This window comes from Arachis hypogaea, chromosome 10, assembly GCF_003086295.3.
Source record: "Arachis hypogaea cultivar Tifrunner chromosome 10, arahy.Tifrunner.gnm2.J5K5, whole genome shotgun sequence".
Classification (NCBI taxonomy): Eukaryota; Viridiplantae; Streptophyta; class Magnoliopsida; order Fabales; family Fabaceae; genus Arachis; species Arachis hypogaea.
In genome coordinates, this window is record NC_092045.1 from 104,534,504 (window position 1) to 104,678,682 (window position 144,179).

Below are 144,179 nucleotides of genomic sequence, written 5' to 3' on the forward strand. Positions count from 1 at the left end.
TTTGTATTACATATTGAAGTGCCATTTGATTAATAGCATCCAACATTTGTTGTGTTTTGATAGGTACGACCACAAGTGAAAAAGGTAAAGCTTACAACCTTAGAGCTGATCCTCCACGTCGGAGTGCGAATCGGTATACACCATCCGCTTTTAACATGATTGCCAAGAAGTGTAGAAAGTTATACAAAGATATGAAGTGGGCATCAAGGAAATAAAGTTGTATGGATTAACTAAGTTGTTAATTAGATTGTTATCACTATTTAATAATTGAGTATGTTAATTAGGTTGTTACTACTATTTAAAAATTAAATTGTAACTATTTCATTATTGAGTATGTTACTACTAGGTTGTTATTACTATTTAATTATTAAGTATGTTAATTACGTTGTTATTACTATTTTTTTATCGACTATGTTAATCAAGTTTGAAATGAATACAAGCACGAAAAGGTAAATTCAAATGTCAATGTCGTACATAAATGTAAATTCAAATGAAATGTAACAAAAGTAACTACTACTCTTCGGCTGGACCTGCACTTGGTCCACCACTTTGATGAAATTTACTACGATTATGGCCCTCGGCACCCCATTGCTTGCATCGCCTAGGGCGACGCAACATACGAGTGTCCATCTCATTATAGAAGTGGGTTTTCTTCGGACAACCTTTGGCTACACGTCTGAGGAACGGGTTTCCAACGAATCGAGGTCCATGATAAGCAGGCCACGTTGCAGGATTTCCTAGTGGTCTAAACCTAGCCCTGTATACTCTTCGAACTTGGTCTATCTTGTATAAATCGTGAACTTATACTTGCCAATCCAACTGCTGATTTGCACAACAAGCAAACACATGTCGATACGGAATTCGGTCAACCTGGAATTCACCACAATCGCAACGATGGTGGCGTAGGTCAACTGCATACTCAACCCCACTCGGCATCTCGCGTACCTCAAAGACTTCATTTTCTCTACCAAACAGCTAACCTGTATGTTACCCAATGCTCGTTAATTTGCATGCAGCTTGGAGGTCACCATCTCAGAGAACACAAGTCCAGCATTAATTTGGGCTCCAGCCTCGGCTCTTTTCTTAGTGAACAACTCATTCAGTCTGTAAAATATAGCCTTAACAAGCGCAGTGACCGGGAGATTACGTACACCCTTTAAGACGGAGTTGATGCACTCCACAAGATTGGTGGTCATATGACCCCATCGGTATCCACCATCAAATGCCAAAGCATACTGCTCACGTGGGATCCGATCAAGCCAGTTGGTGTAAGCCTCACCCCGTTCCTTTAATTGTTCATAGCGCATCTGGTACTCCCTAATCGTCCTCGAGTATCCTATGAAAAACATTCAGTCAACAATGAACACCATTCTATTTGATCGTACTTACAATAAATTCAAAGTTCATTGTATTCAAACTTACCAATGTTGACGATAAGCTTCTGCAAGTAAGGTGCCTTGAACTTCCTCAAGAAGTTGGACTCAATATGCCGGATACAAAACATATGGAATGCTCTAGGAGGAGACCAAGCCCCGTTCGATGAATAGCTGACCTAATAGAATCATGTCGATCAGAGATAAGTCCCACACCATCACGTGTCACCACATGTTGACGCAAGTTACTCAGGAAAAAGTACCATGCATCAGAAGTCTCTCCCTCCACTATGACAAATGCAATAGGCATGATGTTGTTATTACCATCTTGTGAGACTGCAACCAATAAACAACCCTTGTATTTTTCATACAAATGAGTCCCGTCCACCTGCACCACTGGCTTGCAGTGTCTGAAGGCCCTTATACAAGGGTAATAACTCCAGAAGACTCTATGCAGTACACGTATATCAGGAACCAAATCATCCCCATGGTAAGCAGGCATTGTTTCAAAGTGAACCACTGGTAATGGCTCCTTGTGACACATGGCCTCAAACTATATGGGCAAAGCTTCATACGATGCTTCCCAATCTCCGAAAATTGATTCCACCGCCTGCTGCTTTGCTAACCAAGCCTTGCGATAACTGATGGTGTAGTTAAACTTTGACTGGACTTCAGCAATGACTGATTTCTCCTTTATAGACAAGTCAACCTCTACCAACGGCTTAATTGCTTCTGCAACTGTCTTGGAATCCAGCTTAGAATGATCTTGAGAAATAGTAGACCTGGTACAAGTGTGACTTCCATTGTACCTCCTCATCTCCCAACAGTACTTCTTCTGCATTTTGGTAACCCTGATCAACCAGTCACAACCATTGCCATATTCTATACACTTGGCATAGAATGTCGTCGATTCTGACTCATATATCTGATAGTCTACACACCTCTCCGGATGGTATAATCTTTCATTGTCTTGATTATTGCCTCCCTTGAACTGAATTCCATCCCTACTGTGAACTCATCATCCGCCACAATAGGAAGCGCTGTATACATCCAAAGTAATAAATCATTTATTACAACTCAATTAATAAACACACTTTACCATGTAAGATCATAATAGCCTTTTTTTTCGCTATTCTATCTACGTAAAGAACAACTAAATATAATTCATAACAAAGAACTATTAATTAATAAAAAAATCAAATGCTATGGTCACAAATGATTATCCACATATCACATATATTACTCATCTGACTTATTGATCTGCTACTTCATAGTTTCACATAGCTCTCTAGCTTTACGCACCTGCATTCATATATTGCGGAAACTCCGGTACGTGCATAGCCTCCAAATCCAACGACCGCATGAAAGAAGGCTCCTGAAACGGATGCGGGTTTGCTAGTGCATTTGCAACTTCCACCACATCTGCGTTCATGGTGCCGCCAGCTTCATCTTCGTCTTCACCTGGACCAACGATCTCATAGTTACTTTCAAATTCATCCTCGCTTTCACTATTATAATCTTCCAATTCAATGTTATGGTCCGCTTCAGATTGCTCAAACTCAATATACAACTCGATGCACGATATTTGGTGGCGATTTTATACATTGAAAATATTTCATGCATACTCGCTTCATTCGTTACGTACTTGGTCTGAAATTGAACGAACCCACCAAACACAGATAAAGAATACCTGTACAAAATACATGATACTCTCCTAGATCTTCGAGAATCTATCTTCTTACAAATCACACATTTCAATTCCTCAAGTGACAATGTGAACGGAATAACAACATCTAATGAATTTTCACACACAAATTGAACTCCCTTATATGTTTACAATAAAATATGCCCGTAACAATAAATATTCAACACAACTCTATCATCCATAACAGTATACGTACATGACTATTTTCAATCTTACTGAAATTTATTCTACAAGAATGAAGGAGAAGAATGAGAGAAGAAGAAGAACAGCTGAGACCGGCGATGAAGAAATGGGGCTTCTGTGATTTTTTTCCATTTTATGTATGCACTTACAGGCAAATCGGACGGACCGACCGCGTGCTATCATTTCGAATTTTGTGCGCATCACAAATCGCCGGGTCCGATGGGTGCACTCCAGATTAAAAAAAAATTGGCCACTAGAAATCGGTGGGTCCAATTACTGCACTCTTCGTTTTAGAAAATTGGACAACCAGAAATCGGTGGGTCCGATTTCATGTAAACTTAATTTCTTCCTCACACAAATCGGTGGGTCCGATTTCTTCCCTCCTCCTCCCGGCGAGAGTCTTAAAAGCAACGTCGTCATAACAATGTAATTCACCCTTAATGATCATAACTCAACATAACTCACACCACTAAATCATATAAAAAAAATTGCCTTGAATTGTAGGTTGGTAGAAACTCTTTTTAAAATTTAAGATTTGTCCAAAATTAGAATTTATTAGAATTTTTTCACTGAACGTTGGATTTTCAATAATGAATGTTGTATGAAGGGAATCAGTGGTGTTGTATTGACCCATGATTAAGATGGAGTTATACTAGACAAAAAAAAACAAAAAGATGGAATTATAGAAATTCGTAAAAAAAATTGATGGAAATTATGAGGGAGTAAAAAACTATTATTTCAATAAAGCTATTAATTAAAAAGTAAGATTACATATGCTTAAGATTAACTAAAAAAGTAAAAACGATTGTCGTTTAAAAAAAATTGTTTAGATTAATAAACAATTTGATTTTAAATAAAAAATAAGTATTAAAAAAATAATTAGTTTTTACGTGAAAGAAAATAATTTTTTCCCATAAAAACTTATTTTTATTTAAAAAGTCATTTTTTAATCTAAAAACTAATTTTTCTTTTCAAAAAACTGATTTTTTTATTTAAATTATACAAAAATAATTACGACTTATAAATTATTTTATAACATTTTAAAAGATTAATGTTATTTTCGATAAAATTTATCTTTTAAAAATCTCAAAACTAATTATCTTTAGTATTATTTTCATTACAATCCAATAATATAATACAACAAAATAAAATCTTAAATCTCTAATAAAATAAAAATATCATAATTTATTAATGTAAATAGTGTTGATACTACAAAAATATTTAACTTGTAATGTTGATTTGAAATAAAATGTTAAATTTTTTTTAATGATTGAGATTACTACTAGATATACTATAATTTTTATTATTTTAAAAATAAAATAATACATAAAAATATATGAAAAACTAAATATAATTAGTTAGATACATATCATTTTAACTAATTGAACAAACTTTTTTTTGTGAAAAAAGTACTCTTTTTTGTTGTTAAATTTACATTATTAAAAAGAAAAAAAAATCTACCTCACTTTTTTAAGTAAAGTAATTTAATGTCAACAATTGTTTTATTTTGATATTTGAATTTAAGTTCATGTCCCTTGTATAGCCGCTTAAAATTGTTTGGAACCTTCTTTATTTTTTTTGGACCCTCCTTATTTTTCATGTATGTTGGATCAACATCACACACCTCAATCCATCAATTGGCCTATTACTTAACCATCTCTAACGTAACATCCTATTACACAGAGTTTTACATTTAAGTCGTAGAATAGAGGTAATGTGGTGTTACAGACCTCTAAACAGCAAAACAATTACATAATAGAGAAGAAGATAATATACTAAGAGCCTTGAAACAAAACGGGTAAACAAAACTTGCAAAACAAAAACGCAACGCTCAAAAGAAAGGATTACTTGCGTGCTAAGAAACCTAATAGAAAAAGATAAAGGTAAACCAGAGAGTATAGGAAAGCCAAGGAAAATAGGAGCACCATACACAAGTTACTTGGAGTGTAAGCTAAATGCATATATACATATATACAAACAGAAATCCAAAATACACCCAAGAACTACTTCGCTTCAAGGATCTAGACGCCTAGCGAGGAGCCTCTCAACCTGCATCTAAAAAATAGCTACACAGTATGGAATGAGAACCAGAGATTTTCAGCATGGTAAAGTGCCACGCGTATAATAAATAAGGTCCTGAGAATGCCTTTGGCAATCCTAGGACTCTGTTATTCAGTTATCCAACTCAATTACTAAACAGAAGCCATAAACAGGGGTATGTATTCTAATTCTGTCTAACTTACTCAATTTCAAACCTAACCTATCACCAAACCATTTTACCTTTTCCTTCATCCCTCCATCATCCATAATGCAACAGAAACAAGCAACCAAACAAGTTCACGCACAAGTAATGAGCAGATAGTGCAAGTAGCAAGTATAACAGGTAGCAGGTGGTATATATCAATTAGGCAAACCTAGGAAATGCATAGCAATAAAAACAAACAAATGCATATGATGCATGCATGTCCTATAGCTGATGAGGCTCATCTGTCAGTTATCCAGCTAACCCGACAAGTCCGAAAATCTTAAATTGTCCCCCGTCGCGCATCCCCAAGAGCCTATGCATAGATTTCACATTTAACATCAAGTAATCGCTCAATGGGGGCTATCCATACCTAGGAATTTATATGTGCCCGGTCACACTTACGATGTAGGGTCAACAGAGTGTCGAGGTTCAACCTGGAACACATGGTGGCGAGCCATGGTTTTTACCCAGGGAAACTCGTATCTCAGATATCATTATTCATAAGCCATTTCAATTTCATTATCAATACATCATCAATTATCAAGCCTTAGTGTTAAACTTCGTTAACATTCTTATTTTCTTCATAAAAACCACCACTTACAACTTTCTTCACCCTCAGATATCTTGTTTTCCTAGCTTCTTTTATCCACTGGACCTAGAACCATACTTTAAGTCTTAAAGGGAAGAAAATAGAGGTTTAGAAGTGGAAAATTGGTTTAAAACAGTCAAAATTGGTTTTTGCAACAGGCAGCAGCCACGCGTACGCGTAGGCTACGCGCACGCGTGGAGCGTACAGCAAGTTACGCGTACGTGTGAGTCAAGTGTACGCGTAAATATGCACACACGCGTACGCATGCTTCTCGCGCATGCATCGCCAAAATTCCACGCCATGTGTACGCATGAGCCACGCGTACGCGTGGATGGGCGTTTTTTCAAAAAAATGGGCAGAATGCCCAGAAAGCTTGCTGCAACCAGTTTTTGCCATCTTGTAACACAGATTTATACACCAAACTTTCAACGTCCATAACTTTCTCTACGAAATTCCTTTTTTCACAAAATTGATATCAATCAAAAGCTCATAGAACCATTTTTCATTTGCAATAAATCATAACTCAATCCGCAATTTGTGGAGTAAATTATGGACGTCCAAACTTCATCAAAATCACTTTTTACCAAAATACTTCCAGACCTCATTTTCACCACATTCATAAATCCTTGCCTCTAAAACCTGGATTTGCTAACATATCCAATTCCAACTCATCAACAACCACTTCAAGCTACCTTTAACCAATCCAATGAGCCATAACCACAACTTTGCATTAGCATATATCATATATACATATATGAGCAACCCTTTACATATACCATTCCATTAATGCAATTATCAACTCTTCACACACATTATTTCATTAACACATTTATCAACCCTTCATACATTAATCCATCAACTCATATAACAACTCTTTATTAACAAACACCAACCATAATCCATCAATATATACCAACGTCAACACAACCCATCATAAATAAATCCAAGAGCATACAATTAATAACTTCAACCCCTCATAATTCCAATACATATTCATCAACAATTCATTCCAACAACATTACAAGACTAATCATTAAATGCAATAACCAATTCAACTTATCCTATGGTTCCTCTAACCTAAGTTTTCACAACACCGTAAATATTAAACGTACGAAACTTAAACCGTACCTTGGCCGATCACTTTGTTTCACCCAAGGCAGCCTCACAAAGAAAAACACAATCCCTCCAAGCTCAAATAAAACAGCCACAACCCAAGTCTTGTTCACCAATAAGCCTCTAAGTACTCCCAATTCAATTCAAATGCATATATACCCACTTAATATACACCTAATTCATATACATGTTCCAAATTCAGTTTTTTCTCTATAAATACAAGATTGATCTAGGTTTAGGGTATTCTTACCGTACCCATATGCTCAATAGCTCAAGTCCATTAAATCCTGGAAGCTAACTTGAGCCTAAAACACAAAATTGAACATGATTTCACTATAGGATTTCAATTTCACCAAAGAAAAGGGAATAGAGATTCTGAATCAAACATGAGGCTTACCAGTAAATTGATCCGATAGAAAGGTAGAGCTCACCGCACTAAGCGCGTGGCCGCGAACAGTGCGGCGATCGAAGCCCGAACGGAGGAGTTATGGTGGATCAAAGGTGGTGAGGGTTTGAGAGCTCCTCCTCCTTTCCCCCAATCTGTTTGTATCGTTGCATGCTATGGGGAAGAAGGAGCTGCTGTTTTGTTTAAATGTTTGGGTCCGGTTGGATCTACGGGCCCAGTTTGGACCTCGGTTCAACCGGTTCGGTCCTTTCGGTCTGATTTTGGGCCAAATTTTTGAAATTGGTATCAAAATTCTCGTTTTGACGAGCTCCACTCTATTTTGATATTAGTTTTGCATTTTTAGCTTTCCTAATAAAAATTCAATTTATTAACTAATATTTACTAATTTTAGCGGAATTTACATCTAATTTACTGATTATCTCCTAATTATTTAATCTCCGCAAAGTAACAAAATAAAAGCAACGGAGTCACTTCACAAATTTCGTACTCAAATCTGTCTTCAACTCTACGCGTTTCCATCTTATCATGACGCCATATATAAGCATGTCATGCTTACAACCAGCATCAGCACCATAGAATCCCCCTAAAATTATACATATGTTTTAAATTAGAAGTGTAACATACTTTGTCTTAAATACCTCTGTATATATAAATCGAATTAAATTAATTCGATTTATACTATTTATATATAAATCGAATTAAGTTGATTCGATTTATCATATATGTGTTGTATTAGTAGTAAATCGAATTCGTCAGATTTAATTTACGACTAGTGCAGTACATACATGATTCGAGTTATGTAAAGTTACTAAGGATATGACATGTAATCAATTCTACTTTAGAACATCTGTATGATTTTAAACTGAAATTATTTTATTTGTATGATTTATTCTTAATGTTGGATCTAATTAGTTTAATTTATTTTTTACCATTTTTTATTGTAAAATCGATGACGAGAGATAAACTAATATAAAAATATTATATGTATATTAAAATTTAGTTACTAAATTAATTATTTTATAAAATACATATTAAAATATAAAATATAATTTTTTTTATCATGGATATGATATTTTTAAAATTTAATATTTATGGGTAGGGATTCGGATTTAACCCAAAATGGATCATTAACACTTTTTATTATCTACCGTTTAATTCTTTTAATTTAGATCAAAAGATAAGGATTTTTTATTTTAATAAATAAAATAAATGTAATAATTACTAAAATAAATAATTTTAAAATTATTTATCGATTTAAATTATAGATGTCAACATGATACATGTATATCTCGTTTACAGTGTAAACAAGATAAAAGAAGACAAATTCGCTGTGGCTATAAAAGGATGTGTAACCCTTGGCATTCTCTACAAACACTCCCTATCCTTTTTTGTCTCGTTTTTCTCACGAAAACAAGTGTACAATGGGCAGTAACAGTGTATACATAGTTGTGCTTGTTTCTCTCAATTGTAGTATGAGAAATGGCGACAATGGGTGACATTTGAGTGTGAGGATCCGATATTGTTTCGAACTCAGCGTGTGAATACATTATCGGATTTGAAGAGTTTGATAATGAGCAAGTTCAGTGGTACAACAGTGAGGGAGATAGGAAGGGTGGGGTACAGATTGCTGGCACCCATGGGTAACGGAGTCTTCCGGTTTCGACTATTCAGACTACAAGGGAAAAAGCATATACGACTGATGTTCGACATCCATGGGAGGATCATGGAAGAACACGTTGTGGAGCTTTCCGCCGAGGTAGGAGATAGTGGTCGTGGTGGTTCTGTACACTCGACCTATATACAGGACAACCGACCTCTCGCACCACCTCCCATTCATGTCACCATTCCAGTGGATGAGGCGGGAGGGCAAGGAGGAGTCAGACGAAGATTACGTGACGGATAGTGTGAACAGTGATTCTTTCGAAGGTGGCGATGAGGATGAGATTGTGTCGGAGACGCCTGCCCAGACTATGGCGCGCCATGTGCTGCCTCCACCTCACCCAATTCCGGCCCTATCGGTGGTGCCAAGTCACTATCATAGTCTGGTTCTAGATGCCATGTATGAAAGGACTCCGTTTTCTGACACGAGTGAGAAGGATTACAACCTAGACGGCAGGGTAGAGTTTCGGGTCAGCCACAGGTTCAAAAGCCGAGAGACAGTGCTTCAGGGTGTGAAGAACTACACTATTCGCAGGAGAGTTGAGTACCGAGTTATCGAATCGGACCGGTTAAAGTACCATGTACAGTTCCATCAAGCTGACAATGGGTGTCAGTGGAGCCTTCGTATGGCCCTTCGGCAGAACCTCGGATACTTGTAAGTTCGACTTTAATTGCGCTTTTGAGTACTTCTGTATGATGTATTAAGTGGCTTTGAGATATGCTTCAAGCAATACTATTTTGTTGTGTTCAGGGAGGTTTGGAGGGTTGGTAGAGTGCACAGTTGTCTAGCACCCACTATGTCTTAGACCATCGTCAATTAGACATCCATTTTATTTGCAGGGTCATATTGCCGTTGATACAGTCCAACCCCTCGATGGCCATTCTGATTTTGCAAGGTGCGACCCAGGCGAGCTATCACTTCAAACCCTCCTACAAAAAAGTGTGGATGGCAAAGCAAAAGGAAATTGCACAGATCTACATGTCAAATCATTCTACGATAGACACCTCTTGGTATGCGACCGCAGCATGTTCGACAAAGTATTTTGAGCTTTCACTTCATGTGTCGAGGCATTTAAGCATTGCAAGCCGTTTGTATCTGTCAACGGTACACATCTGTATGGCAGATATGGTGGAGTGTTACTTATTGCGGTGGCGCAAGACAGCAACAACAACATCCGGCCGATTACTTTTGCTGTTGTAGAGTCTGAGACCACTGAGTCATGGTCGTTCTTCCTTATTAATATAAGATGCCATGTCACCCCACAAGACGGCCTGCTGCTATCAAGGCCGTGCTAAGCTCCGCTAATAGTGGTTGGCATCCTCCAAGAGCATTCCATGCTTACTGTATCAGATACATGGCTGCAAATTTCATGAGTCGGTTCAAGTCTGTCGAGCGCAAGAGTTACCTCATAAACACTGCTTACAGTCTAAGCAAGACTGGGTATGAATGGTACATGGATGTCTTGAGAGGAGTCTCCCCGGCGATGGCGGACCGAGCGGGTCATTTCAACAAGGAGATTTGGCTACAACATTGAGACAGTGGCCGGCAGTTTGGACACATGACCACAAATTCATCAGAGTGCATCAATGTAGTTCTTAAGGGGACACGATACTTGCTGATTTCAGCCATTGTGCACATCACGTACGAAAGACTGCAGAAGTTATTTGTGACGAAAGGCAGGGAGGCGCAATCAAAGATGGCGGCTGGGAACCGCTTCTCCCAAAGACTATTGGCCGCCATTGAGAAGAATAGAGAAGGCATCCCGAAGATGTGTGTCACTCATTGTGATAGGCGGGCCTCTGTGTTTGTTGTGGAGGAGCTAGAGCCATTTGAGGGTTGGTCGCAAGGTTCCTTCCGTGTTTGGCTATCTGAAGGTACGTGTGACTGTGGATTATTTCAGTTTCTCTACTATCCCTGCCGGCACGCACTTGCCGGGTGTGTAGCAGCAAGCATTGAGTGGGCCCCGTATGTGCATCCAGTCTACAAACAGGAAGCTGTATTCAAGGTGTACGAGATGGAGTTTTCACTTATCTCTGACAAGTCGCTTTGGCCGGAGTGGTATGGGACGAGTATCTTCCCTTCCCTCCCTCGCAGGTTGTCGAGTATCCTCCCTACCCTCCCTCGTCCCTAGGTTGGCTGGCAGTAGGCTATACGTCGGGGGACAACTCCACAAGTCTCAGGTCCTCCAAAACCTCCTTCCCCGACAGATGCCTAACACGGCAAGCCCCACGCCACCAATCATAATACTCTCAGGTCGTCCTGGTGTCAAACGTATGATGTACGGTGATCCTGCGATCGGGATCGAACCTCTTGCGCCAACCCTTGTACCACTCATAACGTCGCTCAGGCCCCCAGACATCTTCGCCCCGGCCAGTGGACGTTAAGTACCTATCATTAAACACAGAAAATGTATAAACTACTGTCACTATCGGAATAACTGACATCTAAACTCAAACTAGTAATGATAATTAATACATCATTCCTACCTGTCAAGATCCACCGGAATGCCTGGCAACTGCTGCTTTCCATTAAACTGCCGCTTCACCCGATCAACGTGTTAAAAACAGACAATATTGAAGCATACCAACGGGACGGCTGACAACCATGTACCCCATTTCTCCTCCTCACGGAACCAAGGCGGGCACAGAGCCTGCAGAGCAAGATCATTGTAGACTCTCCATGCGAACTTAAAAAAATGTTACAAACAAAATAGATAGCCACCCAATGTAGGTTGGAAAAATATAGGTATACAATGACTGTATTTTGCAAACCATTTATTAACTGAGTTATTTTCTACATATAATATAATCCAAAGCTTATAATATCTTTTATTAAATGACTAACCTCATTGAATCGTAATCGGTTGATCGAAACCCTCCAATGCAAGACCCTGGCCTCATGCTGATCCCTACTCTGCTGCTGCAATCCAACCAACCTGACACATCGCAAGAGAATATATACAGTTTGTTAAGTAACATCCCATAAGAATGGACAAAAATATTTAAACCAAATACATAAATAAACATTTGTTACTATGCAGCCAGGGGATACTGGTAGATCCCTCTATCTGGTGGACACCACTGAGTAAATCTCTTATAGATCCAACACATCAACAGTGGAGTGCAGCCGGCGATGTCCATAACGCCCCGTTGTGCCGCGAAACAAAGTGACTGGTACGTCCAGGCCAAGACAGCCGAGCCCTAGAAAAACGCCCTACACTCCCCGAACTCCCAGAGAAGAGGGAGCCATCGCAAATGCACCAGGTTGTTGGACTTGTCAGTCATCAGATATACTCCGATCAATAACATAATATAGCATCTAGCGTACTGTCGGAGGGTCTCCAGGGCATCTAGCAGACATGATCCCGCAGTCACACAAGCTTGAGCGTGAAGGACTCCTTCCTCTGCGCAGCCTGCTGTGCTGCCACCGAAGGCCTAGCACTCAGCAGCTGCTCCACCAACGCCCACATCTCCGTATGGTACTACCTACCAAAGTCATAGAGGCACCCCCCAACGAGGTTACTGTGTGTGCATAGGCCTAGGTGGTACGCCACATCCTGCAGGGTGATAGTGACCTCACCCCATGAGAGATGAAACGTGTGTGTCTCTGGACGCCATCGCTCCACGAGTGCCGAAATAAGAAAATTGTCAAAAGTGAAGTCCATGAAGGAAACCGTGTCGCCGAATCCGGCCTCAACCAGATACGGGACGATGGAGTCGGGTGGAGGAAGGGTATGGCTCGCTCGTCAGGGCAGTAGAAGGCGAGGCCTCTGAAGAATAAAAAAAATCAGCCTTATAAACAAATAACTATAACAATTTTGTTTTTATTCATTTATGACAATTTCTTCTAGTTTCATAAATATGTCAATTTTCTATTATATACCAAAAAATTACAGTTAAATAAATCCTCATTTGTAACTTACATCTACTTCTACTTAAGAACATATTTCTAAGTTTCTAACTTACACAGGTTTCTAGATTACATATTGCATACTAACTAAATCCTAACTGGAACGTTATAAACAATAACAACCTAACACAGGAAAAACACAGTTCGAAACTAATAATTATTTCGTAACAACCTTCAACAAGGAAATAAAGCTCTAAGTTCCTCCTAGAGACCTACTACTAAAGCTGCAAACTACGTTCTAGTTCTTCGCGATTACTCTAACCATGACCACATATTTAGATTAAACAAACAAAACAAAACTAACCTAAAAGTCGGCTGCCCTGGAGTAATGCGATGTCTCGTTCAGCATGTTGATATCTCCGTCGTTTCCCGCCTGGTGCTCCATCATAGTATGAGTCTAAAATAAAGTGAGAAAGGGTTAAAAGAGAGGGGGAAGTGGCTGACAAAGTCAAATTGGGGTCCGAAAAGATGTCGTAAATGACTTCTTCTTATAGGCGCGGACAGGCCTTATCTCGTTTACAGTATAAACTATGTATTTTGTTTACAATGTAAACGAGATAATACATGAAAAATTTAAATCAGTAATTAATTTTAAAATTATTTATTTTCATAATAATTACATTTATTTTATTTATTAAAATAAAAAATCCAAAAGATAAAAGAGATTAATTTAACGCTAATACACGTATACCAAAAGTTACAACATTTCATGTGGGTAAAAAATGAAAGAGTATTTATCTAAATTGATTCTCAAAATAAAAAGTATACAACTCAATCATATTTCAAATGACATTAGACTTTTGTATCTTTAGATTTTATTCAAAATCTCTTTAAGGCCGAAAAAAGTATAAATAACATAATTTTTCAATTTGTTTTGTTATATATATATATATATATATATATATATATATATATATATATATATATATATATATATATATATATATATATATATATATATATATATATATATAAACAAATAAATGAGAAATAAGTAAAAGAACGGTAAATATAAAATATTACATTTGTGTTTCCTTATATTCACCGTGGTTTTTTCTTCTTACTTTTTCGCAAAGAACAAAACAAAACGAAAGAAAGAACCAGTGGCTGAGTCGTAATACATAAAAATTATACTAAATATACTTTCATTATTTTAGAAATTCTTGAAAGATTATTAGTCTCTTTGTAAAAGATTAATTTGTTTTGCAATAATAATTTTAAAAATTTAATTATCCAAAAATTTATTAGGATCTTATTTATTTAATATGTAGAATAAACTATTAAAATGATATCTGAAAATTCATATCATTGATAAAAAGAATCTCAAAAAATGCTAACGATCAATATGTCTCTAAAAAATTTAAAAACGCAACAAAAAGAATTAAATATTAAATATTAAATATATATTCTAAAAAATAATTTTATAAATCAAATTTTGATACAAATTTTTGTAATTATTATTAAAAAAAAGATATTTTTATTTTTAAAATTTAATAATTTTTTGTCCAATAAATTTTTCAAATGATACGCAATAAAAATTACTATACAACATTTGAAAAATGAAGTGAATCTCGCCTATAAATAGTGCGAGAGTTTCATTAATTTTTCATATCAATAAGTGAGAGTTAGAAACAGTTGATAAATAAACTGCTAAGAGATAAATAATCTATAAGAAAAAATAGTGCGAGTAATTTCCAATAGTTTTGGGTATGATTATACACTAAGAATATTTTTAGGCATCATCTCTATTATTCTTTAATAATATAAATTTGAATATGAAGGAGTTCTCACTAGAAAATGTTATAGGTACCTTTTGATTGTGTAAGAGTGTGAAAAGAATACGGTATAATTATCCTGAGTATAGTAAAAAATTTTGTCGAAATTTGGCTCGTGATTTTTATCTGATTTTAGAGTTTTCACGTTAAATATTAGTGCAAGTTACTACTCATGCAATAATATTCGTATAGTATTACTCACGTAGATTGTATAATACTATTTACCGAGACATATAAGCACTGATTGAGTATACGATTGTTGGTATTATACTGTTTATATACACAGTATTGTTGATCTATATGGTTACTATTCATTTGTACCGTTATTATTTATTTATTGGGAATAAATAGTATGATTCTATAACCACAATTCAATTTATTATGTGTCAATTGTTATTGCTATTATATTAAAGGATTAATATAATAAGGGCTTTGATTAAATTTAGAGATTTATTATTGTAATAGTGATCATAATATTAAGAAATAAATCTTTTATAATTTAATCTAAATTGTTTTTAGTCATAGGATTATTTAAAAGGACATTAATAATCCGGAAAGATCAATATATATATAATAGTCTTCATTGGATGAAGATTAATAGATCTCTTTTGTATATATATATTACATATAGAGATATAACCATTGAACTAACTCACTTTGAAAATTCCTAATGGTTATAATTACCGGATGTCCGAATAGTTGTCAATAGGATTTTTCAAAGTAAACATAGTAGGGGTGGCAACACTACCCGAACCCGCGGGTACCCACCCCTCCCCTACCCGTTCGGGGCGGGTAATCGGGGCGGGTTTTATCGGGGTGGGTTCTTGGGCGAGGTCGGGTTTAGGTTAAACCCGCCCCTGTATATATATAATATATATATATATATATATATATATATATATATATATATATATATATATATTTAATAGATAATATATGTAATATATATATAAAATAATTAGTAAAATGATTAATAATATTATATCATATTTAAATTTTTATTTTAATTTATGTTATGTATGTAAATAATTGTTATCTAATTTTTAAAATTATATTTTATTTATTAGATTTAATAATTATAGGGGCGGGTAGGGGCGGGGCGGGTACCCGCAGGGGTGGGTTAGGGTTTAACATTTTACTACCCGCAGGTAGAGGTGGGGAGGGTTCGATGCGGGTTTTTGTTTGGCGGGGCGGGGGCGGGTAGGGCAAAAACCTGCTCCTACCCGCCCCGTTGCCACCTCTAGTTCAACATAATAATAGAGTTTTCTTTGATTTGTGACTGTCATAGTAATTAACAATGTATTTATTAAAAGTTTCCTTTTATCTCCGTCAACTCTCGGTAAAGAGTTTGAGCTCTATAATTATAATGACTGAGATGAGTAAAATCTTATTAAGAGGGATTGAATGAATGAAGAAATAAGTTTCTTAGGTTATCCAGAGTTCATTATAATAATAGTAACAAGTTAGAGTTTGACAATTAAACCATACTCTAAGTGTTAACCAAGAGTTAGAAAGATGGAGGGAAATATACTTTTTTTCTTCTCGGGTTTTTAGTAAAAATATATTACTTCATATTATCAAGTCGTTAACGAGTATTGCTAGGTGCCAACCTTGATTAGTAAATCTAGTATGACTAATTTACTACTTGTTTAGTATTAAACCTATGGTGTCACACACATGTGAGTCTAATTCTTAAGGAAGAATTTTATTGTGTACAAAAAGTTACATTCTTGGGGAAGAATTTTATTCTGTGTAAAGAGTTACAAAAAAGCTTCTCAATTTAGATCAGATATCCATTAATCAAAAAGTTGACAGCAAAAGTTGGTCTCAGTGTGGATACGCATAACACCTTCGTACCATCGAAAGAGAAAAGTGATTTTTACTAGTATACTCAGGTATTTGAATTGACCTATGTCACTAGAATAAATTTTAAGTACAAAATATATCTTTAGGATTATTTTCTTTTTCATAATAGATTGAATTGTGGTCATGCTACTTATTCCCAACATTACTAATACAGTTTTATTTGTATTTTTCTATTGTGCTGTGGCATTTGACAAAATTCTATTCTGTTAAGTATATTTTGTGCCTATTACCTCATTTAGACATCTCCTAATTGATACTAAGAATCAACCCTTGAGCCCAATAAGTGATATTAGAGCTCGTTGAACTCAGGATTGTACTGTATAAATTATGAAGGATAATAATAGAATAATTAGTACCATGATCAAATTGACAATATTAAATTACTCTATTTGAAAGTCGAAAATGAAAAATTTATTTTACTACAAGAATTTGTATGATCCTGTAGAAAAAGAACATATAAAGCCTAAAGGCGTGAATGAGGAAACTTGAAAAACGTTGCACCGAAAGATTGTTGAATTGATATGGCAGTGGATGGATATTAGTGTATTCCACCACATGGTCACAGAGACTAATGCTTGTACTCTGTGAAAGAATTAAAAGAATCTCTGTGAAAGAAAGACTACATAAAATAAAGCTTTCTCAATCAGAAAGCTGGTGAATCTCAAATACAGAGATGGAAGATTTGTTGCAGAGCACTTAAGTCATTTCTAAGATCTGGTAAATCAGTTGAGTGCCATGAAAATAATGTTTGATGATGAATTACAAGCGTTATTACTTCTAAGTTCTTTTCCTGATAGCTGAGAAACCTTAGTAGTGTCACTAAGTAATTCTACTTCGATTGAAAAATTGCCTTTAGTCCAAGTCAAAGATAATATGTTCAATGAAGAAGTTAGAAGACGAGATGCTGGAGCTGAGAATTTCCATGCACTTGTTATAGAAAACAGGAGGAGAAGTCAAAATAGAGAGCAATCTAGAAAGTCAAAAGATAGATCACAATCTTAGGTGAGAAAAAGTTCAGATGTTACCATTATAACGAAGAATGGCATATATCATAAAAAACTGTAGAGCGTGAAAGTATATAGGCAAAAAAGACCGAAGTTAGAATGGGGATAACGATGGAAACACCACAGTCCTCATGGCAGAAGGGGCTATGGAGATGCTTACTTTCATTGAAGATGAATAGTGCAATGTGGTAGACTCATTAACAGAATGAGTTGTTGACATAGGAGCATCTCTTTATTCAACTCTTTACAAGGAACTCTTTACTTCATATAATGCTGGAAATTTTGGCAAAGTAAAAAATGGGCAATCATAGTATTGCTGATAATGTAGGAATTGGTGACATATTATTCGAGACCAATGTTGGATGTAGATTAACATTAAAGAATGTGCAACTTGTGTCATATTTACACCTAAATCTGGTCTCTGTCTATACTTTAGATCGAGCCGAATATCACAACCTTTTTGGAGAATGGCAGTGGAAGCTTACTAAAGGTTCGATGATTGTTGCTAGAGATGCGTTTCGTAATACACTATCCATAACTCAAGTCAAACAAATTGGAGGGTTGAATGCAGTCGAGGATGATGCTTCGCCAAATTTGTGGCACAAAAGATAGGCTCACATGAGTGAAAAAGGATCCCAGATTTTAGCAAAAAAATTCCTTATTCCTTATGCCAAAGACATGAAACTGGATCCTTGTGAGCATTGTCTGTTCAACAAGCATCATAGGTGACTTTTAGCAAAATATCCAAGCTGAAAAAATATTTTGAAAATGGTTTACTTTGATATGTGTGGTCTTATGGAGGTGGAAAGTTCTAGTCATAGCAGATGTTTTGTGTTGTTTATCAATGATGCTTCGCAAAAAAGGATGAGTGTATTTTTTGAAGACAAAGGAACAGGTGTTTCATTACTTCAAAAGGTTTCATGCCATGGTGGAGAGAGAAATTGGGAAACCTTTGAAGTGTCTTCGCACTAACAACAAGGGAGAGTATACCTCTCATGAATTCAAGAACTATTGTGCTGAGCATTGCATCAGACATGAGAAAACGATTCCTGACACCTTAAAACATAATGGTGTGGCCAAAAGACTCAATAGAACCATTATAGAGAAAGTAAGATGTATGTTAAGAATGGCTAAGCTGCCAAAGTCATTCTAGGCTGAAATTGTTCAATGTCGTGCTACCTAATTAATAGATCTTCATCTATTCCATTAGGCTTTAATATTCCTAAGAGAGTATGGTCCGGATATGATGTTAAATACTCTTATTTGAAGGTGTTTAGATGCAAAGCCTTTGCTCATTTAAGTAAGAAGCAGGGACAAAAGCCTGATGACAGAACCATTTATTGCATATTTGTTGGATATGGAGATATGGAATTTGGCTATAGGCTATGAAATTTGAAGGAGAAAAAAATCATTAGAAGTATAGACTTAGTGTTTTACGAGTAAGAAACTATGTTTGATTTAGCTTCTAAACCAGAGAAACTTGATGAATCTAGTAATCTAGTTGAAATGACACCAGTTCCTCCTCTTAGAGAAAATACCATTAATGGAGGAGAGTTAGATTACCATGGGGAGGAAGAAGAGCCAGTTGCTAATGATGCTGGAGATGGAGAATGTATTGAGCAGATGGAGCAACATGCTATACCACAACTCAGAAGATCGGATAGAGAGCAACGTCCGTCCAGTAGATATCCCAGTTCGGAGCATATCCTTCTTACTGATAAAGGGAGCCAAAAAATTTTGATGAAGTTCAAACTCATGGTAATAAAGTTCGGTGGATCAAAGTCATGCAAGAAGAGATGAATTCCTTGCAGAAGAACAAAACCTATGAGTTGATGGAACTTCCTAAGAAAAGAAGGCCTTGAAAAATAAATAGGTCTTTAAGCTCAAGAAAAATGACAACAAGCTAGTAAAGTAGAAAGCTTGCTTAATTGTTAAAGGCTTTAAAACAAAAACAAGGAATATATTTTAACGATATTTTCTCTCTTATCATCAAAATGAGTTATACTCGAGTGATTCTCGGATTGACGGCTAGTTTGATTTAGAGCTTGAGCAGTTAGATGTGATGACTGTATTTCTCCATAGAGAAATAAAGGAAGAAATCTACATAAAAAACAGAAGGATTTCAAGGACCTAAAAGAAAACATGATTTACAGATTGAAGAAGAGTTAATACAACTTAAAACATGCTCCTAGACAATAGTACAAGAAGTTTGAATCGTTTATGGTAAGTCATGAATATACCGGTATAAATGCATATCATTGCGTATATATTAGAGGATTTCTAGGTGATAAGTTCCATATCCTGCTTCTATATGTAGATGATATGTTAATAATGGGATAAGATGCGAAAATAATTGGTGATTTGAAAAAGAAATTGTCAAAATTCTTTGATACGAAGGATCTAGGCCCTACAAAGAAAATTTTGGTATGCAAATTTTGTGAGACTGGATGGCTAGAAAACTCTGGTTATCATAGAAACAATATGTGGAACGCGTTCTAGATAAATACCACATGAAGAATGCTAAGTCAGTTAGCATTCTGCTGGCCAGGCACTTTAAACTCAGTAAAAGGAATTGTCCTACTACTAATGAAGAAAAGAAAGAGATGACTATAATACTTTACTCCTCTGTAGCTGAAAGTTTGATATATGTATGCCATGGTTTGTACTCGACCGGATATCGTTCATGCGGTTGGAGTAGTTAGCAAGTATCTTTCCAATCTTGGTAAGGATCATTAGGGAGCTGTGAAGTGGATCTTGAGATATCTGAAAGAAGCACAAAAATATGCTTATGCTTTGGAGGATCATAACCAATTCTTGAAGGTTATGCTGATACGGATATGGCAGGAGATCTTGATGGCAGAAAATCCACCTCAATATATTTGTTTGCTTTTGCTGGAAAAATTGTATCTTGGCAATCGAGATTGCAAAAGTGCATTGCTCTATCTACAACTAAAGCAGAATATATTGCGATGGTTGAAGCAGGAAAGGAAATGCTCTAGATAAAAAAATTCCTTCAACATTTGGGAATAAAACAAGATAGATATGTTATCCATTACGACAGTCAAATTGCCTTGGATTTGAGCAAGAACGCAATGTACCATTTGCGTACAAAACACATTGATGTCAGACATCATTGGTTATGCCAAGCTATTGAAGAACAAGATTTCAAGCTTGAGAAGATTTACACAGATGATAATTCTGCTGATGTGTTGATAAAAGTTGTATTACAAGATAAGCTTTAACTTTGTGTCAGGTTGATTGGTATGGATCCTAAATGATTGCTCCAAGTTTTTTTCACTTGCTAGAGGGAGAGAATTGTGGGGTTCACCCAGCTAGATGCACAGTAATCGAAAGTTACTGTAGATGTTTGAATGTTTGAACGAAAAAAAAATTAAAATGTTATGCATAGTAACCAAGTTATTATGCAAATAGTAGATTTTCTAAAAGGTTAAGTGCAAGATGCGTTTGTGCACAGTAAATGTGCAAAAGTTGAAAATGTGCAAAAGTTGAAAACGTATAAAGAAGAAGAATCTTTCAAATGATACATAATAAAAATTATTGTACAACATTTGAAAAATAAAGTGAACCACGTTTATAAATAGCACAATGATTTCATTAATTTTTTCATATCAATCAAGCTAGAAGCAATTAATAAATAAACTGCTAAGAGATAAATTATCCCCGAAATAAAATAAAGAATGTGAGTAATTCTCAAAAATTTTTTTGTGTGGGTTTATACAGCAAATATATTTTTGGATATCATCTCTATTATTTTTTAATACTACAAATTTTGTAGTATTTGAATAGGAAGGTGATCTCACTGAAAAATATGTAAGAATGTAAAATACTGAGTAATTAACCTGAATATAGTGAATGTTTTTGTTGGAGTTTGGCCCATAGTTTTTATCCGATTTTGGAGTTTTTCACGTTAAATATTGGTGCAAGTTATTATTCATACAATATTCTCCGTAGAGTACTATTTACGTATATTGTAGAGTATTATTTATCGAGACGTATATGCACTGTTGACGTATATGGTTGTTGGTATTATACTATTTATATATACGATACTGTTGATCCATACGGTTATTATTTATTTGTATTGTTACTATTCACTAATATGACTTTGTTAGTATTTTTCTGTTGCGTTGTGGTATTTGACAGATTCTATATATATATATATATATAAGTGAGGACATTTTTGTAACTTTATCATTCTTAGATATTTAGCGAGATTCCATAAGACGAGTATCTCTATGATTTTATCCCCTTTTCTATTCCTATTTATTTGCAAGAACAGGTCCTCATCCGTGTAGAATTTTGTAGATATTGTTAAGACTCTTGTCGTAAAATATTTGTAGATATATATTTTTACAAAATATTTTGTTGCCATCTCTACAATTTTATTAATTAGGTTATGATTTGCACTCTTATATGATGTCTTGAATTATTTATTTTACAAATCACAATTTAGGTGTTTATTCAAAAGTTATTTTTTTTAGTTAGATTTCATGCATGAAATAAAATATAAATCAAATAGACTATTAGTTGTTGTATTTGAATTTAAATCATTTATGTTATTGTATTGGTAAAATCGTGATCTGGATCTAATTTTATTAAAGAAAATAAGATTGAAGTGGAAGAAGAAGACTCAGAGAAAGTGAATTTGTCATATGAACAAATATAAAACTTAAAATTGAAAGAAAAATCACAGAGTACCAGAAAGTACATATTGTTATCCACTATTTATAGCTATTAGAAAATTAACTTTACTAAAACATAACTCAATATGGTAAATAAATTAACTATGGTTATGAGGTAATTACTATTGCTAGCTTTAACCTCTAACCAAAACAAATTTTTCTATCATTCTAACTAAAGTTACAAAAATGAATACTATCAAAAAATTATTCAACCATAATCAATTACAGCTTGCTTTTGTGAGCCATTAGATACCAGCTTAATATCATCTCCAACATCCTCCTTCAAGTTGAAACTGATTGAATTAGTTGCAAGTTCAGCAACATTATTATCAACCTCCTTTGAATTAAAACTTGTTGAAATATTTAACCTCTTATCATCCACAGAATATCCTCCCTCAAGTGGGGCGTGTAAGTCAAGCATGCGCAACTTGAAAAGTAAAAGTTCAAAAGACACTCAGTGATAACACTTTAGTAAGTAAATCAGTCGTTTGATGAGCTGATTTAATAGGTAGCAATTTCAGCACCCCTGTTTGAGACTTTTCACAATAATGTGACAATCTACTTCAATGTGCTTGGTTCTTTCGTGAAAGACCAGATTAGCTGCAATATACAACGCAAATTGATTGTCACAATAGAGATTGATTGGCTGAGGATGAGATACATGGCAGTCATTAAGAATATAAAGAAGCCATTGAGGAAGAACATGCTACAGTTGTTTGCTTCTTACTCTTCCAAGACACTAATAAAGAACCTAGGAAAAAATAATACCAGATATTGATCGACGAGTATCGGAACAAGTTGTCCAATCTGAATCAACATAACCAGTCAATTTAAGATCATTATTTGAAGAGAAGAAAAGACCCTTAGCAGGAGATTTAATGATGTATCGAAGAACATGTAGTGCTACCTTGTAATGGTCATTAGTTGCACAATCCAAAAATTGGTTGAGCTTCCCAACTGCAAAAGCAATGTCTGGATGAGAATTGGTGAGATATAGGAGTCGTCCGAGCAGTCTTCTATATTGTAATGGATCTGATAATCTTGTGCCACTCTCTTTAGAAAGTTTTCCATTATACAGCATAGGAATTGAAGCAGGTTTAGCTTCCAACATACCATATTCTTCAATCAAATCAAGAGTGTACTTACATTGATACAAAGCAATTCCTTTGGAACTACAAGCAACTTCCATTCCAAGAAAATATTTCAATCGGTCTAAGTCCTTAATACTAAATTCAGCATCAAGAACCCCTTTTAATAGCTTCGATTTCAAATAGATTATCTCCAAATAAAACAAGATCATCAATATAAACAATAATAATAGCCAAGCCATGCTTAGTGTGCTTGATGAACAGAGAATGATCACGAGGAGACTTGATAAAACTATGTTGTTGAAGAAAACCACTTAATCTTAAATTTCATTGACGGTTGCCTGTTTCAAGCCATATAAAGAACGATTTAACTTACAAACAGCACTATTTGGAACATCAAGACCTTGGGGAGGTTTCATATAAACCTCTTCTTGCAACTCACTATGCAAGAATGTTGTATTAACGTCTAATTGGTGAAGTTTCCAACCATGGACAGCAGCAAGAGTAAGAATAAGTCGTAAAGTGGTGATTTTTACAACCGGACTGAATGTATCAAAGTAATCATAGCCAACTCGTTGACGAAAATCTTGGACCACTAGACGTGCTTTGTGACATTCAACACTACCATATGGATTAAACTTCACTTTAAAAACCCACTTGCATCCAATGATGCCCTTTCCAATAGGCAAAGAAGTAATAGACTAAGTATTATTCTTCTCAAGAGCGAGCAATTATACACTAATTACATTTCTCCAGCATTCATGCCGCACAACTTGTTCATAAGTTCTTTGGCTCAACTGTTGTGGTTATTGCTAGGTAAAAGGCTCTATGGATAAGTGACAGCTTTCTATAATCCACCATATGAGATAGATCATACCGCTTGGAATATGATTGGTTACTAGAGCTTCCTGTTCTAAATAACATACAATGATAATCTTAAAGATAAGAAGGTGGTTTATGTGTACGAGTTGATCGTCTAAGATCCTGATTATGCATGTTATCATTTGAATGAGAATTAGATGATGCACTATTTGGTGGACTAGTAAAAGCTACATGTGAATCAGTGAGTGATATATGGTCACTAGGCTCATGAAAAGAATCAATAGTTACATGAGATGGATAAAATGCATTTAAAAAATCATAAGTAAAAAGATCAAATCCATTAAAATTAGAATCAGCAACAGGTAGAGAAGAGGCATTTATGGATTTTGTGAGCATGTCATCATGAAAAGATTTATAAGGAAAATAATGTTCATAAAAATCTACATTTCGAGACAAAAATAGTTCTTTAGTGTGAATATCAAACAGAATATATCCTTTTGTGCCAGCTGGGTAGCCAAGAAAAATATTCTTTCTTGCTCGTTTATCAAATTTCTTTCTTCCATGAGTTAACGTTGAAGCAAAAGCCAAGCATCCAAACACTTTAAGGTGACTAATGTCCGCATCCTTACCAAATAAGGTAGCATAAGGGGTTTTATTTTTTAAAACTAGAGTTGAAAGTCTATTAATTAAATGAACATCTAAACCAATAGCAAAATTCCAAAAAGTTTTTGGCAAGGACGATTGAAACATTAATGCTCTTGCAATGTTAAGAATATGTTGGTGTTTCCACTCAACAATACTATTTTGTTGAGGTGTCTCAACACATGATATTTGATGCACTATACCCTATGAATTATAAAAAACATCAAATTTAAACTCAGGACCATTGTCAGTTCGAATAATCTTTATTTGAGGATTAAAATGTGTTTTCACATAGGCAACAAAGTTTTGGACCAAACTACTGGCTTCTGACTTTAATTTCGTGAAATAAATCTATACAAATCTGGTTTTATCATCTACTACAGTTAAAAAATATTTATAACCTTGTAGAGAAATAAGTGACATTGGCTCCCAGATATCGATATGTATTAAATCAAAACTGTTTAAACTTGTTGCTTCACTAAGGGTATATGGTAACCATTTTTGCTTGACATAATGGCAAAAATCACATGGTTTAGAGCAAGTAGATACAAAAAACTGTACACAAGGATATATTTGTTTGATAATATCAAATTTGCTTTGCGGTACATGACCCAATCTAAAATACCATAAATTCTCAATAGAAAAATTTGAAGTTTGTGTAACCAAATTTGCTGTCCTAAGATTAGAAGAAAGCAAAATCTTTGTCACCATGACTTTGCATATCTAGAATCCTAGTACTCCTATTATATATTGTATTTTCGTGTTGTCTTTATGTGATAACTCTAATGCAGAAAAATCTAGCATGTATAATCCATGCCTTGCTCTAGCTGTGCTAATCATCTTCAAAGAGATCCGATTCTGTATCTCATAATGTTTGTCAGTAAAAATACATTTGTAATGCATGCCTTTTGTAAGTTTGGAAATAGATAAAAGATTCAAGTTAAAATTTGGTATGTACAGTACATCCGTGAGATAGAATGTAGCTGAAAATACCACAGTTTCACTTATAGTTGCAGTTGTGTGTGTTCCATCTCATAATTTTATCAAAATTAGTCTAATATGTCTAAAATTTGTAAAAAAATACAATGAGTGTAATACATTATCAGTAGCTCCTGTCTCAAGCACCCAAGAATTTGAGAAAAAAATTTACTGACAAAAATCGTGCAATATGAGAGCTCATGCAAAATTTATAAGTCTCTAAAAGTATACCTCCACTCCCTGCATTTGATTGACTGATATCTCTCATATTTGTTCCTTGAAAAAACTTTCCACCGAAGAAAGGTAAGAAGTGCATCTCTCAAACTCTGATTCAATTGGGATTGACCATCAGTTTTCTTGTCCTGCTTGACATTGTGGGTGCTGCTCTCTTCAATTCCAGCAGTAATATGATTAGCCATAACTCTGTTGCTAGTCTCTAGTGGCCATTTCTGACTTTATAGATGAGGTGAAAATTCATGTTTATGGTAACAAGTATCCACAAGATGCCCGTCCTACCTTGTGACAATAAGAACAGGTCTTAGGTGCTAATTCCTTCCACCCCTACTTCCACGAGTTTCTCATCCTCTTTTTCTAGAAACACTGGTTGGATTATTGTTGAAATTATGAACTGAATTGCCCAAAGTTGGGTGTAAGAAGTAAACACTTGCTAGATCTGTAAGTAAATTGGTACTCGGTTGTGGCTGCAAACTCGATAGTTGGCTTATAATGCGAGCTAGATTTTGAAGCTGAAAGCTCTCATGTGAGCCGTCCCTCGACATTAGGTTAAAAGGAGTATTGATCATTGATGCTAATTCAATGTTCTATTTTTATCCAAAAACTTCACTTCTTTCACGATCCTCCACGTTCATTGCACCGTGATAAAATCATGATCTGAATATGATTTTATTGAAAAAAAATAAAATTGAAGCGGAAGAAGACTAAGAGAAAGTGAATTTGCCATATAAACAAATACAGCACCAAAAATTGAAAGAAAAACCATCAGAGAGTATATATTGTTATCCACTATTTATAGCTATTAGAAGATTAACTTTACTAAAACCTAAGTCAATATGATAAATAAATTAACTATAGTCATGAGATAATTACTATTGTTAGCTTTAACCTTTAACTAAAACAAACTTTTCTATCGTTCTAATTAAAGTTACAAAAATAAATACTATAAAAAATTTATTTAACCATAATCAATTACAGGTTGTTTTTGTGAGCTATTAAATACCAACTTAATATCATCTCTAACATATATCATATTTTTTGTTTCTTTCTCTCAAACATAAATCAAGGTTACTAGTCAAAGAAAATGGTCAATTACAATTACAACTCTTGAAATTTATCAATATTACATACATAGCTTTTTTATTGATCTATTATATATTTATTTTTTTTAAAATATACTTTTACCTCTAACTTTTACAATTTTTTTTAAAAGTACCCCAATCATTTAATTTTATTTTTAATATTTTTGATTCATTTAATTGTGTTCCTAATAATTTTTATGGAATTAACGTTAATGATAATTTTGATATAAATCAAATACGTTAAATACAAAATTGAATAAAACTAAATATTAAGAGTATTTTTTAAAAAAAATTATAAATATTAAAAATAAAAAATATACTTTATCCTAAACATAGAAAATAAAAATTATTTTTAAATTATATAATTATACTATGTATAAAAAGCTTGTAGACAGAAGAATAATTACAAAAACCTTCATTCTTTTGACATATATCTAATTGATCCTAAAGAGAAATAGTATTTGTCGCTTTAACTAGTTATATGTAATTTTTCTACTGATACTTAGATCTTACTGTAAGATAAAATAGACTATTTTGACTTAGTCAATGGTTATTTTTCTATGATATATATATATATATATATATATATATATATATATATATATATATATATATATATATATATATATATATATATATATAACGATTTAGCCATTTAGACACTTCCTACAAGAAAAAACTTTTATGCACTCCTAAAAGTCGGGAGAATGAAAAGATAACCAATAGTCCAATATATAGTCTTTGTTAACTTATCCTTCTCTATTTTTCTTGACACAAAAATATAATTCGATCAAATTCTTCTTTTTTTCAATTGGGAGAATAAAATATAATTTTTAATTTTTTAATATTTTTTTAATTTTACTTATAAAATTAATAGTGAGAGATCATATTTTATTCTTTCGAGTAAAAAAAATTGAAAAAATTCATTCGATTTCGAACCTTAAATAACCTGAACGGGATATATCATCTTTTCTTTCTTAAAGGAAGGTTTTGATTAGGGCATAGCTTAAGATTTATGATAATTAGTTTTTTTTAACAAAAGAATATATTAATGCTAAAAAGGCAAAAAAATCAAATTTTTTTTTGTATTTCATTAATTGTTGTTAAATAAAATAAATTTTAACTATTCTTAGTTAATTTATTTTAATTACCAAATATTTTTGTTTTAACATATCACTTGATGACTTTATTAGTCACGGTTGCCAATTTAATGGTCAAACGGTCATAACATTAATGTGACTCGTTAATCTAATGTCTATATAAAAAATTTTCTATCTCTCAACAAAAAAAAAACATCCATCAAATTTCACAAACTACATCCTATTATTGTATATTTTTATATTTTTGTTGAGCCTAGTTTGATTTTGGGTTATATTATGATGACAAACATTGTTTTTGGGTTAAAAGCCCAATATTGTTTAATGTGTGCTTTATTGTGGCTGGCCCAAGTATACTAGCATTTGATACATCAGCCCATCACAGCAAATAGAAAAGCAGTTCACATTGTTCCTTAGTGCAGTAAACAAGTCCAACAATTCCTCATAGTACCGTTTAGCAACATTAAATGATTATGTATATATTTGCTAAAAGCAATATGAGGACAGCTGTATCATACAAGGACAAGTGTAGCTCTGTAAAAGCAAGCAAGGACACAAAGGGCACACACACTAACCCAAGGACATCACCAAAGCACTGCTGTGGATCGTGGTTATGCAAAACACAAACTTGCATAGAGCAGCAGCAAGGAAATGGAGCAGAATGGAAAAGAGGAACATGCCAAGGAAGAAAAAAATACCAAGGACAGCAGAGGTAGTGGTGGAGCTCCTCGGACAGCAGGGGAAGTGGAGCAGGATGAAGAAAGGACTGCATGCCATCAAGGACCACTCCAACGGGCAGCAAGGAAAAACAGAGAGGATGAAGCTACAATGAAGCCAAGAAGAAGATATATAGCAAGCTTCAATCCAACATTTAGAGCTAAGGAAGAGAGCACACATATTCAGAGCATCATCTCTAACTTAGAGCTGAAATCTCTTTCTTCTACTCAAGCTTAATTCTGATTTTAAGTTATGGCTGTCTTGCGTTATTTTCTGTTTTGAAAAAGGCAATTGTGTGAGGATCAAAAGCCAAGAGAGAAAAGGCAAGAGTGATGCAAAATAGCCACATATTTCTGATGTAATTTGGGTTTATGAACTAGGATTAGTTCTCCTTGCCAAGTTGGGTTAGCACTTGGTGAGAGTTGAATCTGTGTAGATTCTCCTTCCAAGTTGGGATAGCACTTTGGGGTTGCTAAGCTTTGGTGTATAAAGCTTAGGGGTAGATACTAGTTGGATTAGGAATTAATTCAATAGTATTGGTGAATGTAATATGAGAATTATAGTGAAATTCCACCATGGTTTGTGGTGGAGACTGGATGTAGGATTCATGACACTAAGAATCCGAACCAGGATACATGCTGGCCCCTTTCTCCTCTTCTCTCTTCTTTTAATGTTCTGCGTATGAGACTATTTCAAATAATCTCCTGCAACTCGAGCAACAGCAAAAACAGAACAAGAAAATTTGAGTTTTTAACCAACTTGATTCAACCCCCCTTCTCAAGTTCAACTAGAACCATCAATTGGTATCAAGGGCAATGTCTCAAGAAGGCAAGCTTCACAGCTTGGAGTAAAGATCCATGGCCAACAACATGAATCCCAACATCGTGGCTTTCACTCTCACTGAAGGACAGTCCAATAATAGACCTCCCTACTTCAATGGCAGCAACTACTCTTACTGGAAAGAGAGAATGAGAATCTTCGTGCAGTCGATTGACTACAACATCTGGAAGATCATTCTCAACGGCCCAGACGTTCCTACCAAACAGAATGCTGATGGAGAAGTTTTGGCAAAGGAGGACAACGAATGGACAGATGAAGAAAAGAAGATGGTTGAACTCAATGCTAAGGCAATCAACCTGATGCACTGTGCAATCAGCTTTGAAGAGTTCAGAAAAGTGTCAAGGTGTAAAACAGCGAAAGAAATCTGGGATAAGCTCAGACTCACTCATGAAGGCACTAAGCAAGTGAGGGAGACCAGAATTGACATGCTGATGAAGGAGTATGAAATGTTCAGTATGAAGGAAGAGGAGAGCATCGATCAAATGTTCGAAAGGTTCTCGATAATCATCAACAATCTGGACGCTATGGGAAGAAGCTACTCTGAAGAAACCTTGGTAAGAAAGATTCTGAGAAGTCTTACTAAGAAATGGGAAGTGAAAAGCACAGCCATCTCTGAAAGGAATGATTTGATCAAAATCACCTATGATGAGCTGAGAGGCAAGCTGCTGGCTTATGAAACCACTCACATGTCTCAAGACAAAGATGACAAAAAGAAAAGTATAGCACTAAAATCAAGAATGACAGCCCAAGGAGAAGAATCTGATGACAGTTTCTCAGATGAAGAAATGGTGCTCTTTGCAAGAAAAATGAGAAGACTACTAAGATACAAAAATAAAGGCAAAGGAAGCTCTTCATCCAAAGATGTCAAGAAAGATCAAGTCAAGTTCACATGCCATCACTGCAAGGAGCCTGGTCACTTCAAGTCAGATTGCCCTCAACTTAAGAAAGGCGAAAAATTCAAGAAAGACAAAAAGAAGGTGATGATGGCAACATGGGAGGACTTAGAAAATGACACCAGCTCAGAAAGCTCAGATCAAGAAGCTCAATTATGTCTGATGGCAGATCATAATGATGAAGATAAGGTAGATCTCTCTGACTTATCTATTGATGAATTGCACTACATTATTAAAGACATTTCTGTGAACTCTAAGAAACTCTTGAATAAGTATGCTAAATGTAAAAAAGAAAATGAGGCTTTGAGGACAGAAAATGATCTTCTTTTGAAAAAGATTAAGGCAAATGAAACTAATAATGAAAAGCTTTTAAAAGAATAAAACATTGCCTTGCGAACTGAATTAGAAAAATTCAAACTCAAGCATGAAGTTACTGCCTCCACTGATTTGATTTCTGAAAACAAAAAGCTGAATGAACAAATAAAAAGTTTGAATGAAGATTTAGCACAGTTTGTTCAAGGTTCTCAAAATATGAACAAACTACTTGCTTGTCAAAGGTTTGGGTCTGAAAAATCTGGAATTGGTTTCATAGAGGAAAATAAATCTGTTTTCAAACCAAACTTTAAAAAATCTGAACCTTCCTCTTCCAAGTTTTTCAAACCAAAAGGATTCAGCAAACCCCAGAAATCAGTGGGCAAAAATTAGTGCTATAAATGCAATAGAAATGTTCATGATCCTCCTCAATGTTTCATTTTTTTTAGGTCTTTTGGTAATAATAGTAAGTTATATAAAGTTGTTCATGATTTTAATGCTCTTGGGCAACCAAGAAGATTTCACATCAAAGGATCCAAATGGATTTGGATACCTAAGGTTAGCTAAAGAACATGCAGGTTTGCCTTGCATCCAAGAAGAAAATGGAAATGTGGTATCTTGATAGTGGATGTTCAAGGCATATGACCGGAAGGGATACTTTCTTCATTAAACTCAACAAATATAATGGAGGATTTGTCACTTTTGGAGATAATGGTAAAGGTAAAATAATTGCCATTGGTAAGGTTGGCAAAGATTTTTCAACTTGCATTGATAGTGTCTTCTTAGTTGATGGGTTAAAGCATAATCTATTGAGTATAAGTCAATTGTGTGACCTTGGGTATGCTGTAACCTTTAGGAAATCTGATTGTAGAGTCATAAATGAGAAAACAGGGGCTGTTTTATTTGTTGCCAAAAGAAGTGAAAATGTTTATGGTATCACTCTAGATGATCTAAAAGTTCAAAATGTAACTTGTTTCTCTTCAATGGAATCTGAAAAATGGATGTGGCATAAGAGGTTAGGACATGCTAGCATGTTCCAAATCTCTAAGCTTGTAAAGAGAGACTTAGTTAGAGGTCTTCCTAATATAAAATTTGATAAGGACATCACTTGTGATGCGTGTCAAATGGGTAAACAAATTAAAACCTCTTTCAAACCCAAGGAAGATGTCTCCACTAAGAAACCATTGGAATTGTTACATCTTGATCTGTTTGGACCAACTAGGACTCAAAGTCTTGGAGGAAAGAGTTATGGCATGGTCATTATGGATGACTATACTAGATTTGGCTGGGTGTTCTTTCTTGCTCATAAACATGAGGCTTTTTCAGTTTTTGAGAAATTCAGCAAAAAGGTTCAAAATGAAAAAGGTTTAAAAATTGTTTCAATTAGAAGTGATCATGGTAAAGAATTTGAAAATCAATTTTTTGAATCCTTTTGTGATGAACAAGGCATATCACATAACTTCTCTTGTCCAAGAACACCTCAACAAAATGGTGTTGTGGAAAGAAGAAATAGAAGTTCACAAGAAATGGCTAGAGCTATGTTATGTGAATATGAAATCCACAAGTTCTTATGGGCTGAAGCTGTGAATACAGCTTGCTATGTTTTAAATAGAACCATCATTAGAAAATTTTTGAAGAAAACCCCATATGAACTTTGGAAAGGGCATCCTCCCAATCTTAGTTATTTTCATGTGTTTGGCTGCAAGTGTTTCATTTTGAATATCAAAGAAAATTTAGGTAAATTTGACCCTAAAACACATGAAGGCATTTTTCTGGGTTATTCCACAAATAGCAAGGCCTATAGAGTCTATAACAAGAACTCCAAAACTGTTGAGAAAACCATGCATGTCACATTTTGTGAGTCTAACATTATTCCTAGTATTTGCATAGATGATAGTCCAGGTTTTGAAGCTGAATTCCCCAAGAACGATGAGCCAGTTCAACATAATTCTGATTCTCATGAAGCTGCTCCTGCTAGCAACGAAAATCCCAATTCTGCAGGAGACCATTTGGAATTATCTCCTGTTACTGCAGAAAATACTGATGCAGAGGCCATTGTTGATCAAGAGGAACCTGAATCCTCAAACCAGTCAAGAAGACCAAGAGAATGGAGGTTTTTGAAAAACTATCCTGAAGAGTTCATAATAGGAAATCCATCCACTGGGAGAACTACTCGTTCATCTTTGAAAAGAGGCGAATCCAACAACATTGCTCTTTTATCAAAGATTGAACCTCAAAATATCCAAGAAGCTCTTGCTGATCCATCTTAGGTGTTGGCCATGAAGGAGGAATTGTTGCAATTTGAGAAGAATCAGGTCTGGTCATTGGTGCCTAATCCACATGGAAAGAAAGTCACCGGCACTAAATGGACTTTCAGAAACAAGCTGGGGGAAGATGGCTCCATAGTCCGAAACAAAGCTAGATTGGTCGCTCAAGGATATGATCAAGAGAAAGGGATTGATTTCGATGAATCCTTTGCACATGTAGCTCGAATGGAAGCCATCAGATTGCTCCTTGCATATGCTACTCATTGTGGCTTCAAGCTGTTCCAAATGGACATTTTGCTAAGCTTATGACCAATGAATTTGATATGAGCATGATGGGAGAACTCAATTTCTTCCTAGGCTTGCAAATCAAGCAAACTGCAGAAGGCATATTCATCCATCAAGAAAAATATGCAAAGGAACTTGTCAAGAAGTTTGGGCTGGACTATGCTAAGCCTATGGGAACCCCATGCATCCTAACATCAAGCTTGATAAAGATGAACATGGTAGAGATGTTGATGAGACACGCTATAGAGGGATGATTGGATCCTTGATGCATCTAACCTCCTCAAGGCCTGATATCATCCAAAGTGTTGGAGTTTGCTCACGGTTTCAATCAAAGCCTAAGGAATCTCATCTCTCAGCTATCAAAAGGATCATCCGATATGTGCTTGGTACCACTAACTATGGTTTATGGTTTCCTAAGACTGATTCTTTTCAATTAGTGGATTTCTGTGATGCAGATTTTGCTGGGGATAGGATTGATAGAAGAAGCACAAGTGGCATGTGCTGCTTTCTTGGAAAATCCCTCATTGTTTGGTCTAGCAAGAAGCAAGCTACTGTGGCACTTTCAACAGCCGAAGCTGAGTATATTGCAGCCTCCTCTTGTTGTTCTCAATTATTATGGCTGAAAACTTAACTAGCTGACTATAAATTGAATGTCTCAAATATTCCATTATTTTGTGACAACCTGAGTGCTATCAATATTTCCACAAACCCTGTCTTGCACTCAAGAACAAAGCACATTGAAGTTCGTTTTCATTCTATAAGAGAACATGTGCAAACTGGAAATTTAGATATTCAGTTTGTTAATTCTGAAGGTCAGCTAGCAGATATTTTCACCAAACCATTGATAGAAGAGAGGTTCTGTAAGCTGCGAACTGAACTGGGCATTCTAGCTTTTTCTCTGTTTTCCTAATTTTTCTGATAATAAGATCTTTTGTGTTTTGTCTCATAAATCGCGGTGAGATTTTTTTGGCAGATGATAAGTAAACTTCGTTAACTCACTATGAAGCTATTGGATTCAACTCTAATCATTATGAATGTTGGATGTGTAGTGCTGAAGCAGTCTCTGCACCAATGGGCTTTTTCATTATTGAAAACTTTGGGGTCTTTTCATTTTTTGAAACAAATTTTGTTTAAGATTTTATGAAAAGTGGGCTTTCGAAATGCTTGGGCTTATTGAACCTACTTTCAATTTTTTGTCTAATTTTTTTAAAAAAATTGCATTTCATATATTAGGGCTTCATTTTTGAATTGCATCCTTTTATTAAATTCCATCCCTTGTTTGCTTTTCAAACGTACGAAGGTTACAGCTGTAACTTTCAAAACGTTTTCCAAGATTGGATTTTTATCTTTTTCAAAGTGCAACCTTTACACTTCTCAAGCCTATAATAACTCCCCACTACATGCACCCATTCACACTACTATATCCACTCCATCATCTCCTTCAACCTGTTCTCTATAAAATGGCTCGCAAGAAAAGAGCTGCTTGCAGAGGCTCCCACAGTGGTACCCACCGTTCTGATCACACACACTCATCTCCCTCTCATTCCCCCACTCATTCCTCACCATCTCCACCACCAAACCCTTCTCCTGACATGGCCCGCACTAAGACCACCGCTCGCCGACCTGGCGTTGCTCCTCGTCCTTCACCACCTCCTCCTCCAACCGACTCTCAACCAAGTTCATCCAAACCCAACTCTTCCAGAGGAAAGAGGCCTCTTCAAGAAGACGAAGAGACAACCCACACTTAGAGTCGCCATACTCGCGGTACAGTCATTGACCTCCCTCTTCGTTCTGTGTCTGAACCTAAGCTGTCAAACCCCATTGCCTACAAATCTTTCTATGCTGATTTTCCCCATGAGTCTTTTGATCGTCGCCGTTTCCAATCTCTCATGAACTATTTGTTTTTCTGCAAAGATATTTACGAGCGTAAACTCTGTCCCCCGAAGCTTGTCAATCTTGACAAACTCCGTAGGAAAGGCCTGAACTTTACCCCATTGTTTGCATATCAAGGTTGGACATCCATACTGTCCATCAAAGAGAAAGTTTATCCTGATTTGGTAAAACAGTTCTATAGCAACATGTCCTACAAAGAAGGGAGAATCGCCTCTTTTGTTAAAGGCAAAGTGATCATTCTTGACAAATATCACCTAGGCAAAGCCCTAGATTACCAGGACCGAGGCCCTGATGTCTACACCTCTGGTAAGTGGGACGATACGCTCAATGTTTCATATTTTGATGCCCTAAGCACTGTCTGCATCAATATCCCTCTCTTAGAAGGTAACACTCCTACTCATAAGTCTCTTGGTCCAGTCCGTGCCCAGCTGCACAGGATTGTTAACCATGTCATCTTGTCTCAGAGCGGTTTTTTTCAACGCGTCTCATTCTGTGACACACTGGTTTTGTATGCATTGCTTTCAAAATCTCCTATTTCTTTTGCTTACTTGCTTATGAGACACATGCATGCGTGTATCAGTACCAAAAATGCTTTGCCATATGGCATGCTTCTTACAAAAATTTTTCAATATTACAATGTTAATTTTGGGGCTGAAATTGCTAAAGATTGTAACTCATATATCAAAGGGGGTGGTGTAGTAAAGAAAACAGCTCCTAGGCGTCGCCAAACTGATGACAGCACTGATGTTCCCTCTGTTGATGAGGATCCTCTGATTCTCCCTTCCACATCCACTACAGTCAAGACCATGACACGCATTCTGAAGAATGTCCTTGAAGAATTCCTCAATCTGACAGATCTTCTTCTCCATCATGGTGCTGAGCGCAAAAGGAATCAAGTTTTGGAGGAAAATGCTCTCAAAAAGACTAAGGGAAGGATTCGGATTCTGAGAGACTTTGTGGAGGACATCGAGGTTGGCCTCACAACTTCTGACAATGAGGGTGAGGATGACGAAACCTCTGATGAATCCAACTCTGATGCCTAACTTCTTGTTATCTCATCTGCGAATATGACTTGTTTTTTGTTTTGAACTTGTTTAGTTTATTTTGTGGGATGACTGTAACAGACCTAAACTACTCTGCTACTTGGACTAGATACACTGGCCACTAACAAATTTTGTGCAAGTTGTTTCCTTTTCTCCCTTGATGACAAAATGGGGAGAAAAGAAAAGGAATGTTAGTTTTGACTTAGGGATTAATAGTAATAGTTAAGAACAATATTTTGTGGTGCTTCGTGTTAATTGCTCTGTGCTTTCATTACTGTGATTTATAGTTTAAAAATATTGGTTTTGGCTGTTCTTAAGTTTTGGTTCAAGAAAAGATGTAAGCCATGATCAAGGGAGAGTAATGCTAGCATTCAGGGGGAGCAACTCAAAATCTGAATGTCATCAAAGGGAAGTGTTCTTAACTCAGTTAATTTTTTTTTAATTTAATTTCCCTATATTTTTATGTTTGTCATCAAGGGGGAGATTGTTGAGCCTAGTTTGATTTTGGGTTATATTATGATGACAAACATTGTTTTTGGGTTAAAAGCCCAATATTGTTTAATGTGTGCTTTATTGTGGCAGGCCCAAGTATACTAGCATTTGATACATCAGCCCATCACAGCAAATAGAAAAGCAGCTCACATTGTTCCTTAGTGCAGTAAACAAGTCCAACAATTCCTCATAGTACCGTTTAGCAACATTAAATGATTATGTATATATTTGCTAAAAGCAATATGAGGACAACTGTATCATGCAAGGACAAGTGTAGCTCTGTAAAAGCAAGCAAGGACACAAAGGACACACACACTAACCCAAGGACATCACCAAAGCACTGCTGTGGATCGTGGTTATGCAAAACACAAACTTGCATAGAGCAGCAGCAAGGAAATAGAGCAGAATGGAAAAGAGGAACATGCCAAGGAAGAAAGAAACACCAAGGACAGCAGAGGTAGTGGTGGAGCTCCTCGAACAGCAGGGGAAGTGGAGCAGGATGAAGAAAGGACTGCATGCCATCAAGGACCACTCCAACGGGCAGCAAGGAAAAACAGAGAGGATGAAGCTACAATGAAGTCAAGAAGAAGATATATAGCAAGCTTCAATCCAACATTTGGAGCTAAGGAAGAGAGCACACATATTCAGAGCATCATCTCTAACTTAGAGCTGAAATCTCTTTCTTCTACTCAAGCTTAATTCTGATTTTAAGTTATGGCTGTCTTGCGTTATTTTCTGTTTTGAAAAAGGCAATTGTGTGAGGATCAAAAGCCAAGAGAGAAAAGGTAAGAGTGATGCAAAATAGCCACAGATTTCTGATGTAATTTGGGTTTATGAACTAGGATTAGTTCCCCTTGCCAAGTTGGGTTAGCACTTGGTGAGAGTTGAATCTGTGTAGATTCCCCTTCCAAGTTGGGATAGCACTTTGGGGTTGCTAAGCTTTGGTGTATAAAGCTTAGGGGTAGATACTAATTGGATTAGGAATTAATTCAATAGTATTGGTGAATGTAATCTGAGAATTATAGTGAAATTCCACCATGGTTTGTGGTGGAGACTGGATGTAGGATTCATGACACTAAGAATCCGAACCAGGATACATGCTGGCCCCTTTCTCCTCTTCTCTCTTCTTTTAATGTTCTGCGTATGAGACTATTTCAAATAATCTCCTGCAACTCGAACAACAGCAAAAACAGAACAAGAAAATTTGAGTTTTTAACCAACTTGATTCAACCCCCTTCTCAAGTTCAACTAGAACCATCAATTTTTAATTCTAACATTCTATATTTATAAGATTATTATACCTCTTAAATATCTATTCACTTTGATTATTAGAGTATCTTTTATAGATACATTTTTATCTATTCTTGATTTAATTTCGACCACTTTATCGAAAATCTTTCGATCAAAAACTCTCCAACCTAGTTATAACTTAGAGTTACCACTTTACTTTAGCTATGTGATCTATGAAAAAAGTTTCGAAAGACAAACTAGATTTTTGATGAATTATATTTACGTCAGAAAAATATTACAAACAGAGAAAAAGTTTAATGATCTTTCTTAAGTCACTGTTTGAAGTTTATGAGTAGAAGGTTTTTATTAGATTTTTTTATAAATTTTAAAATTCTTACTTAAATCTTTAAATAAATATGTGTTTATAAAAGAGTGTCTTTAAAACACTCTTTAGCAAAGGTTTTTTTTTTATATGCATTTGCTATATAAATATATGTTGAACGAAACATGTGTTCTATATTGTGGTCACAATGGCACGTAATTAAGTTAGAATCATACAAGAAAATTCCCATCCAATACATTAAGTGAATAACCATAGTATAATAAAGAATAGGAACAGGACAGCCAACGAGCTCGCTATAACTCAAATGATAATATGATATAGTTTTTTTGTTTTTACTTATATTATAAATTTGAGTCTCACTTCTAATTTTTTTAAAAAAAATAAAGAATAGAAACATATATATTTAACTCAAATCTTAATATTACAATAGATTTATAGGTCATTCTATTTTCAACTGATATAAAATTAAAATTAAGTGATTGTTACAGTACTTAAAATTTTAGCGTCTAATTTGCTAAAAAATATTAAAAGTTAATATTTAATTTAAAAGATATAAAAATAAATCATTTTTAAATATTTAATATTTATTCCAAAGATAAGTTTAGTAAATCCGAAAAAGAAACATACCAAAAAACTTTTCATTAAATTAACTCTACTTCTTATACTTAACAATTATGGTAAATGTATATTAAAATCAAACAATCAATTATTAAAATTATTTACTAATATAAAATATATGTTTAAATATAAAATATATATTAAAAAAAATTAAATAATATATATATTTATATATAAATATACAATAATTAATTTTAATTATTAATTTTAATGTACAAATAATATTTTTTGTATACATAATATTTTAACACATCTGACGTAGTGTTCTATACTTCCATATATACTTCAAAAGCTCATAAATATGATATAATATATACATATAGACAACCCATGATGGAATTTACTAAGTTTCTTTAAAACTTTAAACATACAGACATATGACACATACATTATATATATAACATATATATTTCAAGTAAAAAGACATCAAATGAGTTTCGACATAACAAATTAGACATTATACAACATCATCATCATATATAATAATTAAGGAAGGTCGTTCTTTGCAACCATGCATATTCATATGTATTAGTAATAATACCATCCTATTCATTTATAGGGCGAATCATCCATGGGGGAAGAAGGGTATTATTAGCACGAGCATTAGCTGCCATGTCTTCATTATGTTCGCCATCACTTCTACCTTGTGGGAACCCGCTGCATAGTGCATATATATTTACCTCCATGATTAGTATTTATTAAGTTTTTTAGTTTAATCAAAGTAAAAGCTATAATGCATAATAATATATAATTTTTAATTTTATGCATATCAAATAATAAGATGAAACACAAACAAAATAAAATATCTGACAAAAACAATGACTAGTAATATTAAATTGAGATATTCAAAATTTTAAATAAAATTTAATTTTAATATATTAATAAATATAAAAATAATTACGTAATTGAATATATACGTAAAACTTTTTTACTGTATTAAAATTAATTTCATTCAAATAACATATCTCAATATTTCAGTGAATGATATATATTCCACGTAGATTGTTTGAACTTTGAACTATATTATGTAGATAGGCCCTTTATAAGTCCCAAGTCTCAACACTTAGTTACATATATGTTGCTATTGCTTTGAAAAAGAAAAACAAAATGATCTGTCTGGAAGTTGTTCTTAAACAGAAGTTATAAAAATAATATATAGAACAATACGTATGAATTGTCATTAACTTTCCGAAGTATGCTTTTAACTTAGTTATGTTTTTTTTTGGATATATACATAGTTGTAACTTGGATGCATTATTATAAATATATTCTCAAAAATCACTTTCTTCAAAATATAATGAAATTAAATGGGAGAAACAATTTTATGAAGCACCTCTATATGCATTTATAAAAAGTTCAAGCAGAAAAAAAAGTAATACAACCTGAATAGGTGATACAATATGTGACCGTAAAAATGTGATAAAGTAATTAATAAAGTTAAGTCTTGCTTGTAAATAATAATAATAATAATAATAATCAAAATCTGGATTTTCTTGTGTCAAAAAATAAATTTCCGGATATCCTTTTGCTTTTTTATTTTATTTTATTTTACTTTTTAAAAAACCCCATATTATATTATTCTCTTAAAACTCGTTCAAAATAAGTTTATCCCTACAGTGAATTTTTTTTTTTCGTAAAAAGGGTAGCCCTTGCAATAATAATGCTCATTGCAATTAGGGTAAATTATACTTACTAAAATTTATATGCCTGAACTTAACGCCATGTGAATTAAAAAAAAAAAAAAAAAAAAAAAAAAAAAAAAAAAAAAAACCTGGAACCTCAGATGAAATCTCTACGGCATTGCCATGTGAATTTTAATATCTAATTTGTAAAGGAAAGTGTAGTTTGACTCTAAGTTTTTAAAATATACAAATGATTTCTTGAACTTCTCTGAGTATTGTTATATTTAAGCAAAAATAAGCGCATTATACCTGCTTTAACTTTTATGTATTTGCAATTTACCCCCTAGACATTTTTAAGCATGCAAGTTTGGAGACTAAAGTACACATGCCGTGAAGTTTATGGGTAAGGTACAATTAATCCTTTAAATTATATATTAAGTGATTCTCACTTTATAAATTAACTCCCTTTGTAGCGAAGTTTCTTTAACTCTTCTCTGTACACTGGTTTCATGCAGCATGAGAATGCAAAATAATAAATAAAAAATTACCAGAGGAATATACACACATAAGCTCAATAATGGAGACATGCTTGGTTGAAAGTTTCAGAGCAACATGAAATTAATTAAGAAAATATATAATACTAACCCAATGTTCATCTCCGAGGATTGAGGTGCCACAACAAAGGGGGTTAGATCCATAAAGTTATTTTGCAGCTCCAGTTGAGCTTGTTGTGTGATTGCTTTCTCTTTCTCCTTGATCTAGATTTCACTCAATTCATGTGCTCACATTCAGTGAGATAGATTTAAAATTCAGAGCTCAAAATATGTATAAAATCTTTCATGCTATTATTGAAGAGAGCCCCCCCCCCCCCCGGGGGGGATTTTATTACATATTTTTGGGAATTCGATATTGTGATTTTTATTTTAATAATATTATTTTTTATAAATTTATATAAATATAAAATAAAAAATTATGTATATGATGACATTATTAAAAATAGGAGTGATAATATTATTATTTTATCTTTTTTCATATAAGGATATCCATATCTAACTTATTTGATCTGATTAAGGATTTTAAGATTAATTTTTAAGTTTTATAATTTCAAAATAATTAATTTTATTTAATAATACAGTAATAATTTTTCATCCAAAAAATATGAAAATATTAGTACTCTATAATTCTATAGGACACAATAATAATTAAAGAAATTGTTACCTTCTTAGCTAGCAAGGTGTTTTGTTCTTGTAGGGTCTTCTCCTGCAATATTATACAACAGAAAAAAATAAATAAAAAATTAAAAAAATCTACACAAATTAAATTATGATGATGTGTCTACTTACATTGGTTGATCACCGTCACCGGGATAATTAATAATTAATTAATGTCAAACTAGGTAAATTTATTTGACTTGCGATATGATAAAAGAATATAGCATATTACCACATATATAAATTTAAAAAAAATTTGAAGTGTACTGAGAATATTAGTATTCCAGTTATTTTAACCGTTGATTTTAATTACTATATATTATATATATTTTTTATAATTCAGATTAACGGTTAAAATAACTAGAATATCAATGTTTTCAATACATTTAAAATTCTTCCTATAAATTTAATGAGAACCTAACTAACTGTAATGACTAACTTGATAAATTCAACAGAACTAATTAATTAAGTACCCTTTTAGTTGTGTCAGCTAATTCTAACCGCTAACTTTCTACATTTAGTAAGTCTAACCATCACTAACTATATATAGAATATTAGGTGACAAAAATAAATTTGAGTATACATGTGAATAAATTGGTATAAAAGTTTAAATACAAGTGAGTTCAGTAGTTCGCAGACTCTCACATGACGGTGTAAAACTGTTTTAATGAAGCTTTTCACGTTATGAGAATTGATGAGATATTCTTGTGACAATTTCTGATGATTTAATGAGGAAAAGAAAATATTTTATCTCTATGTTTTGTCAATTTTTTCTTTCAAATTTTATATACTTCATTAACTTTTTTTTAAAAAATAAATTATCTCTCTTTTCAATATATATAATCAAGACTTAAGTACTATGATCTTCTTTAATTCACAGTATCTATCACTGTATAGAATTTTTTTTTATTCAATATATATGTCAGTATCATGTTTAAATGTATCATTTATTGATCAATTTTCACATTTATCCTTTACATGCAATTCACAGTGTGTTAAATACAATTAATAATATAATATTTATAAATAGTTATTAAATTATATGTAAGTTTTCTTTGTCAAAAATTAAAAAGTGTAAGTTTGTTTACTAAATCCCACATGACGTAATTATATAATGAATTCCTACAAAATTTGACCTTTGATCTCTATTTTTATCTCGAAATCCCATCTTGTAAGAAAAAAATAAAGAAAGAAAATCCCCAAAAGTTGAATAATAGGTAGCTAGTTCGTGTTCAAATTTTTTTTTTTCTCTCTTCAAGCTAGAAAGTGTATTTTCTCATTTATATAACTAAAAATCCTCAAATATTCATTAATAAACCCCCCTTTTTATTATTGTGAAAGTGATGCAAGGAGAGAGTACAAATTGAAACAACATTTTACATTGGAAATCATTTTCATTATTTTATTACACGCTTTATATTTGTTGTGTTTAAATATTGTATTTGAAACAGAAATACAGAAATTTAGTATAAAAATAAAAACATTTTCTTCTACTTTTAGAATATTCTGTATATGATATATAATAATTTAGTGTTTTTGATTTTATCTCTACCCCTAAACAATTAAATTTTTTTTTTTTGTTCTTTATCTTTATACGTTTTTATTCCTATGAGACGGTTACTTAAAAAAAACTAAAAAATGATTATAAACTCTTTCTTGACAAGTAAAAGTAACTAAGATTAGCCAATGAGTAATAACTCAAATGATATAATCTCTCCATACTCAATTAAGAAGTTGTGGGTTCGAGTTTCTTATCTTTGATAAAAAAAAAAAAGTAACCAAGACTAGTCAGGTTTGGTTTGTTAACATTTTTTTAAAAGATGAAAACACAAATATTTTGTTTTGTTTTAGAGTTTAGTAAATTAAAAAAAGAGTTTAAGAGTTTAATTTTTATGCATTTACATTGTAAAACGTAATGACAATCGTTTTTTTAAAAAATTATTCAGAGAGTTAATATAAAAAATATTTATTTTTATTAATATAGCATTATGTGATTGGATATACGTATAAAATGATTTTATATTGACACTGCATCAAAATTAAATTTATTTTTAAAAATATTTTAAAAATATTTTTAAAATTATCTTGACATCTTGTAACTATTAAAATTAAAAATATTTAATATAACATTATATATTAATAAATATTTAAATTTATCTTTATATTTATGTCTATTACATCTTTTATTTTAAAAATTATTTTACTAAATATAAATTTTTATTATTTTATACTTATTAAAATTAATATTTAATTTAATTTATCAAACATTGTACAAATTTTATAGAGCTATGCTTATAAGATATTTTCTAAATGTAAAGTTTACACAAACTGAGACTAACCTTTTTCTGAAGCACTGAGATATCCTCATATATGAGTTGGTTCTGCAAGTTATATATTAAATATAAGTAAAATCAGAATCATCATCACTATATATATTGCCAAAAACACCCAAGGTTTGCATGGTTTTACTACCCTTCGTGATCTAACTTGTTTGAGAGCAGAATCAAGCTGCTGTTCTAAATTCTGAAGCTCTTTTAGACTTAAGCATTGCAGATCTTGTCCCATAAAATTCCTGAAAAAGAAAAATTAAAAAGCATATAATATAGGAACACAAACCCTTGCTTTTACTTAATTATTTTATTTGATACCTTTGATTTCTCTCTAAGACTTCCACCCTTGCTTTGAGCCTTGCATATTCTAGAGTCCAATTTTCCTGACAGCGTGGATAAATATGAATAATTGAATAATCTTAGCGAATTAATAATAAGTAATTAGATAAAAAAAAAATTAACCATTCATCAGAAGAGTTAAATCCAAGCAATATTACTTCAGTTGTATTCAGTATTGTCCTATAATATATACTACTTCATGAGATGTATCTAGTGAGAGAGAGGAACAATTTTATATGAGAGTGAGAGATATGTCGTATTATTTATAAATGAATTAAAAGTTGTTAAAAATGTTAGTTTAAAAGTGAATTATTCTGATTGTTTTTGACTAATTTTATAGTCCGATGATTCGACGATGAGGACATACATTTGGTCCTTGATCATTTGCAACGAGCTGCCTCTCTGCATATGAATACCGCTCATACCTTTCAAGTATCTTCTCCATGCTGTGAATTCACAAATAAAGGAAAAGTAAAAAAAAAAAAAAAAGATTTTACACATTTATATATATGGCACTATCAAAGGTTGAAACTAAACATTCAAACAGAAACCTCACTTGAAATAATTAGAACTACTAAAATTATTCAGATATATTTAATCTGGCATGGATAAACTGTTGTGTATATATTTATTTTCTGTCTTTAATTTTTTTTCTCAATTTTGTTTTTCTTTTGCTTTTGACATATAGTTTATATACAAAACAAAAAATTATTTTTTTATGTCCTATCTTTATTTTATCTTTTTACCGTTTTATTGAATAAATTTTTTAAAAATAAATATCAAATAAATGACTTTTTTTTAAATACTATGAAATAAATGGCTTATTTTTTAAATATCAAATAAATAACTTATTTTAAAAATATTTATATTTTATATTTTAATATATATTTTATACAAATAATTAATTAATAACTAATTTTTTATATATACATAATATAATTATTTTTTAATATAAAACTTGTCGATTATTCAACCCGTCTTATTATAAAAAATTTAACTAAACTGTTATACCATAAAAAAAATTTGGCATATAGTTAGATTTTTTGTTGGATTTGATTGACAACAGGGCAAAACCTGTTGTGTTATATCAAAGGGATGAGGGTGATGCTTTTGAAACAGTAAAACAAACACGTACACAGTACACTTATTACATGCCCATGAGAGACCTACCAGTGACTCACTTCACTAACTAACCCTTCTTTCATTCCCCATAATAACATATCATATATTACTATAACTTTTCCAATTAACTACCTAATTAATTAATTAATTAATTAATTAATTAATTAATTAATATTCATATATATGTAATGTTAACACACAAAAAATAATTCAAATTTTATTTTATTTAATATTTATTAATTGTAAAATAAATTTTTTTTTTTTATTTTTTTTTTTTTTTGGTTATCAAACATTTTTTCATATATATATATACTACTCCCAAAGAGAATAAAACAACATGACTTTCTCTAAAGCTTTAATTTACATGCCATTACTAGATAATGCACGCATGTTAGTTCCCAATCTTTTCACAAGTACAAGCGGGGCCAAAAAAAAAAAAAGAAAGAGTTAATTAGAACAGCAAATGTTTACACTGTTTTATCAAACAAATTAGTCACTAATAACTACTATTAAGGGAAAATTCTATATATGAACAAGAAATAACCCTAGTAAAATACTTTTCCTTTTATATATTAGGAGACATATATAACAGTGATGAACTTAAACCTAAATTTAGGGATCAAGAAGAAAAAATAAGAAGAAGACAAACACAGAAAAAGAAGAAAAAAAAGTTAAAAAAATGGCAACATGAAGATCCAAAGGCTTATACAAGTTAAATGAAAAAAAAAAAAAAGGCCAAGTTGTAGCTAGTTTTATATAATTAATTAAAATAAAATTATGCTTTGTTCAAAATAAAACAGAAGTTCAGTACAGTAGTTAGCTAGATTTAATTAGTTTTAATCTGCAAAAAAATTAGGTCTTAATCTTAATCTTGACCACTTGAGCTTGATCTCTAAGCAATTTTTTCACCTAAAAAAAAGAAATTAAAAAAAAAACATAGATTTGCAGAAATTAGGGTAAGAAGTATTGAGATACCAGGGGTCACTGGAGAACTGAAAGAGCTTCCCTTTGCAAGAGAAGACGATGAGAGCCACCTCAGCATCGCAGAGAACTGAGATCTCGTTCGCCTTCTTAAGCAACCCCGCTCTTCTCTTCGAGAAAGTGACTTGGCGGTTGATCTTGTTCTCTATCCTCTTCAATTGCACTCTCCCTCGCCCCATTCCACACAATTCAGCACCAGAACTTTTATCAAACACCTTGTGTGCGTGAACCACCGACTTAAGATTCTAATCAAACACTATATATATGTGTGTGAAGATTGTTGATGAGATTATTATGAGGGTGTGAGGTGTAGAGTGTGGACCGTACAATGAGTTGAGATAAGTTTGGGGTCTATGTGTTTATCTTAATATAGATTGCTGAAGTTTCTTTGTTTGGAATGTGTGAATGAGAGAGGTTTTGATTTTGGGGGTTTTGGGTTTCTTATATGGTTTCTGTTCTGAATTTATTTTGGACGTTAGAATCAGGGGAGAAGAAGGAACAAGGCCATGAGGGTTTCCTTCTATGTCAATTTCTTCTTTATTATTATTGTTTACACTCAAAGGGGCAAAAGAGGAAATGTAAGGCTGGGGAGAAATCAGGCTATTGTTTTAGAAATATCTATGTACAACTATGAAATGCGTCTATAAAAAATTAATTATTAAATTATAGTTTTTTTATAAAATATATATTTAAAATATAAATATATACTTATATTTATATATAAATATAGACACCAAAAAAATAAATACAAAAAAAATATTGACTAATTTTTTATGTTCATATAATATTTTTATCTTCTATATATAATGACAATATAATATAAACAAAATAAAATAATAATTAGATCTTTAAAGATTTCGACCTCAAACTAATTATTTTTGTAAGGAAAAAATATTAATATGATATTTTATTATAGCAAATGGTAGACATGTAATATTTTTTTATTAATTTATCACGTAAAATTTAATAGTAGTACTTGTATCTGCTACTGTAACGTGCTTATTTAAAAAAGATTGTCATACAGATAACAACTTTTAAAATGAAACTCACGTGTTTTGGCAAGATTCGTGATAAATAAAGAGTAGTCAATAAATGTTATATGAAAATTCAAAAGATAATAAATATTCATTATCCAAAATTATATAATTTACATATTCATGTGGTAGCAACGGATACGCATTATTATAGATAACATCTATAACGAAATATACGACCAACTTCATTTCATGATCATTTTACACTATTTATGAACATACATGTCTACCATTTGTTATCGTGGAGGATCTATTGATATTTTCTTTTTCAAAGACTAATCAGTACGAGATCAAAATCCTCAAAGATCTAATGGTCATTTTACTCTAAAAAATTAGTACATAACCATTTTCTATATATCTTTTATTACATATAATCAATAAAAAATATTTGTTATAATTATCAAAATTTAAATACAGTAATTTTTTATTAAACTATAAGTAATTTATCATTTTATCTAATTTTATTTTATTATTTTTATATTCATTTAAAAATAAAAAATAAATTAATAGATACATTAATATAATGCTTATTAATACTATACGTTAGGATATATAAGATTAAGAGAAATAGACAAATAGGTTCTTGATCTTTTAATCCGTGTACATTTAAGTATTTAAGAATTTAAAAATATATTTAAATTTCTGATCTTTTTAAAACATGAACATATCGATCCTTTATATTCACTTGAGTCTCTCAGACCCAACGAAAAAATTAAACATGACACACGTTGTATTGACTTAATTCATACGGATACATACCTGAGAGTTTTTTTAAAATAGGACAAATTAAACCTAGAAATCGATGTATCCAGATTTTGAAGAGGTCAGCTATTTAAATATATTTTTAAATTCTCAAATATTTAAATATTCACAAATCAAAAAGTCAAAAATCGATTTATCCTTTTCTCTAAAATAATTTTACATGTATTATTTTTTATATATGTTTTTTATATATTTTTAATTTTAGTACTACAAATAATTGATAAAAAATAGTAAAACTAAAAAATGCGAAAAAAAAAAGTATAGAAAAAAATAACGTAAATTTTTTTTATATATATAATATTCGAGGAAAAGAGAAAAGGGATAAATCGATAATAACCCAAAACCAAAAGTGGTTTTGAAAACCCACTGTGGTTTTGCTGAATGCGTTGTCGAATTGAGATTGGTTCATGGAAACTGTAAGGACGGGGCCTTATCATCATGACAAATAATAAATATTTTTAATAGTTTTTTTATGAACGGTCCATAGCCCATACTCCCTTTTTAAAATATTTAAAAAGATAAAATAATTATTAATGACATTAGAAAAATGTGAAAATGAGTGACCTTTAATTAATTAAGTTATCCTAATTTTTTCCACCAGCTATGCTAGATAGCTAGAAAATTTTTGGCATGAAAATTTACTTTGACCAATCAAAAAGGGAAGCCTAATTAAGAAGAGTCTGTAAAAAAAATAAAAAACCCGGAAATTGGAAGAAATTTAAGGAGGAACAATGGCCAAAAAACGTTCAAGGAATATGCTTCCAAAAGAAAATTTCGTACATTAGAGAGTTCTTCAAATAAACTTGGGTAATTTTTTTTTTCGGTGTCTGGGTAATTCAATTATTTGATCATATATGTGCCAATTTGTCTGATTGTTTTGGAAAAGAAAAATAATAAATATCTTTAAAATAATTTTTAAAAAGTTGGATATAGAGAATACAAAACTTGTAATTTAATTCTTTTTACATAAAACATTGTATTTTTTATTCTTTAACTAACATGTATTCATTAGCAAAATCATCTACGCTTGGCTTTTTAAAAATTTTATAATTATATTTGATAAAATAAAAATTTCTTTTAATATATATGCATAAGTGAATAAAGTAATATTTGGTAAAATCATTTTTAAAAGCTAGGATAACTAGATGACAAAATATTAAATTAATTAGAAAATTTGAGTTTACAAGACATGTACTTTTGTTCCTTGTCTTTTAAAAAGGTATAAAAAGATGATAAGAAAGAAAAATCAATAATTTTGATGATTAAGCAATTTGGTTTGAATTTTAAAAAATATAAAATTTTTAAGAAAGAATAATTATTTTCGTTATGTTGAATTAGAAATTAATTTTGATTTGTTTATCAGTTGAAAATAATAATACAACAAGTTGATAAACATAGATATTAATTGAAAGTGTATTAGTGCAAAGTTTGATTAATTTAAAGATTAAAAATTAATTACTTAATTAAATATTTCATCCTAAGATTATTAACTTAAAACTCATAAATATAAAAGTGGATAATATCACAAATTGTTATATTTGTGGTGTAATTTCACTGACTATGAATTAGTATAAACAAGTGACTTAGTTAGCTTAGTTTAGTGCGACGGAAGTAACAATGAAATGTCTTAGAAAGAAAATGATAAAAAAAATTTGGGTATGTATTATGTCCCTACATTTTATTTTATGTGCCAAGTCATTATTCATTCTTTTGGTTAGTGAATATTAGTTTGTACCTTTGTAATCTTTTTTTCATATTTGAGTGTTTATACTATTAGTTCAGTATTTTAGGTGTAATTAAAATTTGATTTTGGGTAGAATATTACAATTTACCACTTTATATTTTTGAATAAGAATTTGGTTTTGGTAGAATGATTACCCATTTAGGATCTCTTTATAAAGAATTTAGTTAAGATAGAACAATATCATTAATTACCACTTTATATTATGTTATAAATTTGGTTAGGATACAGTAATTATTCAATTTTATAATTTTATTATATTAAATTTTTTTAGTAAAATATATATTTGATATTTTTTTAATGTCAATTATATAAATTTTATGCTTCAACTGGCACACCGTGTTTTCTAACAAAGATCCTTTAATATTTTAGGAATGTGCAAATTATTATTTATTATATTATTCTCCATATACAAATCATTTTTCTATACAAGTTTATATAAATTATTTATATTTATGCATACACGTTTTTTTTTTTTTTATTCTTCTCTTTCGTTATCGTCGTCACCGTCACCAATACCTTCTCCTCCTCCTCCTCTTCTTCCTTCTTTTTTCATTAGAATTTCTTTTTCTTTTTTCTTTTCCTCCTTCTCCTCCATCATTAGTTATTTCATCGAAGATAAGTTCAAATTGTCAATTGAACCAGAACAAAATTGATTATTATTTTAAATTATTGTTTTTATTTGTGAAAATTGTTATTCATTGTTGATAGTTTGAATTGAATGTAATGTAAATTTTTTGCATTAGAAAAAATATTTTTCTGTATTTGCAGCAAATTTAGGTATAACACGAAGATATTTAAGTGTATATTTAAGAATTTTCGGTGTATACATGCTGATAAGTTCTGTATAATTCAAAACTCTTCTTCTCCCCCTCCTTATCTTCTGGTGCTTCTTCTTCTTCTTTTTCATCATCGTCATCATCATCTTTTTCTTTTTTTTATTCATCTTTTTTTCTTATTTTATCTTCTCAAGTTTCTTCTTGTTTTACTCTCTTAACAAGAATAAAAATAAAAAATCAAACAAAGAAGAAAAAGAAACATATAATAATGGTACAAAATTTCTTCAAAGAAAATGAATTTACATTCATTCAACTAAAAGAAAGAAAGAAATAAGGAAAAAAGAAGAAAAAATACAGCATTAGAAGAAATATTTTTCTATATTTGCAGCAAATTTGGGTATAACACGAAGATATTTGGGTGTAACACAAAGATATTTGAGTGTATTGTTTAAAAATTTTTAGTGTATGTGTGCTGATAAGTTCTGCATAATTCAAAACCCTTCATCTTCCTCCTCTTCATTTTCTATTGTTTCTTTTTTTTTCATCATCATCTCTATCTTCTTTTTTTCTTATTCATCTTTTTCTTTTTATTTTACCTTCTCATGTTTCTTCTTATTTTACTATTTTAACAAGAATAAAAACAAAAAAAATCAAACAAAGAAGAAGAAGAAATACATAATACTGAAAAATTACTTGGAAGAGGATAAACTTACATTTATTCAACTAAAATAAAGAAAGAAATAAGAAAAAAAGAAGAAGAAAAAAATGTAGCATTAAAAGAAATATTTTTTTTTGTATTTGCAGCAAATTTGGGTGTAACACGAAAATATTTGATTGTATTGTTTAAGAATTTTCGGTGTATGTGTGCTAATAAGTTCTGCATAATTCAAAACTCTTCCTCTTCCTCTTCCTTATCTTTTGCTGCTTCTTCTTCTTCATATTCTTATTTCATATTCTCATAATTCTTTTTTGGAGAAAAAAAAATACATAATGTTGCAAAATCAAAAGAAAGAGAAGGAAAAAAATGCAACAACAATAACAGTAATAAAAAACGACGATGAAGATGAAACACGCGAAGAAAAAGGAAGTGAAATGCAAAGAAGAAGGAGAAGAAGAAGAAAGAGTAGGAAGAGGAGGAAGAACCCGAAATAGAAAAAGGAACGTAATTTTTACGCGCGCATTATGAGAAAATATATTTTATTATGTTTGGATTAACTTGTATGTCAAAAGGACTTATATTTGTAGTAGTACTCTTATTTATTTTTGTATAGACAGATGCAAAATCAACTTCTAATGAACAAATTAAAATTACCTACATTTTTCCCCAACTAAACTATCTCCGCTACTTCTTCAAAGTAAGGGTAATGTAGTTATTTAGACTCAACATGTATGATTTTTTAAAACGAATAAATATAATTGAATATAGAATAAAATTTGTTTGGTCCTTATTTTTTCTTTGGAACGATGATGAGGTAGTGATACATATATAGATGTGGATTTGTGGCAGTTATATTGCCACAAAAATAAATATGTAGCGGCAGCGAGAATATTCATACTAAGAAAAGTGAATATTATTCCATAATAAAGTTTATATTGCTATAAAAGTAATAGGTTTCAAATGAGCGTTAAAGGCAAAGAAGAACCCTTTTCTTTGTCAACTTTTAAAGTCCATTAGGCAAAGAATTGAACTGCTGCCATTGATGATGATCTCTTCTTAGAGCATTCACGAATTCACTTCTCAGTTCTGATGAGTTCTGACTGTGCCAGCATTTGCAGAGACGACATTAACCGACAAACAACAATCACATTTGGACATGGTGATAAGGTTGTCACACTTCTTCACCCATTTTACTTTACTTAGAATCATCAAAAACTTCAATTACTCTTAATTAAATAATTATTGAATTGATAAACAAATTTGTGGTAACTTCTAGAATTTAGATTGCTAAAAAATCACTTGCTTTTAGCGATGTTAGAATATACTTAATTATAAACTGTGTAATACTCATATAATTAAGAAAAAAATTATTTAAGAATCAAATTCTTCAACCAACATTAACTCAATTTTGTTCTTTTCTATCTCTTTCTATTATTTAGTTACTCATTAACTTAAAAAAAAAAATTGATTCCATAGTTTAAAAGTGTATGTAAATTTAATAATTATAATTTTAATTAAAAATTCTATATAGTTTTCAAATAATTTATTTATAGAAAAAAACATATTTTTAAATAGAGTAAATATATTTAGAAATAAATATAATTTTAGTCATACCATAAAAAGTCTAATGTATACTCTATGTCCAGAAATGATCATGAGTAGGGCTAACTCATGAGATAAGTAACGTTTTGTGCTTATAAATTTTTTAAGAATCTAAAGTAAAAAAGATGTGAGATTTGTAATAAATTAAGTTAAAATTAGAACAGATAAAATCAATTAGCTTAGAGCTCAAGTAATTTGGCTCTAGCTAGCATTAGAGTTGTTTAATCCGTAGAATAATTAGTTATTTTGTTAGCATATGTGTAATATAAAGGGTAAAATGCATATTTAAACTAAACTGAAACTAAAATTACACAATTCATCCAAAATAAAAAATATTATTCAGATCTCTCAAGTGGACGTTTTTATGTAAATCGAACGAGGCCTATTCGAATTATAAAATCCAACACTAATTCGAATCAATGCAATTCGAATTACTAGAGAAATTACAAATCGAAGGAGAGCAATTCGAATTATGTATGGACAAAATCTTACATTAAATCGAATCACATTGGTTCGAATTATGTATATACGTGAATACCTCACTAATTCGAATTATACCCAGTTTTGAGCACATGGTAATTTGAAACAAGTTGTTTCGATTTGCCCATAATAACTAATTCAAAGTGAGTTGATTCGAATTACCACCAAGGAGCAGCCCAAGGTAATTCAAATTGGACTCATTCGAATTACCAATACTTACCCTATAAATATAAATCGAGTTGAGTTAATTCGAACTACAATTTCAAACCATTGTCCCACTAAATCCCAGAGAAAACACTATTCTAAAACTCCAAAGTAGCGTTCAACATTCAGATATTCCATTGATGGGGGATAACCCGGACTGACTTTATCGTTTGGATGAAGTCGCTCATATAGCTGGTGTCATCAATGAAAAAGTTAGTGCGCACATTTTTTTCGAAAATATTTCATGTGTTATTTTTTTTTTGTTTCTTATAACTAGTCATTATTTAAAATTGTTAAGTTAGATAGAGTTGTTGTGTTAGTAATTTATTAGTTTCTAGAGATGCAATGGAGCAATTTTTAATTTGGATAGTGATTACAAATAAATAGAAGAGTATGAGTAGTAAAGACAGTGAGGGTGCAACTTATTTAGAGTAAGTTTTTTGTGTTACTATTAAACTTAGTCGTTAAAGTAAATGCTTTTGTTAATGTTATACTATTTTTTATTACACCCAGCTTGATGCATATATGATGTATTTGAATGCGTAACATTATTTGGTTGCGTACAAGTTGTATTCTTTGGATTAAGATATGTATTAGTTTGATAATGTTGTATAAATATGTTCTGAGATGAGAGACAATCTGATACGTTTTTTATGCAGCCTCATCGATGTATCATGAGCATGCGACGGCAGTAGCGTATGCGCCTGAACAAAAGGATTGTTCCGTACTTGCAGATGGTCAGTTTATACCATCTTACGAGGCTGAACGAGACTTGGTTTAAGTTGGATGAGCCGCTGGTTAGTGCGTTCGTGGAGCGATGGCATCCGAAGATGCACACATTTCATATGTCGTTCAGAGAATGCACGATTACACTGCAGGACGTGGCGTACCAGTTAAAGCTGCCAATCGATGGACATCATGTCAGTGGTTGCCTGACAGATTTTGTGACGTACATCGAGGGTGGTCACCCAACTTGGACATGGTTCGAGGAGCTATTGGGTTTATTGCCTCCTGCAAACTGTATTGACAAGTTCGCAGTGTAATGCAGTTGGTTCTCGTAGGCATTTAGAGAGCTTCTTGATGATAGATGAGGCCACTGTTAGGAGGTATGCCCAGGCCTATATCATGATGCTGTTGGGGACTTAACTATTTGGCGACAAGTCTGGTACTTGTATTCACATTAGGTGGCTGCCATACGTAGCCAGGCTTGAGGACATGGGTGGGTGCAGTTGGGGATCAGCTGCTCTCTCATGGTTATACCGGTGCATGTGCCACATGGCGAGCAGACATGGGGTGAAGTTAGCCAGACCATTACAGCTGCTTCAGTCATGAATCTTCTAGCGGTTCCCTAGATTCAGACCCACTGGACATGATATGTTTGGCTGGCTTTTGGCTTCGAGTTACTATTCTATTCAAAAGAGAAAATTTGTCCCAATTATTTGGTGTTAGCTTCATTTAGTGATAACCTGGGTTTGGGTTGCAATTGGTCAGGTCACAACCCTACAGCGAGTGAGAAGGGAGCTCGAGTTGTGAGTTGGAGGCTCAGAATAGATCTCTTATAGGCTGAGAATGTGAGTATTTCAACCACTCCATATAGTTAAAATCTCTCAAAGATTAGCAACACTATATATTTAACGATGACGCATTATAACTATTCAGTCTTGGCATACGCTGCATTCACCAGAAGCCTACGTGCATCCTTACCCTTAAAAGTCAGGGCAAAATTTGTGGCCACATATCGAATACAAAATGCACGGCATGCAGCAGGTGGTAGCCAACCTCCGTCGGGAGCCTCAAAAGCTGCCTTGATACTGTTGTGCCGATCGAATATCACCAGAATACCATGCTGCGGAGTCACGTGCTGGCGGAGGTGGGATAGAAAAAATGACCACAACTCAGTATTCTCACCCTCCACAAATGCAAATGTAATATGCAAGATGTTGGAGTTCCCGTCTCGGGAAATCACAACGAGCAACGTACTCCCGTATTTGCCGTACAGGTAGGTCCCGTCAATATTGACCAACGGCTTGCAATGCCGGATGGCCTCAATACACAGTGAGAATGTCCAAAAAATTTGGTGAAAATATGCTTGCGATTGGTCCACTTGCCCACCCACCCGCACAGGACTCGTCCTCAACACTGCAACACTACCAGGCATCATCATCTGCACACCTAAGACCCATCGCGGCAACTCATTGTATGACTCATCTTGATCTCCGTAAATCTGTACCACGGCCTTATGCTTAGCCAACAAACCCTTCTATAAGTCGGTCTAAACCCAAAATGTGCCTTTGTCGCATTCATCAGTACTTTGATATACACGGCTGCATCAACTCTAACCATTGGCAGTATGAAGGCCGAGATCACATGATAATTAAGACTCTTGTGATCGCTCGAGATCGACGTAGCTAGACAAGTATGAGGTCCATTGTACCGTTTTACCTCCCAAATACCTCTACGCTGGTGAAGACTGACCCTAATCAACCATGTGCACCCATTGCCAAATTCCTTACAGTTTCCAAAGTACTTGCGATAATCGGACTCCACCACTTTATACTGTATCCCGCGTCGGATGCTATAAGTATTCACGCTTAACACTACCTCCTCTTTGTTCTGAAACTGCTGACCAACCTGAAATTCCGCTAGACCCCTAGTACCCTGTGTATCTCTGGCACCAAATCCAACAGGTTTTCCAGAAACCTCCTACTATCTCATGGCATCCAAGTCCAAAGTTAAAAATTGGGGGTGGGGGGTACTGCTGAGTCCCTGAGCTGGACGCTCCGCCAGCCCCAGCTGGATTACTCGCTGCTATGTCATCACCAATATCATCGGCAATAATGTCTGGCTCCACATCATCATCATCATCATCATCATCCTGCAATACATCGTCTATACCATCCGGTGTCCCACCCTGTAATAAAACTGGCACCGTATCAATAATATCAACTTCTCTATCACCACTACGGTTGAGATCAGCTACAAAGGACAGAGACACAACCACCATTGCCTGAGGTGCAATCACAGATACAGATGAAGAGGCACCAACAAGCCTCGAACTAGAACAGGCTGCCGTTGCTGGAGCTTGGGGATTCCAGTTCAAATCACCTGAGTTAGAGACTACATCCACAAGTTTGGCCAACAGCTCAGGTGTCCTGACCTCGGAAAACTGCTGACAACAATGAAACTGAACCTCCAAATCCTCGTCACTCCCTATTGACAAACGAATCGTATTTCACATCTCGCAAAACTGAAATCGGAATGCGATAGAATAACTTCTCAACTGGTTTCACGCCTTGCAATCCCAGTTTTGGATTATAGAATTTAGGAATTCAGCAAAACTCGTTGTAGGTTACAGAAAAATACTGAGGGGATCCTTATCAGTAAACTTAATAGCAGAGCGTGTTTTTTTCTTAATCGACCCTCTATAGTGCACCAACACTAAAAAATTCTCCTCACTAGCCATTGTGTTTCACTCTTATGGGAGGAATTCACGTTCACATCATATTTATATATGTTGGGGCCTAAGTAAATCGAATTTACCTAGTTTGATTTACATGTTCTTGGTAATTCGAATTAGTCAAATTCGAATTATATAAGAACATTTATAAGTGTAAATCAAAACAGGTTGTTTCGAATTATTAGGGACGTCCTTGCATGTATAATTCGAATCAATATGATTCGATTAAGTAGGGCACTCCATGCATGCATAATTCGAATTTGTCAAATTCGATTTGTGTGTATCACTATTAATTCGAATTTGTCTTATTCGAATTAGTGTTGAATTATGTAATTCAAATGGGCTCATTCGATTTACATAAAAATATCTTTTTAGGATATTCATGTAACATTTTTTCTTTTGGTTATTTAGTACAATATTTGCCTTTATTTAGTTTAAATATGCATTTTACTCTAATATAAATACTCTTAGATAACGCATAATATATATTCATTGTGATGATTTGTTCGGTTGTCGGTTGCCGGACAGGTCAGGTGATTATTTGAGGGGGGGGATAACGCTTCAATCGTGGTCGTGCCGGGTTTGGATCTGCCGAGTTGCCGAGCTCTCGTTGTGGAAGGAAGGAGGGGGTGTCACCTGCAAAGACACTCCGACGCTCTAGTCAGCTAGTGTGCAGGTGGGTAGTATGATAGGTGGACAGAGTGACGTACCTTGGGGGAAGGGCAGGTCCTTCCCTATTTATACCGTGTCAGGGGTGGGCCCTATAAGGACAGGCCCACCTTCCTCGAAGCTTCCTTACAGCTGTAGTGGAGAGCTGTCAGGGACGCGTGTCCAGGTCGCGTAGTGAGCTGCATGTGCCCGACCGCTCGGGTCGGGTCATCAGTGGGTCGGGTCGACCCGTGAGTGGCCTGGGCCAGGCCGTAACAGTGCCCCCACGCGCCAGTGGTAGTCGCGGGAGCTATCAATGGCGTGTTACTTTGTTTCATTCATCCTCGTCAGGTCGGCCGCTTGTGGGAGGGACATGCCCCCTATGCGCGTGTCTCTTGGTTGCCCAAACAACCGTTTCGTCGCCTCGTTCCTCGCACTGAGCATTGAATGATCATAATGGGGTAAAAAACCCCGTTTGCAAAGACTCTTATGCCCTCAGATTTTTCGCACTTCCTGGGAGGCAGTTTTAAACAGTCAATTTTGTTTTTTCCTCTTTTACACTCTCTGCACACTCCTGTTTCTTCTATCTTCCTGCTATCTGATAAACCCCATTTGTAGGGCTTATCTTATGCTTGATTTAGGGGATTTTATAACCTTTTACCCACATTTATTCAATGAAATAGCATGGTTTTATAACTTCTCCCTTAATTGTGCTTAAGAGTGAAAACATGCTTTTTAGGACTTAAAATAGCTAAATCTAATTCTCCTTGATTCCATTAGATGCCTTGATATGTTTGTTAAGTGATTTAAGGTTTAGGAGGCAAAGATTGGATCAAGGGAATGAAGAAAGAAGCATGAAAAGTTGGAGAACTCATGAAGAAATGAAAGAACCGGAAAGCTGTCAAGCCGACCTCTTCGCACTTAAACGACCATAACTTGAGCTACAGAGGTCCAAATGATGTGGTTCTAGTTGGGTTAGAAAGCTAACATCCGGGGCTTCGCAACGATATAAGATTTGCCATAGTTGCTACACGTATGGTGGTGCGTACGCGCATAGTACGCGCACGCGCCGTTGCTGCCACCTGGTTCATTTAAAGCAAAACGTGGCCAGCGAATTCTAAAGCCTTGTGGGCCCAATCCAACTCATTTCTGATGCTATTTAAGCCAAGAATTGAAGGGGGAATGAACATACTTTCATACTTTAGAATTTAGTTACCATTAGTCATAGTTTAGTTCTAGAAGTAGTTTCTAGAGAGAGAAGCTCTCACTTCTCTCTAGGATTAGGATTAGGATTAGTTCTTAGATCTAGGTTTTAATCTTTGATTTCTTCTACTTCTACCTTTCAATTCTTTGTTGCTACATTCATCTTCTTCTATTCTTTTGTTGTAATTTCCTTTATGTTGTTCTTATACTTTGTTGTAGATCTACTATTGTTCCTTCCATTTTCTTTCAATTCAATAAGAGGTAATTCATAATAATTGTTCTTCTTTGCTTTTCTATTGTTGATCTCTTGCCTTTGTAGTTAGATCTCTCTTTAATTCTTGCAATTTATGTTGTTTACTTTTATTGCCTTTTATGTGTTTGTTGAAATGCCTCTTCTAGATATAGTATAGATTTTGTTCCTCTTGGCCTAGGTAGAGTAATTAGTGATACTTGAGTTATCTAATTCCTTTGTTGATTGGTAATTGGAGAAATTGCTAATTGGTTTGGAGTGCACTAAAGCTAGTCTATCCTTGGGAGTTGGCTAGGACTTGTGGCTCAAGTCAATTCATCCACTTGACTTTCCCTTATTTAGTAAGGGTTAACTAAGTGGTAGCAATGAACAATTCTCATCACAATTGAGAAGGATAACTAGGATAGGACTTCTAATTTTCATACCTTGCCAAGAGCCTTTTATAGTTGTTAGTTTATTTTCATTGCCATTTACTTTTCATGCTTCTTATCCAAAACCCCAAAACACATTTCTAACCAATAACAAGGCACTTTATTGTAATTCCTAGGGAGAACGACCCGAGGTTTGAATACTTCGGTTTATAAAATTAGGGGTTTGTTACTTGTGACAAATAATCTTTTGTATGAAAGGATTATTGTTGGTTTAGAAACTATACTTGCAACGAGAATTCATTTGTGAAATTCTAAGCCGTCAAAAATCCGTTCATCAGTATCCTCTCCCCAAAGTTTCAGAGCATCGTTGCAGCGCCCTCGTGCATCCTCCCCTCATCCTTCTTTGCTTTTACAACCAATTCAGGTATTTCTTGAATTCTTCTCTTTTCTGCTTCGTTCTTACATGCTTGTTGCTTGTATTTGCTTGGTTTTTGTTGTTATGTGGCCTTTCGATGCTGGTTAGGCATGTTAGGGGAGGGGTGCCATTCCAGGGTAGGTTTTGTTTAACCTTAGGGAGTAGTGTGGGGGTAACTTCTGTATTCGTTCCGAGCACCCGACCTCTTAGACTGACTGGATGGTCCCCCATGTAGGTATGGCTTGCACCGCCTCCCGGGCTTCCCCTTCTCCCGCGGCGTATGACCCCTACGCCTGGGTTGTTTTCGATTTAAAGGACTCTCCCAACCAAATGGGCGAGGAGGAGCTCACCGAGTTCCGTTAGAATGAGTGCCTATGCGGAGGGACAGATGAGGAGGCTAATTACGACGTCTTCATCCTGGCTCCTCATGAGCGCTTGTACGAGCTTAATTTCCACGCCCCCCGAGTTGCCGACTGGATTTGGTTCTACAAATCCATGTTTACACAAGTGGGAGTCCGTATTCCGTTTTCCGCCTTCCAAATGGCGCTTCTAGGTCGGATTTCCGTGGTGCCGTCGCAGTTGCATCCGAACAGCTGGGCTTCAATCCGCTGTTTCGAGATGGTTTGTGAATATCTCGAGCTGCCGGTCTCTGTAGATGTTTTTCTTTTCTTTTTCAATCTTACAAACCCTTCGAAGGAAGGGAAACATAAGAAGGGGTTCATGTCCTTCCGGTCTGCCCAAGGTCGGAGGATTTTTGGTCTGTTTGAGGACTCCTACCATGGATTTAAAGATAAATATTTCAAGGTCCGTCTGGTCAAAGGTCGTCATCCCTTTTGGTTGTCATTAGAGGGGGCCCGCCTTATCCCGACCTATTGGAGCTTCGGGGCAGGGTCCAACGCCTTTGTTAAAGTGTCCTATAAGGGCATGTCTGCGGTGGACAGGAGGATTGCCGATGTGTTGTTGGCAGTCTTTGGGAGGAATCAAGTGAATCCTCACCTCCTTATGGGTGACCGGGAGGCCGGTCGAAACTATATTTGTGAGGAATTTTTGCTTGCTTTGTCTCTTAGCTTCTTGTTTTTCTTAATAACTCATTGTGACTAACCGACTTCTTCTTTTTTTTTTTATACAGTGGGAATGTCTGCCGAGATAATGGGTCTCCCTAACTTGTTCCAAACCTTCCTGTGTGCAAGTGACGACGAGGGAGGTAATGAGAAATCTGCTGCTGAGAAATCTGCTGCTCCCCCCGAGGACAAGGCCGCTTCCGAGCAAGGGGTTGAGGTCGACGAGACCGGCACCTCAGCTCAAGGTGCCTCGATCGAAGGTGACAAGGCGGTTCACGTCTTCCCCTTCCGCGAGGTGATCGGCACTGGGGGTTCGACGTGTAACCCTGATGCCGATGACGAGGTGGAAGAGGTCCCTAGCTTCAAAAGGAAAAGGAAGACGTCGTCCAGTCCTGAGGGGGTTCTTACTGTCATGGAGAGGAATTTTGATGCTGGGAACTTTATAGATTCCCAGTTGATTCCTGGTACTGAAGAGCATTTTCATGAGTCATCCCTTGCCGGGCAGGCGAGGTGGATGTATCGTACCCTCTTGCGCGGCGCAGTGATAGCTCGGAAAGCCGAGTTCGAACTGTCTGGGATGGAATCCCTTCGTAGGAGGTTGGAATCTGCTGGGAAGGCTAATAATGAGCTTAAAAGTGAAGTTGAGACTCTCCGGGAGCAGCTGACCCAATCTAAAGAGAAGCTTGACGCCGCCGAGAAGAAAGCTACTGCTGCCGAGAAGAAGGTTACTACCGCCGAGAAGAAGTTGGAAGAGTCGGACGCCACGGTTTCACGTCTTGTCGAGCGCGAAATGGCTTTAGAGAGTCAGGTCGGCGTGGCACAAAAACGGGCGGCCGAGGTGGAGAAAGAGAAACAAGCTGTGGAGGCTGAATTGGCAGCGTTAAAAACAAAGTATAAAGACGTCGTCAAGCAGGGGAAAGGTGCGATCCTGGCAACCGAGGAGGCCCTTAAAGCTCAGGTCAAAGTTGTTGCTCCTGACTTTGACACATCGGTGATTGGTGTCTTCAAGGTGATCAAGGATGGCAAAATTGTTGACGTACCCAAGAAGTGAATTCTCTTTTTCTGTTATAAAACTTTGGTTTAGCCGTTTTGTTTTGGCTTTGGTGAACAATTGACTCTTTGAGTTGCTTGTGCGTTTTATTGTAGTTAATACTTTCTCATTTTCCTGGTTGTGTTATCGTTTATATTAACCGTCATTGACTTGTGGCTGTTGTTCGTTTTGCCGTGTTGATGATATCCCGGCTAGGCCGGGTCGTGGCTTTCCGGTGTAGCCGTTTTGCCATTGTCGTTATTGATGGGCTCCCGGGGTGATCAGTCCCAGGGCCGCACATCGTTGTCGATTTGTGATGAATTCGCTTGCGTATTGGGTTGTCCAGAAAAGGCGAACAAAACAAAGGAGAGAAAATTTGCACAAGTATATCTTATTCGGTAATTGCATAAAAGGCCGTAGGGCATAACGAAAAGTACAAATCCACGAATTAATACTTAGCTCGATTAGTAGGTATGTCATCTCAGGCTCTAGGAGTAAAATCTTCTCAGGTTGTTTGCGTTCCACGTTCTCGGGACTTCCTTGCCATTGAGCCTTTCTAACTTGAAAGCGCCTTTGCCCATCACTTTTTTTATTCTATAGGGACCTTCCCAGTTTGCCGCTAGCTTGCCTACTCGAGGGGTTGGTAAGCCGATGTCGTTACGCCTTAGGACGAGATCGTTTGGCTCGAACTCCCTTTTGAGAACTTTGGTGTTATAGCGCAGGGCCATTCTTTGTTTCAGCGCTGTTTCTGTCAAATGGGCCATTTCTCTTGCTTCATCTATTAGGTCCTTCTCCACGGCTTCCTCCACTCCTTTCAAAAGTAGACGAGGACTCGGTTCCCCGATCTCCACGGGTATTACCGCATATAACCCGTATGTCAGTCAGAAAGGAGTTTCCTTAGTAGAAGACTGTTCGGTTGTTCGGTAAGACTAGAGGACCGAGGCTAGTTCGTCGGTCCAAGCACCTTTTTTGTTATCCAATCGCTTCTTCAGTCCTAACAGGATAATCTTGTTCGCGGATTCCACCTGTCCGTTTGTCTGGGGGTGCTCTACCGAGGAGAACTTCTGTCTTATACCCAAGCCGGTGAGGAATTCCGTGAACTTCTTATCGGTAAACCGCGTGCCATTGTCCGAGATAACGACTTCTGGAATTCTGAATCGCGTTATCACCTGCCTCCACATGAATTTCCTGCAATTGGATGAAGATATGCTGGCCAGCAGCTCGGCTTCTATCCATTTGGTGTAGTAATCGATGGCGACTATGAGATACTTGACTTGCCCAGGACCGACTGGGAAGGGTCCCAAGAGATCGACTCCCCACTGCGAGAATGGTCGGGAGGACGTTAACAGACTTAACTCGGAGGCCGGTGCTCTATGAAAATCGGCGTTCTCTTGACATTTGACACATTTTCTGACGAATTCTTTAGAGTCTGCCATCATTGACGGCCAATAGTATCCAGCTCGGATTAACTTTCTTGCTAGGGCTTTGCCTCCTATGTGGTGTCCGCAGCAGCCTTCATGGACTTCCCTGAGGACGTAGTCCGTTTGGTCGGGGTGTAAACACTTCAGTAGGGGCTGGTTGAGCCCTTTCTTGAATAGTTGTCCTTGAATTACCGCGTATTTGGCTGCTTCTCTCCTCAGTTTCGCGGCGGCCTTTTTATCTTCAGGGAGTTCGCCACTTTCTAGGAAGCTCGTGATGAGGTCTAGCCATGAAGAGCCCAGCCTTGACAGATGCAAGGTGACTACCGGCTCCCTCATCATGCCCTGGATGAGGGACCGGTTGCCTTCTCCCGATTTTGTGCTGGCCAATTTTGATAGGAGATCTGCCCGTGTGTTCCTCTCCCTGGGAACGTGGTGGACCGTGACCTCCTCAAACTTTTGGCTTAAGTTCTTGACTTTTTCCAAGTACTTTTGTAACAATGAGTCTCTGGCTTGATAGTTTCCGTTTACCTGGGAGGTGACGACCTGCGAATCGCTCCATATTTCCAGCCTTGTTGCCCCGATTTCCGCTGCTAGGGTTAAGCCCCCTATGAGGGCTTCGTATTCCGCTTGGTTGTTTGAAACGGGAAATTCGAGCCTGATCGTCTGCTCGTATACGACTCCCGCCGGGCTTTCTAGGATGATCCCGGCGCCCCCGGACGTCTGGTTGGAGGCTCCGTCCACGTGGAGCTTCCACCATGTGCTCGTTTCTTCGGTTGGTTCTCCCGTTACTTCTACTAAAAAATCTGCCATCGCTTGTGCCTTGATGGCTTGCCGGGGTTCATATCGTATGTCGTATTGGGAAAGTTCAATGGACCAAGTCATCATCCTTCCCGCCAAATCGGGTTTTTGGAGTACTTGTCGGATTCCCTGGTCCGTTCTTACGACAACCTGGTGGCCTTGGAAGTATTGCTTTAACCTCCGTGAGGAGGTCAAGAGTGCTAGAGCTAGCTTTTCCAGTTTGCTGTACCTTAATTCTGCCCCTTGCAGGGCTCTGCTAACGAAGTAGATTGGTTGTTGAGCCCTCCCTTCTTCTCGCACTAGGACTGCGGCCAGGGCTTCTCCTGTTATGGCGAGGTATAGATATAACGGTTCTCCGTCCTTTGGCTTCCCGAGCACAGGGGGTGCCGCCAGGATTTCCTTGAAGTGCATAAAGGCTTCCTCGCATGCGGGTGTCCATTCGAATGCTATCCCTTTCCTCATGAGGTTAAAGAACGGTAGGGCCTTTGTTGCCGACGCTCCGAGAAACCGGGATAACGAGGTCAGCCGCCCTGCCAATCTTTGGACGTCCTTGATACAACCTGGGCTTTTCATCTGGAGTATCGCTTGGCATTTCTCTGGGTTGGCTTCTACCCCTCTCTGAGTTATCATGAATCCTAGGAACTTTCCAGCTTCCATGGCGAAGGCGCATTTGAGGGGGTTCAGCCTCATGCCGTGTCGTCGGAGAGACGCGAACACACTTGCCAGGTCGTTCAGGAGGTCGTCGGGTCACGTTGTTTTCGCGAGGATGTCGTCCACATAGACTTCGACCGTCTTGCCTATGAGGTCGTGGAATATCCTGTTCATTAGCCTTTGATATGTTGCCCCTGCATTTTTAGGCCGAATGGCATCACCTTATAACAGAAGGTTCCTCCCGGCGTTATGAACGCCGTCTTGTCTTCGTCTGGACGGTGCATCGGTATCTGGTTGTAGCCGGAGTAGGCGTCCATGAAGCTCAGATAACGGTAGCCCGCTGCAGCATCGACGAGCGCGTCTATGTTAGGGAGGGAAAAACAGTCCTTGGGGCATGCCTTGTTAAGGTCAGAGTAGTCTACGCACATTCTCCATTTGCCGTTGTGCTTTTTTACCAGAACTACATTCGAGAGCCATGTCGAGTAGTCTATTTCTCGTATGAAACCTGCCTCTAGGAGGCTGGCCGTTTGCCTGGCCACCTCCTCCGCCCTCTCGCGCGACATCTTCCTCCTCCGTTGGGCTACCGGGCGTGCTTCCGACTTGACGGCCAGGTGTTGTGACATAATTTCAGGGTCAATGCCCGGCATGTCGGCCGGTGTCCAGGTAAACAGATCCCTATTGGCCCTTATCATTTCAACCAAGGGCTCCTTTAACTCATGCGGGAGATTCTTGTTGATGAACGTGAATTTTTCCTCCGTGTCACCGATCCTGAATTTTTTCAAGTCCCCTTCTGGTTCCGGTCTCGGTTTGTCGTCTACTCTGGCGTCCAGGTCAGCTAGGAACACGCCGGACGCCTCTTTGGATTTTTTCCTTAAGGAGAGGCTGGCATTGTCGCAAGCGACTGCCATCTCAAGGTCTCCTCTTATGGACCCAATAGAGCCGTCATCGGTAACGAACTTCATGACTAGCAGCTTCGTGTTGATTATTGCTTCAATATCGTTAATCGTCTTCCTTCCCAAAATGATGTTGTAGGCAGTGGAATCTCGGAGGATCACGAACTCGGCCATCGTCGATCTTCGGCCTTGTGTCTGTCCCACTGAGATCGGCAAGGATATTACCCCATCAGGTTTGATGAAGTGGTCGCCCAACGCAATGACCCCATGCTGGTGAGTCGTTAGGTCGGCGTCCCTTAGCCCCAGTGCGTCAAATACGTTGCGGAACATGATGTTCGAGTTAGCCCCCGTGTCGACAAGGATTCGTTTGACTAGACCGGTTCCCACTCTGGCCGTGATGACCATGGGTGGGTTTTCTGGGGCGTCGTTGAACCATTGGTCTTCCGGGCCGAAAGAAATGGAGGGGGCTTCTTAGAGTTTCGCACCAACGAGGAGGAGACCGCCAAGACCTTAGCATCTTTTTTGTGCGCGGATCGTGACCTCGGTGCGGCATTTTTGGCTGTCACCACGTTGATCACGGTGAGTCCGTCATCTTTGTCTTCTGGTTCTTGTCGCCGTTTTGCCGAACGGGTTTTGCCTTCTTCGTCTTTGTCGCGATAACGTCTCCTCGGCTCCCTGATAAGATGGGAGAATTCTTCTAGCTTACCTTCCCTTATTGCTTGTTCTAGTGCATCCTTCAGGTCAAAGCAGTCCTGTGTTTGGTGACCATAGCCTTTGTGGTAGTCACAATAGAAGTTCTTGTTTCCTCCCGTACGGTCCTTGAGTGGCCGGGGCTTCGGCAGGATTCCTTTCTCAGCTATTTGTTGATAAACTTTCGTGATGGGAAAGGTGAGCGAAGTGTAGTTGGTGAATTTCCCGACCCGGGGGAATGGCCTGGGTGCCTTGGTTGGAGCTCCTTCCCTGGCTTGTTCCCTTAGCCTTTCTCTGCTACCTTGTTGCCGAGGTTGGCTGTAGCCGGACTGCCGTTTATTGGCAGCCACGACTTAGCTGACTTCCTCATCGTTTATATACTCCTTGGCTACCGTTTGGATCTCGTGCATCGTCCAAACTGGTTTCGTGGTAAGATGTTTTCGAAAGTTCTCATTGAGGAGGCCATTCGTCAGGCAAAGGCTGGCCACCGAGTCGGTTAGGCCGTCGATTTCCAAGCATTCGTCGTTGAACCGATCCAGGTATTTTCTGGTCGGCTCTCCCTGTCTCTGGGTTACCCCCAGGAAGTTGATCGGGTGCTTTGCCTTTCCTATTCGTGTTGTAAACTGGGCCAGGAATGCACGACTGATGTCTGAAAATCCGTAGATGGACCCCTGAGGGAGGCCGTTAAACCATCTGATCGCGGGTCCTGCCAGGGTTACCGGGAAGGCTCGGCACCTCACCTCGTCCCCCACTCCTTCTAGATTCATCCTTGCTTCGAAGGCCGTGAGGTGTTCTAGAGGGTCTTGAGTTCCATCATACCTCATGTTCGTTGGTTTGTCGAAGTGCTTCGGCAGCCGGACTTCGAGGATGGATCGGTGGAATGGGGTGGCGCCCATTATCACGGGTTGCCGTTTCCTCTCGGACCTCCCTTCCCCGTCTTCTCGATCTCGTGCTGTGCGACGCGTTTCTTTGCCTCGGGAGTAGATGATCGTGTCATTTCATCTTCTCGGGATGGGAGACTCTTCACGGGTGCTCTCCGCTTCCGTTCGGGATGCGGAGGTGCGTCGCATATGGCTTCGGTGGGAGTCTCTCTCTTGGCTCTCACGGGATGGGGTGTAGCTGGGATCGGTAGTTCGTCCGTCGCGCTCCTGGTCGGCCAGTTGCCGCTCCAGGTTCTGGACCCTGTGATGTAGCTCCTGCATTATTATGGCGCTGTCGCCGCCCGTTCCCCCGAAGGGTCGCGTCCTTGTGTGTGGTTCAGTGTGTTGTTGGGGGGACCTTCGCCATCCTCTTAGTAAGGCGACGGAGGCCGCCCCTTCTGCTCTGGCTCCTCGGCCTTGGTCTCCGGGGCCTGGCACAACGTCCATTTAGGCATTCCCCACAGACGGCGCCAATGTTCGGTTGTCGGTTGCCGGATAGGTCAGGTGATTATTTGAGGGGGGATAACGCTTCAATCGTGGCCATGCCGGGTTTGGATCTGCCGAGTTGCCGAGCTCTCGTTGTGGAAGGAAGGAGGGGGTGTCACCTGCAAAGACACTCCGACGCTCTAGTCAGCTAGTGTGCAGGTGGGTAGTATGATAGGTGGACAGAGTGACGTACCTTGGGGGACGGGCAGGTCCTTCCCTATTTATACCGTGTCAGGGGTGGGCCCTATAAGAACAGGCCCACCTTCCTCGAAGCTTCCTTACAACTGTAGTGGAGAGCTGTCAGGGACGCGTGTCCAGGTCGCGTAGTGAACTGCATGTGCCCGACCGCTCGGGTCGGGTCATCAGTGGGTCGGGTCGACCCGTGAGTGGCCTGGGCCAGGCCGTAACATGATTAATCATAAATTAGATCACACACCTTTATCTACATAATTCTCTTTACATGTTCTTCATTTTTTTTTTCATAATTCTGCTGAATCTCTTTCTTCTTAATAATTTACAAGTTTGTTGGGATGCTAGTATATAAAACAAGAAAATATTGATAAAAAAATTTAATTATATAATTTATTGGAAAAATCAATATTATATTTATTTGATATTAAATTATGAATTCTACATTGAGCAAATAAGCAAGCTCAATTATTTGGTGTTTCATTTTTTAATTTTTTAAGTATTAATATATTGTATATAACACAATAAATGTAAAAACAATTATAATTTAATAATTAAAGAGTATTATTTAACAAATATAACTTTAAAACATTTTTCCAACTACTATGCATGAGAGACAATATGAGAGAGACTACTAATGACAATGTGAGAGAGACCAAAGTAGTTACTCCAAATACTTAGATTTTTATTATAGTATAAAGTACTAAATTAATCTCCTACGTTTGGGCGTAATTTTGTTTTGGTCCTTAAGATTTAAAGTGTCTTATTTAAATTTTAAAAAGTTTTATTTAGTATCAATGTAATCCCACCGTGAGGTCAAAGTTAAATAATAAATAAAATGTCCTACATGACAGTAGTACAAAACAAGGTTAATAATTTGGAGAATAAGTACAAGCTCTAGAGGTACAAAATCAACCATAGATACATCAAAATATATATTTATCATTTTCCTTAGTTTTATAAAAAATATTTCATTTAAATCATAAGAAAAATGATAAATAAATGTATTGATGCATCCGCGGTTGATTTTGTGCTTCTGGAGCTTGTACTTATTCTCCAGATTATCGACCTTATTCTTGTACTGCTGTTTTGTAGGATATTTCGTTAATCATTTAATTTTGAGCTCACGGACCGTGAGTCACGGTGGGATTAAATTGAAGCTAAATTATTTTTTCTTATTCAAATAGGACATTTTAAACCTTAAAGATCAGAATAAAATTATGTCCAAACGTAAAAGACCAATTTAATACTTTACCATATATTATAATTATGTATATTAGTTTTATTTGTTAAATAAATATAATAATAGAAAATAAGTAGACAAATATTTTCTTAATTTAAATAAAAAATTATGGGTTCAAGTTATGTATAAATGACAAAATTGTTTTTTATGAATATATATAACAATAATTTTTTTTAAAAAATTATACACCAATTTTTTTATTATATATGTTATAAACTATAGATAATGAAATGGTCAAAGTCAAAGAACATTCCAAATCCAAAAGAGAGCATGAAAAAAAAAAGTAATTTTTTTAATAAAATATTTTTATTTAATTTAAAATATATTTGGATTTATCTTTAAGAAAAAAGTATTTTTATTAAAAAATAAATTATTTATTTTTTTAAAAGTTAATAATACTTTATTTTTAAAAAGTAAAAATAAAAAACCTTTTAATACTTAAAATTTTTTTAAAAAAATATATCTAAATATAAAATAATTTTTATTTGTTAAATTTTTTTTAAACTATAAAAAATAAATATCTTTTCAAAAGTTAATCTAAACTAACCCGTCACATCAATGTGTAAATAGTTTACAATTACGTTACAATAGTGGCATTAATCAATGGAACGAACGTACAATTCACTCAGTGATAGGTAGTTATTTTTTTTAAAATAAACAAATTCACGGTGAAATAATATATAATGATTAATGGACAATAATTTTGGAAGGAGGCTCGAGAACATGTTTGTGAATAGAGCAAGGGATGAAGGAGAAGAACATGTTTGAGGGTGGATTTGGAAATTCAGAAATTCAGAAATTAATTAAACCCTTTCTCTTTCAGATTCTTTCCATTCAACCAAACAAAGCTTTAATTCGCTTGGTTCATGTAGATCTGTAGGTTCAAAAAACTCACTACAAGTGGTGACAAATAAACACACATAGACTAATATCAAATAGATTTGTTAATTGTTATGACGGTTTTAATTTTTTTATGCATTTTTTTAACAATAAAGCAACTCCTTATTGCAATTGTTTAGGAAATTTTTTCCTCTTCTAACCAAATAACCATTCAGCCCCACATTTATTTAACCTTAGATCTAAAAGATAAAAAGAGTACAGTTAAAAAATGTTAAAATCGTCCACAATTTTTTTTCGTCAAATTGGTTTTTAAAAAAAATGTCTCAAACTGGTTTATAAAAGATATAATCGTGACTAGGGATGGCAAATGGATCGAAACCTGTTAGGTTGGCTTGTGTAACTGATGCGTGAGCATTTTGTCTATCTTTTTTAGTGAATTTGCATCTAATTTGTTGAGTTTAATTAAGAATTAATTATATTTTAGCCACTATAGATGCTATTTTGAATTTTGTGCAATTTTATTTATTTTAGGTAGCATTCGGAGGAATTTGATGAAGTTTCTGCAGAGAAAAAGAAGAAACTAAAGAGATGACCAGTGAAGACCGACGCGGACACATGGCTCACGCAACCGCGCGGAATGGAGAAATCGCAATGACGCGATCGCGTGGACTGGAATCTGCACAAATGACGCGAGCGCGTGGACGACGCGGACGCGTCACATACGCGATCTGCAATAATACAGAAAACGCCGGGGGTGATTTCTGGGCTGTTTTGACCCACTTTCCATCACAGAAAACACAGATTAGAAGCTGCAGAATGGACAAAGCAAGTGGTCCCACCCATCAACTGAAGATCTGTAAATTAATTCGAATTTAAATTCAAATTTTATCTTTTAGGAAAAGATATTATTTTTATTTTTAGATAATTAGATTTTAAATTAATTAGGATTAGTTATAAATAAGGGAGACTTCTCTTCTATTCAAACATGACATTAGAGGAATTTCATTAGGGAATTCTATACAAATTTACATTCTACATTCCATGAGCAACTAAACCTCCACTGTTAAGGTTAGGAGCTCTGTCTATTTGTATGGATTGATTTTATTACTTTTTCTATTTTAATTTATGTTTTGGATTTATATTTAAGAATTGTTTTCGTTCTTTATCTTATGAATTTGGGTGGAACGAAAGTATGACCCTCTTTCTATTTAAGTTCTTGTATAACTTGGAAAAGCTCTATACTTGAACAACAGCTTGAAAACATATTCTCCTAAATTCTAATTATCTGGATTTAACGGGATACGTGACATATAATCCTTTTTATTCTTTGGGTAATTAAAGTTTTTGTGGCATGCAAACTGGAATTTGATCATGTACCCTTTAATTGGAATTAATTGACCAAGGAATTGGCAGTTAATGAATTTTAGAGGAGACTAGGAAGGTCTAAGGAATTAGGGTCTAGTTATATATAGTTTGCCATAAATTAAATCCTACATAATTAAAATAGTTAGTAAGAAAAGTTAATCCGGAAAAATAGATAACTCTAAAACCTTAACTGTTTATCCATATTTTATTCCCAATTTATTTACTTGTCTATACTTTTGATATTTTGAATTCGAACTTAAACCTTTTGAACATCTCAAAACCAATTTCTGCTTGTCTAACTAAGCCAATCAATCAATCATTGTTGCTTGATCCATCAATCCTCGTGGGATCGACCCTTACTCACGTAAGATATTACTTGGTACGACCCGGTGCACTTGCCGGTTAGTAGTGTGGGTTGTAAAATACCGCACCAAGCTTTTGGCGCTGTTGCCGAAGATTGATTGTGATTAACAACTATTAGTTGTTTGATTGCTTAGATTAGGCGTTTTTGTTTTAATTTTATTAAAAAAAATTTTTGCTTTAAATTTTCGAAAAAAAAAAAGAAAAAAATTTTTACGTTATATTTTTTTATTATTTACGTTAATTTTTTTCTTTTGTCCTTTACGTTATTTTTTTCTCTTTACTTTTCCTTTTTGTTTACTCCCCCTTCTCCTGTTTTGTTTTATTTTTTTATTACTTGATTTTCAAAAAAAATATTTTAATTAAATTTTAAATTTTTAAAATTTTTTTATTTATTTAAAAAAAATTAAATAAATAGCACCAATATTTTTCTTAATTTCTAAAATTAAGTTTGGTGTCTCCCAGTTAGTTTTATTTTAATTCTTAGAATTCTGTTCTTTCTTCTTTACTTTTCTATTTACCACATGGTGCGTTTAATCCTTTTTGGTGTTTTGTGCTAAGGAAAAATAATGGAGAGAGATCACATGGGTTGCTACTCAAACCCGAGTAGTGATTCATATTATGGTGGATGGAAGAACTATCCAAATTTTGGTTGGCAAAGTCAAAACCAAAGGAACTTCAATGCTCCATGTCCCAACTATCAAGAGCCACCACCTCCATATTCATATCAAGAACCACCATCTCCATATTTATACCAAGAACCACCACCTCTCTACCCATACCAACAACCCTCCTCTTTTTACACTTATCAAGAACCAGCATCTCCCTCTTATGCATATCAAGAGCCACCATCTCCTTATTCATCTCAAGTACCATCATATCTTGAGCTCCTCATGAAAGAATGCCTACATGATATAAAGACAAGTGTCAAAAATATAGAGAAACATGTACAGTCAATTATCAAGTCACAGGAAGAGGAGCGAGAAAATTCCCTCCCGAGAGATATAATGCAAGATCCTATGGAAGAAAGTGAGGAAATCAATCAAAGGAGTTTATACTCCAGTGAACTAGAGAACTTTCCATCCTCACACATGGAAGAAAAAAAAGATGCAAAAGCAAAAGAGGAAGATGCAACCACAAAGGAGGAAGATGCACAACCTCCCATGCCCTTGGTAAGCAATGAAGAAGAGATTGAATTAGAAGAAAGCTACCAAGAGGAAGAGGTTGAAATTGAGTAAGCTTACAAAAAAGTGGAAGAATTCAAAGAAGACACAAGGGAGTGGAGCTTGCAAGACCTCTTCCAAAGCCATCACCATCCAATACAACATTCAAGTGGGTAAAATTCCTATCCTTAACCTGTACTTTCCCACTTGAATATGGGCTACTAGAGACGGAAGGTCAACTTAGAGCTTTTTGTGGCATTAAGAGTAAGAGGAAGATGGTTAGTGGCAAGAGATGTCAAGCAAGGTTCAGTATGGTTGCATGCTCCAAAGTAAAGTGCAAGGATTGGTGTAGAGCTAATTTGAATAGGTCTAGAAGGTTATTTGGATGTCTCTGTGAGAATTCAGATTGCTTGCCACCCGGTGGGAACAATGGTGATCCACAAGAAGACGGGTGTAAAAGCAAGGTTTGGGACCCTGGAATTCATTTCCACAATCAATACTCATGGGGCCCTGTCACTTGCTTCAACTTGCTCAAAGGCATTATGCGCCTAGTTTGGGATCCCGGTAGCCATTGGAAATACAAACATTGGTGGAGATTCCTGGATCAGTACAAGCACAAGCCACCATGACAAGCAGCTCACCACATGTCCAACTTAAGGACTTTAACTAAAAGTGCTTGGTGGGAGACAACCCACCGTGGTATGATCATTCCTTTTCATTCTTAGTTATTTTTTTCGTAGTAGTAGTTTTCTCACTTATTTGATTTTTATTGAGTTCTTACTAATTTTTTGATCATGCAGCTATTTTGGAACAGGAACCGGATATTAAAAAAAAAAAAAAAGAGCACACGACGCGCAAGCGTCGCTGACGCATACGCGTCAGATGGATGTGTGTGAAAAATAAATTTGACAGAGAGTTGCGCAGGAGTGGTGCCAGAATGGAGCTTTTCACACAAACAAGCCCATGGGATCACGTATCCCACGCGTTTGCGTCGTTTGTGATTTTCGCCATCCACGTAGGCGCGCCAATGACGCGGACGCTTGACCTGCAAAATCAACGTAAAAAAGTGTTTGGGCAGAGAGTTGTGCTGGCTTGGGGAAAGAAGTGTGCTAAACGCACAAAAGTAGTCACGCGTTCGCGTGACTGACGCGTCCGCGTCAGTTGCACATATGGCCATCCACGCGTTCACGTGCATGACGCGAACGCTCGTATGAAATATTGGTTCCTAAGCCATGCGAACAGAAAGTCGCGCAGGCGCGCGGCTGGCTTCGCGCAAATCGCACAAAACCCAGGGCACGCGGACGCGTGCCTGACGCTTACGCGTCATTATGGAAATTTCGCGACCCATACGAACGCGTGCTGCACGCGTTTGCGTCGCTTGCGCCACACTAGTTCGCCGCCCAATTTTCTTTCTTTCTCTCTCCCAATCCTAATTCTCTCTTATTCTTTTATCCTTTTATTTTTCTCTCCTCATAATATTTGTCTCTTCTATTTTCAGTTCTTATTTGTTTGAGGACAAGCAAACCTTTAAGTTTGGTGTTGTGTTTGACACTGCGCTTATTGGTTTTCTGGCACAAAAGGGAGGCGAATTATCTTCACGGAGGAGCACAACCTGAAGAATAAAGCGACCGCTAGGATAACTAAGGTGGTTGAGTTCCTTTCATTTTTATTCCTCCCCTCTTTTTCTATGTTATGTTCTAGTTTTCTGCTATTTTACTTTGTCTGTTGCATGATCTTTTATTAGTTAGAATTCTAGGACTAGTTTTTTTAATTTCTTTAATGCTACGCATCACAAACCTACAAAAAAAGGCAGGCTGGTCTAAAAATTTTATACCGCCAAACTTAAAAAGCTCGCCTAACCCCCACCACCTAATTCGTGGGTTTCGGCGGGACGGGGGGCGTCTCCGGCGGGCCAAGAAATTTTTTTGTCAGGACTTTTTTTTAACATTTTTCTATAATGTTATTGATCTACAAGAGGATGACCATGATAATTGAAGATGTTTTAAGTTATATTTTAGATTATGTTTTATATTTGATTGATTATAAACTTGAATATGTTTAACTATATGTTTTGGATAATGTTTTTTTTTTTGCTTTGGACAATGTTGATTTTATTATTTTGTTTCAAAAAACTTAGTTTATGATTATGTTTATTATATATTTATCATTATAAAGACTTGAATGTTTGTGAATTTAGAAATTATAATTTTTTTATATTTTTAAAAATTATAAATTTATTAAAATACCTATGAAATTATATATATTGTTTAATATTTAATGGTTTATAAAAAAAAGAGATTTTAAGCCTACCAACCCGTCAGAGGTGGAGGAGAAATTCAGGACCGCCTCACTAGGCGGGACAGGAGGCCAACCCGCCAGATAACGAGCTTTTAGCTAGACGGGGCAGGCTTTCCCGTTTGTCACCCCTAATCGTGATTGAGTCACATCAATTCTTAAGTAATAACAATTGAAAAAATGATTAATTTAAGGAGAATATTTACATGATGACATTTTCACATAAAGTGACATTGTGAATTATTAAAAAGTTTAGCCAAACATATCAAATTATCTAATAACTCACAATGTTATTTTCATGTGAAAATGTCATTATAAGAGTTAGGCATGGCAAAAATTCCCGTCAGAACAGATATCTGCGGGGATTTACTCGACGAGGAATAGATATGGGGACGATTTTTTACTCGCGGGGATAGGGAACAAGACCCGTGTAATAAATGGGGCGGGACAGGAATAGAGATCCCCGCCCCGTGGAGACCCGTTAAATACATGTATATATGAAAAGTCTAAATTATCCTTACTATATATATAACATTATTCAATAACCCTAGCCATCACTCCCCATTCCCCAAATTAAAACTCTTCACTCTTTAGAATTTAGATCTTCACCCTCATCCTCTCCTCTCCTCTCCTCTAAGTCCTCTCACAAACGCATGCATGGTCACCACCGCTAACCGCCACCTCCCACCGCCCTCAGTCCCTCATTGCCACCTGTTGAGGTCACCGTCACGCTCACCGCAGCAGGGAGTGTGTCTTCGCATTAGAATCTCGTCGAGTCTTCTCGTCGTCTGCTACCTCCTACTCCTCACCGCCAAAATCCTCCCTTCTCACTCTCGAGGTCACTAGTTACTGAGACAGCAACGTTGCGTCAGAGACTCTTTGCCATCTTCGCAATTTTTCATCTTCGCATAAGGGTCTCTTCGCCGTCAGAGCGTGTTCATCGTTTAGCAAGATTGTCAACCTCTTTCTTGTCTTTGCGTCAGAGTCTCTTTAAAGTGATTTTGATTCTGTTAGTTTTGATTTATATTTCTGATTCTGATTGCTGTGATTTTGATTACGTTCTGATTATTGGAATACTGATTATGTTAATTATTTGATGTGATTTTGATTCTGTTAACCTTAATTTATATTTCTGATTCTGATTGTTGTGATACTGTTTATGTTAATTATTTGCTGTGATTTTGATTCTATTAATCCTAGATATATTTTCTGATTCTGATTGCTATGACTTTGATCGTATTCCTTGGCTTAGACAGGACATTTAGTTCATGTCGCTATTCCAGATCTCCAACAGATACGAGATTTCCGTTATCCGTCATGGGAATGGGACGAGGACAGGAACAGGTAATAGAAGCGGGGGCGGAAGGCATGTCTCCACCCCTATGAAAACCCGTTGTCATCACTAAAAGGAATATCCATCTTAATTTAATTTATTATTATTATTTTGTCAGATAGATTAGAGAGTTCTTGCCTTCACTAGACATTCACACACCCAACACTTAAGGATTTTAATCCACTATTTGATCTTTGCTAAATTTTAAATTTGGGTGAAACATATTAAAAGACACATCATTTGTCACCTAAATTAAAGTCTCAATTGTATTCATTATTATCTTTTAAAAATCAATTTAAATATGGTGATCTTTCTATAATTAAAATGATATACAAATAAAGAAGCATTTTGATTCAAAAAAAGAGTATAACACAAACCCAAAATAGTTTCATGAACCCACTATGGCAAAAAGCCACGCAGATCTTAATCCACTAAAAAATACGCACCCAACATAATTGGAAGAAAGAAAATTCAAACTATTCAAACTATTCAATTGGTTAAATCATATGCCTGTTAATATGTTGTAACCGAGTTCAACCCTTAAGTATTATGTGAGTGAGTATGTAGTGCAGATGTGTTGTAATATTTAGAATTGGGGATTGTCCAATCTACTTTACCAAAAAAAAATTAAAAAATAAAAAATAAAATAAAATGAAGCTAGAAACCTATAAATTATATGTATTTGTATACAACTTATAGACATGTATGTATGTCATGTAATTTACCAAGTACCTTTAAAATTAATAAGAAATACAGACATTAGACACACTAACACACACATTATTATATTTTAGGTAATTAATTAATTAAAGTCATCAAATGAGATACACCACATAACAAATTAGACATTTTACATTTTACAATTTTCATCAAATAAGGTAGGTTTCTTTTCCAAATCATATATATCCATCATATATGTTGTGTAACACCTTTGAACAATTCTATTCATTTGTAGGAGGAATCATCCAATTGGGAAGAAGGATATTAGCACTAGCATTAGTTTGGATACCTTCTTCATTATCATTATCTTCTTCATTATCACTTCTATCTTGTGGCATTCCTCTGCATATATATTGATCAATTAATATTTGAGTTTTCATTCAATAAAAAGCCATTAATCCTATATTGCTCACCTAATATTCAAGTTTTCTGAGGTTTGAGGTGCAACAGTATAATTATCTTGCAGCTCCAATTGATGAGTCTGTTCTGTGGTAGCTTTTTCTTTTCCCTTGATCTAGTTTTCACTCAATCATATATATATTCAAATTCAGTGTAGGATTTGAAATTCATGTATATAGTCAAATTTGAAGGAAAAAATTGTTACCTTCTTAGCTAGTGAATTGTTTTGTTCATTTAGAGCTTTCTCCTGTTCAATATTGTATAACATAAAAATGTAAATATAATAATAAATTAAATTGTAGACTAACGGAAAAAAAATAATGATGTGTGTCCACATTGGCTGATTGGAATTTGTTTTCTACAATAAAAATAAAATACAAACATCTCTTAAAAGTTAAAAAGATAATAATAATTATAACGACAACATCACAAGCATCTCTCATTAGAAAAGAAGATAACCTTATTAATTACATTCAAAACAAAGATTAATAGTGAAGGTATAAATAAGATTTAGTCAAAAGGAGAAACTGAGACTTTGTTCTGTCACTACTTTTAGATTATATTATATTAGTGCTTAAGGTATAGTTAATCCAATAATTTGAATGTTCATCTTTGATAGCTTGGTTCAGTAATTGACTTGCTAAATTCTAAGTAGCTTTACATGTGGTGATTTTCAATAAATCCTCACAGTACTTTGATTTATGATTTTGAACTTCTCTTTTTGTAGTTTGATTCTGGTTGATGTTGGAAAAGGTTGTCTAATTTAATTTTGTCAATGTTTTCTAATAAGAAAATTGGGTCATTTACACCTTTTGCTCACAACTTTATAAAATTTTAATTTTGTTAATAATACTTAAAATGATCTCAATTTCATATTTAATGATTTTGAATTATTTTAAGGTTATATTTAATATTTTTAAATTAATTTTGTCAAATATATACCGTTATATATAGCCAGTGGCATGACAATTGGCCATAGAAATATATTTGATAACATTTAGAGATGTTAATTGTTAAAATTAATTAAAACAAGTTACACGTCAGAGATAAAATAAAAATTTATAAATATTTGAGGGTTTAAAAATATATTTTATTCTAAAAGATTTTGTTAATTTTTTCAAAATGCATACTTTTTTTCCACTTAACTTTTTGAGGCAATAATTCTTTCACTTGGCCATCAAAAAAGTGTTTGGCTCTAATTCTAATAATAACTTTTCTTGGAAGATTTTGAGTTGAGATTTAATCTCAAAATAGTTTTGGACGTATATATTTGATTTTTTTTCCCTAATATTGAATTAAGGCCCTAATATTGAATTAAGGCCAAATTTCAGTCACCACGACCTTATCATGTTTTGGGATTAATATAAGTCTTGAAACTTTATGTGTATATCCTTCTGCTTTTCTCTCAAAGTAATAAAGCAATTTTTATAATACTGTAGACTCTCTAGACTATAAAAAATATCCAAAAAAAGTAAAATTATCAATAAAGAAAAATACCAGAGAGCCGACAAAATTTATTATTATTGGTCAGCAGTTAGCTATTACTATTTAAAAGTGTAGACTAAAATATGTTGTTGAATTATTAGAATAAAAAAATTAGGTTAATAACTAAAAATAACAAATAAAAATAATAAATTTTGCTGGTTCATGAACATTTCTCTAAAATATTTTATTAAATTTTCAATTAGATTATTCTTATACTGTTTTCTTTTTAATTGGGTTCCTACACTACTTTTAATTTTGTAATAATGTCATTTTCATATTAAAAATGTTAAAATTAATAAAATATTTTTCCTAAAATACATACGATCAAATATCTAATTAAGTTTTAAATTATGAATACCTTCAATTTACAAAAAAAAATATTCAGTTAACTTTAACATTTTTTACTTTAAAAAGGATCTTATAATTATAAAATTAAAAACATGATAGGAACCTAATTAAAAAAAATACAGAAACCTAATCGAAAATAAAACTATACAAATAGAATAATTAAACCTTTTAAAAAAGCTATTTAACAAGAGTCATAGAAGATTGTTTTTGTTTACCAAAAATGATGATCAAACATTAACTTTAGATCAGTTTTAGTGAACAAAGACAATCATATATAACTGTTGGTGAGTTTCTATCTTCTATAGTTATGTGTATCAACATTATTATCTTTTGTGTGTATTCTTTATAATTAAATAAAAGCAAACAATAATAACCTTTTTCTGAAGCAGTGAGATATTCTCATACATGATTTGATTCTGCAAGTTACACATGATAAAACAATCATCAGAATTACTGAATATATATGATATTCAGTTCAATGTTCAAAACAGTCAAATTAAAGTTGCTTCCATGGTTTTAATTTATTAATTACCTTTCGTGATCGAATTTGTTTGAGAGCAGAATCAAGCTGTTGTTCTAAATTCTGAAGTTCTCTCATACTTAGGCCTTGAAGATCTTCACCCATAAAATGCCTGAAAGAGGGAAAAAAAATTAGCATAAACACAGATATATATTATACTAATTACATACATACAACAAAGGAAAAGATTTTTAAACCCTTGCATTGAATGTATGCACTTAATTATTATTATTTGATACCTTTGATTCCTTTGTAAGACTTCCACCCTTGCTTTGAGCTTTGCATGTTCTAAAGTCCAGTTTGCCTGACACCAGATATCATAAATTAATTATAAAATTGTGAGAATTGCTATATATATATATATATATATATATATATATATATATATATATATATATATATATATACACACAACAAGTTGAAGTGGTTCATGAGTAGAGAATTTAGATAATAAGCATTTTTTATTATATACATACATATATACCATATATCATTATACATGATTTTTCGGTGATGTATATACCAAGAAAAAGAATTTAGGGAACGAAAAAGTAGTATACCAGAATTTGGTTAACTACTGAACTTATAAAAATAGAGAGAAAAATGTTAATCTAAATATATTGTCAACCATTCATATATTATTATGTGTAATTTGTGTGATGCTTTTTCATTTCACAATATTTGTCTAAACCAAAAGCCACATAGATCAAAGAAAACAACATAAAAAATAATTGGTAATAATGGTACATGAAAATATCTATTATTAGCAGAACTAATACTATATTTATTCTATTTGTTAATTATATATAATAAAAGTAGGAGTATAAATAGAAAAATTAAATTATAAATAAAAAACATATTTTAAAAAATATAAAAAATAAAATAAATTATATATAAAAATGTTATGTACACACTAAAAATTAATTACTATATTTTGTGTATAAATATATGTTATTAATTATTTTTTATATATATTTTGTATTTAAATATATATTTTATATAAATAACTAATTTAATGACTGATTTGTTATGTATGCGTTATATGCTAGAAACATATATTGTTATAAATAGAAGGAGTAACTGTATGTTACAAAGTTAAACACTTTGTCTAAGAGTAAAACATGAGTGAATAATCAGAAAAAAATAGAGATATATCATATATGTGAAATATCTTAAATGCACTTTATATGAACTTAGTGTATCATAAAAATAATTAACATAATTGAATGATATTGTTTTAAATGAAGAAGAATATAGTATTTAATTATATCATTATTATTTTCAACATGGCCTACATTTGGTCCCTGAGCATTTGCCACAAGCTGCTGTCTCTCCGCATATGAATACCTTTCATACCTTTCAATTATCCTCTCCATACTGTTCACAAGGGAAAAAAAAAAGCAAGCAAAATGAGCAAATTAAGTTGAAACATTATTCACACAGAAATTTTCTTCACTTGCCACAAATACATGAGGCATCTTTTAGACTTTTACTATGATAACATAAGCAAAACTGAGGCAGTATCTTGACACAGAAAAGGGACAAAGACAAATAATCACAATATTTTGAATGTCATATTTTAATTTTAAACTTTAAAGTAAGAGGTCTATTATCTATATATAGTTCCTCTCTAGTATATATTTTAATTAATTAATCTATTTCAGATCGATATGAGATTCATCTCCATCCCATACTTGATATCCAAATTTCTCATCAAACATCTTACTCAATAACAAAAATAGTTCATGAATATTAAATAAATAAATACAAGAATAATGAATGTTTTAGAAATAGGTTATAAATATTGTCAAGTTTAATATATTTTTTTTTTTGAAAAAACTTATTGAGAACTCGCAAATTATAGTGTTCCATATTTATTTGATTTGCAAAGTATAGGTGTAGTATTTAGTTATAGCAATTTGCAATGAGAGAGGGATAACTGTTTCTATGAAAGAATTCAAATATAAATACATATTCATTAATATTTTAGTTTTTGAATAATTAAATTTGTTACCGTAAGTAAAAGATTGTAGAAAAAAATCGATCGCATATTCATATACAAATGCAGTTGATTTGGTGATATAAATCAATTAATGATTATTATATATCCTAGAATGCTGAGACACTTCAACTAAGAACGTTTGATCTTATTCATTTAATAAATTATCATCTATTAAATTTTTTACATGTAGCATAGATTAAAAAATATTATTATTATTATTAAAAAATATTAAATTTTTGCTATTTTTGAAACCATTACTCTAGCTTTGAATTTTTTTTAATTTGTATACAATTTAAATTTTTAACAAAAAAATTTATTAAAAGATTATTTTATCTTTTTATTTTTTTTTTAAATTTTATAATATTATATTCTACTTCCATTTCATTATTATTTTGATATTTTTATTTTTTATGAGTTGAACTTTTGTTTACAGTTTTTTTTTTTAATAATTTCTTTTTTTAGATTTTTGAATATTTATATTTTAATCTACCAATTTTTATTGGTAATTATTTCAATTTTTAGTGTAACAATTCTTATTCATTTTTTAATATAACTTATTGTAAAATTGAGATTTTGAAAAAAAATCATTTTGTATTGATTTAAAAAATTCAGTATCATTTGAATTAATATTTGTTAGAATAATTAAGTTTTAGTCTATTATTTTAGATAATTTAATTATTTTTTCTTTTAAATATTTTAATTTACTTGTTGATTTAATTTTATTCGTAGTTTATATTTTTATTATTAATTCACATTTTTTAAAATACTTTTTTTAATTGTGGCTAAATATACAATTTTTATCATCTTTATAAGAGTGAAAACTATCCTATAGATAAGAATATTGAAGCTGAACAAGGAAAAGTGTTTTTGAATCAAGGACAGCCATCTCTCTGGAAATAATTTTTCTCAGAGTGATAATGGTTATTTAGAAAAGTGCACCTGCTTATTAATCTTTAAGTCCTTTATAATTAGTTAGATTTTAGGATCAACTTTGTCATTTTTCCCCTCTTTACTGTTATTTGGGCAAACTTTATTTTTAATTTACCTGACAACTACTATACCCTTTTATTTAGGCAAACTACTACTTTATATATATATATTCTGTATCTCTGTCTCTCTCACACAACTATAGTAGTTAAAATTTTGATTTAATTCTTAAAATTTTTTAATATTATGATTTTAAATAAGTCAATTAATTTTATAAAATTTGTATTAAATTTAATAATTTTATGATTTAAATTTTATTAAAATTTTATGTTTTATATACTTAATTTATTTTTTTAATTTTATATAAAATCTCGATTTTCTCTAATTGGGCACAACAATTTGAAGAGTAGTTATTAGCTATGCATGTCATTTAATTTATTTTGTGTTTATGGAAAAGCTATGTAAATAAATGACCTCCATCAATATTAACTCACAGTTAGACATCATATATTGATCCACTTAAAAAATTGCAGAGTAAACTCGATGGTGACAAGTAAGAATATATAGGTTATACTCCTTTAATCTATTGTGTGCTTAGCTGGATAAAATGTTGGTGGGGAAATTGACACGTAAAAGTGCTAGCTTAAGTAGTGATTTGTTTTAACCAAAATTAATTAACTTAACATTGGATCCTAATCTTTAAGAATAGTAGTAGTTAGTCCTGTCATTGCTCCTGTAGAGAGTGCTATAATATATACTCGAGTATGCTCTGATTTTTGTTGCAATTTGATTCGCAGCATCAACAATCTTGTCAGGCAGTCAGCTTTCTGTTATATTTCTATTCCATGCAATCATATTACATCAACATAAATTAAAAATCAATCATCAACTAATCAATATATTTAATATTCATAAAAAATATAATTATTTTAATAACAGGTTAATTTATTAAAAATATATATAAATACATACAAATAAATAATAGTTGATTTTAGTATTTAATAAATATTTTTTAATATTTACCGTCGACAAAAATGAGTAAATACATTTATTAGAAAAAATATGCGTGTTAACTAAAAAATTCCTTAATATATTAAAAAAATGTTTGTCTAATTTTTTTAATTCATTATATTATTTTTTTTAACTCCGCGCTCTAATACACCTGCGAAACATAACCAATTTTTAAGTCCGGATAAAGGAAAAGAATTATGTTAAGCCTTCGACAACTAACATAAAAACTTAGTCGAATCATATTTATTTCACATACTATCTTTTAATTCGACAAATAAAAAATTAATCTGTCAAAAAACTAAATTCGATTTATCATTTGATAATATGTTATTGCATGTACAAAACAGAATTCAAACTCTTAAAATTCGTTTATGTGAACGAGTGAGTTAATCACTCGACCAAACTAAATTATTATTTTTTTAACTCATTATATTGCTAATCCTATGATTATAAAATAGAGCAGAAGTATTTTGAATTAACACGACGAGAACAATAAATACCAAAACAAAAAAGCAACATAATAATTATTCAATCACTATTTTCTAAGAGTATTGTCATGGTGATTGGTCACTTCAGTTATGCTTCTTTCGTTTATGTTTGTGTATGAGGCAGTGTGCTATGTCAGCGAGGGCTGTTGGTTTTTAAGAGATAAAAAAACACGTACGCTTTTTCATGGCCATGTCCATGAGAATCTGTACGGTACTTATGACTTCAGTTCTCAGAGGGTATCTTTAAATTTTCTATTAATAAGATTTCATCATCCATGACCTTTAATCTCCGCTATCTCTTCCTCCCCTCCTAAATTCACTTTTCATCATCATCGTCGTCATCATGTTAACCCAGATAACTTACTCTAATAAATCTTTAATTAGTAATTAATTAATTAATTACATGTGAGCTACTATAGCCCATGTTGCCAATCTTTTCACACTTACAATTGCATCAAACACCATTACTCGCCAATAGCTACTAATCCAAATTATCCACATCCCGGTATTAAAACTTTGCATATTGTAAAATATTTTATACAATCATGTATGTTAGAATATATTTAGGATGATATATATTAATATAATGTCTAATTATATCTCATACCAATTATATGCTTATTTAATTTGATATTAAATTATTTTTGTTATTATTAGGTTGTATCCTAAACTTATAAATAGGTATTCTTCATTGAATATGGATCTAGCTTATTCTTGAGTTATTATTATAAATATAATTGCATCTAATCTTTTGTATAATTATTCATCCCACGAATATAAAGAGTAGTTATTTTTACTGACATACCAGGAATCACTAGAGAACTGAAAGAGCTTCCCTTTGGTAGAGAAGATGATGAGAGCAACCTCGGCATCACAGAGAACTGAGATCTCGTTAGCCTTCTTAAGCAAACCAGCTCTCCTCTTAGAGAAAGTAACTTGGCGATTGATCTTGTTCTCTATCCTCTTCAATTGCACTCTCCCTCGCCCCATTCCACCAACAATTCAGCACCAGAACTTTGATCAAACACCTTGTGTGCGTAACGCACTGACCTAAGAATTTAATCAAACACCTGGTGTGCAAAGATCACAGGAACGGTTCAACGTACTGCACCGACAAAATTCATATGATAAGTTTAATTTCTTTCAGTGGAAGGTAGTGCTTGGGATTTTATCTGTGGGATTTGGAGCTTAGAAGAAAGAAGAGGAAGAAACAACAGAACCATATAGGTCTTGTTTGTTAGAGTGGCAAATTAGGTAATAAAATATGAGAAGACATGATTGGTTAGGAATATAATAATATTTTAGGAGAAAGGAGAAGTGGTTTTGGGAAACCGGTGTGGTTTCGTCAAATGCGTTGTCGAGTTCTGATTCGTTGGAAGGAGTGTTAGGACGTACGGTCACCGTGTTGCGTGGGGTCCACACTGTTTCTCATACCGTCTTTTGTTGTGTCTTTATGAACGATACTTTCAGTAAAAAACTAAAAATATATTATAAAATAATTAATAATTATTTTTGTTAATACATGTTTTAGCAAAACTCTCAAGAATAATCAACGGTTGGTATCTTAACATGCTTTCCTTTCACTTAATTTGTGGTTTCAGGTTTCTATCAATTTTGAGTATTATAAAAAACTCAGATTAACTTAGGCATGTTTCTTATTAAATTTCACATGTTTGAATAAGAAGATTGGGTCTAAAAATAAATTTAAATCAATATCATGCAAATTGTAATTATTTTATTCAAATTAAATTAAATTAAATAATAAAATCAAACTGTTACTATCTAAATTGTATTAAATTATATTATTTTATTTTTAAATTTTACTTTTGATATACTTTATCGGTAGAATTCTAAAATATATCTCATCTATATTTTAAATAAAAAATGAGCATATTTATCTTTTATCTAGTGTAAATAAGATAAATAATAGAGTATAAATATGTAAATAATTTGAAGAATTCATATAAGTATAAATATAAAATATAATTTATTAATTTAAAAAATCCTTGTCACTCAATTTAATTATAATTTCAATAATAAAAAATGACAACTAACAAAATTCGTACATAAACTTTTGTTGTTTATTTGCTACACAACAATAATCAAGAAGCTTTAAAATAAAGAATTAAGATAAAATTTAAAAGTTTATATTTATTATTTAATAACTGAACTTTAGTTTAGTAAAATTTTATGAAAAAATGCTTGTCCTTCTCAAAAACAAAATCACCTCATTTCATATTTTATAAATAAAAAATATATATTTTTATTTGTATTTATTAAAATTAAAAAATCTAATATAATTTTGTATAGTAATAAATATTCAAATTTATTCTTAAATTATTGATGCCAAATTCCATTAACTATTAAAATTCTCTTATTTATATTTATTATGGTAATTTAAATTTTAAAAATATTTTATCAAATATAATTATTATTACTTATTTTTATTGAAAATTATTTTAGTTTAATTATCATATAAATGCTAAAATTTTTCAAAAATTATCTTTTAAAAATCAATTTTAATAACATATTTGTGAATACAGCAATAATAGTGGTGTAAATATTAGATTTTTTATTTTAATAAATAAAATAATATAATAATTACCCAATTAAATAATTTTAAAAAAATTTACCGAAATCCACTCTCTTTGCTTATCTCGTTTACAGTGTAAACAAGATATAAGAAGACAAATTACTAGTTGCTATAAAAGGATGTGTAACCCTTGACCTTCTCCACACACATTTCATATCTTTTTCTATCTCGTTTTTCTCACAAATACAAAGCAAGAATGGCCAGTAACAACGTATACATAGTTGTGTGTTTATCCTAATTATTGTACGAGAAATTACGACAATGGGATGACGTTTGAGTGTGAGAATATGATATTTTTGCGCACTCAGCGTGTAAGTACGTTGTGGGAGTTGAAGAGTTTGATATTGAGCAACCTCGGTGGTACAGAAGCAAGGGAGGTCGGAAGGGTGGAGTATAGGTTGCTAGCACCCATGGGTAATGGAGTTTTTCGGTTTCGACTATTTCAACTTCTAGGGGATGAGCATGTGCGACTCATGTTTGACATCCATGGGAGGATCATGGTGGAACAGGTGATGGAGCTTTTCACCAAGGTTGGAGATATTGGTTGTGGTAGTTCTGTACACTCGACCTATATACAGGAAGAACGACCTCTCGCACCACCACCCATTCATGTCGCCATTACACTGGATGAGGCGGAGGAGTGCGACGAGGAGTCAGACGAAGAATACATGGTGGATAGTGCCGACAGTGATTCTTCCTAAGGGGGCGATGATAAAGAGTTTGTACCGGAGATGCCTGCCCAGACTGTGGTGTGCTATGTCTTGCCTCCACCTCACCTAACTCTGGTGCTATTAGTAGTGCCAAGTCACTATCATAGTTTAGATCTGGACGCCATGCATGAGAGGACTCCGTTTTCTGACATGGGAGAAGAGGATTACAACCTAGATAGTAGGGTAGAGTTTCAGGTCGACCACAGGTTCAAATGCCGAGAGGCAGTCCTGTAGGTTGTGAAGAACTACAGTATTCGCAAGAGTACTGAGTACCAGATGATCGAATCGGACCGATTAAAGTACCATGTACAGTGCCGTCAAGTTGCGAATGGGTGTCAATGGAGCCTCCGTGTGGCCCTTAGGCAGAACCTTGGATACTGGTAAGATCAACTTTAATAGTACTTTTGAGTACTTCTGTGCGATATATTAAGTAGGTTTGTGATATGGCTGAACCAATACTGTTTTGTTGTGTTAGGGAGGTTCGGAGGGTTGGTGGAGCGCACAGTTGTTTAGCATCCACCATGTCTCAAGACTGTCGTCAGTTAGACAACAATCTCATCTGCAAGGTCATATTGCAATTGATACAGTCCAACCCCTCCGTCAGCATTTCGGTGTTGCAAGGTGCGGTCCACACCAGCTATCACTTTAAATCCTCATACAGAAAGGTGTGGATGGCGAAGCAGAAGACAATTGCACAGATCTACAGGGATTGGAAAGAGTCATACAACAAGGTACCGAAGCTGCTTCAGGCACTGCAGAGCCCCGTACTACGATGGACACCTTCTGGTCTGCGACTGTAGCATGTTCGACAAGGTATTTTGGGCTTTCCCATCATGTGTCGAGGTGTTCAAACATTGCAAGTCGTTTGTTTCTGTTGATGGCACGCATCTATATGGCAGATACGGGGGAGTGTTGCTTATTGCAGTGGCACAAGACGGGAACAGAAACATCCGTCCTATTGCTTTTGCCATTGTGGAGTCCGAGAGCACCAAGTCATGGTCGTTCTTCCTTACTAATCTGAGACACCATGTCACCCCACAAAAGGCCTACTGATTATCTTCGACAGATCGCAGGCCATCAAGGCCGCCCTCAGCTCCAATGATAGTGGTTGACATCCCCCTAGAGCGTCCCATGTTTACTATATCAGACACATGGCTGTGAATTTCAGGGCTCATTTTAAGTCCGCCAAGGGTAAGAGATACCTCATAAAGGCTGCTTATAGTCCAAGCAATGCTGGGTATGAGTGGTACATGACCTGGTTATTTCAACAACGAGATTTGGTTGCAACACTGCGACAATGGGCGGCGGTTTGGTCATATGACGATAAATTTATCAGAGTACATCAATGCAGTTCTGAAGGGGACCCGATACTTGCTGATTTCAGCCATCATGCGCATCACGTACGAAAGGCTACAGAAGTTGTTCGTGACGAAGGGCAGGAAGGCGCAGTCACAAATGGCAGCTGGAAACCGTTTCTCCCAGAGGCTCATGACAGCCATTGAGAAGAATAGAGAAGGCATCCCGAAACTGCGTGTCACTCATTGTGACAGGCGGGCCTCTGTATTTGTTGTGGAAGAGTTAGAGCTAGCCGTTCGAAGGTTGGTCGCAAGGTTCGTTTCGCGTTCGGCTATTAGCGGGTACGTGTGACTGTGGCCTGTTTCAGTCTCTCCTCTGTGTTTTTTTATTTGATTCTTACACTTTCCTGTAAATAAATATTTATTTCTAAGTTAAAGAGACTTCCAATTCAAAACATATTTACATCCTTAATCACATATTTTTGAGACAAATATTATTCAATTAATTTTAACATATATGCAACTACCTAAACCTAACTATAAGATTATAAGTCGTTACAACCTACAACAACTAAAATAGAGTTTGAAATTAACAATTACGTAGTAACAACCTACCACAATTAAATAGAGTTCCAAAATTCTACCAGCGACTTATTCCTAATGCTATACACTATACTCCAGGTTTTTGCAACTACCCTAACCACGACTACATACAAAAATATATCTATATGGGATTGCACAAATTTTACCGGAACAGGACTAACTTCAAAGTCGGCTGCCCCAACGTAATGCAAAGTCTCATTCAGCCTGTTGATGTCTGCATCGGTTTCTGCCTGGCGTGCCATCGCAATATATGTCGATAATATGGTCAGAAAGGGGTGATAAAGAAGAGAAAGTGGTTGACATAGTCAATCTGGAGCCTAGCAGTACGCTGTGAACGACATATACTTATAGGCGTCGACATGCCTTATTTCGTTTATAGTATAAACGAAATAAGTAAGGAATGAATTTCTGTTTTTTAAAAATTATTTAATTTAGTAATTATTATATTTATTTTATTTATTAAAATAAAAAATCCTGTAAATATTTTATTGATCATTATTCTTTAACATTAATGAAAAGTGAAATGTGTAAAGTGTTTTGTGGGATTAAGGGTTGTAATATGTTTGGTGGGTGGACTATGTTATATATTGTCATTGACTTGCATAATTTTTTTCATTTATTTAACTTGTGAATATATTTGTTTCATGTGATTTAATTAGTATTTCTCAATTTTTATTTAATTTAAGTATTACAACTATTTTTAATACTATATTGATCATAATTGAATGTGTTCACATTAAATAGTTGTTACAATATCAGAATCATATTTAACTGTTCACATTAGCATTGCACTAACAAATGTGAAGACGAAAATTTAGCCAAAAACTAAAAAGTGGTGGATTTAATTAGTATTTTAAAAAGTTAAAAACCAAATTAACTCTTTAAACCAATTCCAAAACACTAAAATAAACATTACCTCGGTACCTCCATTCTTCATATTCTTTACAACGCCCACTTACCTTTTCTTGAAACAACAGTTGAAAATAAGCTTTTATAAAAAGTTATAAGCTGAAGAATCTATAAAAGAAAAGGGTTCCTTTAAAGATATATATATATATATATATATATATATATATATATATATGAAAGAAAAAAACATTAAGTATAATTTAGAATTGCAATTATATATCATGCAAGTTATATCCAAAAAGGTAAGATTTTATATTAAGCTAAAATATATACCGTTAACTTTTTCTCTCTATCTTTTTTATTTTTTCTTTCGGTTTAAAACGGGTTAGGCAAAATTTTTTTACTCCCATTAGTCCCATTTAGTATAGTCATTGATTTTCAAAAGTATCAATAATTGCTTACACATTTTACAAACTTACCTTATTTATGTAAAATTTCCACTTTAGAATCCATGCATATTCTATATTAGCACATCTTCCAAGCTAGCTGGCTAACCATTTTCCTTTTCTTTTCTTTTGGGACGAAACCTAGCCTTTTCAAGAAATTGAATTTATATACAAAACACGCACATAGTTACGAGGAAATTGAAAATATATAGATGGGTGACTTTGAAAAAAATACAAAAAATAATGTTGTGTCCAAAGAAGGAAAAAGGAAAAGCTAGGTAGTACCGCATAAGTTAAGCAAACACCAATTTACACAAAAATAGTGAACATCTGGATATTAAGGTGTTGCTCTATTTTTGTGATAGGCCATTTCATCAGCTGTTTTCACTTCCTTTGTTTGGCTCAAAGGCCAACATACAAGTCATGAAATTGAAAGGCCACGGTATGTGGTGAACAAAAAAATTAAAATATAAAATTAAAAAGTTATTCTATATCTATCTTATGTGATTAAGTGGACCATATCTGTTTGCAAATATATTATATATACAAGTGGCTGTGGCTGCTAACTATTTACTTTCTAAAACCTAAGAAAAATAAATAAATAAATAAATAATTAAACGGCTCCTAACGATTTTACTTTCTAAAACACATGGGCCTTTTTTTACTTCAAACGGCGCCATTTCAGGTGAAAAATGACGGCCATGTCTCAAAAAATAGTTAGAACTAATTTGTCATTTATTTTTATTAAAAATTATGTAATTTTTTTGTGAAAATATACACAGGTTAAATTGAATATTTACACTAAAAATTTTATATATGATAGAATTTTTCAAGGAACAAAAAATATATTTTTAATTTGATTCCTACATGCATTTGAGTCTGAATTTTAGTGCATACATAAAAAAAAATTTCCAAACGTATCTTTTAATTTTGCAAATAAAAAAAATTAATTTATCGTAAATTCAAATTTTATTTAAGACTTTATTATTAATTAATAACTTGTTATATATACAAGATAAAATTTAAATCTTATATTTATTTAACTAAGTTAATAAACTAATCACTAGACGGATCTAAGTTAGTTATAAAATTAAAAACAAATTATTTAGATCGGTTAGAAAGGACATTTGTGGTTGAAATTACAATCAGATATGCGTCTAGTGTTGGAGTATTGTTACATCATACATGTACGCACACACTCTTGTAATCTTGTTGTGGACGACTCTGGACACCTCACGAAGGCGGATTTTTTTTTAATTTAACTTAATTAAATATTTTATTTATTAATATTTATAATTTGAATAATATTTATATTTTTACACTGTTATATATTATATATCTCGGATAAAAGTAGAAGAAAATTAATTACAAAGATTAGACACTATGTATCTGAAATATATAACAGTTTAAAACAAAAATTCAAGTGCACCAAAAATTGGGGTGAGCACAGATAGCGAGTATCTAATTACTTGTCCAAATTCGAATCAAATTAATTAAATTAGTTTTGGAATCAATGGGTAATTGGATCTAATTCAAACCAAACCAATGACCTTTATTACTGATCGGTTCAAGTATCGATTCTAGGAGTGCGGAACCCAAACCAACCCATAAACGTGATCATATATTAATTAAATAAAAAAATATGGCTTTTAGTGAGTTTTGCAACTCGTAACCCTAACACTTTGAAAACTAGACATATTTTTATTACCCTTTTGTATTTAGCTTCTAATGTTTGGATTTTAATGTGTTTTGATTTTAGCTTCTTTGAAAGATTATTCACTAGACTTTTGTATTTAGCTTCTAATATTTCTATTGCACTTTTGTGTTTTCATTAGACAAAGATTATTCACTATTAATATGTTTGGATTTTAATGAGTTTAGTTTTTAATGTATTTGGTGTTGAACATGTTTGGATTATTTCTATTGATGTTACACGTTTATTTTACTTGTTGAATTTTTAAGATAAAAATTTGGTTTTTTTTTTTATGAATTTCAAAGTCATCGGCAGGGACTCCAGAAATGATATTATAGGGGGCCAATAACACATATAATATTAAAAATTATGTAAAAAAATTATATAATATAAGATGTATTACAAAAATATATCGACAGAAAATATATTTTAAAGTAAAAAAAATATGTGTATACTTTTTACTAACGAAGTGGTCGATTTTTCGTATCATAAAATTCACCGATAATGAAATTTGTGTAAAATTTGTCAGTAATTTTCTTTTCAATATAATTAAAAGACAATTAGCAAAAAATTCATCTTTTATTTTGTTTCTAAGTTATTTTTCACAATATTCATAGTTGAAACTTGAAAAAGATCTCTTAATTGTAGTAGTTGAACAGAAAAAATTAATATCAAATGAATAAAAAAGACGGCCACAAGAAGAAAAAGAATTCACTTTATGAGATTTAAAACTTTTTATTTAATTAAAAAATATTAGTAATAATATCTTTTTCAGATTTCTTTAATATTGTTACTTACTTTTTAGATAATAAAAATTATTAATATTTAAATTAGATTAGACTTTTATTTATACTAGACTAAATACTAAATAATTTTTTAAAAAAAAATTAAATTATATACATAATAACTTATTACTATTAAAAAAAGTTGGGGGGCCGAGGCCGCCACTCGCCCCCTTATGTTCGTCCCTGCTCATCAGGTACCCAATTACCTGAACCAAACCAATGCGTTCTTAATCGGTTTGGTTTAGTTCGGATACATGTACAAAAAAATATAAATCTAAACCAAACCGAACCAATTATATTTTAATCGATTCAGTTTTAATTTTATCTTGAATTCGAACCAAACCGACCTGTACTCCCTCCTACTTAAAATAAGTAATATTTATGTGAGCAGTATAAATTTATGATGTTATGCACCCAAAATTAGAGAAAAGATTTTTACGATCGAGCGCAATCGAGATATGTATAATATGATATAGGGTACTTTGCATTTTAGATAACTACATAAAAAAAGTCACATATATAAAGAGTTTAAAGTCTGCAAAACTAATTACAATTCATTTATATCACTACTTTCTCTTCTCTTTTAGTTCATAGATATGACTAATAGTATTTTTTTTTATGATTGTTTATCCAAGTAGAATAATAAAAGGTGGTAAGGAAGGAATGATATTTGAGGGCAGTTTTTTTGGAATGTTGCGCACTTACCGTCTTAATTCTCTAGATGCGCTAAAGAATATCATCCGAACAATATGAGAAAATAGGTTTTAAAAAGGTTGGGAGAGTAGCCTATAAATTTTTATTATCGCTGTCGAATGAAGAGTTTCGAAACAGGACATTGTGAGTTGAAGCTGATGAACCATGTGAGGGTAATGTTCGAGGTGCATGCTAGGTTAATGTCGCAACATATGATGGAGTGGTATGTTGCGATTCATGAAATAAGTAGTGGTGGTGGGCCTTTCTCTTCGATCTCGTAGGCAGTCCCAATAGCCACGACACAGATTTATTATATCGAACCGCGTGATTATGTGGAAGAAGAGAATAGTGAGTCTGACTTAGATTACATTGCTGTAATCGGATCGTCTAACGAGAGTAATTCCTCCACTTATGAGTTTGTATTAGAGACTCCAACTTGTGAGGGTGATGGATTTCTTCTTCCTTCGTCTTTGACTATTCCAAAAGTATCAAATGTTCTAAATCATTATCACACTCTCAACTTGAGTGTCATGAAGCTAAATAATTCTTTTAACATTGGCCAAAAGGAAGATCATAACACGGATGACGACGTGGAGTTTTGAATGGGTCATAAATTTATGAGTAGAGATGTTGTACTCATAATAGTGAAGAACTACAACATTCCAAAGATTGCAGAAAATAGAGTTTTGAAGTCAGATAGACTAAAATACCATTGTGTACATGAAGTCTTCGTGTAGCGTTTCGACAAAATCTAAGCTACTAATAAATATAAAGTTTACAAAATTTACATGTAAATGTTACTTATGTTATATTTTAGGTGATGAGATTTATGAGTAATTTTGTAGAGAGGTGCGTAAATTGGGAGAGTCATTTCCCGGTCTGGTGTCAACAATATCCCAAGATCATGCTCAACTCGATAGCAGTCTAATTTGCCCTATGATTATATATGTTATACATATTGATCCCTCTATTTTCATTCCAGTATTACAAAGTATAATGCAACAAAATTATTATTTCAAGTCATCATATCGAAAAATGTAGATCGCAAAGCAGAAAGCAATTACTTAGATTTACGAAAATTGAGAAGAGTCGTATAACAAGATTTTCGTCCTGTTACAAGATTTAGAACATTGCCTCCCCAAGATCATACATGATTGATGCATTATTCCTTATTACAATGGAAACAAGATTGACAGAGATTGTAGCCAACTTGATAAGATGTTTTGGCCTTCTCTCCGTGTATTGAAGCGCTTAAAAATTGCAAATTGTGTATATCGGTTGATGAGACACATTTGTATGACGAATATGAGGTATGTTACTCATTGTTGTCGTCCAAGATGATAATAACAATATTTTACTTATAACTTTTATACTTACAAAATTCGAGTCTATCAAGTAATATAATTTTTTCTTTCACAAATTTGAGACAATACTTGACTCTGTAATAGGACCTTCTTCTTATATCTAATAGATATCAAGCCATATGCATTGTCTTTAATACATCCAACATAAATGATTGACATCCTCTAATAACTTATCATGCTGATTGCATACTTCATATGTCTTCCAACTTCATGATTCGGTTTAAATTGACAGATGACAAGAGGTATTTTATTAAGGCAGCGTATAGTCCAAGTATTAAGGGATGTAAGTGGTATTTGAATGTCTTGAAGGGGTTATCAAAGGATATATTGAATTAGGCCATGAGGTTTAAGAAGAACTTATGACTCCAGCATTATGATAAAAGTCGTATATATGTATGGTCACATAATGATGAATTTGTCAAAGTGTATCAATGATGTCATGAAAAATTAATTAATCATATTCTAATAATGTAATAAATAAGTAATCAGATAAAAAAACTTCATCTAATATGTAAATAATTAATTAATCATCTTCTAATGTTCTCTTTTAACTATTAGTTTTCTAACTAATTAAATTAAATTATCCTAACATATTAATTAATTAAATCAAAATAATCTAAAATATTAATACTCTAACACGTTTTATAACTAATTAAATCAAAATATTCTAACATGTCAACTAATTTATTAAATCAAAATAATATAAAATATCAATATTATAACATGTCTTTTAACTAATTAAATCAAAATATTCTAACATGTCAGCTAATTAATTAAATCAAAATAATTTAAAATATTTTTTAAACAAATTAATTTAACATTCTACTAAATATAATTTAACTAAAACTGTCTAAACGTATTAATAATTCCTACCTAATTAAAAAAAAGAGAGACAAACCAATTTCCAAATCTAATATTTCGACTACGTACCACGTTACATTTAATCGATTGATGTTCTGTAAACGTACATATTGTCTATCATATGCTTTCAAAATTTGAGGGAATTTAATTTAAAAAATGCGCAAACAAACCTTTAAAATTATCCAAACTATTTTTTAAATGAAAAAGAGAGCTCAACTGCACCTTATATATAGACGCAATCATGTTGATATCAAATGTTGCGGGTAGAAGAATTTTTGCATCTTGAATTTGTTCAAAAATTTACGTTACTTATCTTAGGTATCACTAATTATTAATTAGTGCGGAATCTCACTATTCGAGATATGACACATTGCACATAACAATAATAAATATTATATTCTATATGTTGTATATTTTTATAAATAAAATATTTAATTAATTTAAATAAAAAATCTCATAGAGAGTACATGAGATTATTATTGATTTTTAAAATATAAGATCTTAGTTAAAATATGTCTAATATTATTATTAATGAAAATTTCATTTTTTTAATAAACATATAGTACATATTAAAACAAAAATTTTACATATTTTCACAAAAAAAAATATTTTAATCTTAACATGTTGTTTACTGAATATTAAAATAAATAGAAAGATAAAAAAAATACAGAGATAAAGAATGAATTTTTTTTATCTTAGTCTAGGAGAATCATATATAAAAAACAAAACACTTCTGTATCCTGAAACATACCATTTTGTATACTACCAAAAAAGAGTACCATTTTGTATATATTTTTCAATACAATAATAATGATGAATTGATAATGTCGTTGTATATTTATATTTCTCTATTTTTATTTTGCACTCTTTCTAGTTGTAAAAGTTTGTCAATAATTATTTTTTGCTGACTACTTATTACTAACTACGTTAATAAATATCATATTTTAGTAGTAAAAAGTCATGTAATTAAATTTTTTCAGTAAACGTTGTGGTCTAATATCTCAATTAACGTTGTGTTTTATTTTCATAAATCATGAATTATATTTTAGACAAAAATAATGTCATAAAAAAATAATAGATATCAGAATAAAGACTGAATAATAAATATGAATCTGTAAAATATACGTGAGTTTAGATTTGAGCGATACAATAAATAAAACAAATAATGTGACAAATAGTTAATATTCGGAGGTGAATGTATTTATTGAAATATTTTCTTGCTCTACCACTTTATTACATAGGGACACTATTATTTTTTTATAACAAAATACTCTTAAAAATATGGTAATACCCTAACTTTATTTTTATTTTGGTAGTATAACTTTTTTTCCTCATTAAATTTTAATTCACTGGGGTTAATTAATTAAAATGAATAATTATGTGTTTCTTATTTAAATATATTTAACTAAAAAATTAGTTTTTTAATAATTATTGAATAATTTATAACTCTTATCGTATTTAAACTTAATTTATAAATGATTAAATTTTTATTCGATTAGTTTAGAGAATTTTGAACTTTTAATATTATGACAATAAAAAAATATATAACTACAATAAAAATATTATGTAAATATAAAAAATTAATTATTAAATTAATTATTATATAATATAATATTTAATTTATTTTTAATAAAAATTTTATATTTTAATATATATACTATAAAAATAAATAAATTAATAGATAATTTTAATATACACATAAACTAGTTGAATTAGAATAATATTAACCGAGTAGGAAATAAAAGACAAACAGAAAAGTGTAAATTCTGGAAAGAATAATTGAAGGAGGACAAGAGGAGTTAGGTTTTAAGTCATTTTCTTAAACCTTTACCACTTAGGTTTGATTGGCTGAATTTAGCATGAAATGAGAGGTGAAAATGGAAAGGTAGAAGCCCTGTTCTCAACGGAATCCCAAAGAGGAATAAGATCATAAAGTGAAATTAAAAAAAGATAAAGGCAAATTAAAACTGCAACATAAAATATGCACCATGGGGCTAAGAGACTAAAAGCCGTCAAAAAATAAAATAAAATAAAATTATGCATATATTGAAAAGCAATAATTATCTATCACTGAACGCACGTGTGTACTTAGCAAATTAATACCTTTTTAAAGAAAAATTATATTGTTTTTATTTTTCTTTCTTCAATCTTTTTTATTTTTAATCATATAGTAATAGTCCACTCATCAAATTTAACACCCAATAAACAGAAATACAAATTGTTCACAGTTCACTCATAATCCAAATAAATAATTATTACAAATTTTGAATTTCTCAAAAATAAAATCTTTAAATAATTTACAAGTGTGAAATATTTCTCGTTTTATTAGTCAAATTTTAAAAATAAATCAGATCTATGCTCTAACTAACTATTTCTAAACGTAAAAAGTGTGTATTATAAATTTTATATCTCTCAAAAATAAAATAAAAATTGGTTTATAATACTAAAAGTTTATGGGTTGAAACATCAAAAAACATGAAGTCCTTGTGTAGTTTTTTTTTTCTTTCCTTCTCTTGGTGGGTCGAATTTGTAACAAAAATTTAAAAACTTTTTTATAGATTTATTATTATTTTATATTGAATTTTTTATTTAAAATAATAAAATAGCAAAAAGTAAATATATTTATATTTTTTATAATAAAAATTTTAATATTATATCATGAATTACTTTTTTAAGAATTTTAAAATAATAAGTAAGAATATATAAACAACTATTTGTTTAATAAGTATGTATATATTTTTTTTAAAAAAAAAAAAGAAAAAGCTTAGAAGGAGTTAAGTGGTTAACAATAACATCAATCAATAGAACCATACAATATTGATTTTGTGGAAGTATTACCACATTTTGCATCATTATAGTGTCACAAATCCAAATCCAATTTAGGTTAGGTTATGCTCAAAATATGAATTGAATTTTGTCATAGCATCCAACCAGAGACGCATGCTTCAACATTTCCATCCTCATCATCACCCATGGAATTATTATACCTATGTAATTTAAAAAAATTATTAATAACATTAATTTTCATAATTTTTTAAAATTTATAATTAGGTCTTTATATTCTAAAATTTTTTAATTAAATTTTTACACCAATTTTAAATTTGTAATTAGATTCTTTTTAACAATAAATATATGTTACAACAATATTTTCGTCCATCTCACATCATTAGTAAATATATCTTAGTATATGTTATTAAGTTAAATATTTTTAAAACAACAAAAATGTGATTATAGATTTAAAATTGGTATAAAATCCAATTAAAAATTTTTAAAGTATAAAAACTTAATTATAAATCCGATGAAATTATAAAAGTTAATAGAAAAATTTAACCTAAAATAAAGTAATTCAATAGTATAGGTGTGTACACTTAATATCTGGTGTGTATATAGAACAGGTTTTTTTTTTAATTAGTAAGTTTACCCGATGTGCAAATTGGGATTAACCCCAAGAGTTTGAAAAGTAAAATCTGATCGAGGAGAAAAGTGATGAGTGCATTGGTTGTTATTGTTAGGCCCTTCCCCATCCCAAGCCAGCCTCAGAGGAACTTGTGAATTCTGAATTTCTTCCAACTGAATCATCAACACAAATTCACATCAACTTCTGAAATGTTTTAACTAAGATTAATGATATCATAAAATTATTTGATCTAAAAATTTAAACCGATAAGATTAATAAGTAGAATAAGATGAATAGATATATATCTAACATATTTAATTCTTCACACACAATAACTTTTTCGCGTTTGAAGCATAAATTTTATATAGGTTTTTCTTTCTTCTTTTAGAGAGATGAGTTAAATTCTTGATATTTTTTCTTTGTTTCTTAATTCTCTCTTAATTTCTCATTTTTATTCACTATTTTTTTAATATTTTTTATGTCTAATACTAAAATACTTCTACAGAACAACACGTTAAGAATCTAACTCTAAATTTTTTTGTTATGAATTTTTTTAAATTTTAAATTTATAAATAAGATGCATATGAATAATTATATATAGTATTTTTAATAGTGTGAGATTACATCTAATAATGTAGAATTATACACTCTTTTCTTAATAATTAAATAGTGTCTAAATTAGTCACAAAAAAAGGATAGTGATTAAATTTTAATAAAAATATTGCTCCTGAGACTTTTTCTAATTATATATCTAATAGTACTCTTATCAATTTTTATTTTCTTTAGTCAGTAAAATTTTTTATTTTTTGGGACAATCATGGTAAAAGAGAAAAACTATCTAAATATTCATAGAAAAAAGAGCAACGTCATGCATTATAACAAGGTTGGAAGTTGAAATCAATAAGTTGAATAACTACCTTAGTTCTTAAAGCCGTATTAACGTCAACAAGCGCTCTCTCCTGCATGGAGTAATTAGCAATAATAGTCAATATATTTATGGTTTATTTAATCAGTGGTTTTCAGACACCAGAAAATTAAAATTTATTTAAAAAATTTTAAAAATTCTATTTGTTAAAAGAAACATACCCGATTCTGAAGATCAGTAAGACGGTCAAGCATGTACTGAGTCTGGCAAAAATGTAAAGTTATATATTTATCTTTATTCTATATAGATATATACCAATATTAAAAGGGAAAAAATGACCTAGAAATTCAAACTTTTACAAATTTAATTTTGTTTTAGTATTTGCATAATAACAGAAACAATGCACATCCAAGCTGCTATAGTTTATAAAATATGAATTCTGCTAAAGAGATAACAAAAATTGAGTCAATAATCAACTAATAAAATTTAAGCATACAAAATTCAAAGACTACACCTTTAAAATTTATATTAATACTACTTTTTTCTTATATTTATCCATCAAACTATATACTTAATGTAGCTGGCTAATAACTAGCAAGTATATATATAATAGCATTATAAAAACTAGATAAGTAATTGAATTGATAAAGTTAGATATTTAAATATTTAAAAATTTAATTATAATTTAAATACATGATTTTTATAAATTAATATTTTAACTGATTTTTTAATAGAAAACTAGACCAACTCAATAAATTTATCAACTTTTAACTGATATTACAGAATTTTTTTAACTGATTTTCCAATAAAAAATTAAAAAGATTCAACTTCATAGAGAGACTATTGAAGCTTGGAACAAAGATGATCAGAAGGTTTTCAAGGAATGATGAACTAATTAGTAGTTAGGACTATGCTAGAAGTGTGAAGTGTGTATAGATCTATTGAATACGTTAGAGTACGTTTTTAAAGTGATAATAAAATAACAAATGCTATTTTTCTTTTTTCTCATCTCTCTCAAACTCCCTGAACTTCTAACTTAAACCTTTCCCCTTTTTTTTGCCAACCTAAATCAGATATCTTTTCAACTCATTAATCAATTTTGTAAAATCTTTAACCACATTATTCTTAATACTTTTTTATCAAATTACACAGGCTCAATGACATATTCTCGGTTAATTCAATTGATCCTAATTCAATTCTATCTTTAGAATTATAATTTAAATAATTATTAGTTCTAAAAAGAGTAACAATTGAGTCGATAAACCCAAGTAAAGAATATTTATCGATTTCACCTTAGTTGACCTAATATTCGTCAACGCCGACTCTAATTGATTTTCAAGCTGTTGAAGTTCTGTTGAAGTCATTTTGGTTAGATCTTCTCCAAGAAGGTTCCTACAGTATCGTTAACGTTCAATTTATCAACAAAATATATAGAAAAGGTTCCTACAGCATCATCAATGTTCAATTTATCAACAAAATATGTATATATGTTTGTAAAATCTAAAAAATATCTTGAATTAATTAATTGGTTTGTGCACATTAAATTAATTAGAATTTAATTCTTTCAATTAAAAAATTAAAAAAATTAAATAAAGAACTAATTTATTTAGTCTTATATATTATATATAATTTACCTCTGTGAACTTTGTAGGAGTTCTACATATGCTTTCAACGTCACATAGTCCTGATAAGTGTTCTGCAATACAAAATGACATAACACAGTTTAGTCTTTTAAGTATAAAAAAAATTCTTATATAAAAAATGTTATATGTATATAATTATTATATTCTTCTATCTAATCATTTAAATTTTTAAAATAAATAATTTTATAACAACTTTCTTATAACAAAAATATGATATTTTTATTTTAATGATTAATCTGGGGCATATATTTATTAATACTACAAGCCTAACTGTTAGATATATCACCTGAGTGTCATGGTTTCTTACTTGAGTGGTTTGCGGCAAGCTATAATTGTACATATGATATCTCTCTATGGTTTTCATCATGCTGAACACATATTTATACATATTATTATTACAAAAAATATTATATAAATATTAAAATTAATTACAAATATATATAATTTAATTTATTTTTAATATATATTTTATATTATATAATTAATTTTAGTGACTAATTTTAATGTACTCTTTCTTATTTCACAAACTAAATATTTGTGTTAACTAAAGAAAATGGGTAAGACACAACTGCTTATAATTGAAAACAACGTACATCTAACTCACATGTGAAAAATAATGGATCATGTTTTGACGGTTTACATTTTTACCATTAATTAGGCCCAATTTCCTTTAGTTTGTGAAAAGAAGTAGATGGCATAAAAAACATGACCATAAGTTCTTCAAAGGATCTTGAGAGACTATAAATAATAGTATAATTTAGAGAGAGTGCTGATAGAATGCATTTGAAAATTTATTAGATTTTAGTTTTGACTCAAAATTAATTTTTATATTAATAAGGTTCTATCAACTAAATCTAATAAGTAGCAATAAAACAGGTAAAAAATAATATATATATATATATATATATAATTAATAATTTATAAACTTGTATAAAATCCTTATTTTAAGTGAAGAGATTAGAAGTATTCCTTAATCCATGAAAAAAAATATTCTCTCTATATCATTGAAGACAAAGCCACAAGTCTATAAAATTTACACATATTGAAGGAGCTATATAAATAATTATATATCTCACATATTTTTTTATGTTAAAATCTTTTCTTGGGGTAGTAAAGTTTTAATGCTACGTCATGAGATATTATTTCTCTTAAAAATTTAAATTAATAAAAAATACATGAATTATATATTATATATCTAATATTAACTAAATCTTTTTTTTCCCTTCAATAATTGAATAAAATTTAAAATTCAAAAAGTTTAAAATTGAAGTTACAATACTACATAAAAAGGAGGATAATTGATTGCATTTTGTGCAATGTGAAATTTGTACCTTTATTTCAACCAAGCAGAAAATTGACTAGAAATTAAAGTAAAAATTGTTCTTAACTGGTGAAGTTAGCTTGCACCTCAGTTAACTTGAAAATATATATGTAAACTAATTGATGGAAACACTTAACCGTACCAACGACTGGGTTAGGCATAAAAACATTGAAGACATTCACCAGCAGCACTCTTTTAGGATTTTCTTTAGATTCTATATTATTTTCTTAACATAAAAATATAGAAATTAGTTTAGTATTAAAAATAGAAGTAGATAAATAAAAAAAACTTCTACTTATTCAACAGAATTTTTTAAGATTTTTTATTTTTTAAAAATAAAATATAAAATATTTGGCTCTATCTCTATTTTTTATTTATGCATTTTTTTTCTTTTTTTTTCTTTATTTTTTTTCTTTTTTACCTAAATCTGAGAAACCTAGCAATGATGCACGCTTTACAAACACTTAATAAACTTTTTTTAGAGTTTGCTAGATTATTATTGCTATTAAAAGAGAAGAAAGTAAACAAAACTTTCATTATAAATAAACACTTGTCCAGGAAAATATGAAGGAAGATAATCATAGTAACGCGGTTATTACTTATTGGGATTTAATTTGCAACTAAAGGAGATGGATGATGATATGAAAATGTAAAATGTTTCTGGTTACCCTCTTACTTTTTTTTTTGAATTAATTAATTAATTAAGATCCTCTTTAATTTATCATTTATATTATCAGAAGTTATATTTTCTCATAGAGTGATATTATTATAATGTTTAAAAATAAGTGTCATAAATATTTAATAATAAAGAGTTAAGGGTAAAAAGTGAAAAAATATAGGTACTACATTAAAATTCATAATAAAGTTTGCGTTTTTTATTTTTCCTATACAGCAGGAGTGTGTATCACAAAAAGATGAAAGCGAAGATGTGATTTACACTCTTCAACTTTTTTTTTTTTATATAAAAGATCACAAATTGGACAGTCTCCAATTTATATTTTTGAAAATAAAAAAATTTTAACATTGAAATTAAACACTCTAATTTTTGTTTTTAAAATTAAAAAAATTTTAAAAATTAAACTCTCCAATTTTAAAAGAACAATTTTGGTGAAATTCGTCTTTTTTTAATACCTTTATATAATATACAATTTGCTATATTACCTGCTACTACTTGTAATACTATTGATCGTATTTGCAGGAATTTTATTTGGGGCGACACAGATCAAAATAAGAAGATACACCTTCTTAATTGGAAGAAGATCTGTGAGCTAAAGCACTCTGGTGGATTGGGCATTAGACATGCAACCCATAGCAATCAAGCCTTTATAACGAAGGCCGGTTAGGGGCTTATAGCAAGAAAGGACGACCTTTGGGCTAGAGTCCTTCGATCAAAGTATGGTTGCGGTAATGACATTATGCCTAAAGTGGAGAAAAAGAGAAGCAATTCCAATCTTTAGAGGGGTATCTGTGCTTCTTGGGAGAATGTTGAACGCGCATTTGGAGAATTGGTGATGAAACCCAAATTCGCTTTTGGGATCATCACTAGGTTTCGGGTGCAGGACGTTTGAGCGACTCTCCAATTCAGGTAAGTAGTGGTTTTAATTCTTCTGAGATGCTAATGGATTTTTGCGATATTTCAAGACAATAGGATGTGGGAAAGCTTTAAGAGATGTTGCCAAAGGATATAGTTAAGAAAATTATTGTCATCTCTCTCCCGTCTCCTTGGAAGAAAGCCGATTATATAGCTTGGGGGCCTTTTTCAGACGGAACTTTCAGTACAAAGTCAGCATAGCAAGTGATCATGAATGAACAACATACTCAAAATAAGAACTTCTGGTTGATGTAGAATTGGCAGGGCCTTGAATGGATCAGAACCTTTCTATAGCTGGTGACTCATAACGCAATCCTTACGAACTCAGAAAAGAAGCAGAGACACTTAACTAATGACGACTCTTGCCCACGGTGCCAATGTCATGGGGAATTAGCCATCTATGTGTTTCGGGACTGTTTCTATGCCAAAAGCATATGGCAAAAGCTCTTTCCTCCCAATGGGATTAATTACTTCTTTAATACCGACCTCAATGAGTGCTTGCTTCAGAACCTGATGTCCAACAATACTTGAAGTTGCTTATTCGATATAGCAGTGTCATCTATTTGGTATCTTCAAAACAAACTTGTTTTCAATGGTGATTCAGTTCCTGTCACAACAGCCGTAAACTAGATTTGAGCGCGATTGGAGGAGTTCGGTAGAGTGGCCAGAAGCAACTTAAAATTACGGAATATCCAAACTACTGGTGACTGTCTTATAAGATGGTCTCAACCTGAGGAGGAGTGTATTATGGTTAATGTTAATGGTTCCTGGTTTAGCCAAAAAAATAATGTTGCTTGTGGCGGTGTCTTCAAAGATTCGATGGGGAGATTTTTAAAGGGGTTCTCTTGCAATTTGAGAAATTGTTCAATTATGCATGCGGAATTGTGGGCAGTTATTTATGGACTTAATATTGCTACAATTAACGATTATCATAATCTTGTTGTGAAATCCAACTCAACTGCTGCTATAAATTTTGTTAACCATGGCTGTTCCCCAACTCATCCTTATGTTCTGTCAGTTTAGGGTTCAGTTCAAGATATTCGTATATTGGCAGCTTGGATCCATAAAATCACTTGAATACACTCTCTTCGTGAAGTTAACTCCGTGGCGAATTTCTTTGCTAAGAAAGGACAAAGTCTTTCAGTTGGTTTGTACTTATTTGACCAAGCTCCCTTTATATTAGTTAGGTCGTTCCTTGTGATTGTTTTAAAATCATTAAGTTAAGAGGGTCTAAAGCTCTTGTTCTCCTCTTGCTAATTGGCGTTTTCATTTCTCTTGGGGTCCTTGACCCCTTCTGATCACCAAAAAAAATATTCGGTAATTTTGTTTTCTAATTATATCAATAAATGTGTCCTATAGAAAAGGATCCGTTTACACAGTATATTATTCTTGTTGACTTACATCATTAAATAACTTCTAATGAATTATGAGTTTTATCAATTCAACTATTAAAATAATTCGTACATCAATAAAAGAAAAGTGTTATGATGACATATTAAAAGAAAAGTGTTACGATGACATATAATAGTCATTTTTCTTGTATTTTTAAGACTATAATATTTGTAAAAGAAAAGTGTTATGATGACATATTAAATCAATTATGAGTTTTATGATCTTTTTTTAAGATTGATCTACATAGTAAAATGTTAAAATTCAACAGTTGGATTGATAATTCATTGAACATAAAAAGTTATTTAACAATATGAACTAACAAGACTACATTTACATCCGATGATGGGTATAAATAATTTTTTTTTTCTCATGTGTTGTGTGTGTGTCTATATGTATGAAAATATTAAATAACCAATATTTTTTTATTTTATATTTAAACTAACACTAATCACCATTCTAAGTTTTTTACTAAGTATATATAGGAAGGTTGGAAATCATGTGGTCAGGATTTTTCAAAATTTAAATGGTACCCAAGAGATACTGTTTTCATAAATGAAGGATGCTCTCGTAAAGACGTGTAAAACATCTTTTTTTAAAGACATTTATGTGTCGTATTATTATTGGACGTATTAATGAATCAGTTATTTTTGAATTTCTTAACCAACTAAAATAAAACCAATTTTTTTATAACAATAAACTCAATTATTATCAGATCCGGTCAAACTGGCTAATTTACATAACCTATTGGATCATAGTTTTTTTTTTAATTTTTTTAAAACAAAAATCAGAGATATATTTTTTTTATCAAAAAATTTAAACATAATTCGGTTTAAATTGTGTAAATCGATCGGATCAAATCGGATCTAATAATTATAATGTGGACAATTGAATTTATTATTTTTGCTATAATAAACCGATTTTTATTCTGGTTTATTAAAAAATAAATTATTAACTAGTTTAATAAAAATGTCCAATAATATCATGACACATGTAAATATTAAAAAAAATATTTTTAGTATTTTTATTTAAATAGTCTCCTTCATAATACCTTTTAATTAATTGGCATTGTAACCTAATTTTCAACGACTAAATAAAATAACAGAAATATTTGGTAAAAAAATAATATATTTTATTTAATATTTATTAAATTGTTGTAACAATTAATAAAAATTAAGTAAAATAAATTTTAATTTTTTTTAATATTAAATTCATAATACATTCGTATTTATTATCAATCAGAATTTTAATTAAAAATTTATTGTGGGTATATATATAATAAAAATTAAATTTTTTACATTTATTTAAATGAATAAGTGACTTGTCACGCAAACCGGTTAATTTATGTTAAGATAAAACCAGGTATTCTACAATGGTTTTAAGATGGATCCTCACTTCTCTCTCTCTCTATCCAACATGCATTCTTAAATTGCAACGAAAGGTCTGATAGTTTTTCACATCAAACATCCCATCTTTCTCTGCAACCAAATCATAACAGTGAACCAAGTACTTTCTTTTAATTTATGGCTACACCCAAAAATTAAATATATAGTTGTTTTTAAAAAGAAGAAGAAGAAGAAAAAGCTAATTATTATATATTTCATTCTTAATAGATGATCATCTCTCAGTATAAATATCTACCTACTTCTGTACTTTAAGAACACATACAGAATTTTAACATTTAGAAAAATAATTCCTTGCTTCTTAAATGTTAGGATCGGTACAACAAGACCATTTCAGAAAAAAACAAAAAAATTATTGAGTTTTAGATAAAAATAAAAGGGAGGAAGATAATGATCTACAGTTGATAATATTTGTTGTTTTTGAAAGATAAAAGAAAGAAAATTATCTCAAAATACTTTTACCATTTTAAATAGATATTTAACTCATCAAAATCCATCAATTAATTAATTAGAATAAACTTAGGGTTTCATTCACAAGTTAAACCAAGCACTAATAATGAAGAAGCAGGCAGAGAATAGATCTTGCACAAAAGCATATACAAAAAGAAATAGATCTTAGAGAGAAATATAATTAAGAGAGATGTGTAATAATACTAATAAATAATGAAAGTAATGAAATTATGAAGCAATAATAATAATAATAATAATAATAAACCTGGAGGAACTAGAGAACTCATAGAGCTTGCCACGGTTAGAGAAGATGATGAGAGCAACCTCAGCATCACAAAGCACTGAAAGCTCATATGCCTTCTTCAGAAGCCCATTTCTTCTCTTTGAAAATGTCACTTGCCTATTTACCTTGTTCTCTATTCTCTTCAGCACAACCTTCCCTCTTCCCATTATTAGTATTATTATTATTTCTATTATAATTTTACTTTCTTTCTTTCTTTCTCTCTCTATGATGCTCACTCTCTCTGTAGCTAGCTTTTGAACTATATTGGTTAAGAGATGAGAAGAATTATGCTTTCTTAAATAGGATGTGTAATTATTAAGCTACCAAAAGGGACAAAAAGAAAGCAAACTAGAAGGAAGAGCAACATATATACTAATAATAAATATATAACAAGTGAAACTAATTTGGATTTATAGAGTGCACAGTTTATTCGTCTTGTTAAGTAAGTGTTGGAGATTCAAATAACATTTTGTGTATATAAAAATTCTATTGATCAACAACAAACCCTTAAATAAAACTCAAATTAATGGACTAGTTCTTAACTTATCGAATTGCGGAATAAAGTGAAATTTTTGTGGCAATAACATAATAATAACCACTATATGTCTTATTTAATTTATGTTTTTGTAATAATTATATATTTATCATTATTACTATATATTATAATGACAATTGTATATTTTTTGCGGCTATAAAAAATTTTTAGTGACAATTGTATAATTGTTGGTAAATATAATATGACTAATGTCTTATTGTCGATAAATATATTACCATTATTTTTGTTGCTGCTAAAAATAAAATAAATAACCACTAAATTTTTTTTTAATAGTATTTGTGTTGTATGTGTTTTTTTTTTTTTTTTTATCACTTTACAGTATCTGGTAAACGAAAAAATAAGGTAAGGTTTTATGTTTGTACATCTTGTGTAGGATCTAACATTCTCAAACATATATAGGTTGTTACTGGATTTGTATCCTATCTCACAACCCAAATAAATAAAAGAGTCAATTACTTAATCCGTCTTTGAAAATATATAGTTTTGTATAGATAGTGTATGAGATAGATGCATTTTCAAATAATGCTTTAAATGAATTTCAGTTTGCTTTTACTTCAACTTTTATTTGTTTATCAGCAGTCGTCAAAATAATAATATAAAAGAATAACTTTAATTCTCCTAATCAACATTTTCAAATAAAATCCTAACTTCCACGAGTAAATTTCATAATGGTTCCTAAGATTCGGATCGTTATCCAATGTGGTCTCTAAAATTCCAATTGCACTATTATAATCCTCTAGATATGGCTCTGGACACCATAATATAATCTCTGGACAGCTTTCCGTTGATGAGTCATCATCGACGATCTGATGTGTCATGAAATTGCCACATTGGAGAGAGTCAAAACGTTGGCGTTTTGGTTTGGCGTCCCATTTTGTTAAAAACGTCGTCGTTTGACCCAAAATGAAAATATTAAACGGGCTTGATCAAACACACACTCTTCCTTCACTTGTCTTCTCCACTTTCACCCTCTGTCTTCTTCTTTTCTTCTTCTTCTTCATCCTCTTTTCATCAATGTCGCTACCTTAGGGTTCCATTGGAGGTTGAAATTCTTACACTCAAAAGACATCAAAATCAGGTCTCACTTCGTTGTTCGTCTCCTCCTGCGTCAGAAACAAGAGGTTCTGCCGTTAGTAAAGATAATTTTTTTATTCTTTCTTTGCAATGCATGATGATTTTTGTATATGCTTGTGTTGAGAGTGTATTTGGTGTTATGTGTCTTTTTTTTCTATTACTATATATATGGTTCTAAGATTTGATTAGGTTGGGGTTTCATAAGATACTCTGTTTAATTATGGTGTTGTGTTATTGTCTCTTCTTTGGGCGGACAGCATTCATCGTTAACAAAGGTTTAGCTTACATTTAATTGATTTGGGTTTAGGGTAACAATGAGTGTTAACTAGTAGAAGGTTTACTTACTGAAAAAAAAGTTGAAAATCATGCTCTGTTTCATAGTCATGAGTGTTTTGTTTGATAAAACTCTTATCTGTTAATGTATGTTATATGAGTGAGTACTGCAATGACTTGTAATGTAGACAGTACTATAAGTACTTTTGCTACAATTGTACTGTATAATCTATAATTTCTCTAATTCAGTTCTTATGTATAATGATGAAAATATTTATAATATATATTTTACTTAAGTCACTTTAATTTTATTAGAAGATTGAAAATAAATAGCAACATATTATCACAAAAATATACTCTTTATTAATTTTATAGAAGATGTTATGTTATGGAACTTGAAACATACATATCTTATTGTTCAATTAAGAATTCCTTGTCCAGGAGCCAATATTCTATGTGTCCTGTATTAAATAAAGTGATTATATCCTGTAAATAGTTATGTAAATAGGATAGAAAAATTTGTTTGTGTACATGTGTTATTCTTTTAATTTTTTTTATTGAATAGTTAGTGTAAATAGGATAGAAAAATCTATTTGTGTTTATGGTAATTGTCAAGTAATGGCTTTTGAATTTTTTTTTCATATGAAAGAGATGTTAGATATTATGTTTCATCACGGGGGTGATTTCAAAGAAAATCTAGAAGGAACAATGGTATATTATCCGGATAATAAGTTAGATGTGGCTGAATACGTTAGATGTCTTCTACTTGAGAAACTACCATAAAAAGTTTGGTTATGATGAGATAAAGCAATGTTGGTGGCATGTTCTTGGGAAAGACTTGGAGAACGAATTAAGAAGCTTGAATAATGACAAGGAGATAAGAGAGATGGTGAAGTGTGCTAAGATCAATAACGGAGTTATTGATGTATATTTGGAGCATAGAGCATCACTGCCAAAGGTTCAGAAACTGCAACAAGATTTGTCAATTACACGAAGTTCATCCTAACTCCAGGATTTAAGGCTCTAAGAAAGAAAAATTGAAGACTTTAGCTTAATATGTATAGAGCTTTCTGTTTTGAGTTTAAAACTTTTCACTAGACAAAGACTACACAAGGAAAAAATAATCCTTTATGTTTAACTGTAAAGCCCTCACTTTTGAGGCAACTTTTTTAACATGCTCATGTTAGTTGGCTGTCCTTTGTGTTATGTGACTGACTGTGTTAAGTTGAACCATTATCTTAATACACTTATCTTTTAAGTTTGAACCATTATCTTAATACAGTGCTTGCTAGTTTTTCATCACTTATGCTACCTTCTTTAGCATATTACTATTTTCATTAATTGAGTTACGCAAGTTTACATTCCATCAACAAACACCATTCATCAATTTCTAATACCATAATCATGTTATCATTTTTTTACATATTATTCATTCAATGAATATAGGGTACACACCACCAACTCTTTTAACTCATGTTTTACAATATAGGATAGCCATTAACATTATCAATACAGACACAACTAATACCAACAATTGGTTAACCAATTTTTTATTTCGGACATCTTCTAATCTCTCAAACCTCCAATCAAAGTTCATCTTCACTTCATGATTGTCTCCATAAGATTCTGGTTTCTCAATTAGTTCATCCTGCTCAGTATCTGCCCATACAAAAAGTTCACACCATCTCTTTCCATTTGTCTGTAATCAAGCAAACATATAACATGCTCAAGCTTCAGGAAAAAAGTACAAGAGAAGAACAGTGAGGTAGGTAGGAGCAATCATAACATACAACACAAGTAATACTGATAACTCACATTATAATTAGGCCAACCAAAAATGGTTTATTTGGGTTTGAATCTGTCCCAGACCACCTGAAAACTGGCCGACAGCCACAACCACACCATTCTGGCACCCCAAATCTTCTGCTCCTGCTTTGCGTTCTCGTCCGCTAGCCACTGGATAGTGAACTAATAGAACTTCCAGCTCTAGTGCTCCCATCATCCATCATGGATATTCACTTCCAGCTCCAGGAGAAACAGCAACAACAAGAATGAGAAGAAAACGATGATGAAGAAGAAGAAATTAACTTACTAAACATTTGGGAATTTAGGGTTAAATATAGAGGGAGGGACCACATTGAGTATAAATTGAAACTGTGCCAACTCAACTAGTAGTTGGCATCATCCAACATGGCAAAATGAGGCCATGTCAACGTCTTGATGATGACTCATCACCAGAAAGCTGTCCAGGGACTAGGGGTGACAAAGCGGGCTGGTCCGTCCCAACCCGCCCCGCCCCACTTAGGCTCGCCCCATAAACGGGGCGGGGTCGGCCCGCTCTGCCAACTAAAATGGGTTCAAAATGCTAGCCCGTCCCGCTTTATGGCGGACTGGCGGGTCGGCGGGCTAGTCCGCTTGACTCTTTTTTTTTGAAAAATAAAATTCATTAAAATTAACTAAAAAATAATAATTAAAAAAATCAAATACAAATAAAAAATAGTCAAATTATAATATAATTTTTTATTATCTTTTTTTAATTTTTAACTTCAATAAAATTGTTCAAAATAATATTTGTCAATAGAACTATCTTTATTTTAAAAAACAAGTCACATAATTCAAACAAATATACGAAATTGTAAAATAAAATAAATAAAGTTAATAACTAAAAGAAGAATAAAAACAAAAACAAAAAAAGTGTTTGAAAATTCTATAACGATTAATTTTATAATAGTAATAACTCTTTTATTTAATAAAAAAAGAAAAAAATCTTTGGCCCGGCAGACCGGCCCACTCCGCCCTGCCAAAACCCGACAATTTGGCGGTGTGGGTTTGGCGGGTTTTTATAATTCGGCGGGCTCCAAATCCTATCCTGACCCATCTTTTTTAGCGGGTTTAGCGAGTCGGTCTGTCGGGTTCAACTCGTTTTGTCACCCCTACCAAGAACTATTATGGTGTCCAGAACCATATCAGGAGGATTACAATAGTACAATTAAGATCTCAGGAACCACATTAAATAACAACCCAAATCTTAGAGACCATTATAAAAATTTATTCTAACTTCCACTGCCATAACCTATATGTATACATAGATCTTTTAACCGTAAACTTATTTTTATATCCCAAATTATTAATTATACATATTTGTTTTAGTGCTACAGCCTCATTAGAACCCATCGTTATAGAACAATAAAAAAATATCAATCAATACGCAATAAATGTTTTCTATTTTTTATTTTTAGTTGTTATTATAAATTTTATTGAAAGTGTAAAGTTAATTTGTTTAATAATTTAAAAAAAATTGGAAGAAAAAAAACCACAAATTAAATCTTTTTTTCAAATATAAATACCGAAATGTGAAAAAATATGATTTTAAATTTAATGATTTTGGTTAAAAATCAATTTTTTTTAAAATTCATTTAAAATTATTTTTCCTAACATTAATTTTAGTTTAAAAATCGTCATTCGATCATTTTCGAATAAAGGTATCTTTATGTATGTTAGTCTCTCTCCTCTTTATCACTCTTTTACTTTTCATTACTATTTTCTTCTTTACACCAGAATCTTTTTTTTTTCTTTCCACCTCCTCTGTCACCTTCTATCTTCGTCACATCGCCTTCCTTCTCCTACACCGACTCCACCTCTCTCTCTCTCTCTTCACGCTCTTCTATGTCGCTTGCAACTCTTTCTCCTTCTACACCAATGATAAAGAGGTCTCTTTCTGTATATTTTCTTGTAGCGCTGTCACCTTAAACAACACTTTAGATAAGTGGTAAAACGAAAAAAAGATAAACAAGAATATAGGATTAAAATTGAATAAAAAAGATATGTTGAAATTGAAATAGAAAGGAAAAAATAAGTTGAAATTGAATACAAAGAGAATCAGTCTACTTTTTATCCAATTTCTTGATGTAACAAGATAGGGACTCACTCAACCTAATTTATCCACACCATAGTTAGTTCGGAAATTGAATTGAAGAGAATCACTCAACCTTCTACCAAATTCTTCGATGCAACAAAGGAGGAACTCACTCAATCTCACTCGTCAACACCATAGTTTTATTACGAAATCAAAAAATATTTTGGTACTCCTCTAATCACTCTATGATAACTACAGTAGTTTAAAAGGTATTTATAACCTCTTATTAGATCAAAATAAAGAATACCCTAAACCTACTAACATAAAGTTCAATCTAATAACTAAATAAACAAAATTAAAATATATAATATTAAATTAAACATTTTAATATTTAAAATATAAATTAATACCTATTAAATAATACTTAAACTCTTTATATCACGAACATTTGAAATATACATCAAATAATCTGGAGGTTGAATTCAACCACTGATTTCCTTGCTTCGACTTTTATAGAGTGATTTATATTAGAATTTCTTTTCTTTTCCTTATTTTTCTTTTGTTTGCCTTTTTTTCCCTTTAATTTTGTTTTTTTAAAAAAGGAATTGTTGTTAAGAGTGATGAGAGGGATTGAGGTGGTTCCATTTAGGAAAAAAAAATGTTTTTGAATAAAAAGATGATGATGTTATATTTTTGTGAAGAGTAAGATATTGGGTCATTTCATATGTATATATTTATTTCACGTAACAAATATAAAGATATTTTTGTTCAAAAATAATCAAAAGACAGTTTTAAAATTAAATTTATCGTTAGAGATTATTTTAAATGGAAAAAAATTAAAAATGATTTTGATTTAGTGAAAATCATAAAAATTAAAATCGTACTCAATCATAACTTATCTAAGCCACTTAATAGAAGCTTGAAATCATGGAGGGCCAATATTTAATTATAAAGCATGGATACTTTTTTAATTTGACAACATACATCGATATTCGTTCGACACGTGTATTTTTTGTGTCTAATTATATTTTAATAAAAAATAAAATTTTTTTTCGAACACGTTTGGACACACTTAAATACATGTCAGCATATTTAATTTTATTCTTGACATGTATTCTTAAAATGAGTTTAAAAATAATTAAAAAATTAATTTATATTTTAACATCAATAAAATACTAAAATATCATTATAATTTAAATAAAAATATTTTATATTATATATATATATATATATATATATATATATATTATATTCTCGTATCTTAAAAGAATTTTAAATTTGCATGATTATATGTCTCCTATTATATTATCTCGTATTGTATTCTGTATTTGTGTCAGTATATAATGATACATTATAGAATTTTAGAAAGATAACTTTAATTTGCTATTGGTTAATAGAGAGCAAAATAGAAAGCTCTATTCTTTTTCTTCCTTTTTTTCTAATTCTTTTTCTTGTGCATGCGGATTAAATTACCAATATTTAAATTTTATTGCCAATAATTCCACTAATTCCATTCCATCTAAAGTCCCGTTAAAGAGGTAGGGGCCGCCCCTTAACTAAGCTTCAAAATAAAAAGCACTAACATCTCAACTCTCAACTCTGAAAGGACAAATATAAATAATAAAACAATAAAAATAAAAATAAAAACAAGAGACAAAAAAGTCATTCATGCTTACATACACACATGAAACAGAAATATGAAAACAAAAAAAGAAACAAATCATGAACGACAAAATGGTTCTTTCGCTGCGACTGTTGGTGGTGGCGTGGCCTCCATGGCATATGCATAGAGATAGATGTAGATAGATAGATGATGAATGATTGTGGGCAAAAGAAATGAAGATCCAAATTATCATTTTCTTTTGTTTGATATAATTGAAAGAATTTCTTCTAAAACTATTAAATATCATCAACTTGTATCGTTTTGAAATTAATTTTTTTTTAAATTTAAACTGATAAAAAAATACATAAACTGTTATGTATTTGATGTTAGAAATGTATCATAAATTTATTATTATTTAAATTTTAAGTTATTTTTGTTTAGTTAGAATTAGAATTAGGTTTAAACTTTATTATTTTATTATTCCATTCATTGTGACTATAATTATTTTTAACTAGAATTGTAATCGATTTATCTATATATGATAAAGAATATATAATTATTTTGACATTTGAAAGATTATAATTTTGACAAAATGGATTCTAATATTTATTTTTGATAAAATAAATTTAAAAATTTTCAATGACTTAAAAAGAAGAATTAAATTTAAAGTCATTTTTTATATTTTTTAACTTAGTTACCAAAACATATTGAAAATAGAAATTATTATAGTGTCTGTTCAAACGATTATGTAGGAGACAATTTATTTTTGTTATAACGATAGTATAAAATATTGTAATGTGACCTACATCCAGTCTTTATTATAATAATAGTAGAATTTTTACTATAATTTTTAGAAATTACAATTACTAATTTTCTAAAATTTTTTCTAATTCTATCAAGAAAACATACAAATTTCTAACCAAGTTTGTCACCACTAAGCTAACCTAGTTTATATTTATTTACTAAGTGCTCAACCAACTTAATATTGTGCTCTCAATCTTTATTTTCAAAACTTGGTCAATTTCCCTTTTATATAGGTGTATTACTTCCGATATGTAAAGTTGTCCTTGGAGACAAAGTTTGAACATAAAGGACAGTATAGGTGTAGCTTTCTTCACCATGGATGAGTGGCAACAACGGTAGTGGCACAAGCAGCAGCAGAGGCGTTTCGCAAAGTGCAAAGGATCGTGGGTGGTGATAATGTCCTTACTAATACTGTTGGCAGCTAAAGTTGTTCTTGTTGTACTCCTCAAATCAACACCTTTGATCTTTTCTTTGAGTCCAAATTTTGATGCTTTTTCTTCCATCAATTTGATAAAAATAATTTGGTGCCAAGAATGAAAAAAATCATTTTTCCTCTGATTTTGTCTTTTACCCGAATTGGTACAACAGCACAATATTTCAACAATGATGGTTCTTCTTTTATGCTTATTTGGTATATTGAAAGTTAGACTATGTTGCTAACTCAACCCTAAATTAGTCTGCATAAATAATATCAATGATGGACTATATTTTTGCCACTAAATTAATAATATAGGCCTGCAAAATAATACACTCACCAAACTATAATTTAGACTTTTAAACCCAATCAAATAATATTTGTCATCATCAAAAATAAAGATATTATTTTCTAAATTCAACAATTTTCTACTTGACGACAAATATAATATATATGAGATAATAATCAAAATAAACTAAAAGAGATGAAAATTAGAAATTTACCTTTGATGATACTTTTTTAATTTGATGTGCACCCCTTTTTAGGGATGTGATAGAAGATTTTGTGTTGATTTAGAATTTCTCAATAAAATTGAATTATTTCGTTGTAAGTATAATCTAGACTAACAATTAATTCTCCATCAAAGTTTAATTTTGGTTGTCACAAGTCCAACCCAATATAGATAACCAAGGGTATTACTGTATTAGTCCTGGTTCGTTCTCTATAGAAATTACAATCGAGTGCTCAATTATTGGTTATGAAGTTCAAGGGGGTTGGATTGATAAAAGTGCAAGAAATTAAAAAGGCAAAAAATGTAAAGAAAACAATTAAAGATAACAAATACTAAAGAGAGACATTCATGACAAAGATTGATGATCTAGGATTTCTATTCAAGTAATTAATTATCATACAATAGTTAACAAGAGCTAATCCTATTTCGTCATCCCCAACATTAGAAGAAGGTACAATGTTATCTTCACGCTGAGAGAAAGTCAAATAAGACTAGTTAATCTCAATTCATAAGTCCTAATCAACTTACTAATTGAATTAGCAAGAGATTAGAGTCAATGAAAATAATATTAACTAACAACTCTAGATCACCAACATAAATTGGGTATTAATGACTCAAGATTGCCCAATTTCTCTTTCCAAGCCAAAAATGCTAAAAAACTACTCTAAAATCCAACCAAATATTTTGTCAAACACTTAGAAGGCATAAAATAAAAGCATGGGAAAATAACAAGAAATATAAAATCTAATAACTACCAATTGCAAGAAAACGATAATAACAACTCAATTAAACAATAAAGAAACATAAAACGTAAATTGCATCAAATGAAATGGAAATTAACAAGAGTTCATCAACATGAAAGAGACAAAAAGAGAAATTAACAAGAAGAACTAAGAAGATTGAGGTAAATCAATAAGGAAGAGTAAAGAAAACTAAATCAAAACAAGTAATTAAACCTAAATCTAAGATAAAATTAAACTAAGAACCCTAATTTCTAGAGAGAAGATGGAGCTTTTCTCTCTAGAACTAACCTAAGGCATGTTTTCTACACTGTCTAATTGCTCCCCCTTTGTCTCATCTTGAATTCTGCATCAAATAGCCTCATAAATGAGTTGGATTTGGGCCTGGATGGCTCAGAAATTACCACCAACGTGTTGCCTTTAATGAGGTCACGTGACCAACGTCACGCGTGCGCATCGCTGGTATTTTTTTAAAATGTGGGATGATTTAATGTACGGAGTACAAATCGGACCGTCCAAGTTTTAAAAGGTACAAAAATCGGATTGTCCGATTTTTGTACTCGGACCGTCCGATTTGTGTTGAAAAAATTAAAAAAATTTGGAGTACACAAATTGGACCGACCGATTTGTAGAGGTACAGAAATTGGACTGTCCGATTTGTGTCACAAATCGGACTGTTCGATTTGTGTTTAAAAAAAATTAAAAAATTTGAGGTACAGAAATCGGACCCTCCGATTTGTGTACTTCCACAAATTTGAAAAATATCAAAAATTACAACGTTAAAGTATATCACCACTTCTACTTCCATAACAAAAAAAAATTAGCCTGTGATAAAAGATTTTGTGTTGATCTAGAATTCCTCAATAAAATTGAATTACTTCATTGCAAGCATAGTCTAGATCAACAACCACTCCTCCATCAAAGTTTAATTTTGGTTGTCATAAGTCCAACCCAATAGAGATAACCAAGAGTATTAGTCCTGGGTCGTTCTCCTTAGGAATTACAATCGAATGCCCAATTATTAGTTATGAAATTCAAGGGAGTTGGGTTGATAAAAGTGCAAGAAATTAAAAAAAAAGCAAGAAATGTAAAGAAAACAATTAAAGATAACAAATACTAAAGAGAGACATTTATGGTAAAGATTGAGGATCTAGGCTTTCTATCCTAGTCATTAATTATCATACAATAGTTAACAAGAGCTAATCCTATTTCGTCATCCCCAACATTGAAAGAAGATACAATGTTATCTTCACATTAAGAGAAAGTCAAATAAGACTAGTTAATCTCAATCCATAAGTTCTAATCAACTTATTAATTGAATTAGCAAGAGATTAGAGTCATTGGAAACAATATTAACTAACAACTCTAGATCACCAACATAAGTTGGGTATTAATGACTCAAGATTGTTCAATTTCTCTTTCTAAGCCAAGAATGCTCAAAAACTACTCTAATATTCAACCAAACATTTTGTCAAACACTTAGAAGGTATCAAATAAAAGCATGGGAAAATAATAAGAAATATAAAATCTAACAACTACCAATTGCAAGAAAACAAAAATAACAACTCAATTAAACAATAAAAGAACATAAAACATAAATTGTATTAAATGAAATGAAAATTAACAAGAGTTCATCAACATAAAAGAGACATAAAAAGAGAAATTAACAAGAAGCACTAAGAAGATTGAGGCAAATCAACAAGCAAGAGTAAAGGAAACTAAATCAAAACAAGTAATTAAACATAAATCTAAGATGAAATTAAACTAAGAACCCTAATTTCTAGAGAGAAGAGGGAGCTTCTCTCTCTAAAACTAACCTAAGGCATGTTTCCTACACTATCTAATTGCTCTCCCTTGTCACATCTTGAATTCTGCATCAAATAGCCTCAGAAATGAGTTGGATTTGGGCCTGGATGGCTCATAAATCGCCCCCAACGTGTTGCCTTTAATGAGGTCACGTGATCAACATCACACGTGCGCGTGGTCGATGCGTGCGCGTCGCTGGCAAATTTCCTCCTCACACATACGCGTGGGTGACGCGTGCGCGTGGCCTTGAGTTCTCCAAATGCTCATTTCTTCATGAGTTTTCCACTTTGCATGCTTTTCTCTTCACTTCTTTCATCCAATCCTTACTTTACGAACTTGAAATCACTCAACAAACATATCAAGGCATCGAATGGAATTAAAATGAATTAGATTTAGCTATTTAAAGGCTTAAAAAGCATGTTTTCACTTAAGCACAAATTTAGGAAGAATTACAAAAACATGCTATTTCATTGAATAAATGTGAGAAAAATTGATAAAACTCACCAAATTCAATACAAGATAAACCATAAAATTGGGATTTATCAGGATGCTCCCATCCCCGTAATATGAGCTTTTTTACACTAGCTGAAAACATACTTGGCAAAGCCAACTATACAAACTAAATTATGTACATGCTTTCAAGAACTAGCTTCTATGTCAGTAACAGATTAAAATAACAGCATTAAAGCTTAAAAGTTCAGTTCAAATAAAATAAACTAGAATCCTAATCAAACTTAATAATTCTAGACCTCTCATATTCTCATATATATCATTTTCACTCTCCCTCCTAGCATTAAGGAGGATGTAAAAATAATTCGGAACCTACACAAAAATGTTAGATGCTTAAGAACAGTTCAAAAATATCAGAGTGCATAATATTTAAATAAATCATCCAATAGTCAAATAAAACAGGAGATAAAATTAAAATGTCTCACAAAAACTAAAGTAGCAAAAGCAGAAACAAATCAGTAGTAGTATCAAGCTTTATTGGGAATTCAAACTTCATTTTCTGTCTCCAAGGGCTCCTCTTCCTTAGGATCAGACCGAATATACTCATCATGTATCTTGTCTGCATACTTGAGGAGTACTTTAACTATTTTTTTTTTTTTGTATTTTTCCATGGTGTTCTCATATTGTACCGTAAGGCTTCTATCTTGTTTGCTTGTATTGATCAAATGCTTGGACAAGTTGATGAACTCATTTAGCATATGTTTGACAACTCCTATAAAAAATCCATCTTATGAGAAAGTGGTTGATGTTTCAGGCATTAATGAAAATGGTACGTCCATGTCTTCCTCTTCTTCATGCAACGCTTCTCTCTTAGCTCTAATGTTCTTTTTCACAATTTGTTTTAATGCATCAACATCTTTAATATAAGAATTTCTATTCTCATAGGGCCTTGTTGAGATCAACACTAAAGTATTAAAAAATTAGAGTAAAAACATACCATATGAAAGAGACAGATTTTTATCACTCTTAATGCAATCATGTGTCTCGTCATGAGATATACAAATGAAACGGAAACTTTCATGATTATGGCAAATAGCACTAGGTATCACAAAAAGAAATTCTTTAAAAAGAACCACTTTAAGAAAGTAGGATATGATTTATGATACAATAGAGTTGGACTCGAACAGGACCTAGAGGTTTGTGAGTAGTAGGAGTAAGAGGTAAGACCATCATTAAGAGAAATGTTCACTCACATATGTAACACCCTACCATACACAGTCTTATGCTTAAGTCATAATTCAGAGATGGCAAGGTATTACGACCTCTAAAACAAAAATTTAGTACGTATAGTAGTATGAATAATTGATTATAACTAGGAGCCTTTGTAGAAAAAGGGGTAAACAAAAACCGCATCTCAAAAGCGCAACACTCCGATCGAAAACGTAACGAACAAGAATAACCAACGCGAGATTATATATATACAAAGGAGTGTCAAAAACAGGAATATCAAGACTCAAGATCCGGCTGCGAAGGTAACCGGTCCGAGCATAACAATATATACATATGATAAAATAAGGAAAACCCCAAAGGAAACCCAAAGGGACACAAAAACATAAAACCTATTCTCCAAAATCTCCCATAAGAGGAGTCATCACAGTTTGTATTATTTAATGGAGATAAAAGTATCTAAGCAAAACATATAAATCAAGACATAAACCCAAGAACAAGGAATCTTCGCAAGTATAGAAGTCTCCAGCATGCGTCAGCGGGACACCTCACGTCCTGCATCTGAAAACCACAAAATCCGCATGGGTGAGAACCAGAGGTTCCCAGCAGGTAACAGCTTCCACATATATAATACATAATAATAGAGGAAAGCCAAAGGCAATCCTAAAACTTCCTCCAGATAATATCAAAGCTTATAAACAGGCTAAACCATATAAGGGCATCTGACTAAAGATTCTTCAGTCTAACTAATACTTCCCTTTCCAATTCCTTCAAACCTCTCAACCACCAGCAGGAGTATATTATAGCAAACACAGTTATATCAGACAAAGAATATACAAATAGGAGTAGTTAAGGCATTTAGACAATTAGCAAGTAATATGCAGTCAAATAGGCAATCTCAAACAATTCACATATTATGCATATGATGAATGCCTGTCCCTAGTGGCCGATGATATCATCTTGTCGGTTATATAGCAAGCCCGACAAGTCCTGGTCGCTAACCATTGGACTGTCCCTCTGTCGTGCATCCCCAAACTCGAGTTATACTCGTTATAAACTTGATCATAAACATGATCCATATCAATCACCCTCATTGGTGAATATTTACGGGGGTTCGAGCTCATCCGGGCCTTTCACAGTGCCCGGCCACACTTACAACATAGGGTTAACAGAGCTTCGAGTCTCAACCTGGAGCACGTGGTGGCTAGCCACTGCTACTACCCAAGGAAACTCGTACTCAGATAGTGGAAGTGCAATTTCACAATTATCAATAATTCAGCATCAACATGCATGAATTCTCATCCATGGATCAACATCCATACCAGCCATTCCGGCTCACGGTTCAATCCAGAACCAGCCAACATTCATAGCATACACAGCTATTCCGGCTCACGGTTAAATTCATAACCAGCCATTTCATTAACAATTATAGCCTTTCGGCCCATGGCATAACAAGCACTTCCACCACCATCCTCCACATCTTACATAATCATCTTGATCCTCATTGATCATTCTTATTTCCCTTGCTTCACTCGCAAGTTACCTCATTCACTAGCCCCTTTTTACTAGCTAGGCATGCCATAATGAATTAAGACATAAATGGTGAGATCGGAGGCTTAGAAGTATGAGATTTGGCTTTTAAAACTCAAAAATCAACTTTGGGATGAAAACAAGGCCGCGCGTACGCGCACTCCTCGCGCACGCGTGGATGGCCTCAAAAACTCATCGACGCGTAAGCGTCATGCACGCTAACGCGTGGATTCCAAACTAGCCCATCGACGCGCACGCGTCAACCACGCGTACGCGCGGGTGTTCTCGTGCCCCAGGCACAACACCGGCACAGTTCTGGCATAACTCTCTGGAAAATGGCTGGGCATTTGGTGCAGCACAATCGGCGCACCCGCGCACATCACGCATACGCGTGGATGGCACTTTGGGGAAGATCGGCGCGCACGCGCCAGGTGCGCCCACGCGCAAGGGGTCATTCTGCTAAAAATTTTCTAAGTTAAAAACTGCAGAATTCACAGATTTACACCCCAATCTTCCAACGGACATAACTTCCTCATTTTAAATCGTTTTTCACCCGTTCTTCGAACGGCATGGACATCCCGGATCCAATTCCATTTCTAAACAGATTTGGTACAAAACGGAGATCCGTAGTCCAAGTTATGTCCCGTCAAAGTATGCCCAAAAACCATATTTTTATACAAAACCACAATATGCCATTTTCAAAACAAACCATTTTTAACTCTTTCCAAAACCAATCAAAACATGCCAATTTCATCCCTTTTCTTTGAAATCAATTCAAACGTATCAAATTCAACATCAAGCCTCCTCAACTCACACATTGACACATAACCCACAATATACAAAATCACTATATCATCATTTTATCCCACTTCACCCAAGTGGCTCAAACTCAAACATATTGACATATCATATACTATTCCTCATGCCAATTCTCAACAACACCAATTCCAATAAATCATTATGGTACACAAACAACATCATACTCACCATCAACATGGTTCAACCCACAATTCAACCATAACCAATCATCAAGCATATATCACAACATGCATATTTCTCATACATCATACCACCAAGGCATCAATAATCATCATCACATATATGACCACATCATATATCTCAATCATTCAACAACATCAACCATTCAATGCCTATCTTAGGGCCTCTAGCCTAAGTATTTCCTACCACATTACATATTAGATACGGGAAACTGAAACCATACCTTAGCCGATTTTCCCAAGCTCCACCGGAGCACTTCTAAACCACTTATCCACAAGCTCTCAAGGCCTCAACACTTCCAAGAACAGATTTTTGCACCACCAAACCCTTTCCAAGCTTTTCAAAATCACCAATCAAGCTCCAATATCCACACATACACAACCTAAGCCACAACCATCATACCCATACACAACATCTCAAAACCCAAACATCATAAAACAACAAAATACACTAGGGTTGAGAATCTTACCACACCCAAGGTCCAAGGAGACAAGATTAACCTTCTCCTTCAAGAGAGTTGGGTCCTATAACATCAAAGAACCCAAAATCTCAACATTTCACCCATAAAACTCGAAAATAGGGGCTGAAATTTCGAACAGAAACTTGTGGCTTACCTCAAGATTGATGGTATGGGTTTTGTAGAGCTCTCCGCGGTGAACGCGTGGCCGCAAACGGGGCGGCAATCGGAGCTCTAGATCAAAAGTTATGGTGGTTTGAAGATCAACCAAGGGAGAGAACTTGAGAGAGTGTTCTTCCTCCCTTTCTTCCTAATTTCAGCTTGTGTGTGTAACAAATGAGGAGAGAGAGTGCTGAAAACTAGAGTTTTGGTTAAGTTATGTTGGGCCAAGGGCCCACTTTGGGTCCAATTGGCCCGGTTTGGCCCGTTTGGTCCAATCTTGGTCCGAATCCTATAAAATTGGTACCAAAATTCTCGTCTCAGTCTCCTCTATCACATTTAGCCATAAAAATCACATTTTAGGCTTTCTAGAATAAATTCTCATTTATGGGTTAATTAGCCGTTAATTAACCGGGTTTTACAACATACAGGCCAAGGCCTCTTGGTAAGTCAAAAAGATATCATCATCCCATCTTCTTGATGTGTAGGCATTAACTTCCTCATCAACATAACCAAGAGCCTTACTAATGGAATCTTTATCAAGAGTAATTTCACGACCTTTCACATATGAGTGAATATTTTTTTTATGATAAAACATATTTGGCATAAAACTCTCTAACTAAATCAGGATATACAGGCTTTTGGATGTCAAAGAGAGGATTCCAGTCAAGAAATTCAATATTTTCAATGAAATCAAGGCCTTTTGGCTAAAACAGAAAATTCAGCAATGTAGGTGGAACTCAAAGGCCGATTTACAACAACATTTTTGTAAAGATCATGGTTCATGAAATTAGAGAAGAAAAGAAGATTATAATGAGAATGTGAAAGATTGGTCAAATAAGACTTAAAACCAATAGGGTCCAAATCATCAGGTTCTTTACTGACTTAGAATGTATCGAGGGTTACCTCAATTGGAGCGAGTGTAGGGAGGCAAACAAGAGGTGGAACAAGAGTTAGGACAAGTGGCCGGATGGGAAGGTGCCGACATGGGAGGTTCATCCTTAGTAATAGGGTGTTTTTCTTTGCCGATGCTGGGGCGAGAGGTGCTTGGAGCCTGAGATGCTGTTGTCATCTGACGAACAATGGTCTTCGTCCTTGCCATAGGTTCGGTGTTGGCAAGAGAAGGTGAGGAGGAGTGTGAGTGAATATAGATATGAGCTGAGGAAAGATTACAAAGGTATAAAGGAGAGCTTGGGTGGTTTTTGACAAACATGCCTCTTCTGGTAGCAGTTTTCTTTTTTCTCTTATAGACTCTTAGGGCGTTTTGGTTTTCAAGAAAAAATTGAAGTGAAGTGTGTTAAGTTTGGAAAACAAATATTAAAATGATGATTAAATATTATTAAAATGTTAAATGGGTATTTATTATAATATTACCAATTGTTTGTTATTTAATGAATTTGGTTTAGTGGGCAGGAAAGAAAAATATTGGTCCAATTAAGCAAGCCGATCTTGATCGACAAACAAGTTTAGCCTTATACCAATTTGTTTCAAATACAGTGGCTGAACTTTGAAAATGAAAGAAAAGAAGGAAATTGCCTAAGTTCTTCAAAAGCCCTTTCGGTTACTCCCAATCTTGGTAACTGGAACTTGAAATTTATTTCAATTAATTCCTTGAAACTTATACCAAAAGCTTCTCTCTTCTCTCTCTTCTCTCTCTTGCTTTGGTCACGTCACTCAATCTTCCAAGAAAGAAAGAAAGAAAAGAGAAAGCACAGAGGCTATGAAGTTTTGAAAGGCAAAAAGATTGTTGCCATATCAAAACAAAGAAAAGGGGCTGCAACCGAGTAGCTAGTCTCTCTTGGTCAAAGCACAGCAAAAGTTTATTTCCTCTTTTGTGCTACGACGAGGAACCAAGAAGAAAGCCGCAAGTTCTTAAGCATGGAAGAAGCAACAATGGAGAACGTGAAGCTATCTTGGGTCAGAAGCACATCAATGCTCAGAATCAAAACTTGGGGCCAAAGTCAAGCTGGGTCAAGATTGAAGAAGTTTAAAAAAAAGGATGAGAGAGAAGAGGTAAGATGCATGCAATAGTCTCGGCCTTCTCTCTCCTCTCTGATGAAGCCGTCGCAAGTCTCTGATGTTGGAGAAGAAGATAGTGTGAGGGTTCAACTTGATTCAACCTTGGAAGCTTCACTCTTCTATATTAAGGGTGAACGGCCAATGGTTGAAAGTAAGGAGAGTAAGTGAAAAATATAGAGTTCACTCTCATAGCTACCCAAGCTGTTAGAGTTTTTCTCCTTTATGTAGTATATTAGTATTTTCTTTTTCTCAGTTTTGATCTGTCTGGGTCTTATTGTAAAAGGCAAACATGGAGAGGTTTGTAAGAAAAAGTCAATGAGAGAAAAAAGGAAATGAGTTAAACTAGGAGAAAAAGCCATAAGATCTCTCAGGTTTGCTTTGTACATTTTTTTATTTTGTGTCATGATCCTGTGGGGATTCCCTTGTAAGTTGGGTTAGCATTTTGTTGTTGAAAGCTAGATTGAGGTCTAGTCAAATTCGAATTGGGTTTAGAATCTAGATTTGTTCCAGATAGGATTGGGTATATCCTATGGAAGAATTGGTGTTTGTAATATTGAAAAAGAGATAGTGAAATTCTATCATAGTTGTGATTGAGACTGGATGTAGGCTACATAGCACTAAGTAGCTAAACCATGCCGGACAAGGTATAAAAGGCACATCTGATCTTGGCTTATAGTATCCTAGAGCTAATGAATTTGGTGCAGTAGGTTATTGTGATGTAGATTATGCGGGTGATCGTATGGATAGAAGAAGCACTTCGGAAATGTGTTGCTTTCTTGGAAAGGCTCTAAATATTTGATCAAGCAAAAAGCAAGCCACTGTTGCTTTATCCACAGCTGAAGCTGAATACATCTTCGCATCTACTTGTTGTTCGCAATTAATTTGGCTTAAAAAACAACTTGAGGATTACAAACTGAAAATTAATAGTATTCCCTTACTTTGTGATAACATGAGTGCAATAAATTTTTCAAAAAATTCTATGTTGCACTCAAGAACCAAGCACATTAAAGTGAGATATCATTTCATTAGAGAACATGTACAAAAAGAAACTATTAATATTCAATTTGTAAAATCTGAAGAGCAATTGGCTGACATTTTCACTAAACCAGTGTGTGAAGAAAGATTTTGCAAGCTTAGAATTGAACTGGAAATGTTTGATATTAATTCTGTTGTTTAATAATAATTTTCTGGTCTCTGTGTTGTTTTGTCTCGTAGGTAGTAGGGAGACAAAACTGGGCAAGTGAACTCTTCACGAGGAGGTTTGAACAAAACCGAGAAAATCTCTGGAAATATGTGCCTTATAGCCCAGCAAACTGTACCCACCTTTGGGCCTATGTAAGACAAGCTTTGTTCACATGATATAGGCTCATTATTTTAAATCATAAATTTTTATTTAATTTAATTTAATCGTATTATGTTATCATTTCATTCCATCTGAAGTCATGTCAGTCTTAATCTTTTATCATTCCTTATGACTTGTCTTTTCATATTTCATGATTTTAAATTTAAAACTCTTGAAAATAGTTTCATTAAATGACTTTGCTTTAAAAGAGAAGTTTTCACTCAGCATTAATGACGATTATCAAGTTCTAACCTCTCTCTTCCACTTTTTATTTTCGTCGCTCTCTATCTTCCCTTTCACCATTTTTTCTTTTCACAATGAGAAAGAAGACTGCAACCAGAAGAGGCACAGGAGCCTTCATACCACCCAAAAACACTCCTCACTCCAAACAACCCTAGTCACACACTCACATACACATTCACTCCCATTAATCTTCTTCCTACTCGTCCCACTCATTCGAATCCATGGCAAGAAAAGTCATTTATCCAAAAGCATCCTCTGCATGAAAGAGGCTGAATCCTCTCGTGGCAAAAGAAGAAAGGAGAAGGGACCCATGCATGAAGAGGAAGACCAACCATCATTACCTCCTTATCGTTCCACTCCTCACCCCACCGATCGCTCTGCTCCTAGCAACCGTCCTTTTAGAGGTCTGAAAAGAACTGTTCTCCAAAACACTAGGGAGCTTCCTAATCCTGACTCTCTAAATTTCAAGCAAAAGTATGGTAAAACTCACTCTCACTATGATCCTCACCGGTTTGCATCATGTGCTGATTATGAGTTTCATAAATAAATTCTTGCAAACTGTACTCTCTGTTCTTTCTTTGTTGTTGACCTCGATGTATTAACTGAAAAAGGGATCGATTTTAAAAATAATTTTCATGATCTGAAATGGTCTCCCATTTTCAAAATCAGAAAGCCTGTTTACCTGAATTTAGTACACAAATTTTTTGCGATTGCACTTTTTCATGATGAAGAACTTCACTCTTTTGTCAAAAATACTTGGTTTGTCTTGAATGCCGAAACCATTGGTGCTGCCCTGGATTATGTGGACACAGGGGTAAGGGTGTATATGTCTGGTAAATCAGATAATACTGTTGGCATCTCTCATCAAGATGCCTTGGCTCGAATCTGTGAAAATTTTTTTTCTATGGATGGAAAACTCCTTCTCATAAGGCCCTAGGACCTGTTAGGGCTCTGTTACATCGCATAATCACCCATATTATTATGCCTCAGTGGTTCTTTTCAAAAGGTAACTGTATGTGACACTCTTGTGCTCTATGCTATTTTGAACTTCATTCCCATCTCTTTTGCATATTTTATGATACGTCACATGTGGGACTACGTTAAGAGTGATAAAAAGAGTTTTTTACCCTATGACATGTTTCTAACTTGTTTGTTTGAATACTTTAACATTGATTTGAGCAATGAGCCTATTGAAAATAAAGTGTCTACTATCAAAGGTGGTGGTGTACCACAGCAAGCAAAAGGTAAAAATGTCAAAGGCACTAAGGCTTCATGTTTGACAGTGAAGATGAAAGCCTCCCCTCTCCTTCAATTGCTGGTACATCTGATTCCTACAAGTACCTATTCTCTAGAATGGTTAAAGATGTTCTTTTGGAATTTACTTTCATGACCAAGCAAATAGTCAAATCAAGCAAGGAAGCTCGAAAGCTTACAACACAAAATGAAAAATCATGGATGAAATCTCATGATAGAATGGCTATACTCCTCAAGCACCTGGACTCATTTGATGAGAATATAGAACCATTCGAAAAGAAGGATGAATTTTAAGAATCTAAAGAAGAGGAATCTGATGCCTAGTTTGCTCCTTACTGCCTCAGAAAAATCTTTATTTTGATAACTCTGGATTTGGAACTATGAAACTGTTTTCATTTGTCTTGAACTTTATTTTTTGTTGGATGACTGTAATAACCTTAACTTCATTTGGTACAATTTATGTGGTTTGTATGACTTAACATTTTGGCTGCATTACTTGCTATGTTGTATTTGTAGGTGTCCCTCCTTGATGTCAAAAGGGAGAAAAAGCATAAAATAAATTGAAACAGCTTCATGTGCTCTATTTTAGTGCTTTGTTTTAGCTCTAATTTGGTTTTGAGCACTATTTCATGTCTGATTGCTTTCATAATACATTTTGCTCTAATTTGTCTTCAATGCCTCCTATTTTAGATCTAAATATGAATATTGGACTGATTGGCTTGTAATTTTTGCATGATTTATTTTAGATTTTAATTTGATATTGGGATTAGTTTTTGATATACGTTTGGGAACATTCTGCCATGTTCTGTTTGAAGGATTTTAAAATCTTGAAAATTTTTCAAAAAGGGTCACTTTTTACCTGATCAAAAGAACACATCATTACTTGTATATAGGAATTATTCTTGCGTTCTAAACAGGTTAATAAGGGTACACATTAAGGGGGAGCATATTGATCAAAAGAAAGGGGGAGAAGTCCATAAATCATCAAAGGGAAGTTTTCTCTCCTAATCTTTTTATTTTCAATTTATTTTTTTAATGTTTGTCATCAAGGAGGAGATTGTTGAGTTTAGAAAATAAATATTAAAATAATGATTAAATATTATTAAAATGTTAAATGGGTATTTATTACAATATTACCAATAGTTTGTTTAATAACTTTGGTTTTGTGTGCAGGAAAGAAAAATATTGACCCAATTAAGCAAGCCCATCTTAATCACCAAACAAGTTTAGCCTTATACCAATTTGTTTCAAATATAGTGGCTAAACTTTAAAAATGAAAGAAAAGAAGGAAATGACCCAAGTTTTTTAAAACTGGAACTTGAAATTCATTTCAATTAATTCCTTAAAGCTTCCACCGAAAGCTTCTCTCTTCTCTCTCTTACTTTGGTCACGTCACTCAATCTTCCAAGAAAGAAAGAAAGAAAAGAGAAAGCACATAGGCTATGAAGTTTTGAAAGGCAAAAAGATTGTTGCCATATCAAAATAAAGAAAAGGGGCTACAACTGAGTAGCTAGTCTCTCTCAGTCAAAGCACAACAAAAGTTTATTTCCTCTTTTATGCTACAATGAGGAACCAAGAAGAAAGCCACAAGTACTCAAGCATGGAAGAAGCAACAATAGAGAACGTGAAGCCATCTTGGGTAAGAAGCACATCAACGCTCAAAATTAAAACTTGGGGCCAAAGTCAAGCTGAACGGTCGATATTGAAGAAGCTTGAAAAAAAAGGATGAGAGAGAAGAGGTAAGATGCATGCAACAGTCTCGGCCTTCTCTCTCCTCTCTGATAAAGCCGCCGCAAGTCTCTAATGTTGGAGAAGAAGACAGTGTGAGGGTTGAACTTGATTCAACCTTGGAAGTTTCAATCTTGTATATTAAGGGTGAACGGCTAAGGGTTGAAAGTAAGGAGCATAAGTAAAAAGCACAGAGTTCACTCACATAGCTACCCAAGCTGTTAGAGTTCTTCTCCTTCATGTAGTTTATTAGTATTTTCTTTTTCCCAGTTTTGATCTATCTGAGTCTCATTGTAAAAGACAAATATAGAGAGGTTTGTAAGAAAAAACTAATGAGAGAAAAAAGACAGTGAGTTAAACTAGGAGAAAAAGCCATAAGATGTCTTAAGTTTGCTTTGTACATCTTTCTATTTTGTGTCATGATCCTGTGGGGATTCCCTTGCAAGTTGGGTTAGCACTTTGCTGTTGAAAGCTAGATTGAGGTTTAATCAAATTCAGATTGGGTTTAGAATATGGATTTATCCCAAATAGAATTGGGTAGATCCTAGGGAAGAATTGGTATTTGTAATCTTGAAAAAGAGATAGTGAAATTCCATCATAGTTGTCATGGAGACTGGATGTAGGATACCTGGCACTAAGTAGCTGAACCAGGATACATCTTGTAACACCCTACCATACAGAGTCTTATGCTTAAGTCATAATTCAGAGATGGCAAGGTATTACGACCTCTAAAATAAAAATTTAGTAAGTATAGTAGTATGAATGATTGATTATAACTAGGAGCCTTTGTAGAAAAATGGGTAAAGAAAAAATCGCAACTCGAATGCGCAACACTCCGATCGATAACGTAACGAACAAGGATAACCAACACGAGATTATATATATACAAAGGAGTGTCAAAAATAGGAATATCAAGACTCAAAATCCGGCTGCGAAGATAACCGATCCGAGCTTAGCAATATATACATATGATAAAATAAGGAAAACCCCAAAGGAAACCCAAAGGGACACAAATACAAAAACCTATTCTCCAAAATCTCCCATAAGAGGAGTCATCACAGTTTGTATTATTTAATGGAGATAAAAGTATCTAAGCAAAATATATAAACTAAAACAGAGTCCCCAAGAACAAAGGATCTTCGCTAATTCAGAAGTCTCCAGCAGGCCTCAGCGAGAAACCTCACGTCCTGCATCTGAAAACCACAAAATCCGCATGGGTGAGAACCAGAGGTCCCCAGCATGGTAATAGCTTCCACATATATAATACATAATAATAGAGGAAAGCCAAAGGCAATCCTAGAACTTCCTCCACATAATTCAAAGCTTATAAACAAGCTAAACCATATGTGGCGACTGACTAAAGATTCTTTAGTCTAACTAATACTTCCATTTCCAATTCCTTCACACCTCCCAACCACCAGCAGGAGTATAATGTAGCAAACACAGTTATATCAAACAAGAAATATACAAATAGGAACAAATAAGGCATTTAGACAATTAGCAAGTAATATGCAGTCAAATAGGCAATCTCAAACAATTCATATAGTATGCATATGATGAATGCCTGTCCCTAGTGGCTGATGATATCATCTGTCGGTTATAGAGCCAACCCGACAAGTCCTGGTAGCTAACCATTGGACTGTCCCTCTGTCACGCATCCCCAACTCGAGTTATACTCATCATAAACTTGATCATAATCATGATCTATATCCATCACCTTCAATGGTGAATATTTACGGGGGCGAGCTTATCCGGGTCTTTCACAGTGCCCGGCCATACTTATGACATAGGGTCAAAAGAGCTTCGAGTCTCAACCTGGAGCACGTGGTGGCTAGCCACTGCTTCCTCCCAGGGAAACTCTCATCTCCAACAGTGGAAGTGCAACATTCACAATGCATTCAACAGCATATATGCATTTATACTTAGCCATAATCATGGCTCCGCCGTAACACGGCAATAATCTAGCCACCCGGCTCACGGTTAAATCCATAACCAGCCATTCGGCTCACGGTTAAATCCATAACCAGCCATTTGGCTCACGGTTAAATCCATAACCAGCCATTTTATTAACAATTATGGCCCTTCGGCCCATGGCATAACAAGCACTTCCACCACCATCCTCCACCTCTCACATAATCATCTTTGATCCTCATTGATCATTCATTTTTTTCCCTTGCTTCACTCACAAATTACCACATTCACTAGCCCTTCTTCTCATAGCTAGACATATCATAATGATTTAAGACATAAATGGTGAGATCGGAGGCTTAGAAGTATGAGATTTGGCTTTGAAAACTCAAAAATCAACTTTGGAATGAAAACAGGGCCACGCGTACGCACACTCCACGCGCACGCGTGGATGGTCACAAAACTCATCGGCGCATATGCGTCATGCATGCTAACGTGTGGATTGAAAATTAGCCAATCGACGCGCACGCGTTAGCCACGCGTACGCGTGGGTACTCTCGTGCCCCAGGCACAAAACTGGCATAGTTCAGGCACAACCCTCTGGAAAATGGCTGGGCATTGGGTGCAGCACATCGGTGCGCCCGCGCACGCGTGGATGGCGCTTTCTGGAAGAACGGCGCGTACGCGCCAAGTGCGCCTACGCGTGGGGGATTATTCTGCTAAAATTTTTCTAAGTTAAAAGCTGCAGAATTCACCGATTCAACCCCCAATCTTCCGACGGACATAACTTTCTCATTTTAAATCGTTTTTTACCCGTTCTTCGAACGGCATGGACATCCCGGATCCAATTTCATTTCTAAATAGATTTGGCACAAAATGGAGATTCGTAGTCCAAGTTATGTCCCGTCAAAGTATGTCCAAAAACCATATTTTCATACAAAACCACAAAGTGCCATTTTCAAAATAAGCCATTTTCAACTCTTTTCAAAATCAATCAAAACATGCCAATTTCATCCCTTTTCTTTAAAATCAATCAAAATATATCAAATTCAACATCAAGCCTCCTCAACTCACACATTGACACTTTATCACAATTTACAAAATCACTATCCCATCATTTTAACCCACTTTACCCAAGTGGTTCAAACCCAAACACATTGACATATCATATACTCTTCCTCATGCCAATTTTCAACAACACCAATTCCAATAAATCATCATTGTACACAATCAATATCATACTCACCATCAACATGGTTCAATCCACAATTCAACCATAACCAATCATCAAGCATATATCACAACATGCATATTTCTCATACATCATACCATCAAGGTATCAATAATCATCATCACATATATGACCACATCATATATTTCAACCATCCAACAACATCAACAATTCAATGTCTATCTTAGGGCCTCTAGCCTAAGTATTTCCTACCACATTACATATTAGATATGGGAAACCGAGACCATACTTTAGCCGATTTTCCAAGCTCAACTGGAGCACTTCCAAACCACTTTTCCTCAAGCTCTTAAGGCCTCAACACCTCCAAGAACAGATTTTTCACCACCAAATCCCTTTTCAAGCTTTTCAATATCACCAATCAAGTTTCAACATTCACACATACACAACCTAAGCCACAATCATCATACCCATACACAACATCTCAATACCCAAATATCATAGAACCACAAATTACACTAGGGTTGAGAATCTTACCACACCCAAGGTCCAAGGAGACAAGATTAACCTTCTCCTTCTAGAGAGTTGGGTCCTATAACATCAAAGAGCCCAAAATCTCAACATTTTTGCTCATTAAACTCGAAATCAAAGCTGGAAATTTGAAGAGCAAAACGTGGCTTACCTCAAGATTAATTGTATAGATTTTGTAGAGCTCTCCACGGTGAATGCGTGGCCGCAAACGGAGCGGCAATCGGAGCTCTAGATAAAAAGTTATGGTGGTTTGAAGATCAAGTGAGAGATAGAAGTTTGAGAGAGTGTTCTTCCCCCATTTCCTCTCTTTTTCAGCGTGTGTGTGTGTGGCTAATGAGGAGAGAGAGTGCTGAAAACTAGGGTTTTGGTTTAGTTATGTTGGGCCAAGGGCCTACTTTGGGTCCGGTTGGCCCGGTTTGGCCCGTTCGGTCAATCTTGGTCCGAATTCTATAAAATTGGTACCGAAATTCTCGTTTCAATATCCTCTATCACATTTAGCCACAAAAATCACATTTGGGCTTTCTAGAATAAATTCTCATTTATGGGTTAATTAGCCGTTAATTAACTGGATTTTACACATCTTGTGTTATTTCTTCTTCTCTACTTCAATTCTATTTCTGTTGCTTAGGAGACAAAATGAAAATGTCTCTCAACTCGGTACGAGACAAAAATAAAATTATCTCCTAAGTTTCTGTGAGAAAGTAAAAGTAATATTCAGCAAAAAAAGAAGATAAGATTCAACCCCCATTCTCTTAGTCACTGATGACCATCAAAATTTATGGAGATGGTTTCAAATATAAAGAAACAACCGCATATATAAACAAAAGATTGGACTTTTATCACTTTTGAAAAAAATTGAAAAACAAAAGAAAACAAATAAAAAATAATAAAATCATGTTTGGAAAAAAATGTGAACAAAAATTGAAAAAGTAGTACTAAAAAATCACTTAAAGCTATTTTGTTTTTGAGAAAAGACAAAAAGTAAGATATAGATACATAATAAAATAATAAGAAAGCTCATTCATAATGAGAAACTCTTATAAAGGTCCGAGAGATGTGTTTTAAGGAAATATATGGGACCACAAAAATAAAGATTCAAGCTTGATCCACATCCTTTGTTTTTTTTTTATTTAACAAATTTAGTGTGAATATTACTTTTTTACATTTCTTATCTCACTTCAATATATTTTATTCTTAGTACAAAAATATATTTTTAAAAATATTTATAGTATTTATGTTGTTACACAACAAAACAATATTTTTGGCTTTTAATTTATAATTAGCTAGTTGTATTTTCAACTAAAGCAATTGAGAATAATAAGATGATGCATCTATATGCTCAGTCTCGATTGTAGAAAGAGTAATCATAGCTTGCTTTTTGTTTAACCAAACATTGAGGGAATTACAAAAAAGCAACAAATCCCAGTTTTGTTCTTATGGCTCACTTTATCTCCCACAAAATCTGCATCATAATAATCAATAGCAAAAAATTCATCAGATTTTGGATACCCCAAACCATAATTAAATGTATCTTGAATATATCTAATGATCCTTTTTCACAGCTAAAAGATGAAACTCCTTTGGTTATGATTGGAATCTAGAAAAAACTCCAACACTTTGTATAATGTCCAGTTTAGAGGAAGTAAAATACATGAGATATCTTGTTTCATCTACATCTTTTTCCTTTTCATCTTTGTCCAACCTTAAATTTGGGTGCATTGGTGTGTCAACAGACTTGGTATTTTTCAACTCGAATTTTTTCATTAACTCTTTGGCATACTTCTCTTGGTGCACAAAAGTACTATTAGGAGATTCCTTAATTTGAAGGCAAAAAAAATGTAAATACTTCCATCATATTCATGTCAAATTCATTAGTAATTAGCTTTTCAAAATATGCACACAAAGATTCATTAGTAGAATCAAAGATTATATCATCAATATAAACTTGAATAAGAATAAAATAATCATTAGAATTCCTAATAAATATAGTAATATCGGTGATGCCTCTTTAAAAATAATTTTTTAACAAGAAAGAGCTAAATCTTTCTTATCAAACTCTAGGAATTTGTCTCAAATCATAAAGGGTTTTTAAAAGTTTAAAAACATGATTTAAAAATTTTTTATTTTTAAAATTGGGAGGTTGTGTCACATATACTTCTCTATTTATTATGCCATTGAAAAAAAATATATTTGACATCCATTTGAAATAACTTAAACTCTTATAGTGAGCAGCATAAACAAGTAATAATCTTATGGCTTCCATCCTTTCAACTGGTGCAAATGAGTCATCAAAATCAATACCTTCTTTTTGATCATATTGTTGAGCTACAAGTCTTGCATTATTTTTTGCTATGCTTCCATCTTCTCTCAACTTATTACAAAATGTCCACTTTGTTTCAGCTATTGTTTTTTCATTGGAATCAAGTATAAGGGTCCACACATTGTTTTCTCAAATTGTTGCAGCTCTTCTTCCGTAACCTTAACCCATGAAAGTTCTCCAAGGGTCCACACATTGTTTTAAACTTAGATAAGAAAAAAGTATTCGTTAAATAACCGTTGCGAAACTAGCCGTTGAGAAGTATCTACTTGTTACAAAAACACTTATAAATATCAACTATTAACGATTCAGCAACTCCATTCCAAATCTGGTTTCGCACCTCAAAAGAATACTAAAAAGAACCTCAAGTCACAGCTAGAAATTTTGATGATATGTTTAACGAGGCTTTGTATGGCTAGTTATTTGCACAATATCAACAAGGGTAAAGAAAAGATGTAGAGCGAGCATTTGGAGTGCTGCAAGCATGTTTTGTAATTATACGTGGTCCGGTGCGCTTTTGGGAAAAGAAAAAACTTGCAAATATAATGCGAGCTTGTATTATATTGCATAATATGATTGTTGAGGATGAAAGAGACACTTATGCAAAAAAATTTTCTCAAGACTTAGAATATGATAATGTGGAAAACAACTTATCACAACGTCAGTTGGGAGAGAAAGATTTTGTACTATACCATCAATTTCTTCAAAGAAATGCCCAACTTTAAAATAGGTAGCAACATAGACAGTTGAAAGAGGACTTGATTAAACACATATGGCAATTTCACAATATTTGTCGTTAACTATAGAATTTAACTATGTTATTTTTATATTAAGTATTATTACAAATTAATGTAATCTTGAATTATATATTGTGTTATTTTTATATATAATTTTTTAATATTAATATTTTTTAACAATAAATTATTTTTGAATTTATATATTTAAAAAATATTATTATAAAAAATAATAATTATATTAATTTTAATTATTTTAATTAATTAATTAAGTGAGACTATAATAAAGATTAAAATTAGTTTTTTAATGGAAAAGAGAAATGTTTTAAATTTTTATTTATTGTTTATAATACAAAATTGATGTAGAATTATTTTTTAAAAAAATCTAAAAAATTAATAATTTTATTAAAATTTAGCCAGTACTTAACTGTTAAAAATAAAATAAATAATTTTATACTATTGAATGTAATCTTTTACCATTAAATATACTTATGATAATTAATTAATAACTATATATTACAATTTCTGCTGACCTTTTAATATTCCTTTTATTTTTTACGACAAATAAATTATAAATAAAAATTGAGTTGAATTCTTTATTAATCTAAAAAGAGTAAAAGATTTTAACACAGTAGAATCTTTCTGACAATTTAAAAAAAATTATATCAACATTAAAGGAACATTATTGTGTATGAGTGCGAGCGTGCTGTGCATTTCTTTAAAGGACGGTGGGCCCAGGTGGGTGTTCTTATTAGGAATAGACCCTTCATCTACTACCCTAAGGACTAGGGTACCTAGCACTTAGCAACGAGTAATGAGTAATGAGTAATGACGCACACGAGATGGTGATATAGGCCCTCCAATAACACAAACAAAAAGCAACTTAAGCAAGTGGGAATTGGGAAATTAAAGCTTGTGCTTTTCAAATACCATAAATTATTGTTACTATTATTATTATAAAATAAATTTTAAATATATCAATATATTAATATTTCAATAAATTTTAATTATTGATCTTAATTATAAAAAATATATATAATACTGATATATCGATGCACTTCAAAACTTTTCATTATTATAGTCCTCACGACTGTGATACGTAGGTATAGGGCTACCCTAAACCCTAAAACGCTTATGTCCATTTGTGCATGCAATGTCTCTTGGTCAACCATGTGAGTGATCTGGTCCAAGTGAGTAATAAGGGTACCTCAATTTGGAAACGGCACTTGAATCATCTAACCCTACTACTACATGGGTAATGATACTAGGAGATATTTATAACTAAATTAGTTATTTAGTCACTAAGATTTATAGGTAGTAGTAGCTAGAGAGTAGTGTACTTGAATTTAATTTTTATTTTTAATTAAGTGTTGAGAGTTTTTGTTCCAAATATAGAAAAAAATTAAAATTCAAAATAAACCAATTATCTTTCGCATTGAAGGGTTTATAAATAAATCAAAAAAAAAAAATAATTATCCTATTTAATAGTAAATTTTTGAAACCCTTAAAGATGTATGTAATATTAATTTAGTCTATTAAAACTCACGAAGAAATGTCACTTTTATATTTTGAAAGATTTTTAAATCATAATCTCTTCTTTTTATTTATAAAATTTATCTTTTCTAAGTTTCTCCTCTTCTATAAGATTAAAATAACCTAATCTTTATTTAGTCCTCTTGAGGAAATACATTCAATAATTATATATATATTAGTAATAATGATTTAGTTAATTCAAATAATAATAATAACTTCAAATATTTTAAATTGTTACAAAATATTTAATTTAAAACTTTTTATATATTTTATGATTAATGATAAAATATTAAAAATAAATACAGCTATTATATTAATAATAAAAATATATTTAATTTGTTACAAAAATATATTTAATTTTTTTATATATTTTATTATTAATGATCACATATTAAAAATAAATAAATTTTATTACATTAATTATAAATATATTTATATATTGTTACTCTTATTTAAATTAATCAAATAATTATCATTAATTTATATATAATTATAATTATAATAATTATTGAAGGATATTTTGGTTAAAAAGGCTAAAGTACATATTATTTTAGTCTTGCAAGAAAGAAGGGTGAATATTTTATAAATAAAAAGAAGAAAGTATTATTTAAACATTTAAAAAAAAAGTGTTACTTCTAAAAAAAATATGACTTCATTTTATGTGATATTGAATAAGTTTAGGTAAATAAGAGATCGTCTATGTAGATGTCTTGTGTGTTTTTTAATGATCAAAATGATACTAAAGGTACTTTTCAAGAATTAAATTGATGTGACAAATCCTCTAAAAAGTAAATTCATGACATCTGTATTATTTATTAATTAAATTGATACAAATTAAAGGATTGATCAAATTCTAAAGTGATTTGATGTCATATGTATCTTAATTAAGAGTCAAATTACTATTTTAGTTTCAATTAATTACTTCTTAAGGTATTAAACGTAGTTAAATAGGCTCATTTTTTTTTTGCCTAAAATATACTTTTTGTTCTAAAAAATTTTTATTTGCATCAAACATACTCTTGACGGCTAATTTTTCAAAAAATTTAACACCAATTCAACAAGAATTTTATAAGAACAACTCTTAATACAAGCAAATCAAGCATAATTTTCATGCATTATTATTAGATTGGTCTTAAATTTTTTGAAAATTTAGCCATTAAGGGTATATTTGATGCAAATAAAAATATTTGGGACAAAATTAAAACAAAATAAAACATAAGATTATTTTAAAATTTTTGACAAACTTTAGGGACAAAAAATATACTTTACCTTTTTTTATTATAAATGGTTGTGTGATATTCAGTGATATTTTAGTGGTATTGTGTTTTACCCTACTATGGTCTGTTTCAATTTCTTGAAAGAAACAAAATGTAACACCCTAACTATCAAAACTCACGCTTTCGGCTGCGCGACTCTGATAGCTCGGACATTACGACGACTCTTATACTATTTAATACTAAAATATGGTCCTGTTTAAAATTTTAAACCGCAATACCGTTCCAAAATACTTTTGTTGTGTAACGTACATCCATACATACAATACAACTTACAAAAACTCACAAAGAGTATATATATATATATATATTAAATAGTTCTACAAGCATTAACCAATACAATTCATATCCCTCTTATAGAATGTATAAAGATAAAGGCGAGGGAACAATAAGTAATAACTAAAGCAATACACAACATCACATCAACAACTAGATAAACTCTTCGTGACTTCTGCGTCTATATCCTGAAAAGGAAAATTTGTAGGTGGGTGAGAACATCATCCTTGAAAGGATTCTCAGTAGAGGGTTTTTGGGAATTACTATAATAGGATACGCGAGATAAAATCATTTCAGTGATTAATAACCGCCTTATGCATCTTTTCAAAAGCAAAGGTTTACTATCAAGAAAATCTAAAACCTTTTCTGAAAGAGGAAACTGTTCATTTTATTAAAAATTTGAAAGCCTTTCAAAAGGTTTATCCATACTGAACCAAATTAGTCTTTCATACATTTCCAAACCAGAAGCATCAACCATACATGACCTTCGGCCCACCTCATGACCAACCACGACTTTAGGCCCAAATAACCCAAACAACAACCAATCACCATGGTCCAACAGAGTCTTAGTTGCAAACACAATTAGGAAAGTTCAAACACAAACAAACAGTTACAGCAAGTAGAACAATTAGCAGTTAATCACAAGTAATCACAAAGACAAACCAAGTACAATATGTACACCAAAACAATGTCACATAGATGCATATGATGCATGCCTGTCCTAGTGGCTGATGATATCATCTGTCAGTTATAAAACCAACTCAACAAGTCCTGGTAGCTAACCATTGGACTGTCCCTCTGTCGTGCATCCCCAACTCTAGTTATTCACAAGAGATAATCATAATTCACATCCAACACCCTCACTGGTGTATATTCACGGGGGCGAGCTCATCCGAAACTTTCACAGTGTCTGGCCACACTTATGACATAGGGTCAGTAGAGTATCAAGTCTCAACCTGGAGCCCGTGGTGGCTAGCCACTGCTTCTACTCAGGGAAACTCGTACCTCAGATAGTTGAAAGTGCAAAATCACAATATCAATAACTTAGCATGTATGCATTTATTCTCAGCCATAAATCAACATTCATTTTAGCCATCCGACTTAAATTCACGACTCATAGTCAGCCATCCGGCTCATAACATATTTCGCAATCAGCCATAATTCATTATCATACACAGCCATTTCGGCTCATAACAAAATAGCACTTCCACCATCCAACATCATCAAATTCATAAAATCACTATTCAAAGCCATAAATAACTTTTTCTCAATTCACTTCACTTTGAAATCAAATTTCAACTCTTTCCAGCCTTGACTTTAAAGTTTCCATTCCTCAAATTATCTCAGGCTCATAAGCCACTCTTACTTGAAGTAAGTTCCCTTTTTAAAAACAAAGCCACCCTCGACATCCTCTTTCCAAAACTTCCAAAACCATAGCAATTTAAAAGATTTATTTTGAAATATTCAAAATCATCCATCCAACAACGGGATTTTATAACAAAAGTCCCTCGGCAGAGTCTCAAGTCTTTAGGGAAGGACAACCTATCTCAATTCTTTAAAAACTCATTGAAACTCTTAAAATCATAGATTCTTGGTTCAAGCAAATAAAAACTGAATTTATTATGAAACCGAGTCATACAAAATCACAAGTTCCAACTCAATCCAAAATCAATTCACTTGAAATGGAACCAGTCCATTTGAATCAAACCACTTTCAGATTTCTTCTTGAAACCAATTCTCTAACCTCTTCCAAAATGTCTCAAATGTAATTATTCAATCAAAAGTCCAATTTCCTTTAAAATTGCTAAAAGCTCCTCTGACCGAAATCTTTAAGTCCAACCAAGAGCAAGAGTCCTTTTTATATTAAAATCAATATTATAACA

At 33.0% G+C, this 144,179-nt stretch overlaps 5 protein-coding genes across 5 annotated transcripts; 3 read left to right on the plus strand and 2 right to left on the minus strand.

The window, feature by feature from the left end:
* Nucleotides 1-10,832: 10,832 nt before the first annotated feature.
* On the plus strand, nt 10,833-11,405 carry LOC114924551 (uncharacterized). Its single transcript, XM_029289419.1, has one exon. The coding sequence runs from the start codon at nt 10,833-10,835 to the stop codon at nt 11,403-11,405; it is 573 nt and encodes a 190-aa protein (XP_029145252.1).
* Nucleotides 11,406-33,969: 22,564 nt separating this feature from the next.
* LOC112717871 (secreted RxLR effector protein 161-like) lies at nt 33,970-34,419 on the plus strand. The gene has a single exon (XM_025769797.1). It carries the CDS (start codon nt 33,970-33,972, stop codon nt 34,417-34,419), a length of 450 nt encoding a protein of 149 aa, XP_025625582.1.
* A 5,308-nt stretch (nt 34,420-39,727) lies between these two features.
* On the minus strand, nt 39,728-47,548 carry LOC112716254 (agamous-like MADS-box protein AP1). Its single transcript, XM_025768126.3, has 8 exons — nt 47,007-47,548; nt 45,277-45,355; nt 44,889-44,953; nt 44,713-44,812; nt 44,580-44,621; nt 42,248-42,289; nt 41,675-41,787; nt 39,728-40,064 (listed from the first exon to the last, which is right to left on the minus strand). Exons 1-8 carry the CDS (start codon nt 47,189-47,191, stop codon nt 39,953-39,955), a joined length of 738 nt encoding a protein of 245 aa, XP_025623911.1. The 5' UTR covers nt 47,192-47,548; the 3' UTR covers nt 39,728-39,952.
* Nucleotides 47,549-54,970: 7,422 nt separating this feature from the next.
* Nucleotides 54,971-55,604, plus strand: LOC112717872 (protein MAIN-LIKE 2-like). The gene is made up of 2 exons (XM_025769798.1): nt 54,971-55,311; nt 55,457-55,604. The coding sequence occupies exons 1-2, from the start codon at nt 54,971-54,973 to the stop codon at nt 55,602-55,604; spliced, it is 489 nt and encodes a 162-aa protein (XP_025625583.1).
* A 22,397-nt stretch (nt 55,605-78,001) lies between these two features.
* On the minus strand, nt 78,002-86,523 carry LOC112716255 (agamous-like MADS-box protein AGL8 homolog). Its single transcript, XM_025768127.3, has 8 exons — nt 86,060-86,523; nt 82,122-82,203; nt 81,066-81,130; nt 80,839-80,938; nt 80,681-80,722; nt 78,679-78,720; nt 78,488-78,588; nt 78,002-78,416 (listed from the first exon to the last, which is right to left on the minus strand). The coding sequence occupies exons 1-8, from the start codon at nt 86,242-86,244 to the stop codon at nt 78,296-78,298; spliced, it is 738 nt and encodes a 245-aa protein (XP_025623912.1). The 5' UTR covers nt 86,245-86,523; the 3' UTR covers nt 78,002-78,295.
* Nucleotides 86,524-144,179: the final 57,656 nt, after the last annotated feature.

What these genes read in the sequence shown, in the direction of transcription:
- LOC114924551 (XM_029289419.1), top strand. Translation starts at nt 10,833, where the DNA reads ATGACCACAAATTCATCAGAGTGCATCAATGTAGTTCTTAAGGGGACA.
- LOC112717871 (XM_025769797.1), top strand. Translation starts at nt 33,970, where the DNA reads ATGCATCCTAACATCAAGCTTGATAAAGATGAACATGGTAGAGATGTT.
- LOC112716254 (XM_025768126.3), bottom strand. Translation starts at nt 47,191, where the DNA reads ATGGGGCGAGGGAGAGTGCAATTGAAGAGGATAGAGAACAAGATCAAC. An exon ending in ACACCTTGCTAGCTAAGAAG is followed by an intron (nt 41,788 to 42,247) that starts GTAACAATTTCT and finishes AGTGAAATCTAG; the next exon opens with ATCAAGGAGAAAGAGAAAGC. An exon ending in TCCTCGGAGATGAACATTGG is followed by an intron (nt 40,065 to 41,674) that starts GTTAGTATTATA and finishes TGCACTATGCAG; the next exon opens with CGGGTTCCCACAAGGTAGAA.
- LOC112717872 (XM_025769798.1), top strand. Translation starts at nt 54,971, where the DNA reads ATGCGCCTGAACAAAAGGATTGTTCCGTACTTGCAGATGGTCAGTTTA. An exon ending in TGTATTGACAAGTTCGCAGT is followed by an intron (nt 55,312 to 55,456) that starts GTAATGCAGTTG and finishes TATTCACATTAG; the next exon opens with GTGGCTGCCATACGTAGCCA.
- LOC112716255 (XM_025768127.3), bottom strand. Translation starts at nt 86,244, where the DNA reads ATGGGGCGAGGGAGAGTGCAATTGAAGAGGATAGAGAACAAGATCAAT. An exon ending in CAGTTCTCTAGTGATTCCTG is followed by an intron (nt 82,204 to 86,059) that starts GTATGTCAGTAA and finishes CCTTGTGAACAG; the next exon opens with TATGGAGAGGATAATTGAAA. An exon ending in AACAAATTCGATCACGAAAG is followed by an intron (nt 80,723 to 80,838) that starts GTAATTAATAAA and finishes TGTAACTTGCAG; the next exon opens with AATCAAATCATGTATGAGAA.